The sequence below is a fragment of the Furipterus horrens genome, unplaced genomic scaffold (assembly GCF_987537825.1).
Source record: "Furipterus horrens unplaced genomic scaffold, mFurHor1.1.pri manual_scaffold_10, whole genome shotgun sequence".
NCBI lineage: Eukaryota > Metazoa > Chordata > Mammalia > Chiroptera > Furipteridae > Furipterus > Furipterus horrens.
Genome location: NW_028327180.1, coordinates 39,550,516 through 39,670,804, shown reverse-complemented (window position 1 = coordinate 39,670,804; position 120,289 = coordinate 39,550,516). Strand labels below are relative to the sequence as shown.

At 49.2% G+C, this 120,289-nt stretch overlaps 7 protein-coding genes, 2 long non-coding RNA genes and 1 pseudogene across 26 annotated transcripts; 2 read left to right on the top strand and 8 right to left on the bottom strand.

The window, feature by feature from the left end:
• The first annotated feature begins 5,956 nt into the window (after positions 1 to 5,956).
• STAP2 (signal transducing adaptor family member 2) lies at positions 5,957 to 14,007 on the top strand. 3 transcript variants are annotated; one of them, XM_090289373.1, is made up of 13 exons: positions 5,957 to 6,176; positions 8,516 to 8,587; positions 8,712 to 8,834; positions 9,755 to 9,811; positions 10,348 to 10,448; positions 11,004 to 11,138; positions 11,679 to 11,748; positions 11,840 to 11,942; positions 12,066 to 12,140; positions 13,092 to 13,241; positions 13,353 to 13,454; positions 13,532 to 13,606; positions 13,852 to 14,007. In XM_090289373.1, exons 1-13 carry the CDS (start codon positions 6,075 to 6,077, stop codon positions 13,992 to 13,994), a joined length of 1,308 nt encoding a protein of 435 aa, XP_090145499.1. In that variant the 5' UTR covers positions 5,957 to 6,074; the 3' UTR covers positions 13,995 to 14,007. The 3 variants fall into 3 exon arrangements, with proteins under 3 accessions (XP_090145499.1, XP_090145498.1, XP_090145500.1); XM_090289372.1 differs by having other exon boundaries at positions 13,092 to 13,247; XM_090289374.1 differs by lacking the exon at positions 12,066 to 12,140 and having other exon boundaries at positions 13,092 to 13,247.
• A 223-nt stretch (positions 14,008 to 14,230) lies between these two features.
• Positions 14,231 to 26,482, bottom strand: FSD1 (fibronectin type III and SPRY domain containing 1). 2 transcript variants are annotated; one of them, XM_090289375.1, is made up of 13 exons: positions 26,329 to 26,482; positions 25,303 to 25,398; positions 25,002 to 25,133; positions 24,140 to 24,241; positions 22,785 to 22,807; positions 22,470 to 22,591; positions 21,776 to 21,985; positions 17,896 to 17,994; positions 17,004 to 17,163; positions 16,577 to 16,656; positions 14,802 to 15,053; positions 14,611 to 14,699; positions 14,231 to 14,521 (listed from the first exon to the last, which is right to left on the bottom strand). In XM_090289375.1, the coding sequence occupies exons 1-13, from the start codon at positions 26,341 to 26,343 to the stop codon at positions 14,411 to 14,413; spliced, it is 1,491 nt and encodes a 496-aa protein (XP_090145501.1). In that variant the 5' UTR covers positions 26,344 to 26,482; the 3' UTR covers positions 14,231 to 14,410. The 2 variants fall into 2 exon arrangements, with proteins under 2 accessions (XP_090145501.1, XP_090145502.1); XM_090289376.1 differs by having other exon boundaries at positions 14,431 to 14,521; positions 14,893 to 15,053.
• Positions 26,483 to 33,086: 6,604 nt separating this feature from the next.
• SHD (Src homology 2 domain containing transforming protein D) lies at positions 33,087 to 39,734 on the bottom strand. 5 transcript variants are annotated; one of them, XM_090289367.1, is made up of 7 exons: positions 39,655 to 39,734; positions 38,368 to 39,115; positions 37,189 to 37,294; positions 36,922 to 37,110; positions 35,830 to 35,953; positions 34,586 to 34,705; positions 33,087 to 33,484 (listed from the first exon to the last, which is right to left on the bottom strand). In XM_090289367.1, the coding sequence occupies exons 2-7, from the start codon at positions 38,653 to 38,655 to the stop codon at positions 33,265 to 33,267; spliced, it is 1,047 nt and encodes a 348-aa protein (XP_090145493.1). In that variant the 5' UTR covers positions 38,656 to 39,115; positions 39,655 to 39,734; the 3' UTR covers positions 33,087 to 33,264. The 5 variants fall into 5 exon arrangements, with proteins under 5 accessions (XP_090145493.1, XP_090145492.1, XP_090145489.1 ...); XM_090289366.1 differs by having other exon boundaries at positions 39,552 to 39,732; XM_090289363.1 differs by having other exon boundaries at positions 38,368 to 39,732.
• A 9,757-nt stretch (positions 39,735 to 49,491) lies between these two features.
• On the bottom strand, positions 49,492 to 52,429 carry LOC149999696 (uncharacterized). The gene is made up of 2 exons (XR_016513369.1): positions 52,115 to 52,429; positions 49,492 to 50,860 (listed from the first exon to the last, which is right to left on the bottom strand). It is a non-coding gene; the product is annotated as an uncharacterized LOC149999696 (long non-coding RNA).
• Positions 52,430 to 53,885: 1,456 nt separating this feature from the next.
• Positions 53,886 to 62,759, bottom strand: EBI3 (Epstein-Barr virus induced 3). The gene is made up of 5 exons (XM_090289357.1): positions 61,951 to 62,759; positions 61,182 to 61,313; positions 59,696 to 59,874; positions 58,700 to 58,857; positions 53,886 to 54,317 (listed from the first exon to the last, which is right to left on the bottom strand). The coding sequence occupies exons 1-5, from the start codon at positions 62,016 to 62,018 to the stop codon at positions 54,165 to 54,167; spliced, it is 690 nt and encodes a 229-aa protein (XP_090145483.1). The 5' UTR covers positions 62,019 to 62,759; the 3' UTR covers positions 53,886 to 54,164.
• A 327-nt stretch (positions 62,760 to 63,086) lies between these two features.
• On the bottom strand, positions 63,087 to 86,065 carry ANKRD24 (ankyrin repeat domain 24). 8 transcript variants are annotated; one of them, XM_090289356.1, is made up of 22 exons: positions 85,929 to 86,064; positions 84,076 to 84,147; positions 77,068 to 77,154; positions 76,832 to 76,962; positions 76,665 to 76,753; positions 75,633 to 75,697; positions 75,071 to 75,128; positions 73,685 to 73,755; positions 73,391 to 73,497; positions 73,031 to 73,218; positions 72,517 to 72,545; positions 71,824 to 71,904; positions 71,577 to 71,684; positions 70,779 to 70,823; positions 70,592 to 70,690; positions 69,666 to 69,738; positions 69,315 to 69,433; positions 67,677 to 69,146; positions 64,780 to 64,947; positions 64,005 to 64,130; positions 63,708 to 63,773; positions 63,090 to 63,610 (listed from the first exon to the last, which is right to left on the bottom strand). In XM_090289356.1, the coding sequence occupies exons 2-22, from the start codon at positions 84,118 to 84,120 to the stop codon at positions 63,533 to 63,535; spliced, it is 3,303 nt and encodes a 1,100-aa protein (XP_090145482.1). In that variant the 5' UTR covers positions 84,121 to 84,147; positions 85,929 to 86,064; the 3' UTR covers positions 63,090 to 63,532. The 8 variants fall into 8 exon arrangements, with proteins under 8 accessions (XP_090145478.1, XP_090145482.1, XP_090145475.1 ...); XM_090289352.1 differs by lacking the exon at positions 64,005 to 64,130 and having other exon boundaries at positions 63,087 to 63,610; positions 71,577 to 71,690; positions 85,929 to 86,065; XM_090289349.1 differs by having other exon boundaries at positions 63,524 to 63,773; positions 71,577 to 71,690; positions 85,929 to 86,065.
• Positions 86,066 to 87,038: 973 nt separating this feature from the next.
• On the top strand, positions 87,039 to 100,932 carry SIRT6 (sirtuin 6). The gene is made up of 8 exons (XM_090289346.1): positions 87,039 to 87,158; positions 93,754 to 93,881; positions 95,100 to 95,282; positions 97,263 to 97,322; positions 99,028 to 99,123; positions 99,208 to 99,288; positions 99,825 to 99,948; positions 100,031 to 100,932. Exons 1-8 carry the CDS (start codon positions 87,093 to 87,095, stop codon positions 100,370 to 100,372), a joined length of 1,080 nt encoding a protein of 359 aa, XP_090145472.1. The 5' UTR covers positions 87,039 to 87,092; the 3' UTR covers positions 100,373 to 100,932.
• On the bottom strand, positions 89,176 to 92,955 carry LOC149999693 (polyadenylate-binding protein 1-like; annotated as a pseudogene).
• A 676-nt stretch (positions 100,933 to 101,608) lies between the features above and the next one.
• Positions 101,609 to 112,021, bottom strand: CREB3L3 (cAMP responsive element binding protein 3 like 3). Of its 4 annotated transcripts, none has more exons than XM_090289343.1 (11): positions 111,895 to 112,021; positions 111,475 to 111,572; positions 111,058 to 111,186; positions 110,354 to 110,654; positions 109,365 to 109,477; positions 106,944 to 107,081; positions 106,292 to 106,398; positions 104,652 to 104,720; positions 102,903 to 102,987; positions 102,586 to 102,682; positions 101,609 to 102,393 (listed from the first exon to the last, which is right to left on the bottom strand). In XM_090289343.1, exons 3-11 carry the CDS (start codon positions 111,184 to 111,186, stop codon positions 102,083 to 102,085), a joined length of 1,350 nt encoding a protein of 449 aa, XP_090145469.1. In that variant the 5' UTR covers positions 111,475 to 111,572; positions 111,895 to 112,021; the 3' UTR covers positions 101,609 to 102,082. The 4 variants fall into 4 exon arrangements, with proteins under 4 accessions (XP_090145469.1, XP_090145470.1, XP_090145468.1 ...); XM_090289344.1 differs by having other exon boundaries at positions 111,512 to 111,572; XM_090289342.1 differs by lacking the exon at positions 111,475 to 111,572.
• Positions 112,022 to 112,991: 970 nt separating this feature from the next.
• On the bottom strand, positions 112,992 to 117,907 carry LOC149999690 (uncharacterized). Its single transcript, XR_016513573.1, has 2 exons — positions 117,702 to 117,907; positions 112,992 to 113,414 (listed from the first exon to the last, which is right to left on the bottom strand). It is a non-coding gene; the product is annotated as an uncharacterized LOC149999690 (long non-coding RNA).
• Between the last annotated feature and the right edge of the window lie 2,382 nt (positions 117,908 to 120,289).

The following is a 120,289-nucleotide window of genomic DNA, read 5'->3' as shown; positions in this document are numbered from 1 at the left end:
CTCCATATTTACCACCACCCCCCACCCTCCACCCCACCACATACATACACTATCTTCTACCCTGGCCTCAGAGACCAACTATACCACTATGATCACCTCTTCCCATCCCCCACCCCACTCTAAATCCTTCAATGACTTCCTATTGTTTTTTTTAAAGAATTATTATTATTATTAATTTATTTTTTTGTTTATTTTATTTATTTATTTTTAGAAAGAGGGGAAAGGAGAAAGAGGGAGAGAAACATCACTGTGTGGTTGCCTTTCACTTGTGCCCCCAACTGGGGACCTGACTGGGAATTGAACCTGCGACACTTGGCTCGCAGGCCGACACTCAATCCACTGAGCCACAGCAGCCAGGGACCCATTGCTTTTGATATATAAAATTGAAACTAATCACTGTGACCTTGTTAACCATTTATGGCACTCCTTTATGGCGCGTATTATTATCAACTTTATTAGATAATTCAAGATGAACAGATTACCCAGAGTTACACAGGTTTCCAGTGGATTCCAAAGGCTATTTTTTGCTATGTGTTTAAAGTCCAAGCAAGCAGCCTTGCCCTATAACTATTAAGGATATTGAATGCAATTATGATACTCCCAAAAAAGAAATCTCCTGGTGCAGATGAAGAATTCTACCAAAGGCTCAAAGAATTAACATCACTTTTACATAACCTCTTCCAGAAAATTGAAGAGGAGGGAACACTTCCCCATTCATTAGATGAAACTAGCATTGATCACCATGACACAAAAACCAGAAAAGGATGATCCAAAGAAAGGAAACTACAAATCATATCCTTCATGAATAGGGGCAGAAAAATCCTTAACAAAATATTAGGAGATAGAACTCAGCAATACATAAAAAAAATTATATACCATGACCAAGTGGTGTTTATTCCAAAAATGCAAGGTGGATCCAGTACTCAAAAATCAAGGCTATCTGCTCTGACTGGTGTGGCTCAGTTGGTTAAGCATCGTCCTGCAAACTGAAAGGTCATCGGTTGGATTCCCAGTGAGGGTACATAGCTGGGTTTGGGGTTCGCCCCCTGCTTGGGGTGCATTCGAGAGGCAATCAATTGATATTTCTTTCTCACATCTATGTCTCACTCTCTCTCTTTCTCCCCCACATGCCATCTCTAAAAATAAGTAAATAAAAATCTTTCTTTTTAAAGTCAAGGTTATCTACCATATTTAACAGACTGTGGTGGGCAGAAATATGGTTTCCTACAGATGTCCCTGTCCTAATTCCCAGAACTTGTGAATATGTGAGGGTACATGGTGAAGGGAATTTAAGGTTGCAGATGTAATTAACATTGCTGATCAGCTGACTTAATTTTTTTATTTTGTTAAGTTTTTATTAATTGATTTTAGAGAGAGGAGGAAGAGGACAGAGAGACAAGAATTTGTTGCTCCACTCATTCACGCATTCATTGCTTGATTCTTGTATGTGCCTTGACCAGGGATCAAACCTGCAACCTTGTCATATTTAGATGATGCTCTAACCATCCAGGCCACTGATTAGCTGAGTTTAAAACAGGGAGATTAGCCCTGATGGGTGTGGCTTATTTGGTTAGGCGTTGTTCTGCAGAGTGAAAGGTCAACAATTCAATTCCTGGTCAGGGCACATGTCTGGGTTGCAGGTTCAGTCTACGGTAGGGGTGTGTGCCTGAAGAAATTAATTGATGTTTCTCACATTGATGTCTCTCTCCCTCTCTTCCCCTTTCTCTAAAAATCAATAAATAAACTCTTTTAAAAAATAGGAAGATTATCCTGGGTTATCCAGAAAGTCCCAATGTAATCACAAGGGTCCTTAAAAGTAGAAGAGAGAGTAAGGCAGAAGTGACAGTGGAAGAAGTTAGGACTAATGATGTGAGGATTTTACCTGTGTTGCTGGCTTTGTAGATGATAAAAGGGACCATGAGCCAAGGAATATGGGAAACCTCCAGAAGCTGGAAAAAGCAAGGAAACATTCACCCTTTGAGCAAGGAATGTAGCCCCATCAACACCTTGACTTTAGCCTGGAGATATCCATGAAGCATTTCTAAGCTACAGTCCCTAAGTATGCTGTAAACTTGCTATGGCAGCCATAAAAAACCAAATACATTGGCTAAAGAAGAAACGTTACACAATCATATCAACAGAGACAGAAAAAGCACTTGAAAAATTCAGTACCAAGTCATAATTAAAACTCTTAGCAAACTAGGACAGAGGGAAACCACCTCAACTTGGTGGAGAATATCTACAAACCTTCAGTTAACAATGTACTTAATGGGACTTCCGGTCAAGACGGAGGTGTAGATAAACATGCCTCACCTCTGTGCACACTATAGCAAAAAATACAACTAGACTACAAAACAAATATTACTCAGAAAAATGAGCTGTGTAGAAGTCCGACAACCAAGGATTTAAAGAAACCACATTCATTCAGATGGGTAAGAGGTGCAGAGATGCAGAAACTTGGGGAGATGCGGGAAAGAGCACTGAGAGGGCCGGAGTCGGGAGCAGGCGGTCTCATATCCACCTGTGATGTATAAAAATCAGGAGGATACCTCGGGAATACGGGATTCCAGCCCCAGACCAGACCACCCAGCCCAGGGTTCCAGTTCCAGGGTGGTAAGTTCTCATAACTTCTAGCTGTAAAACCAGAGCAGGATGGAGCAGTGGAAGAAACCGTAGGATTCTCAAGAGACTCCTCTTAAAGGGCCTACAACAGACTTAGTACTCACACAGACCCACCCTCTCTGGGATTCAGCACCAGAGCAAGAGCTGGAAGGGCACCAGTGGCATATGCAGAGAAAGTGGAGTGACTGGCAACAGACCAACTGCCAGGAGACAGCTTCCTCCTGGGCAAGACTCCAGAGGCCAGGCAGCAGCATTGTCCCCTCTCCCAGCCCTCCCCCACACAGAGCAACAGAGAGGTGACACAGATTGCCTTGCCCCAGTGAATACCTAAGGCTCTGCCCCCTACAACTTAACAGGAGCGCTTTTCTACAATAGGCCAAACTACTAAGACATGGAGTCAAAGCAGCTCTACCTAATACACAGGAACAAACACAGGGAGGCTGCCAAATTGAGGAGACAAAGAAATATGGCCCAAATGAAAGAACAGAACAAAACTCCAGAAAAAGAACTAAACAAAATGAAGATAAGCAACCTATTAGATGCACAGTTCAAAACACTGGTTATCAGGGTGCTCCAAGAACTCAATGGGTACTACAACAGCATACAAAAGACCCAGGCAGAAATGAAGGTTGCACTAGATGAAATAAAGAAAAGTCTACAGGGAACCAACAGAGGAGAGGATGTAGCCAAAAATCAAATCAACGATTTGGAACACAAGGTAGGAAAAAGCATTCAATCAGAACAGCAGGAAGAAAAAAGATTTCAAAAACACAAGGATAGGCTTAGGAACCTTTGAAACGTCTTTAAACATACTAACATTTTAATCATAGGGGTGCCAGGAGGAGAAGATGAAGAGCAAGAAATTGAAAACAAATTTGATTTTTAAAAATATTTATTTATTTTCAGAGAGAGTGGGAGGGAAGGAGAAAGAGAGGAGGAGGGAGGGAGAAAGAGAGGGAAAGAAACATCGATGTATGAGAGAAATGCCGATTGGTTGCCTCTCGCGCACCCCCAGTTGGGAACCTGGCCTGCAAATTAGGTATGTGCCCTGACTGGAATTAAACCAGCAACCTTTTGGTTCACAGGCCAGCGCTCAATCCACTGATCGACACCAGCCATGGCATAAAACCTTATTTGAAAAAATAATTGAAGAAAACTTTCCTAATTTGGTGAAGGAAATAGACATACAGGTCCTGGAAGCACAGAGAGTCCAAAACAAGCTAGACCCAAAGAGAACCACACCAAGACACATCATAATTAAAATGCCAAAGTTTAAAGATAAAGAGAGAATCCTAAAAGCAGCAAGAGAAAACCAGATAGTTATCTACAAAGACATTCCCATAAGACTGTCAGCTGATTTCTCAAAAGAAACTTTGCAGGCTAGAAGAGACTGGCAAGAAGTATTCAAAGTGATGAAAAGCAAGGATCTACAACCTAGATTACTCTATCCAGCAAAGCTATAATTTAGAATTGAAGAGCAGATAAAGTGCTTACTGAACAAGGTAAAACTAAAGGAGTTCATCATCACCAAGCCATTATTATATGAATTGTTAAAGGGAATTATATAAGAAAAAGAAGATCAAAACGATGAACATTAACATGGCAATAAGTTCACAACTATCAATAATTAAATCCAAATAACAAACTAAGCAAACAAGCAGAACAGGAATAGAATCATAGGTATGGCGATCATTTAGAGGATTACCAGCTGGGAGGGGGGAGGGGAAGAAAGTGGGGAAAGGTGCAGGGATTAAGAAGCACAAACTGTGTCGGCCTGCAAACCAAGTGTCGCTGGTTCAATTCCCAGTCAGGGCACATAACTAGGTTGCATGTCAGGGCCCCAGTTGGGGGCGCAAGTGAGAGGCAACCACACAGTGATGTTTCTCTCCCTCTCCTTCTCCTTTCCTCTCTCTCTCTCAAAATAAATAAACAAATAAATAAATTATTTAAAAAACAAAATCACAAACTGGTAGGTACAAAGTAGACAGGGGGATGTTAAGAACAGTATAGGTAATGGAGTAGCCAAAGAATTTATATGCGTGACCCATGGACATGAATAAAGGAGGGGATTTCTGGAAAGAATGGGGGTACCGGATGGAGGGGGGCAAAGTGGGAAAATTGGGACAGTTATAATAGCATAATCAATAAAAAATATGTATTTTTTAATTTTTGATTATTGTTTCTCTATTACAGTTGTCATAAAATATATATATTTAAAAACATTGTACTTAATGGTTAAGGACAAAATGCTTTTCCCTAAAATTGGAAACATGGCAAAGATATCCTTTCACCATTCTTATTTAACGTAGTACTGAAAGTTCTAGCCAGTGCAATAAGGCAAGAAAAGGAAATAAAAGGAGTAAAGATTGGAAAAGAAGAAATAAAACTAGCATGATATTCAGATGACATGATGGTCTACATAAAAAATCCCAAGAACCCTGGCTGGTGTGGCTCAATGGATTGAATACCGGCCTGTGAACCAAAGGGTCACTGGTTCAATTCCCAGTCAGGGTTCATTCCTGGGCTGCAGGCCAGGTCCCCCGTTGGGGGCACGTGAGAGGCAACCACACATTGATGTTTCTCTCGCTTTCTTTCTCCCTCCTTTCCCCTCTCTCTAAAAATAAATAGATAAAATCCTTTAAAATAAATCTACAACAAATGCCCCTAAATTAATAAATGAGCCAGTTCAGCAAGATTGTAGGATACAAGATCAACATAAAAAAACAAATTGCATGTCTATATACTAGCAATGAATATGTGAAAATTGGAATTAAAAATACGCCGTTAATAATTGCTCAAAGAAAGGAATGCTTTTCTTTTTTTCTGTAAAGCTAGCAAAACAGATACAGGACTTGTATACGGAAAGCTACACAACACTAATGGAAGAAATCAAAGATTTAAATAAATGAAGAGATAGACCATGTCCATGAACTAGAAGACTCAACATAATAAAGATGTCACATCTCCCCCAACCGATACAAGTTTAGTGCAATTCCTATCACAACCCCAGCAAGATTTTGGGGTAGATCTAGGCAATATTATTCTAATGTCCAAACAGCCTAACAGGCATTTCAGGTCTTCAAGTTATGTTCCTGTTATGTCCTCTCTAGTTGTATCCCCAAGCCTCTTGGGCACTATACTTCCAGGCCTTCCTCACTTCCAGGTCTTTGCTGAAGCAGGTCCCTCCTCCTGGTGCACTGTCCACCCCTGTGGCTTCCCCCTCCATTCCATGACTCCAGCATAGTCTCCCTGCTCCCTGACCTTTGGGGAGACCAGAGAGGCTGGGATTTCCCTAGGATCCCTGGACCTGCCCAGGCCCAGTCTCCGCCCAGCACTGGCAGAGGAGGGAGCTCCGGAGCTGACAGAAGAGGAAATTCCCCTGGAACCTGTTTCTCTGCTTCCTGACCAAGCTTGGCTGAGGGAAGGAGAGGCCAGGCCAAAGACGGCCCGCCATGGCCTCAGCCCTGAGCCCACCCGGGGCCCCCAAGCCCAAGTGTGCCCTGCCCTCACACTACCATGAGAGTTTTCTGGAGAAGAAGGGACCCTGTGACCAGGTAAGGTGGGGCAGGGTGCCTGGTGCTGCTGGGTAGCCTGCCAGGCAAGGCACCTCTCTGAGCCTCACTCTCCCCTCTGCCACCCCCAGGGCCAAGGAGGACAGGGTGGGTGCTGGATAGAGCAGACCATGGGCTGGTAGCTGAGAATGGTTCTGTCCATTGGTCTGTCTCTGTCTCTCTCTGTGTCTCTGACTCTTGTTTGATTTCTTTCTCTTTCTCTGTCTTTCCCTGCCTGTATCTCTCTTGGTCTCAGTCCCTCTTTCTGTTGGATAGAAACAGGATCAGGACTTCCTCCAGGAAATAAGGAATTAAATTAATTAGTTCCCCTTCCCCTAGTCCTGAACTAATTTTGTGAATCTCAGCTGCAAGGGACAAAGTCAGGACAGCTGCATGTGGGGGCAGTAAGAACTGGTGGGGCCTCATTTAGCAGGACCAAATATTGGTCACATGACCAATGCACACATGAAGACGTGTGTTTTTGTTTGTTTGTTTTGTTTTTGAAATCCTCACCTGAGAATATTTTCACTGATTTTAGAGAGAGGAAAGGAGAGAGAGGGGAAAAAAACTTCAATAAGTTGCCTCCCTACTTGCCCAACTGGGAATTGAACCCGTGACCTTTTGGTGTACAGGACAACGCTCCAACCAATTGAGCCATCTGGCCAGGACCACATCCATGTTTTACTCAGAATAAAACCCACACCCTTAGTTCCTACTAAGGCCCCACCTCTCCCTCCTGACTATATACATTCATCTTTTACTATAACCTAAGATAACCACCCACTGCTTTCCCTGCACACCTCCCTGTCTTTGACATTGCAGTTCCCTCCTCTTCTCCTTGTGTCTACATGTGCTAAAATCCCTTCCACCCTAGAAAGCATGAAGAGGCAGCAGATCACAATTGTTAAGACCACGCGCCAGAGTGCGATACCCCGGTTCAGATCCCTGTTCCATGCCTTTCTGATTCCAAGGCCTGTACAAGTGACCTTCCATCTTTGTGCCTCAGTGTCCTGTTCCAAAATGGGTAGGATAGTGCCATAGTCACAGTTACAAGAGAGGGGTAGCCCTTACAAAGCCAGGAACTTGGCTCAGGGCAAGCACTGGCATTTTAATTTGCCCAATTTTCACAACAGCCACTGAGGTGGGTACCATTAGTATCACCATTTTATAGGTGGGGAAACTGAGGCACAGAGAGCTTAAACAACTTGTTCAATGGCACATAGCTGGTACATGACAAAGCAGGCCTGACTATACTGAATTCAGTCAATTATTACTTATATAATCACTTATTATATAAGTGCCTGGAACAGTGCCTGGCATAGATTGTGTCCTCAGTCAATGTTAGTTAAGTGTATGGATTTACCTGTGGATAGATGGATGGATGGATGGATGAATGGCTGGTTGAGTGAATGACAACTGTCATTATAAGCACTATCCTCATTATCATTACAGACTAATTAAAGTGCTTCCTCCTTCAGGAAGTCTTCCCAGATTTTCCAGTTGGAAGACCACTCTCATCCTCTGTGATCTCATGGCCAAGGGTCCGTCACTCTCCAGGGGTCCTAGTTTTTCTTCCCTGGAAGATTTTAGTATCTGTGCTTTCCTATCCTCTGGAACATGATATATTTAGAAACCGAAGTCATGTCCCACTTATTATTTTGTCCACAATAGAGCTGGTTGCAGAATAGTTGCTCAGGGAATATTTGGTGGGGGAATCATAGAATCTTACAATCTGAGCTGTATCAGCCCCTTAGACCTCCAGAGAGTTATGGCATCTGGAGTTCAGAATCCTGGGGGTAAATCCTGAATTTGCAGACCTCCTAAAGTCCAGAACCTTGTGAAATTTTGAAACTATAGACTCAGTACCTATCTGAGGACCTGGCACCTAGGAGCTGCCAATAAATATTTACGTGTTAGAAAAGGGGACAGGAAAATGTGTGTGGATATGTGGATGTGTGGATGGGTGGGTAGATGAATGGGCAGGTGAATGGATGGATCATCAATCATAAATCCAGTTGGCTCAACTGACTCCTAGAACCACGCCCTTCATAGACTGGGGGATTGCTCTGGATCCCCCATCCCATCAAGGTTCCCTTTGGTCATTACTCGGAGAATAACAGATCCCCAGAGGCTGGGCCATGAGTGAAGAGGGCCTCCCTAAGAAGGCAACATTTGTTGAAAGAACCAAAGCAGGTAATGAAGAAAACTATGTGAAGATCTGGGGGAAGAGGGTCTGGGCAGAAAGAACAGCCAGTGCAAAGGTCCTGAGGCAGAAATGGGTGTGTTAGAGGTACCCAGTTTGCCAACTCACATCCTTCTCTTTCTCCCTCTCTGTTCCCCAGAATTACAAGAAGTTCTGGGCTGGCCTCCAGGGCCTCACTCTCTATTTCTACAATAGCAATCGGGACTCCCAGGTAAGGATGGGAATGAGAGCTGGCCCACCCTTGACCCCAGGGTTCAAGCAGAGGTTGTGGATGATGTGGTCAAACCACGGGTACCACAGGCCTGGTGCTCAGATGCCTGCTTTTGTGCCCCTAGCATGTGGAGAAGCTGGACCTTGGGGCATTTGTGAAACTCACAGATGAGTGTCCTTGGGGAAGTTCTGGTGACCCTGGTACCCATTTCAACTTGGTCCTCCGAAACCAGGAGATCAAGTTCAAGGTAGGCCCCTTGGTTGGGGGTGAGGGGGGTTGCTGGCAGACCCTGCCTCCCCATTGAACCCACCATTAACACACACTAGTATGGAGTCATACAGAGTCTAACACTGGATTGGTTACTTAACCTCTCTGGGCCTCAGTTTCCTCAACTGCAAAATGGGGTTGTATGTGTAAAGTGCCCAGAAGACCTGGTCTACAAGGATCATTACTGCTATCATTCAATTCTTCAACAAACATTAGTGACCACCTACTGTGTGCCAGACCCTCTTTTAGTTGCACAGCAGTGAACAATTAAAAATCCTTTGTGGAGTTTACAGTCTAGTGGTGGAGGCAAGCAATCAATAATATAAATGTGTGAAATACACAGAGTGTCAGACAGCAATAGATGCTAGGAAAATGGGATGCAGTGTTAAATGGTGTGATCAACAAAGGCCTTACTGAGGCTCAGAAGGAGTTGAGGGAGCCAGCAGTGTACATATCTGTGAACCAGCTTTTCAGCAGAGGGAATAGCACATGCAAAGGTCCTGAGACAGGACTATGCCCGGTGTGTTAAGAGGAACAGTGGCTGAAGCAGAGTGAAGAGGGGGAGGGAGGGAGGAGGTAAGGGCTGGGAAGGGACTGGGCAGGTCATGCAGTCTTGTGAGCCATGGGAGGACTTGAGCCTCTACACTGAGGGAGATGGGAAGCCTGGGAGAGTTTAAAGGATAGGAGATACATCATTTGATTTATGTATTTTTTTAATGGTGTAATGAGATAAAATAATAATATTCCATGTTATTAAGGACTTAGATACCATCCTAATTTGTTTTAATTCATTTAATCTTCTAAACAGCCCTTGAAAACATGAACTGTTATTTCTCATACCCATTTCACAGATTAATAGACTGAGCTTAATCAACATGGACTTTTTCTTTCCCTCCCTAGGCAGAAAGCCTGGAGTCTCGGGAGATGTGGAAAGGCTTTATCCTGACGGTGGTGGAGGTCAGAGTGGTGGTTGTCCTCTGCCTCCCTGTCTCTTATTTTTCATTGCCCAGTAGTCCTCCTCAGAAGTCCTCTTTTTTTTTTTTTTTCATCTTTCATTCCCCAAATAAGCCCCTAGAGTATAGCACATTGATCTCAAATTGGTGTTCTACAAACCAAATGTTCTCTATAAACGTCTTTTGGTTTGCCAACAAAGTGCTAAAAATTTAAGACAGCTACCATCACTTACAAGCCAGAATTTTAGTCAATATTCCTGATTTCTGTTTTACTCAATTGTTCCCTGCCTGACCCCTGCAGCCTGTAGAGTTTGAGACTCTACATTCTAGCATCTGCTCTGTCATCTTCCCTATTATTGAAGTCTCTCTTGCTCCCCCGCATCCTCTCCAAAACCTCTTTGCCCCTGAAGGTGTAGGGCAGCTCTGGAGCCCCCAGACCCAGGTTCTCGTCTTGGCTCTGTCTGCACTCTGGCCTCAGTTTGCCCCTGTGTGACATGGGCACAGCTGCCCGTTCCACAGCTGCTCCAATCGCCCCCTCAGCTCCGTGTCCCGTACAATTTGACCCTGCTGCCTGGACACCTGTACATGATGGATGAGGTCCTGGCCAAAGAGGAGGTGCGCCGCGCGCTCGAGATGCCCTCGTGAGTGCTCCGCCTGGCCCGAGGGGCTCTTGGGAGGGCGTTTTGTGAGTGGAGTCTTAAATTGAATACAGGGCTCCATCCAGGTGTGGAGGGGATTAGGTTCCATGCTGGGGGCCGGACTTGGTGTTTGGGGCCAGATCTGGGCCTCCAGTGGAGGGTATAGATGCCTGGAAAACTGAAATGTGAACTTCCGGAAATGGAACCTGGGCCTGGGGGGGCAGACCAGGGTCTTCTGGAGTGGGGCCTGGCCTAGGAGATGAGGTTGGGTCTCCAGAGGCGGTTCTAGGTGCCTTGGAGCGGGTCAAGATCTCCGGAGGAGGGTCTGGTTGCTTGAAGGGCCGAGCAAGTTTTCCAGGGGAGTGTCCAGGTGCCTAGAAGGCGAGGCTGGTAGCTCCAGGACTGGGTTATAAACAGGAAGGCATGACTGGGTGTCGGGATCTGGGTTGTGGGCGGGGGCGGGGCTGAGTGTCCAGGGGCGGGGTTACGTATGGGAGGGCGTTCTGGGCCTCGCAGGGGACAAAGCCTGACCTGTGTAAGTGACGTGACCCTCGCCAGGTGCTTCTTGAAGGTGAGCCGGCTAGAGGCGCAACTGCTCCTGGAGCGTTACCCAGAATGCGGGAACTTGCTGCTGCGACCATGCGGGGACGGCACGGACGGAGTGTCTGTCACAACGCGCCAGATGTTCAGTGGGTATGGAGACACAGCACCGGAGCTGGGGCCTGCGGGGACAGAGGTGGAGGGCGGGGTCGACAGAGTGTAGTGCATGGGGCGTGGTCAGACGTAGAAGGGGAGCTGGATCGTAGAGCGAGTCAGTCAAAGGACAAAGTCTGAGCTGGGACTGGGGAGGTGTTGGGGGCGGGGCCAGAGGTCCAGGAGCGTCGAATCCTGAGTCTGGCCCTCCCGGGTTGTAGGGTTATGGGCAAGGTCACTCTAAGGTGGAATCAGAATCCGGGGGCGGAGCCAGGAAGAAGGGCGGTGCCTTCCTTGGGAGTGGAGTCCTTTGGAACGTAGCCCTCCCTGGGGGGTAGAACTGGGACTAGGGGCGGAGTCTTTCCTGGGGGTGGAGTCAGTCGAGGGCTTGGTCTACTGAGAGCCCCCGCTGGAAAGGGCGTGGTTGGTGTGCTGGTTAGGGGAAGGGAGTTAGGCCCTCCATGGGGGCGGAGACAGAATGAGGGGCGGGGTCTTTTTTGGCCTGAGCCAGGCTCTCCCCCTTGCCCACTGCTTATGCAGGACACCGCTGGTCCGGCACTACAAAGTGAAGCGCGAGGGCACTAAGTACGTGATCGACGTGGAGTTGCCGGTGAGCCTTGGGGCGAGGTCTCGGGAAGCACACCGGCGGGGTTTGCGCCCCTTCCCCAGCGGCCCTTACCGGACCCCTTATCCTCCCCCAGTTCTCCTGCACCTCACTCCAAGCAGTGGTCAACTATTTCGTGTTGCAAACCAAGAATGCGTTGGTGCCCTTCTTACTGGACGAGGACTACGAGAAGGTGCTAGGTTGGTGAGGCCTCAGGGGAATCGGGGCCCAAGTCCCTGCATCTCCCACCTCCACCCCAACGGGGCCACCCTTAGGTCAGCCCCTGGCCCCAGGCCTCCTCCAGGCAGCCCTCTCCATTCTAGGCTACGCGGATGCAGATAAAGAGAACGGCGAGTGTGTGTGGGTGGCGCCCTCCGTACCCGCAGTCTCCTGCCCAGGTGATGCCTTTTCCCAACGCAGAGGGGTAGAAACCTAGGACCCACACGAAGCCTCCTGTGCCCAGTCTTGCACCCACAGTTTCATGGACCCAGAAATTACCCAGACCCTGCTCTCTAGGGACTTCCAGGTTCTGGAGGGGGCCGACAGAGCTGGATACAGACACTCCCAGACCTGTGGGGTTGAAGCTGGGGCTGGTACTACCCCTAGAGTTGAGGAGAAGGGGGAGGCAGAGTAGAAAGAAGCCATCCTAGAGGAGGGGATGTTTGCTGAAATTCTCAAAGGATTTCAGTAGAGATGGACAAAGAGGGGGCAGAAGTTGCACCTGGAGTAAGAACTACTCAGAGATAGAAAATCGGAGTGGGTGTTGGGAAAGGGATGGAAAGTAATGCAGCTTATGCAGCAGGAGGAAGAGGCTGGAAGCAGTATGCTGGGTACCCCATGTACACAATGGACATATATGTACCCATAGACACATGCCACAATCAGCAACACAGACTCAATAATTAGAAGTTCATATGTAACTCATATAAACAATAGCTCCACATATGCATGAATACATGTGTAATGATTCCATCCCATCTAGCAAACATACATACCTTAAGCCACAGTCACACGTGCACGGCCTGAATTCAGACATTTATAGATACATACACATAATACGTGAGTAGAGACAAGTACCCCAGACAGACCTTAGCATCCATGCATTGTCATACACATATACACATTTTTATATACCCAACTTATATAAAATCACCCAGTGTACATGTTCATGCTACATAGGGATACCAACACAGATTTATTGATGGGCATGTGTATAGATACACATGCACAGGGACACATGCCTATATCCAAGCATGCACACATACATTCCTGCTCACAGAGGCACACGGACCCACCCTGAGGTATCCCTGCACCATGTGGGTCCCAAAATGACTGTCATATCTCACCAGATCCTGCATGCCCAGCCAGTAGCCCCAAGAAGCTACCTCCTGTACCCATCATGCCTGTGCCCAGCCAGGACAAGATGCCCCCACTACTGAACTCAGATGAGAACTATGTGATCCCAATTGGCGATACCCCAGCTTCGGACTACGTGAATGGTGATGGTGGGTGGATGGTGATGGTGGGTGGGGGGCCAGGGGTGGCTGAAGAAGGGACAGGGGCAGCAGGCTCATGGCTAGATATGACGCGCCATATCTTTGTCCATGCAGTGTCTTCCCCTGGTTGGTCAGAAGTCCTGAAGCCCAAGAAGTGTCACCCAACCCCAAAGGTTCAGGCAAAGCCTTCAAAACCACCCTTTGCACCTAAGCCAGGTTTGGGACCCTCCTCCCCAGCCCCTCTCTCATCCAGTGGAGGGCTATTCTCAGCCTTCATCTGTCTTCTCCTCCAGAGCCCAAAGGCCTTATCAGCGGCCTGGCCAAGAAGCTAGCCATCAGTTCAGCACAGGCTATCTTCCCCAGAACAGGTAAGGAACCTGGGAGGCCAATGTGAGGGAGTGGGGGCTTCACAGGTGTGTGACCCATGCAGTCACACAGGACCTGGCCCTTCAAAGGGACTGCACTTGGTTTAATGTTCCACCTGCTTCTTGAATACATTTCCATATTGCACTGGCCCCACACATTCTGCAGCCAGTCCTGGGTGGATGTGGGGGGAGCAACGTGGACTGGGGATTCCCGGCGCAGCTGAAGCCTAGGGTACCCAACCCCCCAGGGCTGGCAGATGTGACGGCAGAGCTGGAAGAGAAACTGCAGAGGCGGCGGGCATGGGAGCACTCAGCTGGGCTCACTGGGGATCAACAGGCCAATCTCGGAGCTTGCCACGCCAGTCAGGTGGATCTGTCCTCCCAGAATTAAAAGTTCAAGTGACTCCAGGGCCTATGAGTGTGATTGGCTTAGGGGGACAATGAGGGATCCATCAGATGCCTGCCCACAGCTGGCTCTTTTCACTCCTAAAGATCCTCAGCTCAGCAAAACCTGCCATATGACTTTGCCAGAAAAGCCCATTTTACAGCTGAGAAAGATGAGGCCCAGAGTGGGCCAGGGCACAGCCAGTGCCACCCAGCCCCAAAGAACCATCAGCACAGCCTGGCCAGTGTTTGACTTTTATTAGGAAGTGAGGTGGGGAGGAGGGCCTTCCCTGGTGCCTGCTCCCTGTTGGTGACCCCCATTAGGAGTTGAGGCTCCAAGCAGCAAGTTAGAGGAAAGTGCCTGGCTGAAATAGCCAAGGCCTGGTGGTGTTCTCCAAAATCAGCCCAGCTGAGTGCACTGGCCTAGGTGAGGCTGGTGTTGGAGCTGCTGGTGGCACTGCCTCGCTTCTGCAGGCAGCGCACGGAGCTGGGGACCTGTAGGCCTGTCATCACCTGGAAGCTGCCACACCAAACCTGAGAGACAGGGAGGGGAAAGAAGAGGCTTGGCAGCAAAGCCAGCACCCAGAGCCAACCCCCATCCCAGGTCATGGAGGGGACCCTACTGTGAAAGCAGGCAGCAGTGGCTGTGTGAACTTGGCCTTGAAGGTGTGCAGCAGCTGTTTGGTGCGGGCATTGTAGAAAGACAGGAGGCCTGGGTGAAGGGCAGAGGGACAGGGGACAAGTAAGAGGGTTTGCGGCAGGGAGACTCGACAGGCAGAGGGGGCTGGAAATGCCAGCTGGGGCCTAGGGTCACCTTGGTGGAAGTCGCAGTACACGCCCAGGCAGTCAGGTACGGGGGCATCCAGCACCTTGGCCTTGTTGGCGTGTTTGGCGGTGAAGCTGACCTGCAGCCAGTTGTTGATGTGCAGGCACCAGGACGCAGCTGTCTTGCCTAGTTGCTCGAAGCGGCCCAGGCTGCGGTAGGCCACCCCCACGCCGAATGCCTTGCTGTCTGGCTCACAGTGCACCTCCCAGTAATGTTCTCCACCATCGATCAGTGTGTCCCCTGTGGCGCAGGGTGGGCAGTGGGGACTGAGTAGAGGAGGGTCTCAGGTGTTCTTCCCCAAAGGGGCAGCCACTTAAGTAGGTACTCCCCAGACCACAGCTACTCCCTCCAGATATTCCTTGGTCCCCAACTATTCCTTCCAGGTATTCCCCAGGATTCATTAACTCCCTCTAATACTAACTCGAGATTCGCTCCAGGCTTCCCCTAGTCCTTTCAGGTTCTCTACAAGTCCAAGCTACTCCTTCCAGATACTTCCAGGCCTTAGAAATGTCCTTCAGTTCCTCCTCATGTTCCATTATTCCTCAGCCCTCAGTACTTCCCAGAGACTAGATAATCCCCAAACCCTTGCTCTGGCACACTCCAAATATTCCCACAGGCCTCAAGCCCCACTGGAGTCCAGGTTCCCCCCAGGACTCCAGACACTTTCCTATTGCTTCTGAATCTAGAGTCTTCCCAGACCCCCAACTCACTCCTGGTGGAGGCCAGGTTCTCCCAGGCCTCAGCTTTTCCTGGGATTCAAACGCCCTCCATATGTCAGCTGAATTTTGAGTCCACATCCTTTCCGGACCTCAGATCCAGATTCTTGCTACCTCAGCTACTCCCTAATCCAGCTATTTCTGCATTTCAGCTTCTCCACATACTCCTGCCCCACCCACATCCCAGCTCGTCTCCCTCTGAGGGCTCAGCTCCTCCCCAGACACAGGACTAACCCCCAGATACATTTCTTCTCCAGGCCTGCTCTTCCCTGACCTCAGCTACCCTCAACTACAACTAGTCTAGGCTCCTCCCAGGAGTTAGACAGCCAGACACCCCCATGTCTCCCCCTGTTGTCTCTCCAAACCCCAACTGGATAATCCCAGATGCTTTCTGGAAAACCCAGATCCTCCACAGAACCTTAACTTCTCCTCAGGCCTTGGCTTATCCTCAGTAGCCAGCTACTCCCTACCTCTACCCTTTACCCCCTGATATTACTGACCACACTGACTTCTTCAAACCTCAGCCTCTTTTTCCAGTCCTTTTCTGGATGGTGGTGATTTCCCTGAACTCCAGTTCCTTCATGGACTCTAGCTTCCCCTTCACACGATGTTATCACACCTGTGGTGCTCCTCCAGTCCTAGCAATTTTCTCAACTTCTCTGACACCAGCTCCTCTCTCTGGCTCTTCCATGCACCTTTAGCCTTGCTTCATCTCCTCCACACACCCAGGTGCTCTATAGGCAATCATTATTTCCAGCTACTTCCCAAGTCCCAGCTATTTGGCAGACCCCAAGGAATCCCCCATGAAGCTCCTGACCAGTCACTCCTTAGTCCAGAGCCTCTTTCCTCAGCTCTATAACCTCTGGCTCCCCCTAATAATCACTCCTCCCCTGCCCAAACCTTCCCATTCCCCCAGCACCACACAACACATATTATTGAGACCATTCCCAGAGAAACTTTGTTGATGGCTGCCTCAGTTTCCCCAGCCAAAGGAGTCTCTCCCACACCCCACCATCAGAGCCCTGACCAGAGCTCCCCTCTCCTTACCCAGCACCGTGTAGGACTCAGCTGTGAAGCGATCTCGTCCCCCACGACCTGAAGGTATCCTCTTGGGAGATGGAGTACCTCTGTGGATGACAGGGAGGGGAGGGTTCAGTTCAGCCCTCACTTCCCCTGTAGGAGCACTTCTCTGGTCCACCCCAGCCACTGTGGACTTTCTGTCAGTCCTTAACAGTATTTGGTTCTTTTCATACACTGGACCTCTCATGTCAGAACATGCTTGTGCCCTTTCTCATCTGGAAAACTCCTGTTCATCCATCAATACCCAGTCAAAGTCTCCTCTCCCTTGACTCACTATTTTGGCTCTAGCTCCATGTCCCTCCCTCCACCCCAGCCTTGACCACACTGTCTTATATGTTCATGCCCATCATGATCTGCTCCAACAGAGACTCAGGAAGGGGAGGGGGCAGGCTACCTGGCTGGGGAGTTGACGGGAGACGCCGTCCGCCCCTTGCCATCTTTCTCGCGAGCCTTGATATCCTGCACCTTCCCGCCCATGGCGTCCCACTCCACGGAGAGATCATCCACCCGCAGGTTCTGGTGGGATGTGGACGCATCCAGGCGGAACATGAACGCTGGGGCCAGGCAGATGTGGGAGTCACAGAGAAGGGGAAACCCGAGAGACACAGAAAGACAGACAGACAGTGACCAAGACAGACCATGACAGGGATAGAATAGAAAGAGACAAAGAGACAGATCAAGGCAGAGAGACTGACAAAGTCTTAGAGATGGACAGATAAAGAAACAAGAGGCAGAAAGACACAAGATGGGGAAAAATGGAGGGGGAAGGCCACAGAGCCAGAGGAGCAGGGGCCAAGGGCATGTTGCTAAAGGCTTCCGAGGTCTGGAGCCATTTTCAAACCACTTGTGCTGCCCTGTGCTGCTGTTGGAGATTATTCCCATAAAAGGGGCTGGGCTACAGCATGACAGAGTTAACTTAAACTGCAGAAGGACATTGCTATCAGCATGCAAGTGTCACTGTGGGAGACTGAAATCTGTGTTCACTACTGATAATACCGTCCCCAACTCAAGAGCACTTATCCATTTTTTTTTGAAGTGAGAGTGTGTGTGTAAAAACCATTCAGGTATAAAGGTATCAATAGCAAAAGCAAAGGACAAAAACAGGTTTATACTAGACACTGAGGCTGAGGAATTCTACTGTGGACAAAGCTCTGAGCTACCTGGCAACCAGGGCAAAATGGGCCACAAAACCCTGATTAGAAGATTCTTCTTTCACACCAGGCCCTGAGGCCCCAGGAGTGAAGGGTTATAGAGTCACAGCCAGGGTAGGTGTGGGAGCCAGTCACCTGGTGTCTCCAAAGTCACCGGCTCAGAGAATTCGCCTGCAACTGCCTTATTACAGGCCTTAACACGGAAATTCATGTACTTCATGTCAAACTTGAGACCTAGGAGACAACAGAGGGAATCTTAGCATCATATAGACTTTGAGCAGTATGTTAGTAGCTCCTGTGTCCCACAGTAAACCTACCACCCCTCATTCTAAAAAGCACCTTGCAAATGACGTCTTATCCCTGAAAAACCTTTTCCACATACAAATGTGGGGCTGTAGATTACTTGAATCTGCCCCCAATCCAGACTTGCTAATCAGAATGTTTTATGACTAAATCTTAGCCATTAGTTTAGGGATAGGTGCATAACCCAAACTGGCTAATCAGAATCTTTGCTAGGACTTTTGGTTGGTATTTTAAGGAGTAGAACAGCTCTTTTCTCTGGGCTCAGAGTAAGGGCCTCCTGGGAAAATTTGCCAGTGTACTTAGCAAGCCTCCTTGAGACTGCAGGTCCCAGAGCTAACAAGTGCAGGGACTAGAAATGACCGAGTCATTTGCTGGAACCCTTGGATCTAACCATGCCTGGTTACTTATTAAAGATTTTCCCTACTACTGGGATGTATCCCACTCTCCCTTTCTGTCCTTCTTTTCTTATTAGTTTATTCTCATAAAAAAAAAAAAAAAAGCAGTCTTGGTTGGTGTGGCTCAATGGATTGAGTGCCGGCCTGTGAACTGAAGTGTTCAATTCCTGGTCAGGGCACAAACCTGGGTTGCAGGCCAGGTCCCCAGTTGGGGGCACATGAGAGGCAGCTGAGTGATACATCTCTCACACATGGATGTTTCTCTCCCTCTCTTTCTCCCTCCCTTCCCCTCTCTAAAAATAAAAATATTAAAAAAAATAAGAAGCAGCTATCAAGCTATCTTCCCCCTGAAGTCAAACCTCTGGAGAGTTTAGCAACACCCTCCCTCTCTGCTCCTTCACTCGTCTCCCTCCTCTGGCCTTGTCAGTCCCCATCTTGCAGGACCTCCTAGCTGACCACTCTTCCCCTCCTGGAACACACTCTTTCCTTGGCAGCCATGGCACTGCCCTCTCCTAGCTTCCCCTTCTGGTTGTTCCCCTTTGGTCTCCTTTGCAGTCTGGGACCTTTGCTTGTATCACTTAGCTCACTCTCCCTTTCTTGCCCCTCAGGCACCATCTGTCCACCCATAGCCCAAACTTTAGCACCCACCACATGTCCAGCTGCTTCCTGAGTACCCCCACAGGATGCCCATTCTCAGGGTACCCCAAACAGCACTTGCCACCCCCTGTTGTTACTTCTCCATAGCTCCCCTTGTCCTCAGGACAAAGGCCCCCATTCCTCCTTACGGCAGATATTGCTCTCTCCGCAAACTTAACTAGTTTCAAACACAAAAGCTCAGCGCTCTGGCCTCTGAGCCCCAATCAGGCTGCTCCTCTGCCTGAAAGGCTGTTCTGCGACACCCTCCCCTTTCTTTGGGCCTCAGCTTGGCTGCCACCTCTTTGGAGTTCCTTCTCTGAATTCAGCTGTTTGCTCAGCAGCGCCATCTACTGCCCCAGAGCTAAGACAACCAGAAGACTTGGTTTCAAATAATGGAACACAGTCTAGACTCACTCACTGCGCTCCTGTTTCCTATTCTGCAAGCCAGCAGTTGTATTCCCCACGCCGAACAGGGTTCACATGAGGATGAAACGAGTCTTTCCAAACAATCAACGAGAGTAGGTTGATTGCAAATAACCACATAAGTTATTTCCATAGGTGAGCATATCCATATACAGTGGTATCTCAGCACTCGTCGTTAATTCATTCTGTAATGTGTGAAGAGTGCCGAAACCAATGAGTACGGAAACTGACTCATACAAGTTCTAGCAAGTGCGAGGAGTTCCGAGCAAGCACCAAGTGCTGAAATATTTTTTTCTTATCAAAATGCGACAAGTACAGGGGGGGGATAGTTAATTTTTACGAACCAGGGGTATGGACTTGGGGGGGATTGCTGGGGGAGGGGGGTGCTGGGTGGAGGGGAGCAAGGGGGAGAAAATTGGAACTGTTGTAACAATATAATCAATAAAAAACATTAAAAAAATGCGACAAGTACAGAGTTTGACGAGTTCTGAAGCTGATGAGTACCAAGGTATGACTATATATCCTTAATATCACACACCTTTTAACAGATTCAACTTTCCGCCCTGAGGAACTAATACACTAGGAATTTTGTAAAAGGCAAAAGGATGTGGCTGCAAAAGGGATGCCTCAGAAAGCCTGTAACAGAGCAGATCTATACCTTGATTGTGGTGTGACAGGAATTTACATGTGGAATAAAATTGCATATGGGATTACACATGCACACATGAATGAGGGCATGTGAAACTGGTAAAATGTGTATCAGTGCTGCAGAATTGTAGCCATGTCAGTCTCCTGGTTTGACATTGAACTGCAGCTATGTAAGCTACCATTGCTGGAGAAACTGGGACATATCCAGACAATGGACTATTATTCAACCTTAAAAAAGGAAGGAGCCCTGGCTGGTGTGGCTCAGTGGATTGAGTGCCAGCCTGTGAACCAAAAGGTCACTGGTTCAATTCCCGGTCAGGGCACATGCCTGGGTTGCAGGCCAGGCCCCCAGGTGGGGGCATGCAAGAGGGAACCAATCGAAGTATTACTCACACATCAGTGTTTCTCTCCCTCTTCCTCTCTCCCTTCCCCCTCTACAAATAAATAAAATATATATATATATTTAAAAAATTATTAAGAAGGAAATTCTGACACCTGCTACAACATGAATGAACCTGGGACACGTGTTCAATGAGATAAGCCATTCACAATAGGATAAGCACTGTATAATTCCACTCATAAGAGGTACTTATAGTAGTAAAATCATAGGAACAGGTAGTCGAATGATGGGAGCCAGGTGCTGGGGGAGGAGAAATAGCAGTTAGTGTTTAATGGGGACAGAGTTTCAGTTCCACGAGATGAGAAAGTTCTGGAGACGATGGTGGTGATGCTTGCACAACTATGTGAATGTGCTTAATGCCACTGAACTATATACTCCAAAAATGGTTAAGATGGTAAATGTTATGTTATGTGAATTTTACCACAATAAAAAAGATTGAGAAAAACGGAGTATGTTTATTTTGATTCCCATGCAGGCTGGTGGCTTTTCTTTCCTGCAATTAGCATACTCATTATTAACCATGTATGCTAATTACAGACCAGGAACAGGCTGATTACAGCCCAAGAGCTGTGGTGCTAGTTATCTTGTCAGCGAGGCTCTCCCCACCCTTGAGGGTTTCCCTGGCTCAGGATGGCTTCGGAAACTCCTTAGGGACCCCCAACTCTTTCCTCCATTAGACTCCCCCCTAACCAGCTGGGTGGATTCCCCCAAGCTTTCTGCTTTCTTGAAACTGCCAAGGAAATCCCCAAATACTGAGAGGGTGGCCCCAGAGCACCAGCTCCATGAGGGGAGGATTTTTGTCTGCTTTCTCAGTAATGCAAGGACAGTGTGTGGTACAATGTAGTCATTCTAATAAACTAGAATAAAGGAATGAATGAATGCTGGAGAATAGAGATAAGATGCAGATAGAGGGTAGCTTCTCCCAGGGCCTTAGTTCTCTCACCTGTATAATGGTGATAAGCCTACCTGCTACATGTGGGTAAAACACTTAGCACAAAGTGAGCCCTCAATAAATGGTGTGGTGGCTGTCATCAATATCCTTTTCATGATTATTACTTCCTGCTACTCCTGATCAGCCCAGCCAGGCTGTTCTCACTCCCCATGAGTTCTGGGAGTCATCTACCAACCTCCAATTGGCTGATGGGGAAATGAGAGCCAGGAGAGGTTGAGCAGCACTGGGGGGTTGGCAGCCAGGCTGAGCCTCCCTTACCGGTCAGGGTGTATTCCGTCTGCCGGATGCCCTCCACAACCATCCAGGGCTGGTCCTCCTTGAGACGGGGCGGGCCCTCGAAGTTTGTTCGCCGATACTCCAGCACATAGTGGTCAATCTTGCTGTCCTCTTCCGGCATGCGCCACGCCAGGGTCACACAGTTGTCTGCCACAAGGGACTCAGCCAGGTCAATCACAGGGGCACTGGGGACTAACCATGACAAAGGGGAGAGGGGGGTCAGGGTCCTGCACCATGGTGCAGAAACAGGCCTTGCTGAGCCCTGCCCATTTGATAGACCTCCCTGGCTGTGGACCTGCCTCCTATCCTACACATGGGTGGAGGGTGGGGCAGAGCTTTTTCAGGGTTCATCCAACAAATGTCTGGGACTTTTCAGGATTCCACCATTTGGAGGTAGAACATTTTCATACTTCATTACCAACTAGGGGTGTGGCCTTCATGGAACTCCACCACTGGTGGGTGGGGCCTTTCAGGACTCTGTCACCAGGGGCAGGGCTTCCTCAGGACTCCACCCAGGGGTGTGGCCTCCTTGTAGGGGCGGGGCTTCCTAATCCCACCCACAGGACATTCTCTTGGGGTTCTTACACCTGTCTGTCAGCCTTACTCCAGGCCTTGTCTCAGGGCCTCCCAGACTCTCCAGCCATTTCTCTGAAACCCTGGTGAGTGCCCCTCTCACCAGGCAGGAACTTGAGTGCCTGCAGCATCCTCCTCTCCTGTGCAAAGTCCACCATGAGGTGACTCATGTTGTCGCTGACCTTGGCTTTCAATGACAGCCGGAAGGCAGGGGCCATTGTCACACTGTAGGGAAGGAGGTGAAGGCAGCCTGGAGGCAGGCACCTCAGGGAACCCAGGTCTGGTCCTCTGAGTTGTGGGGGGATCCCCTCCCACTTGTTCTGGTCCAGTGCTACAGGCCAAGGGACCCTCACCTGGGTGTCCCCACCTTCACACCAGGGGTGGGGCACTGAAGTAGGGGCTAGATCCAGTATCTTACCCATCTTTGAGTTGCTTTGCAGCCTAGAAAGAGTGACAGAATAAAATTCAAAGAGTTGTCTCAACTGAATTGGAAAGCCACTATACAGACAGGAGGACTGAGGCCCAGCATGGCAGCCATTTGCCACAGTCCCTCAGCACTGGGGCAGAAACCCTTGGCTGTGCCCTGAAAGGATAGAAGGGCAAAGATAGGCTCCCACCCCTACCCCCACCTTCTGCCCAATGCCCAGAACATATAGCTGGCAGATTTAGCAAATAAAAATACAGGACACCCGGTAAATTTGCATTTCAAATAAACAATGAATGACTTTTTAGTATGTCTTATCCTATATTTACAACATGTGTATACATTAAGTCCTCACTTAATGTCCTCAATAGGTTCTTACAAACTGTGAGTTTAAGTGAAATTATGTGTAATAAAATCAACTTTATCATAGGTTAATTGATATAAACAAGAGGTACATTCCTACAGCATATTTCTGATCACAAAAACATCATCAACCTTCTAAGTAAGGGCCCCAAACACATCTAATATTAAACATTAAACTACGACTATAGACATGCCAGTTCGCCTCATGTGCAACTCTTTGAGATGTGGGAAGAAACTGGAGTCACTGGAGAAAACCCATGCAGATATGAGGAGAATGCGCAAACTCTACACAGACAGTGGCCCCCACCTGGAATCAATTTTTTTCCTCATCAACATTATAACAAAACGATGCTGAACCCTGTCTGGTGTGGCTCAGTGGATTGAGCACCAGCCTGTGAACCAAAGGGTCACTGGTTCTATTCCCAGTCAGGGCACATGCCAGAGTTGTGGGCCAGGTCCCCAGTTGAGGGCGTGCAAAAGGCAACCACACATGGATATTTCTCTCCCTCTCTTTCTCCCTCCCTTCCCCTCTCTCTAAAAATAAATAAATACAATCTTTTTAAAAAATGATGTTGAATGAAACACTGTTATTCAAGGACTCGCTGTACTAAATACTGCATAGGTTGTATTATACTAAAATTTACTCATTCTTAAATTTAAATGTCAGATAAATAATAAACAATTATTTTAGTATAAATATATCTCATGCAACATTTGGCAAATACTTATACTAAACAACATTTGCATGGGATATACTTATACTAAAAAAATTATCCAAGGTTAAATTTGAACTTCAGATTAACAACAAATTTTTTCAGTATAAATATCATTATATCCCAAAGATCACATGGGACATACTTACACTAAATATCACACGGGCCATACTTTACTAAAAAAATTACTCATGGTGGATATGAAATGCAAACTTAACTGGCTGTCCTGTATTTTATCTGACAGCCCTACCAGTATGGCTTCCGAGGCCCCACCTGAGGAAAGTCTTCACTGTCTGTGGCCTGCAGGGTCTGGTTAGCCGTCTCCAGAAGCTCCTCGGAGCTCTCCAGGGCCCGAGTGCAGGCAGCCAACTGGTTCTGCGGGTGGCATGGCACTGAGGGAGGAGACACCTCACCCCAGTGCATCAAACACTCCTAGGCCTCCCCGCTGCCTTTGGGATACAGGGTACTACATCCTTCTCCAACTCCAGGTGGGAGAAGGAGGCTAGAGAAAGGTTGGGTGTTGCTCCTGGTAGGACATCAGAATCACCTGGGGATCCCTTTCTGAAAAACTCACATTCCCGGCCACACCTGAGCCCTGGGGCCCCACACCCCCTGGGGACGGGGATCTGGGATGTTAGGAAGTTGTCCAGAGGTTTCAATGCAGCCCCAGCGATCCCAGTTTGGAGTCTGAGATCCCACAGGAGCCATGGGAGGAACAGGGGGCACGTGTTGGCCATCAGATCTGGGGGATCAGGGGGAAGGGCTGAGAAATCGGAGTCATTGGGTGAGGACAAGAAGGAGGAACAGCCAGATGTGGGGGTGTGGCAGGGGCAATGGGGAGGAGGGTAGTGGATGGAACAGAGCATTAAGAGGGAGAACAGGTGGGTGGGAGATTGATGGGCTGTGGCCAGGGAGGGGACAGGCAATAGATGAGGGAAAGAGGAGGTGAAGACAACACCATCAGGATGTCTGGCTCTGGACACTGGGGACACTTGGGGGCATCTCTAAGAAGCTGTGTAGGAAAAGGAGCAGGTTTGGTGAAAGACATCAGGCCAACTGGGCTCTGTTGAATCTGAGGGGTGCAGTGGGGATGGTGTTGGGGCACGGGTCTGGGAGGGTCCCTTGAAACACATACCTGCAGCTCATAGGTTCGACTGGCACGGTCCTGCTTTATCTTCATGAGCATCCCCTCCTTCAGCTCCTCCAGGAGGGAGAACAGGGACTGGAACTCTGCTTCCAGGTCCTCCTGCACCTTGGCTGAGTTTGCCTTGGAAAGACATTGCAGATATGAACAGCCAGGATTGTCCAAAGCCCATGCTCTTATGAGGAAACTGAGGTCTTGACATGGCAGCTGGGCCCAGAGTTCCATGGGCATCAGCAGCAATAGACTAGCTCACAGGGCTGCCCCTCCCTCCCTTCCATCCACCTGCCCTCACCTCCATGTTCAGCAGCATCTGCTTGAGAGAGTAAATGAAACTCTGAATCTCTTCATTCTTCACAGCCAGTGTGGTGATAATCTTCCGGAGAGCCTCCTGCCCCCACCAGAAGCGCAAACACACAGGGCCAGTAAGCCCCTGAGCCTGGCCCAACACCTCCACCTGGGCTCCCCACTCCAATCTCCAGGGTTCCAGGGAGATGTGGGTGCCAATGAACTTGGGCATCCCCCCACCACGAGGCAGGCCCTGGGTGAAGCTCTGGACCTACCTTCTCTCACCCAGAAGGTGGTTACTATGAGGATGCCCATTTTACAGGAGAGGAAACTGAGGCGCAGAGAGCCTCTCAGGAAGGAACAGACCCTAGGCTAGAGTACAAAGCTTGCAACCTCTATCCTGAGGGCGGGGCGTGATTGGGGTGAGGGGCTAGCTTTGGGAAAGAAAACCCCGGATGAAAATGATGACTGCAGATAATGGGCTAATCTGGGGAAGGGGAAAAGGTATTAGCAAGGAGAAACGCGGAAGCTGAGGAGAAGTGCCAGAGAATCCAGGTAAGTGGGGAGGGGACGCTGGGATGGAATGCCGGTTGGGAAGGAGGAGGCGTGGGAGGATCCTGCTGGGGCCTGTAGCTCTGACCCAGGTCTCGGACGGGTCTGTTTTCTGGGGACGCTGGGTCTGTGGAGTTACCTGTGCGGTGGGGGGCCCTCGGGGGCGGGGCGGGGGCCGGAACACCTGGTCCGCAGTCCGGACAGGCGGCGAGGGGGAATGGGGTTAAGGCTGGGTCCAGGATACTGGGCAGAGGTGGGGGGCGTGGAGGGAATGCGTCTGAACCCAGGTTAAGATGATGAGGAGTCTGGATGAATGTGGGGGGATGCGTCCCCAGTGGAGGGCTAGGCTGGGCCGGACTGCGGCAGGGGTGGGGCCTCCGCCGCAGAGCAGCTGGGGGCAGGGAGGGCGCTGCGGCATCATCTGGTCCCCTCTCCTTGGGTTCCCCCAGGCGGGTCCCTCCGCGCCCCGCCCTGGTCTTACCCTCTGGTCCTCCATGGCAGCAAGACCAGCTCGGCCCGGCCTGGCCCGCGGGCCCCGCTTGCTCTTCTAGTCTCCAAGCTGCCTTTGCCGCTGCCGGGAGCCAATGGCCCGCCGAGCCCTAGCCGCCGCTACCGCGCCCCCCTTCAGCGCTCCATCACTGGCCACAGCGCGCAGGTGCGCCCCCCGCGCGGCCGGCTGGGAAATGTAGTCCCTCTCTGGAGTCTCCGAGGGCCGGGACACCCCCTATATCCACCCCGGAACCTGGTACGTTCCAGGAGGCATTGGTATTTGGTAGTGATGACTGAGCTAGAGAGAGCCCGGAGCTGGGATACAGGATGCCTGGGTTCGACCCCATCCCGCCGAGGTCCTGCCTTGTGACCTAGAACCCATCCTAGTCCTCCTGGTGCCTCACTCCACCCACTTGATCACCCACACTGCTGCTCAAACTGGAATTCTGCCATCCAACCCCTATCCCCGAAATCTGATCCCTGACTACTCACAACCTTGCATTTACTGAAAAGCCAAGGCATTTGCCCAAGCAGACGTTTAGCCTTCTAATGTCTTCTTTCCCTACCCACCTCACAACTGAACATCCCACAAAGCCGCAAGTCTCTTAAATCTCCTCCAGAACCTACCTGCCCACCCAGAATCCACAGGACTAGGAATATCTGTGTCTTCCGCCACCCGCCTGGGATTGACTCTACCCAGAATTTGTAGCATTGCCTCTCATCAGAGGGTGGGGGAAGAGGAAACTTGAAAAAGTCCAAAGGAGGGGGAAGGACTAGGCAGGGGTAGGCTGGGAGACTGTATTTGTTTGCTGGGAAGGTGTGGGCAGAGAGCTGCCCCATGGGCCTCCCTGTGGTTGATAAAAACAGTTCTGCAAAGAACACGGGCCCTATTTCCTTCTGGATAAGAAAGGAGGTCATACTGTAGTTGAGGCCTAGGGGTCCGCCCGTTCCTCCCAGGGAGTACTGCTGGCCCCTGGGGTGACAGGTACAGGGCTAGGAGGAAGTCCAGAGCCTATGAATCTCCTCAACTGAGCCCTCAAACTCCTCTCCAGGCCATGGAGTCAGAAAACCTCTCCATACCTGTCATGGGACCCAAAGTGATAAGAAGAAATCCATGCTTCTGACCCTCAAAGGAAGACATTTTGGGGGAAAATAATTAAGACTGGATTCTGTTATTCCATCTGCCACGGCTCCCCTCCCCCACTGCTACATCACCAGCTCTCCCAATGTGTCCCCCCAAGCCAGATGTGTTTATATAGAGTGTTCCAGAAAGATTCCTACTCATTGAGACACATTCTCACTCACCCACTCACATATACATATTACACTTCAGATTTAAAACAACAACAACTGGGAAACTGAGGCAGAAGATGGCTGGAAGTGGAGCCCCATGCAGCATTGGCGACCAGACATATCTTGTCTGGCCCAAGTGTACATCTATCTCCATGCCTGGTGTAGAGATTATTGAATGGGAAGGATAGAGGGGGTAGTGGGGTGCCAGCCAGAAAAGGAGGGCCTGATGGGCCAGGAATGGGGTCCCTGAGCACGGCATTGGGCTGCCTGGTGCAGTTCTGTAGTGAGTACTTAGGGCTCTTTCCCCTCTGCACCCCCTTCTGTTGTCCATCACTCCAGCTGCCTGTCCCTCCTGCTCAGAGTCCCTCTAAACCTTAGTCTCTCTGCTCTGCCAAATAGGGGCCATCTCTCTCTGTACTCAGGATCTTAGGAGAGTTGAAGGAGTCTAGTAAGGGTCCTCAGAGGGGGCCCCTGGTATATAATTCAAACTATGACCTGTCATTCTCACCCTACAGCTGGACCACGTGAGCCTCAAAAATAGTGGGAACTACTTGTGCTGAGCAACCATGGAGATTCCTGAGTTGGTGGAGGCCGAGGGCAATGCAACGCAGTTCCTGGTGGAGATGGATATGAGAACAGGTGGAGAGAAGAGGCGGGGACTTGGAACTTCCGGAATCTTAAGACTCTAGAATCTCAAAGAGCTAGAAACATAAACTCTAAAATTCAAATCAGATTCTTAGGAACAGAAATGCTGCAAACACAAGAACATCAAATTCTAGATCACAGAACCAAAGACATGATGGAACTTATAACTCTAGTCCAGGGCTCCAGCAAACTTTTTCTGTATAGGGCCACATAGTCAATATTTTCTTTTTTGTGAACTATGTGGTCTCTTTTGCAGCTACTCCACTCTGCCCTTGTAGCATGAAAGCCTCTGTAGCAGGCAGTAGGTGAATGGGCAGGACTGGGTTCCAATAAAACTTAATTTGAAGAGAGAGGCAGTGGGCCGAATTTGATCCACAAGCTGTATATTTTGCTAAACCTAGTACCAGGGTATCATAATCATAAAGACTCTTGAGTACATATAATTAGGGAGTTTTTATTTAAAACAATTCCAGAATCTTTTTTTTTTTAATGCATCATTAAAGCATATCCTACATACAGAGGAAAGCATAGCTCAATGGATGTTAGTCTGTTCCGGCTTATATAACAAAATACTGTAAACTGGGTAGTTTATAAACAATAGAAATTTATTTCTCATAATTCTGGAGGCTGGAAGTCCAAGATCAAAGTACCAACATGGTCATGTTCTGGTGACGAAACTCTTCCTGGTTTACAGACAGCGTCTTCTCGCTGTGTCCTCACATGGCCAAAGGGGCGAGGGAGTGCTCTAGGGTGTCTTTCAGAAGGGCACCTATTCCAGTCACAGAGCCCTACACTCATGATCTAATCACCTCCTAAAGGCCCCACCCTAACCTCTGGTGGATAGAATTCAACAAATGCAATTGGTAGGGAAGACATTCATACTATAGCAATGGATTTGCATAGCCAGAACCCACCCATACACCCACCACACAGTTCAAGAAAAACATTTCCAGCCTCCTAGATACTATCCTCATGGCCCTTCACAGCTAGTCCTCCCCACCACAACACTATCCTGAATTATAGCAGCATAGATCCATTTTGTTGGTTTTCCATTTTATTGAAATGGAATCATAGAGTACACTGTCTTTTGCATCTGACTTCTTTTTCTCCACATGATATCTGTAAAAGTCACCCATGTCAGTGCATGTGGTAGAGGCTTGTTCTTGTTTCTTGCAGTAGAGTATCCCAACATGTGACTACACTGCCATTTATCAGACTAATTTCCTGTTGCTGGGCATTTGGGCAGCTCTGGGTTTTGGCTATTATGAACAAGATTGCAGCAAACAATCCAGAATGTGACTTTTGATCAACACATGTAGACATTTCTGTTGTGCCTAGGACAATTCTAGAATCACGAACCACAAAATAGAATCTTGCCATTCTAGAATTCTAGGGCCATAGAATTCTTGGCTCTTAGAAATATAGCATATGTGGGGTGGTGAACACACAATACAATATACAGATGATGTATTATAGAATTGTACACCTGAAACCTATATAATTTTATTAACCAACATCACTCCAATAAATTCAATAAAAAAGTTATAAAAAGTGAAAAAAAAAAAAAAGAGCTATCGTATATGTTCTCAATGGGCATATCACTCCTAAGGAGGCAAAAATTGGTTCTTGGGGAGCAAAGAAAAGCTTATTCCTTCTATGTATAAAGCACAGATATGCATAATACTAAAAACAGATTTATAGTATATATATGGTATTAAAATTTCATAGTGGAACAAATTAAGATGTTTTATAAGTCTCCTTAGGGGAATGACAATAAAAAATGAGTGAGAAACACTGAAATAAAGGAATGAATGCTTCTAGAATCTTGGAACTGCGGTATCTTAAACGGTTGAAATAGATAGGCTCTTAGAACTTTGCAGAGAATTCTAGCATCCAGAATTGAAAGTCACTGATGCTCAAAACTGGAAAGAACTCTCCAGATCAACTAAGCCAGCTGCCTTGATTTACAGATGAGAAAGCTGAGAGGGTCAAGATGTGTCCAGTGACACACACAAGCCAGTGATATGGCTGGTTTTCTCTCAAACCTGGCTCACACACTCCCTCACTCTACATAATATCCCCTTATGGGTCAAACCTTGAGCAAAGGCAGGAGACCCAAGCCAACTTGGACAGGTCTCCTACTCTCAGTGGTTTCTGATGGCCTTGGGCACATGCCCCGCCCCTATCAAGCAGAGTGGAGCACCACCCTGGCTCCCAGTCCTAAGAGATGCCCATTCCTCTCCAGCTGGCAGGATCTGCCCACTGCCCGCCTCCAGGGTGGTATGTTATGGCTGTCCTGCCCAACCCCCACCCCTCCAGTGAGGAGGGGCCAATTACCAGTTAGAAGCACCAGGTTGTGAGTTGTTCAAAGCTTCAAGGGAGCTGGTGGGCATAGGTCCAGCTCCACACAGTTAGCTTTCCTACCCCCAAACAACTGCTTCATAGCCCCCAGGGATTGCTGCCAAGATTTGAACCTGAAGATGAAGGGGTTGGGGGTGCTGAGCTTCAGTTGCAGCAGAAAGAACCTTTGGCTGGGGTTCATGTCAATTAGAGACCTGGAAGCATGTCCCCACTCTGCCATTCACTTGCTCTGTGACCTTGGGCAAGTAATTGACCCCTCGTGATTAGGGTGATGGAGGTCACTGTGAGGATGATTGAAGCTCTTGACCAGGGTGATGGAGCTCATGACAGAAACATCCAGTTGGCAATTATTCCACAATAACCCAGGAAGATGGGAATGTTAGCCTCGTTTTTTAGAAGAAGAAACAGGCTTAGAGCAAGCACCTGCCCAAACTCACACAGTATGGCAGGGACAGGGACCCTGAGGTTTCACATGGAGTGGGAAGTTCTGACCCTGAAGGGTACAGGAGGCTGGAAGGGAAGATGAGCATTCCCAGATAGAGGTTTCTTCTCAGAAGGTGGCCCACTACCAACGTAACCAGATCTCTGGCTTCCCAGGTGAGCCTCGCCGTGTCCCTCCTCCCGCCCTGCCTCTGCCCCCTCTGTTTTCCCCCGCTCCTGCCCTTTCACCCCAGGATTCTTTATGCTGCTGGTGACTGAGGGGCATGACCACCGAGCTGGGCGCCTGGCTGTAGGGCCGCAGCCTCTCGAGGCACAAGGACGCAGGTAACGGCAGATGGTTGCTGAGGCGGGGCCCTCCACCGGCGCTCTCTCCTCCCTGTGGCGGAGTCGGGAACTGCAGCTGACGACAAGGATGGACTGTGCTTATCTACCACTTTTGCAGGGAGGGGTCGGCTGGGGCAGGAAAAGAGGGGAATAGATGGAGAAGGCTGCCCACTACACCGATGCTTTTCAGAAGCAGAGACAAAGCCCAGAGGTGGGCTGAAAAAAGGCAGGGTCTCTTAAGAGACTGTTCCTTCATGGCCTGTGTCATCTCCCCTCAACAGGTAATGCCCTTTACAGCAACATCCCACACTGGCCCAGGAGGTCCCAAAGAAGACTGAGTCAGGACCTATGGAGGGAAGGGTGTTGGACATCCCCAGGGAGGACCAGCAGGGCCATAGCTTCTATTCCATCTTGGTCGTCCCCCCCCCCCCAGGGGCATCTGGTCGCCAAACCTTGCCCCAGCCCCAGGCCCAGTCACCTCATTTCTACAGGCAGAATCTCTCCTGGCCCAGGCTCCTCTGCCATCCAAGACCAGGAGGGTTCCTTGAACCTGAAAGGGGAGTCAGAATCCCTGGCAGCTCAGAGAAGACCCTCTCGTGGCCATGTAAAGATGACTGGGTCTGGTGTGCTCTCCCTCCTGGGAGCACGCCCACGTGCCTTTCCCTTCCCCCTTTTCTTTCCCCACAGGCAGGCATCTCCTAAACTCTAAGGGTCCCCATGAGACTTGAAACCAGGGGAGCTATGGGCAGCAGCAGCTCATCCAGGGCTAACCCCTGAACCTGTCTCCAGAGCCCCCTTTTCTCTGACTTCTCAGTGTGCCAAAGCAGGCCCCCGCCTAGGCTCTCTTTTCTGTTGCTTCTTCTGTCCTAAGCCCTTCCTTGTTTCACTGTCCCCAGCTTTAATAAACATACTCTCAAAATCAAGGAAAAAAAAAGATATGACTGGTTCCAGGGCTATCAGGGAGTCCAGCAGCCCATCCTGAACCCCTGTCCTCATTTCTCTGACTGTGGACCTCTCCTTTGCCCCCTGAAGACCCCATAAAGGCTCATGAAGGAAGCAAAGCCAGACTGTGGCAATTTGGGGGTACTAAAACATTTGAGGGATCACCTGGGGGTCCCAAAGCCCCCAGGGGTGGCTGGAGAGGTCCACTGTGGCGAGGGAGCTGTGACCACTCACCAGCTCCCCCCTCTTATTCTTGGAGGGACATGTCCAATTAGCAGAGAAGTGATACCCCCAGCCTCCAAATAGTGCTCTGACCTGGGAGCCCTCTCCCCAAGGCAAGCTCAGAGATGTGGGGCATGGAGGGAGATCAGACTCCCTGGCATTTATCAGCTTCCGGGATCTCCTGCCCGACAGTCACCTTGAAGTGACACTAGCTGGGCTGGCTCCCCTCCCCCACTTCTGCTGTTTCCATGGGGACAGATGTCCTTTCAGCAGCAGCATCAGGCCTCAGCTGCCCGCCCTAATGGGGAGGAGGGGCTGGATGGGGGTGGGGCTGGCCTGAGAGCCCTCTCTCAGTTCTCCATCAGTATCTGCGGCTCTGTACTGTCTACAGCTTTCTGGGTTTTGATCCCTCCCTGCAAGCAATTCAGGCTCCAACCACAGATCTGTCCCCAAAACAAGGGTTGGTCTTTTTCATCCTTCCCAGGGGTTGGGGCCCCGGCCTCTCAGAAAGAACACTTGAAATACACAATAACATTTATTTTCCAGGCCAGAGGAGGACTTTCAGACCCTAGATCCCAGAAGGGGGCTGAGAGGGCAGCCCTGATGAAGACCCAGGGCCTGGAAGGGTAGGAAGTCTTTCCCTCGGGCCTTCTCCAGGACTTGAAAGACCTCCAGCGTTTGCAGCCAGTGAATCTCAGTCTCATGGAGCAGGGCAGGGGGCAGAGGCTCCAGGGCAGGGACTCTGGGTGACCACTGGGTACAGCAGGGCCAGGTGCTCAGCACCCTGCACAGGCAGTGGGCGTGAGCTGTAATGGAGCACCAGCTCGGGCACACTGGCAAAGGGGCCGCTGTGCTGACCCAGCACCAACTGGTTCTCTCCGGTCCGTGCAAACTTCAGATGCAGAAAGCCCTGGCTGCTTCTGGGGAATGACGTCACAGGCGACCTTCAGCACTCCAGACAGACCCCAGCATGCTCTCTACCCCTGAAGCCACCCCTCATGGCCCCTAGGAAGAGGGGGCTTGTAGCTCCAAATATTTCTGGTAAACAGCCAGTTGGTACCAAGTTTGGCTTGCTCCACACAGCAGAAATGCCTTCTATGCTTGTCCCCTGTCAAGGCAGGCTGGAGGTCCTGCCAGGGGACAGTTCCTCTCCTGTAATGCAAACTGCACTTTCTCTCCAAACCTTCTGACCGACCCCACCTGGCCTCCCTACTAGTTAACCCCCAGTCTGAGGTCCCTTTCCTTTCTCTCTGTCTCTGGTGGGTGGAATGATGGGGAACCTGGGGGATCATTTTATGAATGTCATTAATATGAACCAAGTACTTCCTTTTTCTGGAGCATGGTTCTCAACATTTTTTCATGTATTTTTTTCTATTTAATCATTGCCATAGTATCACGAAGTGGATGCTATTATCCTCCTTTCATAAATGAGGAAACCAAGGCTCATAGGTTGAGCAATTTTGCTACAGTCACACAGCTAGAAAGTATTAGAGGCTGGATTTGAACTTGCCTCCAAAGCCCTCTTCAATCTTGGCCTTTTAGGAATCTCACACTCAGATGCCTAGTAGAATCTTAGAAGTGTTGTATAATCAGACGCACTTAGAATCTTGGGCAGAGAAGGACATAGAACCAGGGTCTCAAACTCAAATGCCTGCAGGGCCACTCAGATTCTGGCCCTGGACAGACACAAATAAATATACTTTTTTAACTTTTGGACTGGGGGGAGTCCAAAGAAAAGTGGCATCTGGTTCCCCATCTCACCCAAGTCCTAGATCTACTGTATGGCATCCATCCCATCTTCTTGCATACCTACCATGACAGGGAGTTCATTCTCAGTAGGAACCTTGCCTGTGGTCTTCCTGGAAACCCCACTCACAGGTTCCATAAGTCCCATCCATTGGCCTGAAAGCCCAGCCCACTGGCTGCTGGAGCTACATTCCTCTTCTCCCACTGAATAAACCCAAAAACATGATGCATGCAGTCCTGTGACCTTCTGTCCCTCCAGGAGGCTGGGGTCTCACCTGAGGGACAGGGAGCAGTCTTGGGGGCTGGTCTCACTGAGCCGCACAAGGTAGCTGCCTTCCTTGCAGAGCAAGAGGAGGTTCTCGGCATCTGCCCGGCTCAAAGGGCCATGAAACCACCTGGGGTATGGGGGCAGATGTCTCAGGAAGGGTGATTCCCCTTCAAACACACCCTGAGCTCTGGTGCAGACACAGCTGGTTAAAGGAATTTTGATCCCCAGGCAATCAAAAGAAAAAGAGACCTTGAATTTCTCAAGAGGAGACTGGTTTCCTCAGGCAGGCAGCTGAGCCCAGGTCAGTGTGCAGCTGCTCCCACTAAGTCAACACTTACCCCTGATGCTGATCTTAGACTCCCCAGGCTGGATATTTCAGCCCCCTCCCTAATTCCCCAACTTGAATCACTTGTGTATCACTTTCATGAGATTGCCTCTGTCTATATCCGCTCCCACCTGTACCATTATTTACTTAATATTTTTCTTTAACACACTCAAAGGGAGGTAGTAGTTGTGAGCAAGGTGTCAGAGACAGATGAGCATCAGGGACTTCGTGGTTGTTTGTATTGATAGAAAACTAAAGAGAACTAACTTTTCCTCCTGCACTTCAGTGTTAATTAGCCAGGTCTGTATTGCCCACCTACAAGGTTTGGGAATAACTGTAATAAACACACCCACAGGACTAGGACCTGGGGGCGTAGGGAGTTCCTCAAGGACTCCTGGGCTCAAGGGACTCAGAGAAGACCCAAACTCTTCCAGCTTGTGCTCCTTACCCCAGTCCAAAGTTGAAACCTGATCAAAATCCTGTTCTTCCCAGTTCTATGCCAGTCCTATCCTGGGAGTGAGGATGATTTCTGCTTCTTTGTTCTCAGGCTCCACTCAAGTGAAGGGAGGAACTTCCCTTTTACTCTGTCTGAGCTAGGTACCACCTTGGGGATTTTAAGCCCAAGGTTCAGAGAAGTTAAGTGACTTGCTCAAGGTCATACAGCCAGGGAATACAGAGCAGGGATCTGAACCCAGAATCTGATGCCAGAGGGAATTGAGACTCCATCTGATTCTGTTTTGCACCTAACTAGATGGTCTGGCACACAGCAAGGGCTGGGGCCCAGTGAAGATTACTTGAAGAAATGAATGAAATGAATGAATTAATCAATTAAGTTCCTCCAGCGCCTCCTAGTCTGGGGAATCTGTAGCTGGAATGGGGCTGGGAGAGATTCAACCCAGCTCTTTCATCTTCAGTTCCCCACTCACGGCTGTTTCTCCAGGGGCAGGGCAGGGTCCACGCGCTCTGCGGGATGGGGGCTTCTAGGTGGGGGTCTCCGGAGCTCCTTGGCTGAGCCTGGGGTCCTTTCCCACTCTGGACTGTCAAACTGCACTGGAGGGGGAAGGTTAGAGAGTAAAGGTTTAAGTCCAACCTACCTGGGAGGGGCGGAGTGGGGGTAAGCCAGTGGAATCTCAGTAGGAAGGAGGTATCAATGGAATCCAGAAAAGGAGGGGTGGGTTTATGGCTGGGGCAGAATTAGTATAAGACCAACCAACTGGCCTTCAGAAGAAAGTGGGGGGAGGTCATCATCCATAAGTCAGGTGTCATAGATGGGCAGAACAGTTGCATGAGTGACAAATCAGAGCTGTAGGTGTGACTGAAGTGGTGGGTTGGAAGTACTGCCCCATTCCAGACAAATCATAGAACTAGAAACCCCCAATATACAGACAAACTGAGGCACATGGCCCAAATTCCCCTCCTAATCATACAACTTATAGGGAAAAGTTGGGTTCACACGACTCTTCCTGGTCCAAGCTATTTTATTTCTTAAAGCTGACCTTATTGTTACTCCTGTCATAGAAGAAGAAACTGAGACTCAGAGAGACTTGTCCAAACTTAGTCAAGTCTACCTGATGACAGCTACTAAGAAATGCTACCCTCTCCCCAACAACTCCTATGTAATTTGAGCATTTTATAGCACTCAATTTCCAAGCATCCATTTGGTAGGTATCATAATGATCCCCATTTTACAGGTAAGGAAATTGAGACTCAGGGAGATATAATGATTTGCCCAATTAAGTGACACAAATCCAGATCTAGTCTGACACCAAAGCCTTTCCCTGCAGTATACTGAGCAGAGTGAGTAGGTCCTATTGCACTCTAAAAGGTGTTTCTGTTGCCAAGGAAGACACTTTCTTCTGGGAAGAAAAATTTATGACTATCAATCATTCACACTTTAGTAAGAATTAACAAACTACCAAGTGGTTGATAACTGGGGTCTACTTTGTAAGTTGAAACAGGGCTTGGGATCAGCGAAGGAAATAGGCATTTAGAAGTCCAAGCCTGTGTTGGAGAAGCACCTGCAAATGCCTTGGAAATGTGGTCTTTCTTCCACTCCCAGGGTTGGTCATACTCATCTGCTGGCCGTTCATCTTCTGGGGGCAGCCGGCTCTGTTGAGGCTTCTGCCCTGAAAGAGGCCTGTCTCCTGGCTCCCCATCCTGCTCCTCATAGGGAGTGTCATATAGCTGCACTGCTCTGCAAGGCAGTTCTGGGAGACCAAGGGCACTGGTCAGATCCCACTCCCACCTGGGACTGTGTAATCCTCCCTTAAGCCCTGCTCACTCACCACTCACCACCCGCTGGGCATCATAGGGTTCCATGTAGCCATCATCTGGGGGTGGCGGATGAGGCTGGGCATCAAAGGGGTCGGAGTACTCCGTGTCAACTTTTGACTAGGGGAGAGGAGAGGAAGGGCACAGAGTGAGGGAGACCAAGCCTGGCTCTGGATACCCCCTCTGCCTTACCCTCTCTGGGTCATCTGACACAATCTCACCCAGTAGTTCTCTTTGTGTGTGTGTGTGTGTGTGTGTGTGTGTGGTGGGGGGTTGTTGGGAGTCTCCTCTACCACCCCCACATTTTTACAGACAGATGCCAGCTTCCCCTGCTCTCTTCCTTCATGCAGTTCTGGTCCTTCCTGACATAGACCCTCTCGCTTTCCTCCTTCAATAGTTCTCATGTTTATCAGCTGCCAGCACTGTTTGAAATGCTTTACATATATTTATTAGTTGTATCAACACTCAGTAAGCACATTATCCCCAACTCACAGAGGAGGAAACCAAGGTACAGAGATGGTAAATGATTTGCTCAAGGTCACAGAGCTAGTAAGAGCCAGGTTTTGATCCAGGTTGCCCGAATCTCTGCTTCCTCTTCCCTTTCTACGTGCCAGCAATCGAACACAGCCTCTCCAAACCGTCCCCAAATCCTCCCCTGTCTCCCCTGAAGGTTTGCAGTGGTCCTCTAAGAAAGATACTATAAAAAGCATGGGCATTGGAGGCAGGTCTAGAGCTAGAGCCATGTGACCTCAGGCACAATGCTTCTCTTCTTTTCTGTGATCCTCAGTTTCCACTGCTCTAAAATGGGAATAATAGAGGGAGTTCAAAGAGTAGTGGTAAGGATGTTTTAGTGTCCAGAGGGGAGCGAATCGCTCAGATCTGTTTTAGGAAGATCCCTCCAGCTGCCAAGAGGGAGGGAAGCTGAAGGAAGGAGAATGGAGAGGAAATACTGGCAGAGGAGGACAGGACAAAGCAGGGCAGTCAGAGAGGTAGGTGTGACCAGTACTGTACATTGAAAAGGGACAGGTATCAACCTTCACCCAGCAGGCAAAGGACTGGGGAGTGTCTGGCTGGCACCCTGACCTGTCCCTGGGGCCACACATTAAACATGATCCCCAAAGTCCAGGGGCTTGACCTGGCCATCCCCATCCAGTCTCCTGGGGCCACCCATCTTCCCACTCTTAACCACGTACCTCTGCCCCTGCACTGCCCAGCAAGACCTTGGCTCTGGCCATGTCCGCCATGTCACCTGCCTCCACCTTGATGAGTCGATGCCTGGGAGAGTCGTACTTGGAGTCCCCTGGGTCCGCGGGGTCCGGCTCCAGGCGGCTGTCTGCGTCCTCATAAGGGTCTTCGAAGTCCAGATTCTTCTGCTCCAGGTAAGCCCGCAGGATGTCGCTTTCCGTGTAGTCGGGAGTGGGTGGCTGCGGAGGCGGCCTCCGACCGCCAAAGCTCAGGTAGTCCCGTAGCCACTTGGCCATTTGGGCCTGCGTCACCCCACACCTGGCTACTGTCAAAGGAAGACCCACATGCCCTCTTCCGGGCACGCTTCCTCCGCAGAGCCCCCAGGAAGGAGGGAGAGGAAAGGTAGAGAGAGGAGGAGGAGGAGAGGGAGGGGAAGGAGAAAGAGGAGGAGGAAGATCAGGTGTGCCTTTGGCTGGGCTCAGAAAGGGATAAAAAGGGAGGAAAAGGAGGAGACAGAGAAGGGAAGAGGCGCAAAAGCCCACCTTATCCCGGCTCTGAGAGGACCGCGGGGGAAGGAGTTGCCCCGCAGGGCCCCGACCGCAGTCCGCGAGGCCGTCTGGCCGCGGCGAGGGGCAGCCGCGGAAGCGCGCGGAGTTTCTGCGGGCAGCGAGGTCTCCGCGTGCAACTCGACCACCAGCCGCCGCCGGGAAGCTCCGGGATCCCTTCCGGGGGTCCAGGGGTCGAGGAAAGCGCCGCCTGCGTACGCCCCAGCCCTCGCTCAGTCCGGACACCTGGGTTCTCAGGGCAGCGGGCGGGCTCCCCCGGGGCGCGGGCGCCCCGCCCGAAGTTGAGCCGCCGGGGCCGCGACCCCGACGCGGTGCATCCTTTGTGGCGCCCCCTCCGCTCCGGGGGGAGCCGCAATCCTCCAGCCCCCAGCCCCGCCGCCGCGATCCGGCCCCAGCCACTGGCACAAAGGGAAATAAAACCTCCTGCAATCCTCTTTCACGTTTTCGAAGAGACTTTACCCGCCACCACGGCGCGCGGCGGGGGGTGGGGGTGGGGCTTTGGGAAGGGGGCACGAGGCGGACGCCCCAAACCCCACCAGCCTCCGGCCGGGTCCGGGGCAGCAGCGTCAGGGCTTCTCCGCCTCCCCTCCGCGGCTTTCCCCACTCACGCCCCTCCGCCTGCGTACCCCTCGGAGGTGACTGAGACCTTCGGCTATCCTGGGGAGGGAGGGGACCCGGTGCCCACAGAGGAAGGAGGGTGATCAGAGGCCGCGGCAGCTGGACACTGACCCGGAGGGCCGAGGCTGGCAGGAGCGAGTGAGGAGCGCGGGAGGAGAGAGCCAACAGGAGCTGACCTTCAGGAGTGTGAGAGGTGCAGAGGCGGGGTGGGGAAGAGTGAGGGAGGTGGAAATTGGCCGGGAGTTGGGGGGCTGGACTTGACCACGAGACAGGGCAAATTGACCAGTAGAGGGGGTGAGCGACCATTACTGAGGGTTGAAATTGAACCAGGGTCTGGGGGCGAAACTGACCAGGAGATTGGGGGTGTGGAAATTGTTGCAGAGGTCACTGGCAGCGATATTGTCGCAGCTGAAGAAAGGCAAGGGAAGGGACGGGGATCTGGCTTCCCCTCCCCCAAGAGGGCTCTTCCTTGTACCCCGCTCCCTAGGGGCACTAATTGTAGGATGGGGGAAGAGGGTTGGGGCAGCTGGCCAGGGGAAAGAAGATGGTATCTGTGCCTGGCGAGGGTCCTCAGCATCTGTCCCTTTGTGGCTTCTGGGGGTGGAGGCAGGGAGGGGGACAGAAATGAGAGGGGTCTCGCCTGGCCAGGCTGTCTACTGACAGCTGCAGCTGTCTGGGGGTGAGGACGCTAAGAGGTTTGTGAGGGAGTGAGAGAGGCAGAGGGAGCTTCTGGCCACTTCCAGAGCAAACACATTTTTTCTTTCCCCATATGAGGACTTGCTTATTTCCCTTAATATTGGAGTAAGAGAGGGGTGGTCAGGAAGGATGGGACCCCAGATTTCCTTCTCCCAGCCCCTCATTGTGGGCAGGTGCCTATGGCTTGGAGGGGAGGGAGGACCAGACAGAAGTCAGAGCTGACAGCACTGTGAGCTGCCCCTGAAAACAGCGGGTTTGGGCTATGCCTATGCCATCTGCACCTGGCTTTCCTGGCTTGAAAAATGGGGCTTCTAATAGGAAACCCCTGAAAAACTAGAGGAAGGATTGCCAGGGGGAGTGAGTTTCCTGATGGGGAAACTGAGGCATGGCGTGGGAAAGGACTTGCTCAGAGCCACCCTGCAGCTCTTTTCTTCCTGAACGTCATAGCCTGACTTGGGGTGGCATTAGAGACCCACCAGAGTCTCTTTACGGAATCAGTGGTTCTCCATCTCCCCTCCACTGCTAGCCCCATTTTCCAGGTAGGAAAACTGAGGTCCAGAGCTGACAAGAAAAAGCAGGGGCTTGCTTCTCTGTGTCCCCCCTTTCCCACTTTGGCTGTGTCGCCCAACACAAACCTGTTGAACCTAGTCCTCCCTCTTGAAGCACATTCATTCAGCAACCCCCCCACACCCTGCCCACTCTGATCAGCAGCAAGGCAGCCTCCCTGGGGACCCCTGGCGGGTAATAGTCCTGTTTTCTGTCAGCAACCAGGTAATTCCGGGCTTGGCTCAGGGATGAGCTGATGACAGATCTAATCAAATCCAAGTCCTCGCCCTGTCGGATAAATAGTTGGAGTCTGAGGTATAAATATTTGAAAGAGCCCTTCTAATTACAGTTTGTGTCAGGAATAGCAATGAGAGGCCCCAGAGGCAGAATCAAACGGCATTTGACTTGCCTGTGCTTTTGAGCAGGCTTCCCCTGGGGCTGCCCCTCCACTGCAAGGCAAGGAGTGGGGAGGGAATGCAGGAAGGAGCTGGAGGTAGGCAGGAGGAGAGCCAGGGTGGGGGCCCTGCGACCTTGAGGTGTGTCCTGTAGAGCCACATAACCTCAGGAGTTTTGGCTTTCTTATTGGAGAGGAGGGAGCCATGGAGCAATGCTTGGAGCGGGGCGCTGTGTGGACAAAGGTGAGGAGGTAGGTGGTCTGGGGTCCTGGGCTGAGGCGACCCCCTTTCTCCCAGCACTTCCCCCAGGCAGTTCAACAGGGGCTCCTCCCACCGACCTTGGGTAGTGATCTGAGCTGTACTCCCATCTTTGATCTGGGAGCATAACAGCAAACCTCTGTTGAGCACTTACTACTGTCTGGCACTGTTTGGGGCATTTTTTTTTTTTTTTTTTTTGTGAGATATAATTCACCCACTTAAAAGTATACATTTCAGTGGGTTTTAGTAATGTTCAGAAGATTGTGTAATCTTCACCACTACCTAATTCCAGAACATGTTATCACCCTCGAATTAATTAGAATTAATTTTTTAATTCTCTCCAAATCTCCAGCCCATGGCAACCATGAATCCACTTTTTGTTTCTGTGGATGTGCCTGTTCTGGGCATTTCACATAAATGGAATCACACACTGTGAGGCTTTTTGCACCTGGCTTCTCTCACTGAGCACCATCCATGTTGTACTGAGTGCCAGAGCTTCACTCCTTTTCATGGCTGAGTAATAGTCCAGTGCATAGAGCAAATAGGTGCTCGATATATACTTAGGGTAGATGGGAACTCAGGACGGAGCTGAATGGGGATCCTGGCTGGGGGCTGTGCCTGCCTCTCTGCCCCCCTGGAACACCAAATATGGAGTGGGAATGGGAGCCAAAGCACCAGGACAGAGGGGACAAGGCAGGGATGGCTCACTGCTGATCTGATGGAGGAGGCATGGCCCCGCCTTGGGAGCTCCTAGTCTGATAGGGCGACAATCTGCCCTCAGCACCTCCTAGACACAGTCGTCCCTTGCTTAACACAAAGCCTGATGGGAGAGACATGGCTTGCCATCAGAAGCCCCAGTCTGATGGAGGACATATGTGCATGCCTTAATATACTCGCAGTCTGAGAGGGGAGGTGTGATCCTACCCTCTTAAGTACCCAGTGTGGTGGGGGAGGCATGGCTCTGACTTCTGGGGCTTCTAATCTGATGGGAGCTACATGGCCCTGGCCTGATGAAGAAGACATACACCCATCCTGCCCTTTGAAGTACCCAGTCTGATGGATGGAGGAGACATGGCTCTGACTTCCAGGAAACCAGTCTGATGGGAGAGGCATAGCCCTGTCGTGATGAGTCTCCAACCTGATGGGGGAGGGATATCCCAGCCTCTGGAGACTCCCCGACAATGGAGCATGGTGATCAAAGGTGTAGCCTTGGAGCCTTGCAGTGTCAAACCCAGGTTCTGCCCTGCAGTAGCCCTTGGAGCCTCCTCTTCTCTGTGAAATGGGGGCAAAAAGGAGCGTGTGCCTGAGGGAGTGGGCAGTGAGCTCTGGTGTAGAGGGAGTTTGGTTTAGTGCCTGGCCCATGGTGACAGCAGCCCCTCATCTCCTTTGTGAAGCCCAGGCTCAGGCAGGAGTGGGCTCCAGAGGGAGGGGCGGCCACCCCTACCCTAGTCCCTCTGATGTGCTCCAGCAGCAAGGCAGTCCCTGTGGGAGTTGATGGAGATTCTGGATGAGGCCCGACAGCTCCCGAGGACCAGATGACAACCATGCAGCTCATGGGAAAAGAGGACTGTCAGCAGTGATGGGGGAAGGGTAGCCTCCAGACAGCAAGTGTGGGGGTTGTTCCAGGGTGGGGAGAGGGAAGGGTGGGAGAGGAGGAGCAGGCTGAAGCCCAGGAGAGTCTCCACACATGACAGACCCCATATGTGTTGCTGTCCCTTTGCTTGCTTGGTTCTAGGAACCCTCACAAGGAAAGTGGGGGCCAAGAACAAAACTGCTCCCAGATCATGGGGTGGGAGAAAGAAGTGTAAAAGTCTGAAGGGAAAAGAAGAATTAACGGAACACTACCAGTGTGCAGGACTGGGGAGGGTGGCAGAGCGCAGTCAGAACCAAGGGCCCCCCTGGGCCTCGATTCCCCATCTGTGGATGGGGAGACACCCACTTAGTCAGGTTACAAACACTTACTGAACATCTACCAAGTGTCTGGATGGTCTTAGGAGCTGGGGACATACTCATCAACATGACACCTATCCTTGCAAAGCTCATTGTGGACCAGGGGAGGGGAGTCTGGCAGGTAGATGCTTAGGTAGTGCCGAATGACCCCAGCCTCCTGGTGGTTATACCCATGCGCAATCCAATCCCCTCCTCTTGCATGTGGCTGGGTCCTGAGTCTTGCTTCTAATCAGCAGACATGGCAAAGTTGTCACTTCCAGGAGACTGCTCCTGTGCTCATCTTATATATAAAGCCAGCTGATGGAGAGGTGCATAGGCAGGGAGCTGGGGCAACCTCTGGCCAAGAGGCCTCATACATGGCTGAATTGTCAATAACCGCATGGGAGAGCTTGGAAGCAGACCTTGTCCTTCTCAGGCCTTCAGCGGAGACCCCAGCCCTGGCTGACATCTCAGTTACAGCTGTGAGACACCCCGCTAAACCATGGCAGATTCCTGTGGTTTTAAGCTGCTAACAGAATAATCTGTTGCGTAGCACTAGATAACTCATATAGGGAGAAACAGGTAGTAAACACACCTCCTGAAGGAACCCCCTCAGAAGTGTCTTACCCTGCTTTATTTCCATCATCATCATCACCATCTCTAGTATCCATTCATTTTGTTTACATTTCATTATTATATTTAGATATGTTTACTGTATTATCCCCAATGTTCCAACCAGAATGTCACCTTTATGAGTGGGAACTCTTTCTTCACCTTCTGTAGCCTCAGTGCCTAAAACAGAGCTGGGCACACAGTAAGTGCTCAATAAATATTTTTCTTTTTTAATTTATATTTTATTGATTATGCTACTACAGTTGTCCTGATTTTCCCCTTTGCTTCCTCCACCAAGCACCACCCCCCTACTCCCTCAGGCAATCCCCCCATTGCTGTTCATGTCCATTGGTCATGTGTATGTTCTTCGGCTACTCCATTCCCTATACTGTACTCTACAACCCCGTGGCTATTCTGTGACTACCTATTTGTACATCTCAATCCCCTCACCTCTTCACCCATCCCCCAAGCCCCCCTCCCATCTGGCAACCATCAAAATGCTGTCCGTATCCATGATTCTGACTCTGTTCTTATTTGCTTAGTTTGTTCTTTAGATTCAGTTGTTGATAAATACGTATTTATTATTGCCATTTTATTGTTATTCTTTTTCTTAAATAAGTCCCTTTAACATTTCATATAATAATGGTTTGGTGATAATGAACTCCTTTGGTTTTTTATTTTTATTTTTATTTTGCCTGGAAAGCTCTTCACTTGCCCTTCGATTCTAAATGATAGTTTTTCTGGGTAGAGCAATCTTGGGTGTAGGTTCCTGCTTTTCATGATTTTGAATACTTCTTGCCAATCCCTTCTAGCCTGCAAAGTTTCTTTTGAAAAATCAGCTGAATCTCATGGGAACTCCCCTGTAGGTAATAATAACTTATTTTCTCTTGCTGCTTTTAAGATTCTCTCTTTATCTTTAAACTTCGGCACTTTAATTATGATAGGTCTTGGAGTGGGCCTCTTTGGATCCATCTTGTTTGGGACTCTCTGTGCTTCCTAGACTTGCATGCCAAATGAAAGCTGTGTGTGTGTGTTGAGGGGTGGAGAGGACAGAGAGAGGAGGGCTGATGTCAGATACCCTGGAGGGTGGAGTGGGAGAGAACAGAAGGCTGTGAAGGAATCTGGTGACAGTACAGGACCTTCAGCTAGAAAGTACTGGAGTGGAAGAGGATTATACCAGGGTTGAAACATGCCAACTTTGAAAGAACATGAGCTTGGGAACCAGACTTACTGACTGTATGACCATATTAGCTATCAACTGCTGTATAACAAATATCCCCACACTTCGCATACTAAATAAAATACATTTATCTCATAGTTTTTGAGGCAGAAATCCATGACTGGCTGAGTTCTGTGCCCCCTCTTTAGACCCTGGGTAAGAGAAAGTGCCCAGGCCAAACGGGCAGGTTCCTTTTATTGGTCTCAGATGGTTTCGTGGCAAGAAGGGAGGGAGCCAACCAGGGCTGGGTGGGCTCACCCACATGCCCAAACATGGCTGGTGTTTCCAGGGCTGTCCAAGAGAGGACTGTGAGGGCCAGCTGGAAGCTGCTCTAGGGATGTTGTACCCCTGAATTCAGTGCTAGGAGGACAGCAATGTGACTTGGGGACCCCAAGGTCAGGAGGGCTTGTGGGTGGGGAGACAGGAGAGAAATAGACTCCCTTGCTGTCCTCACCAGCCTCAGAGGATGTTCATGATTATCTGGTTGTGACTCTTGTTGGTGCCAAGGCCTCCTTCCCGGATCTTCGGAAAGGCCTGGGTGGGGCTCAGTCACTGTCCTCTGTGGTAGAATACACACATACCTGCCTCAGAGAGGAGGTGACGGGTGTTCAGGGTGCAGGGTCAGCCTCCTTCCTGTTCCTCATGGCACCTGGGGAGAAGTAAGGGCTAGCCAACCATGCCTTGTCTCTGAAGCCCATCTTTGGACAGTTCCAGAAGGGCTGAGCCAGAGATGAGGCTGGGAGAGTGCGGTTGGTCATTTCTGCTTGTTCCCTGAGGGTATGGAAACAGCCCAGCCTTTCTGGAAAACTCCCGGCAGGGCCAATTACAATTTAACCTGCACGCTCCTTGACCCAGCAACTCTACTTCCAAAAACTGACTGTTGGAAAACCCCAGCCAGGCAGGCAAAGGCCCCTGTGCCAGGCTCCAAGTCTAAACTCAAAGCCACATACCACGATGATTAAGAGGGGCAGACCTTGGCTTCACCACTCACTCACGGCTGTGTATCTTTGGGCAAGTGGCTTCACCTCTCTGGGCCTCCATCTCCTCATCTAATAAGGGGGATGATAACTGTACTGATGACAATGACTCATATGTACAAAGGGCTCCCTACCACTTGGGGCCTATGTGGAGCTGCCATCCAGATCTGTTTCTTTCACCAAAACCCAGCCCCACAGCCGCCAAGGGTGCCCATGCTCCTCTCCCAGCTCTCTGCCCTTTGGGGCCTGTGGGTGCTGGGGGACACGAGTGGGTGCTCTTTCCCAGATCCTGACCCTTTAGTGGCCTCCTTACTCCTAGCCTCCTGCCGAACTATGATCTTTCCCACCCCCAAACCTCCTGCTGTGCTGACCAAATGTCTCCCCTGCTCTAGAATCTTCTATGGCTCTCTATTGCCCTAACCTTTGTATTCAAGGTCTCTGCTCATTTTCCATTGTACACACCTTGTGCTTACATTTGCTAAATCACAAAGGCTTCTCATCTTCACACCTTCACCCAAGTTATTCCTGCTAGAACACCTCCATTGGCCTCTAGTTCAGTTGCTGAACTCCTACTAATCCTTTAATACCCAACACAGGTATCTCCTTCCCAGGAAGCCTTTCCTCACAGTTCAAGCTCAAGTGAGTGCTGCATATCCATGCACACAGTAGCCTCTATTGCCTTACTAACTGCCTTCCCAACTATGCTGTGGGTTCCTGTTTTGTTCACTGCTGAGTTTGCAGTGCCTTAAGCAGTTCTTTTTAAAAAAATATTTATTTATTTATGTTTTTAGAGAAGGGGAAGGAAGAGGGGAAAAGAAACATCGATGTGAGAGAGAAACATCAATTGGCTGCCTCTGGCATGCACCCCAGTGGGGGACAGAACCCGCAAACTAGGCATGTGCCCTAACTGGAAATCAAACAGGTGGTCTTTTGCTTTGTGGGGCAATGTCCAACCAACTGAGCCACATTGGCCAGGGCTTTTTTCTTTTTCTTTTTTTTTTTTAATCCTTACCAGAGGATATGTTTACTGATGTTAAAGAGAGAGAAAGAGAGAGAGACATCGATGTGAGAGAGAAACATCAGTTGGTTGCCTCCCACATGTGCGCCCTGACCAGGGATTGAACCTACAACTTAGGTATGTATCCTGACCAGGGAACAAACCCTCAACCTTTTTTTTTTTTTTTTAAAGATTTTATTTATTTTATTTTTAGCAAGAGGGGAAGGGAGGGAGAAAGACTGGGAGAGAAACATCAATGTGTGGTTGCCTCTCATGTGCCCCCAACTGGGGACCTGGCCTGCTACCCAGGCATGTGCCCTGACTGGGAATCAAACCAGTGACCCTTTGGTTCGCAGGCTGGTGCTCAGTCCACTGAGCCACACCAGTCAGGGCAGAACCCTCAACCTTTTAGTGTACAGGACAATGCTCCAACCAACCAAGCCACACATCGTAAGTGCTCAAGCAAGGTGTTTAAGAGAATGAGGGAAAATGGAGACACCACTTTGGGGGACTGGTTAGGGGGAAGCAGAACAAGGATCAGCACAGAGAGGAGCAGTAGACCAATTTTCTAGTGTTAATCTTACAGTAATGTTTGAATTATTATATATACATATATTCTTACTAACTGCCTCCCCTGAAATTCTTCACCAGAAAGGACAATTTATAATATTTTTCCAAAGTTCATCTAGTCTTTAAAATCTAGATATATACATAACTTTACAATTCAAGTAAAAAAAATCATTTTCTGGTAACAACCCAAATGCCCATCAATGGAAGAGTGGATAAACAACACGTGGTTCATCCATACACTGGAACATTACTCAGCCACGAAAAAGCAGCAAGCTCTGACACAGATTACAGCATGAATGGAAACACGAGGCTCAGTGAGAGAAGCCAGACACGAAAGGCCAATTGGATGTGATTCAATTTATGTGAAATGTCCAGAAAATCCACAGAGACAGAAAGTGCATTACCAGTTGACAAGGGCTGGAGGATGAGAATGGGGCGTGACTACTAATGGGGACAGGGTTTATGTTTTGGGTGATGAAAATGTTCTGGAATTACATAGAGGCGGTAGTTTAGTACATAGCAAATATACTAAAAACTACTAAATGGTACATTTTAAAAGGCCAAATTGTATGGTATGTAGACCTATCTTAATAAAGCTGTTGTTAAAACAGTTAATAACCAAAAGATAGAATTTTTAATGTGCTTTTATCTATTTTAAAAAAGATTTTATTAATTTAAGAGAGAGGGGAAGGGAGGGAGAAAGAGAGGGTGAGAAACATTGATGTGTAAGAGAAACATCAATTGACTGCCTCTCACATGCCCCCAGGCAGGGACCTGGCACACAACCCAGGCCTGTGTCCTGACCAGGGATCCAACAAGAAACTTTTCAGTTTGTGGGACCACACCCAACCCACTGAGTCATACCAGTCAGGGTTCAAATCTGATTTTTTAATCACAGGAAAAAAGCTCCTGGCAAAAATATGCTCAAATAGTACAGAAGTATATGAAAAATAAATTATAAGCTCTCCTTGTCCTTTCCCCAAATCCTTAAAACCACAGTCGGATGACAATTAAAGTAAAAATGTGACTGTTATTGGCTATATAATATTCCACTGCATAGCTTTATTCATCAAATCCCCTATTATTGTACACCTGCTTTGCTTCTAGTATTTTTTTCATCTTTACAAATAACACTGCTATAAGCACCTCCCCAAAACCTGTGTTTCCCAGGAATAAGGTGAAATGGGGCTCCTGGACTTTAGGAGGGAAGGTTCCACCAGGAGGGAAGCTACAGGGAACGAGGCAGAGCTCCTGCCACCTGTCCTACATTAGCCCTTCCTGCTTAGCCCTGTGCTCCTCGACCCAGCACGCGGGCCTCCTGGCTGTCACTATGCACAGCCCCAGTTTGGTTCCACCTCTGGGCCTTCGTTCCTGCAGTTACCACAGCCCATGAAACCCTTCATCCTCAGACACAAGCTTCGTTGGCATTTCTGCTGACATTTCCTGGACCACCCTGGCTAAACACTCTCCTTTCCCTGCTGCCTATCCAGTCGCTCTCTCGTGACTGATTAACGTTTCCCACCTGGTGTGAATGAACGTGAGTATGTACTTGTTTATTATTTCCTTTCCCCACCAGAGTGCGGGGTGCATGGAGTCAGGGGCTTTGTCCGTCTTGATCCCCACAATATCCCTGGCACCCAGCCTAGGCTTTGGCACACAGCAAGTGCCTAATAAATGACTGCTAAATGAAAAAGAATGAAGGAAGGAGAGAAAATAAACAGATCAACAACATATAAACACACACCAAACTGCACTGAAAAAGGTGTCTTTTATTATCAGGTATATCTGATTTTAAATTATGCTGAAATGTATGAGGCTTGGAACTGGTAAGATATGATAATTCAAAAGTGGTGTGAAGGATAGATAAGGAACTATGAGGGGAAATAATGGATGGGTTAGATGGGAGATCAGGAGGAACTCTGAGGGGGTGAGATTTAATCCAAGACCCCAAGGGTGAAGAAGAGCCAGCCATGTGAGAGCAAAAGAAGAGTGTTCTGGGCAGAGGGACAGTGTACACAAAGGTGCTGACGTAGAAAAATCATGGCTGCTGGAAAAGGTGAATGTGTATACAGGGCCCCATCTCTGTGCTCATACTTTTACCACCAACGATCAAGATCTCAAGGCAGGCACTGACTAAGAGCTCTAAGAGGGCAAGGAGATTAACACATTGTATACGGGTTGCGAGAATTCTCATCATTTCTAAAAGGTATTTAAATTCCCTGGTACGCAACATGTTACTACCGAATGGTGAGAAAGTGAGGGTTAGAGCAGTCACTTGCTCACTGGGTCAATGTCTGAGCCAGGACTGGTGACCTGGCCTGAATGCCGGCGATAAACCACTCTCTGTGGACTCTGGGTATTGGGTCTGTCTGCCATGTGGGAGCACTCACCTCGTGTTGAAGGGGACCATCAATGGCACCATGTACTGCCTGCTGGTCTTTGGGGAGCCTAAGTTGGGGCCTTTGATGGTCCAAAGTTGGGTGGGCAGTATTTCTGTAGTGAGGAACAAAGTGTCAGATGCAAGGGTAGGCGAGGGGCAGAGGGAAGGGACTTTGGGAGCTGTGTTGGGGTCCCCAAGACTATCCATGGGTTCAGTGATTTGGTAGGAGGATTCCTGGGGCTGCGTATATAGTCCTACTCATGGCTACCATCTATTACAGCAATAAGTTACAGAGAAAAATCAGGAAAGGGAAAAGGCCTCTGGAGTAGGTCCAGAAAGACCAGGCTCAAGCTTCCAGAATCTTCTCCCAATGGAGTCACACAGGATGCATTCAATTTCCCCAGCAATGAGTTGTCACAACAGATGTGAAATATTGTCTTCTGGAGAAGTTCATCATGGAGACCCAGCACTCAAGAGTTCTCTGTGGGGGCTGGTCATGCAGGTACCTCTGTCCAGCACAGACCAAGATTCCAGACTCCAGGAGAACAAGTGCTCAGTATAAATCACATTGTTTGTACAAACAGTTTAAGCCTGGCAGGGGGCATTCTTATCAGGGAACAGTGGGAACCATTCTGAAATTCAAGTTCCCAGTTGCCAGCCAAGGTCCAACTTTGTAAGCTGGCTTTTCTAAAGATGGCAGGCTCAGACCTGCTGTATTAAAGCTTTCTGCACAGGAACCTGAAATGGGAGACAGGGAAGGTGGGTTTGGATTATGAAAAATAATTCCATCAGATAATTAGAAAATAAAGCACTTAAGTGTTTTGAGCATCTACTGGGCACCAGGCACCAAATAGAGCACTTTCTACTGCTTTCAAAGTCTCTGTGAGACAGAGTGATGTACCCGTTTTACAGAGGAGGGAACCGGGTCCTGGCAGTTTCAGCTAGTCAGTCACATAGCGTGAGTATCAGAGCCAGGATTCAGACCTGGGGACACGACTGGGGAAAACAGTGTAGTACAGTGATTAGGAGCATGGGTTACAGAGCTGGGAGCCTGGGTTTGATACTTCCATGCCCTGGCTATAACATATCCTCCCTGGGCCTCACTTTCCACATACGAATGGATATAACCCCGCCACTTGTGAGGATTTGATTAGTACAGCACTTAGTGAAGTGCCTGGCACACAGAAATATCTACCAGTAAATTATGGAAATAAATGGTTCCCAGCTGGATGCTCAGGGTGAAAGGACTTTCAAGGACAGGAAGTCCTGCACACTGCACTGGAATGTGAAAAGGCTGGGGCTGGATTCCTCACGTAAGTGTGTCATAGATGAGGGAAAGGACATCAACAAAACCTCAAACTCTGGGCTCCTGTAAATCAATCACCTTGGACTTACTTCCAGGTCTGGAAGCTCACTCCCTTTTTGGGAGCACACACTCTTTTGTGGGGTGAGGACAGGTACTCAGAATTCCAGAGCTTTCTCTCCCAAACACCGAATCCTGCCTTCCAAAACCCCCTCAACCCCAAAGCACTGGTTTTGCCCCAACAGAGTTGGGAGGAGAACCTGAAGGCCTCTGCAGGCAAAGAACGAAGAGCAAAGTCTAACCCCTTCTAGGAATGCGATTGGCTAGAAACCCCAGGAAGGGTGGGGCTTAGCAGAGTCCCCTTCCCGAAAGTGTAAAATGTAGCGAGGAATACAATATATTAAAAGAAGCCCCGCCCCCAGGATAGTGATTCTTTAATTCCCTTCGGAAAATTCAATCAGGGGAAGTGATTGCATTAATACGTATTACAAGCTCGCTGTCCCCCACCCGTCATTGGTACATCCCAGGGAAGATACCCACCACCTGCGGAAGGTGACTGAGATGGAAGCCCTGCCCCGCGGAAGTCCGATAGGGGAAAAGATAAAAGGTACACATAGGAGAGGGAGCACTGGAAGCCCACCTCGATCAGAGCTCTGAGATATGGCCTAGGTATAAAGCCCTAGACTTACGTTTAAAACTTTTTGCTCCTACGTCTTTGCCTCCTGTTCACACAAGTACGAGAAAACGGATTAGGGTCGATGTTTACCGAACTTCCCCGGCCGTCCCTTGTACTTCCGGTACTATCACTTCCTTCAGCTTCCAATATTGGCTGCGGCACACACAGCTTGCTTTTGTCATTGGGTTCGATTCCCGCCTGTTAAAAACCTCGATTCGGTTGTCTTCCCTCCCCTGTTGCAACTGTAGTAGCTTGTAACAAAGGTTCCGGGGCTTTCTGGGTTTTGAGGAGTTCCGAGGAGGTGCTGTGCCCCTAGAGGTCAGCTTGTTAAAATTTCTTCGTGATAACGACGTGTCTCTTGGCTGCTATACTCCCTGCTCTCCATTCTTTTATTTAGCAAATAAAACACCCCGTGTTGGGCGCTTACCCTGTGTGGTGGCTACTGAGAACCACACATTATTCTTGTGTCGTTATCGCTCACGTGGGGACTGGGGGTAGTTCCCACGGGCTACACAAGTCGAGGGCAAGAGAGTACCCTGGTCAGCCCACCCCAAAGTTTATCCCGAGTCACAGGCAAAGACTCAAGACCAGGCTGCAAACCCACCTCACCCCTCCACACACACTAGCTTCCAAATGTTCCCCCATGCCCAGCTGCATTGTCTCTTGAAAGAGGAAGTCCTACCCCATTCCTTCCCCAGCCTCCTCCCTTCCTTTTATAAATGTTGTGTGTCAGATATATGCTCAGTCACTGGGGACACATCAGAGAACAAGACATAAGATTCCTTCCCTCACAGGGATTACTGTCTGCTGGGATAGATGGACAATGCATACACACAAAAAGGACATTTTCGGGCTTGGTAAATGGTCCGAAGACAAAACAGTATAACTATGGAAAGTGGTAAGAAGGGGCTGCTTGAAATGACAGATGAGTTTCCTATGGCTGCTGTAACAAATTACCACAAGCTAAATATCTTAACACACATCTGTTAGAGTTCTGGAGATCAGAAGTCTAATGTGGCAGGGCAGGTTCCTTCTGGAAGCTCCAGGGGAGAATCCATTTCCTCGGCTTTTCTAGCTAGACGTGCCTGCAATACTTGGCTCATGTCTCTGAATTACCTTCTGTCTTTCCCTCTGATCTGCCTCCCTCATATAAGGATCCTTGTGACTTTCTTGGGGCTCCTCGATAATGACCCTCCTTAATGCTAATTAACTTAATGAAAGATCATTGAACTTTAAGGAGTCTTACGATTCTTAAATTAATAATATCTGCAGTCTCTTTTGCCATATAAGGTACCATATTCACAGGTTCTGGAGGTTAGGATGTGGATATCTTTATGGTGAACATTATTCTACCCACCACAGACAAGGTAGTCAGGGAAGGCTTCTTGGAGGAGGTGGCCTTTGAGATGAGACCTAAGTGAAATCCACAAACAAACCCATGGATTGAGAAAATCCTTCCAGGCCTGACTGCTTTGACCTCTCCTCTGATAAATCTTCCCAAACAAACTCATGTCCCATTTGTGTTTACCCACACTGGGGCTTACATCTGGGCAACTTTTGAAATGATGGGTGAACCAAATTGCTGAACTGAATGGATCCCACCATCCCATCCCAGGCAGAATCCCATCCATACCCACCCCAACTCCTCCAGCCCTGGTGTCTTTCTCTGGTCCAACCCTGAACCCATTCATAGAGTGATAATTCACTGTATGTGTGTCCTGCTCTGTCCTGTCCTCTCTGACTCCTCTCTGGGTCTGTTGAACAAAGGGAAGAAGAGCCCTGAGTCTAGTGACAATGGTCGTTGTCTAATTAAACAGTAAATAATATGTCACAATTACAGTTCTATAATCAAGGGAGGGAGTACATTCCCATTTCACAGATGAGGAAATTAAAAGTTAGAGAGGCAAAATCACTTGTCCAAGGTTGCCCAGCAACTCAGCAGCAGTGAACCCAGACCACACAGGTTCCATTCATCTTGGAGTGGGTAGCGGAGGTGGGGGGGTAGTGGGTGGTGGTGGATGTCAAGGAATGAGCCTCTCTTCCAGGGTGCTGGGATGCACTGTCTACTTGCCCAGGATTACGGAGGCAGTGGCGGGGAGACTCCAGTTGCTTGACTCCCCGTAGTCCGTGAGGTCCTGAGCAGCCACCTGGATGCAATACCTGACCCGGGGCCTCACAGTTTTGAGGGTGAAGGATGTGGCTTCAATGGGCCCCACCTGAGAACAGAAAGAGGGTCGGTCAGTGGGGATGAGGAGGCTGGGAAGAGCCATTGTGCACAGATCTTCATGACTGAGCCTTCAGTCCTTTTGCTCCACCCTAATCTGTACACCCTCCACAGCTCCCTCCTAGTCTTGGGCCCTTCCTGGTCCTAACCTGTGTGGGCTTCAGTACTTGTCCCAGAGCCAACTTGTTCAGGAATCCTTTGTGCACCACACCATTTTCAAGGATGTTTCACTCCTCAGATACCCCTCCCCACCAACCCCACTCCTCCTGGCCCTAAACCAGAGCCTCTATCATTGGCCTCAATGCCTCCCTTCCCCTGACCCTGGTCCACTATATTAACCATGTTTTTAAATATTTTGTATTTTAGCATGTTTTGACATCTTAAATATCTTGCTGGCTGGAAACAGACAGCTCTTCTTGGGGTCAGCCAATCGTTAGAGATGGCAAAGGGTCAACGCTAGGAGCATACATTTCATATATAAACCAACCAATCCTGAGTCTATACCCTTAGCCACCCCTTTTCTCTCCTTTCCCACACATGCCAGTATTCCCCCTGCCCTAGATCACCACAGAGCCAGCTACCAGGCAACTTGAGATCACCCATGAAGCATAGAGCCCGCCTGAATTATTCACACCCATCAACCCCAAGCATTTACCCCATCCCATCTTTCCTTTCCTGTGGAAACCCCAGCAGAGGCTCTGGCCTCAGCTCTCCACTTGTTCCTGCCTCCTGCCATCCTGATGTTGCCTGTGTGGCTCTTCACAGCTTGGCGGGCCCCCTTCTCTCAGGAAATGTAATCAATTCTCTGTGTCCCCACTCAGGCACCTTCATAGGTTAAAATCCCAAGGGCACAAATGAGACTCCCACTCTGCTCCACCTCTCCTGCTTTCTCTCCTGTCCATCTTTTCTTCCCTGTTCCTGTTGCTCCACCCTCTCCCTCCTTGACTTGGCTCTCCCTCCCTTCTTTCCGAATCCCACCTCCTCCTCACAGCTTCCCAACCACCGGTCTGACTACCTCCCTTCCTTGTTCTACTTGAGTTGTCCCATATCATAGGCTGATGTGGAACTGTAAGGTTTAAATTTAGATTAATGTTTGCACAACTTTGTGAACACACTCAAAGCCACTGGCTTGAGCACTTTAAAATGGTGAGTTTTCTGGCATGTGAGTTTTATCTCAGTTTAAAAACTGAAAAGATTTTTTAAAATGTTTTATTGATTATGCTGTTATAGTTGTCCCAATTTCTCTTCCCTCTGCTCCCTTCCAGCCAGTAACCGCCCCCTCCAGTTGTCCACCCCTAGTCCATGCCCATTGGTTGTGCATATAGTTCTTCTCAACATTTTCCTGTCTACTCCACTCCCTCCTACTATGCTTCTTAATTCCTGCATCATCTTCCTCCCTTTCCCCGCTTCCCCCTCCCCGCTGACCTCCCCACTATATGCTCCCCATACCCATAATTCTTTTCCCACTCTTGTTGCCTACTTAGTTTGCCTTTGTTTCAGTTCCCTAGCTTCTGTTGTTGGTTGTTGTGATACTGTTTTCATTTTAATGTTCATAATTTTGATCCTCTTTCTCCTAAACAAGTCCCTTTAACATCTCATATAACAGTGGTTTGGATCTAATGAACTCCTTCAGTTTTACTTTGTCCTGGAAGCACTTTCTCTGCCCTTCTATTCTGAATGACAGCTTCGCTGGATAGAGTAATCGTGGCTGTAGGTTTTTGACTTTCATTACTTTGAATATTTCTTGCCAGCCCCTTCTTGCCTACAGAGTCTCCTTTGAGGAATCAGTTGATAGTCTAATTGGGACCCCTTTGTACATAATTTTCTTCTTTTCTCTTGCTGCTTTTAAGATTCTCTCTTTATCTTTAATTTTTGACATTTTGATTATAATGTGTCTTGGTGTGGTTCTCCCTGGGTCCAGTTTATTTGGAACTCTCTGTGCTTCCTAGGCCTGTAAGTCTATTTCCTTCCCCAAGTTAGGGAAGTTCTTCTTCATTATTTTTTCACATAATTTTTCAATTTCTAGTTCTTATTCACCTTCTGGCAACCCTATAATTTGGATGTTCACTCTCTTATAGTTGTCCCAGAGGTTTCTGAGCTTCTCCTCATTTTCCTCACTTTTTGTTTTTTTTTTTTCTGCACTTGTTGACTGTGCCTTCCCTATGTTCCTATTTGTTGATTTGATCCCTGGTTTTCCTTCCGTTATGACTTGTTTCGTATGTGTTTTCGTTCATTTCAGCAGGACTAGCCTTCATTCCTTCCCCATCTTAAGTCCCACTGTTATTTCTGTAAGCTGTCTTATAACTATAGCTCTGAACTGAGCCTCAGAAAGATTATTTATCTGTTCGTCCATTAATTCATGTATTTGCTTTCTGGTCAGCTGCGTGATTGGGACCTCTATCATTATCCCTGCCATCCTGACCGTTTTTGTTTTACCTTTCCTTCTTGGGTGGGGCTGTCACACCTCCTACGCTATAGGGGACAGAGCCCCGTGCTCTCGTCACAGACAGGCGACCTTCTCACCACGCTGTGGCGTTTTGTGTGGAGGTGGGGGTCCAAGATGGATTCCTGCTGTTCACTCTCCGCTGAGAGACTGGGAGCCTCCTCCTCTTTCCCAACGCCCTCTGGGCCTCACAGTCCAAGGCAATGGGGGTCTGCCTTCCCTGGCGTTGGAATCGGGAGCTGATGGGTTTGGTCTGCAGCCAGAGGTGCTTCACAGGTGCTTCTCGCCTCCCCTTAAATACAGGTGTCTGTGCTTCCGCGGTCCCATCGCCATCCCAGCCAGCACAGCTTGACCTCTCTGCCCCGGCTTTGCCCCTCCTACCCGTCCGGATGAGCACCACTTGTTTATAACGTCATATGTTGGACTTCCATGTAGCTTTATTTTCTGGAACTTCTGGTTATTTCTGGTTTTCCGGTAGTTGTAGTCCTTCTTAGTTGTGGAGGGAGACGAAGCATGTCAATCTAGGCCTCCATCTTGGCCAGAAGTAAAAAAGAAACTGAAAAGATTTTTAAAAATTATATTAATGACCCTGGCCGAGTGGCTCAGTTGGTTGGAGCATCATCCTGTGCACCAAAGGTTATAGATTTGATTCCCAGTCAGGGCACATACCTAGGTTGCGGGTTTAGTCCCTGGTCAGAGTGCTTATGGGAGGCAACTGATCGATGTTTCTCTCTCCCTCTCTCTCTAAAATCAGTAAACATATCCTCAGTTGAGGATTAAAAAAAAACTAAATTAATGAACACCAATAAAATTTAAAGGCCAGTACCTGGGCTACTTGCACACTGCAATGGCTCAGCAGCCATACATGGCTCATGGCCACCATTCTGAGAAGAGCAGATGTAGAAGATTCCCGCGGTCACACAAAGGTCTGTGGGACAGGGCTGTAAAAAGCTAAACTCTGCAAAGATGCAGCTTCTCAGCACAGTATTTGACACTGACCAGGGCACCACTGACCTTCCTGAACACCCACTGGACCCTGCCTTTATTTTTTATTTTTTAAGAAGTTAAAACAATATATGTTGTTTTCAATCAAGGTGAAATTCACATGGCATAAAATTAACCATTCAAAAGTGGACAATTCAGTGTCATTTAGTATATTCACAATGTTGTGCAACCAGAACCTCTAATTCTAGAACTTTCCATCACTCCCAAAAGAAAACAGGTCCTCAGCAGTAGTAAGTCCCCATCTTTCTTCCCAGCTGCTGGCAACCATGAATCCACTTTCTATCTCTAGATTTGCCTGTTTGGACATTTCACATCTGGCTTCTCTCACTGAACATGTTTTCAAGGTCCATCCATGTTGTAGTGAGTGTCAGTGCTTTCATGGCTGAGGAGTATTCCAGGGTGTGGGTGGACCATGTTTTGTGTATCCATTCATCCACTGATGCACATTTAGGTTATTTCCACCTTTCAACTGTTGTGAATAGCACTGCTAGGAACATTCGTGTATAAGAATTTGTTTGAGCCCTGGCTGGTGTGGCTCAGTGGATTGAGTGCACTGAAAGGTCACCAGTTCAATTCCCAGTCAGGACACAAGTCTGGATTGCAGGACAGGTCCCTAGCTGGGGGTGTGTAAGAGGCAACTGAGCCATGTCTCTCTCTCTCGCATTGATGTTTCTCTACTTCCCTTCCACTCTCTCTAAAAGTAAATAAATAAAATCTTAAAAAGCCCCGCCCTTAAAAAAAAGGAATTTCTTTGACTCTCTGTTTTCAATTCTTTTGGGCAGGTACCCAGGAGTGGAATTGCCATGCTGCCTTTATTTTACCAGCCACAAGCAACCTCAATATACATGAGAGGCCCAGTGCACATTGGCACATGCTGTTCCCTCTACCTGGAATCCCCCTTCCCAGCCACCTCCTGTCTTCCTCACCTGGCGGAAGCGGGAGGTTCCGTGGCGCTTGTATCGAATCCAGTACTTGAGTGAGAAGATCTCCGGGAAGGGCCAGGACCTGGGAGGCTCCCACTGCACCCACAGCCACTGCCTGTGGAGGGGGCTCAGACGCACACCTTCTGGAGGGTCCGGTTTGACTAACAAACAAGAGACAGGGTCAACAGAGGGCAGTTTCATTCACTCATTCAAACAACCAACAAATATTAATTGATAGTCTACTGAGTGTCCAGAACATAGCTGTGACCAATAGAGACCCAACTCCTGTCCTTTTGGAGCTCCATCTACAGGACAGAAGGCAAGAGACAAGGACCAAATTTACTGATCATAGCATAGAGAAGAAAATTCGGGAAAGGGAGTGGTTTGCAATGTTTTTTCAAGACATAATTCATATATCACAAAACTCACCCTTTCAAAGTATACAGTTCAGTGGTTTTTAGTACATTCACAATGTTGTGTGACATCACCACTATTTTACCAGCACATTTTCATCACCCCCAAAAGAAATTCGGCATTCCTCAGCAGTCTCCCTTCCCCCATTCCTGGCAGGGAGGAGACCAGCAGTGTTGTACAGGGCCCTGTGTGTGGGTCTTATGGAGAACTTGGGCCTTTACCCCACGGGAGGTGGGAGCTGGAGGGCTGTGAGCAAGGAGGGACGAACCTGACTAGGTTGCTCACAGGTACCCCCTGGTGGCTGCTTCAGGGAAGGTGTCCTCTGGTGGCTGCTGGGAAAAAGAGGGTGGGAACTGGAAACTAGGGAGAGAGGACAGTGGTCCAGGTGGGTGGTAATGAGGTTGGACTGGGGGTTCAGGAGGGAGGAGAAGTGGGTGGGTTCTTGATTAACTGTGAAGATGGAGCCCACGGGATCCATGATGGAGGGCAGGACTGGGTGACAGGTAGAAGGTGGGAGTGCTTAGTGAGAGAGGGAGAAGAGCAGGAATAAGCCAGTGGCCCTCCGCATCCCCGGCCCCCACTCACTGATATGTTCTGGAACAAAGGGCACAAAGCTGCTACTGATGCCCCAGGGATGGACAGCCGTGATGTTCAGCATGTAGGGTACCATGGAAAACATTTGGATGTCTGGGATGGTGCAGCTGGTGGCTTCTGGTGTCGGCTGGAGGCAGGGCTGGCTCTCCCCATGGGCGGCCACGCCAAGCCTGGACATGGAGTGGGCACTATGAGGGACTCAGCACTTCCTGCTGGCTGGGCCTGTGCCGGGGACCCCAAGTGAGGACAGCCAGCAAGGAGCCCTGGTCCGGGGTCCTGATCTTGTCTCTGTGATCCTGGGGGAGGCATCCACTTGATATCACAGAGCCCAGGGTTGGGGGTGAAAACCACAGGAGATGCTCAGGTCCCAGATTCTAAAGGTTTCTGGAATGTCGATATTCTGGTCTTGGAATTCCAACATTCTGAGGTCTACAGATTCACAGACTGGAATCTGAAAGAGCGAGGCTCTGATTCTATTTCTGAGACCCCAAGACTTTAGACTTTGGAGACTTGAGCTCAGTGCCATCCATAGAACTTTCCACAACATTCAAAATGTCCTGTTTCTACACTGTCAGCTGTAGTAGTCATTAGCCACCTGTGGCTCTCAAGCACTTGAAATGCAGCTAGCACAACTGAGTGTGACTTTGAAGTTTAATTTATTTTACCTAATCTAAATGTAATGTTTCCAGATACCAGGGAACTTGGAAAAGTTGTTCAGAACAAGTGGGGTGTGTGAATTTACCGCTTCAACTGCAAATTTTATAAAATCCAATCAGAGATCAAGAATTTCTGATGAGCCTTGGCTGGTGTGTGGCTCAGTGAATTGAATGCTGGCCTGTGAACAAAAGGGTTCAGGGCACATTCCTGGGTTGCAGGCCAGGTCCCTACTTGGGGGTGTGTGAGAGGCAATCACACACTGGTGTTTCTCTCCCTCTCTTTCTCCCTCCTTTCCCCTCTAAAAAGAAAAAGAAAAAAAAAATTTCTGATAAAAGTCTAGTATCTGAGTAGAAACGCACCATATGCATAAAATATTGGAATTCTGAAGGCTTAGTATAAAAAGAATATAAAGTATCTTGTTAATTTTTAAAATAATGATTACATGTTGAAACAATATATTAGCTAATCCTATTAAATATTAATTTCTATTCTAAATTTAAATATATACATTGTATATAAGCATGTTTAATTATATTATGCTCAATCATATTAAGTGATAAATATTTGGAGTATATAGATTTAAATAAAATATTAAAATTAATTTCACCTATTCCTTCTTACTTTTTAAATGTGACATCTAGAAAACTTTAAACTACACATGTGGCTTGAAATAGGTATTATAGGAAGTATGTTTCTACAGGACGGTGCTGCCCTAGAATTCAGAGCGTTTCAGGGTAGCAGTAGGTCTGCAGTTGCCCTGATGCTAGGGGTGTCAGGCCCAGCTGTAGAACCCCCAGGAAACCCCTCCAGGCTCTCTGACCTGTATGTGGCAATGAAGGATGTGGGCCTGGTGGCGTTTGCAGCAGGCAGCAGAGTCCAGAAGCAATCTACGGCAATCGGGTACCTAAAGGCCCGGCACCACACCCTGGGCTGGGTGAGGACTGCTGGGGGGAGGGGGGGTGGGCAGAGGGAAAAGCATGAGATTTTGATCTACCCAGGACAGCAAAGCCCTACCATGAGTTTGTCCCCATCTCACTGCTAGCTAGTGCCAGGCATACAGTAGGAGCCTAATAAAAGTTTGTGGAATGAATGAGTACAAGGATGAAAGGTCATCTCTCACCCCCATTACAACTTGCAAAGGTAGGAACTATTGGCTCATTTTTCAAATGGGGAAACTGAGGTTTAATAAGCCAGAGGAGACTATAGTAGTGGGGAACCCTGATGGGAGTGAGGTATTTTACTGTATTCCTTGTTACAGTTTTGTTTCCAAGCACATGAAATGAATGTATGCAGTTAACCTCCACCCCTACCCCACCCCACCCCATCCCGTGACATTCTCTCTCTGTGTGTCTCTGCCTCTGTCTCTCTTCAGGCTGTGGCTGCTACTACCTGAGTCACTTTGGGGTAGAACTCATCTTCTCTTGTGCCTCGCTTTCCCCATCTGTGCAAGAGGATGGTGAGCCTCCCTCACTGGGGGCATGCATGCAGGAGTTACATGAGCTCTCACCTCACCTCAGAATGTTCCACAGCAAACAGAGTCCAGTCCCCAGACTGGCCTCGACCCGCCAACCCCCCAGTGGTCCTACATACCTTCTCTCCCACTGCAGGGTGAGTAGCCAGCCCAGAGGACAAAGGCCAGGAGAAGTCTTGGGAACATGGCTCAGGTGGACTCTGCTTTCAGGAGCTGGGGCAGGGAGCACCCTCCAGGAGGCAGGACACTCAGACCCACATTGGGGAAACCAGCCCCTGTCAAGGCCCCCCACTTCCCCTTCTCCAGGTCTGACTCACTGGCAGGTCCGTGGGGCCGTGGAGAGTCAAGCAGGGATGGTTGAGGAGCCCCAAGTCTCTCTACCGACCACTCTGGGACAAGGGTGCGGAAGGCTCTGAGGGTGGGGGCAGGGGGAAGAGCTTCGAAAGGGAGAAGTGGCGACCCTGTGGCCTTTCCCAGCACAGTCAGTCCTTCCTTCCGGCTGCAGTGAGGAGGGGTTGGGGAAACCCCGGGAAGGGGGTGATGACACGGAGAAAGACAGAGACAAGGATAGGAAGGGAGGGACAGAGAGAGAAACAAAAGGAGACTCAGGAGGGACAAGAGGAGAGAGGAGACAGAGAGATGGAGAGAGAAACACAGATAAGCAAGGAGACAGAGATCAGAGACAAAGAGATAAGACAGGTAGACAGAGAAAAGAGAGACCTAGACAGAGGCAGGGAGAGGTAAGAGAAAGAGAGAGAAATAGACACGACACACAGAGATAGACACAGAACAAGAGAAACAGCCGGGAGAGACAGACAGAGAGGCAGGAACAGGAGCAGAGAAACAGAAAGAAGCAGAGACGAAGATCTAGGAAAAGAAGACAGGGACACAAGAGACTCAGACATCTACACAGGAGACGCCCATTTATTCACTCATGGACCACAGCGACGGGGTCCCACTTACCAGCCACACTCTACACCCTGGCCGTGGAGAGACAGAAATGCGGACCCTGGGGAGGCAGCCCCCACTCCTCCAAGGACATTCTCCTAGCAATGGGGATGCCCAGGGACAGGCTGGACACAAGGGGATTCACAGTCATAGTCATCTCCCCTCCCTTAGCTGGAAAGAGCTGAGAACCCCCAGGGGATTTCAGGGAAGTTGCCCAGAGGCAGGGAGGTCAAGGGTGGGACTCTCCCTCCCAGGGACCAGCAGCGGGTTTAGGATAAGGAAAGTGAGGTAAGTGCAGGCTCGCTTCTTCACTTAACTTTTGGGTATTTTGTTCATTGTGCACTTTTTGGCAGCCATTTTGACTTTTTCAAATATCGCATTAACACAGTATTCATCTTGGGGACTGAGATTTTGGTGCAGAAGGGAAGTGCCACACTCTCCTCACTCTAATCTTTAAGATCTGCCCAGAGCCTCTCCCTCCCCTCCTTGCAGTGGGAGCCCAGCAATCAGGCCACACGCTTTTCTCCAGCTTTGTGAATTTTATTCCTGGGGTCCGTCTTATGATAGGATGTAAGAGAGGGGACTCACAGATTCTCTGATAGGGGGGGGCATGATCAGGGCCTGAGTGATGAACAGACAGCCAGAGACAGTCGGGAGAGGGGCCAGGCTGATCTCCAAGTTCAGAAGGTCAGTGCACGAGCCCCAACATCGCCTGTGCAGGGCCTGGTGGGCAGGGGCCAGTGTTCTGAGGCTTAGTGTCCCTGAGCCTGGAGCCTTTGCATCTGTAGGATCTGGCTCAGAATCCGTTGCACATCTTCATCCATCTGGCCCTGGGGTGCAGCGAGCAGAGGGAGAGCCAGTGTATATATGGGGAAACATAGGACCAGAGAGCAACCAGTGGTATGGCCAAAGCCAGGGCTGACTCACCTGAATGGCGTACAGGAGGTGGCTCCTATACAAGGCCACCACTGCGCTGTGGCCCCTGGCAGCTTCCTGTGGATATGGTAGAGGGGCACTCAGAAAAGCAAAACACCAGCAAGATGCAAAAATATCTCTTTTGCACCCTGAGCCCCTATTTTGATGGCAGGGACCAATGTGACAGTGATGGCTAACAAAATATTGCATTATTTTCCTCCCATGCCTGGCATGTCTACCCCGGGTTCCTGTGCCCCACCTCCAGCCCTCTCCTGGGGTCTCTGTGTGTGTGCCCAGTGCAGCTCTCACCTCCAGCTGCCCCTGGAGGGCCTTCACCTGCCCACGGAGGGCCTCCACCTCAGGGCTGCCTGGGGCTGCCGGCTGGCCCTTCAGCGCTTCCTTAAGACTGAAGACCTCCTTAGAGAGCTCTGTGATCTGGGGTAGGGGTGGAAGGTGTCAGTGGTCACCCTGGTCACCCCGAGTCCAGGGCTGGGGGTAGCAGCACTAAGAGAGGCTTGCAAGGAGAGGTCACATCCTAGAGGCTAGCAAACTCTGGCCCTTGGGCTCATGGTTGGGGGGTTAAAAGTCAAAATGAGAACGCTATTTTGTGGAACATGAAAATTAGATCAAATTCACAATTCCATGTTCATACCTAAAATTTTATTGGTGCATGGCCACGCCCATTTGGGTTCATGTCACCTATGACTTTTGCTGCAATGGCAGACCTGAAGAACCATTGCATGGCTATGTGACCTTGGGCACATGGCTTCACCTCTGCCTCAGTTTCCTCAAATGGGGATAAGAAAAGCACCAACCTTATGGGAACTGAATGTGAGGATTAAATGCATTAATTCATGTTAAATGCACAACACAGGGTCTGGCAAGCAATAAGCACTCGGTAGATGTTACTGTGGTAGTAACAGTAGCCTGCCTACGTGTCTGAGTTGTCCCTTCTCCGTGTCTCAGTTTCCTATCTGGAAAAATGTGCTAATTTCCCAGGATCCTTTTAGCTGGAACAGTCTTAGATCCCCCTCAACTTCTGTTGAGTGGGGGCCCCAACTAAGTATAAAAAAGGGGGACCCACCTTCTTGTCCTTCTCTTTGGCCCTGTCGAGGGCCTCCTGGGCACGGTTCTGGGCCTGGCGTGCCTTCTCAGCCTCAGTGCGCAGTCCCCGTAGCTGCTGCTCTGCCGTGGCCAGCTGGGCCTCAGCTGCATGTCGTTCACTCTTCATGAACAGTGCCTCACGCTGCACCTGTGGCCCAAGCCCACGATTGACCCTGAGGACACTTGGATCCCAAAGATGCCTGGACCCAGAGGTCCTCTGACCCTCTATATTGATCTGAGGACATTCAAGCCCATTTTGACCTTGAGGAGTTTGACTCAGAGAAGTTCTGAATTACCCAGGGCACTATGAATATTCTGATCCTGCCAAACACCTCTGATCTGCTAGCTGTGTGGCCTTAGACAAGTGACTTAACCATTTGAGTTCCATGTGTAATTTGAAATTTGGATCAACATGAGAAAAAATTATACCAATATATAACCTGAGGTACACAAAAAAGAAACAAAACATAAAATATGAATTATTCCATTGTTATTTACATTTATAGGCATCGAAAAGAGTCGCTGGGAGCGACGCTGGCACTTTTGGGAAAATTTGTCAGTGTTGGTCACAGCGATGTTGGCACTCAAAGGGTTAACCTCCCTGTGTCTCAATTTCCTTATATGTAAAATGAGGATAACAATAGTCCCCCACTTCACAGGGTGGCTGTGAGGATAAAATGAGCAAATACATGGAATATGCTTATAAGAGTGCTTGGCACACAGTAACTGCTATATTCGAATTGGTGGTATTATTATTATTATTACCACTAATTTTCTTTTCTCTGCCAGTGGTTGAAGGTAGATTTCTTATAAAATGAAAGAAAAACGGAAGAATTTGGATGAAAAGCAAACATGTCCAAAAGTTAATGATTGCATTTTCACAAAAATACCAAGATTAAGAGCAATGTTAGATTTGCAAAAATTGATCCTGGGGGGGAACACTGGCCTTTATAGAAATAGCAGCTCCAGTAAAAAAAAATGGACAATAATTAGATGTTACAATTAGTATAGATTGGTTGCACATGAACAATTTAAGTAAATCCTAACCTGACTGATACATCAAATCAGACTTGTAAAGCTTACCTGAGAAACAAGTGATCACAAGGGAGGTAAAAATTGCAGGGACATCCATGAAGACAGCCATACTTATGCTGGACTGTGATCAAGGGTCTAACTGGTTTAAAAGAGGGTGTTCTTGGAAAAATAATAATTCTAGCTGCCATTTATTGATTACTTGTACCACCACTGTCCTAAGTAGCTAATATAAATCAAATGACTTAATTTCCATGTGAGGATTAGGAACTGTTATTATCTCCATTATATGAGTAAGTAAACAGAAGCTCAGAGAGGAAAGTGCTTTCCTGACAAGCGATGAATGTAACTTCTTATTTATATATTTGTTAAAACAGTTCCCAATTTTGTTTTGTTTTTTAATTTAAGAAAAAAGATGTAGTCAAAAGGCCCACTATCAGGGACAAAATAAGTATTCCCTGGGTTAAAAAAACAACAACGCAACAACTCAGCATCAAAATCTACTGGGTTCAAAATGATATTAAAAAAATCCCTGTGGATAATATTGTCTTCCAAAATAGGCTGAAGCATCAAAATGATCATAAGATAAAATGACAATCTCAAAAGAACCAGCTGGAAAAAAAACCACAGGGTCATTTTAACCAAGAGAAAACAGACATTTGGTAAAAACATCAGGGCAAAACCTAATTCACTGCTTGCAAAAAAAAAAAAAAAAAGATTAACTTGGGGCTCTGACTGGGGTGGCTCCATTGGTTAGGCATCATTCTGCAAAGCAAAAGGTTGCTGGTTCGATTCTAGTCAGGACACATGCCTGGGCTGCAGGCTCCGGTCCCTGGGTTGGGCATGTGCGAGAGGCAACCAGTCGATGTTTCTCTCACACATTGAGGTTTCTCTCCCCCTCTTTTTCACTCCCTTCCCCTCTCTCTAAATAAATAAATAAATTCTTTTAATTACAAAAAAATGAACTTGGGGTGGTGAACAGACAATACAATATACAGATGATGTATTATAGAACTGTACACCTGAAGCCTATATAATTTATTAACCAATGTCACATGCCTGGGTTGCAGGCTAGGTCCCTGGTTGGGGGCATGCAATAGGTAACCAATCGATGTTTCCCTTGTTCATCGATGTTTCTTTCCTTCTCTTTCTCCCTCCCTTCACCTCTCTCTAAAAATTAATATATAAAAATCTTTTTAATGGTTTTTTTTTTTTTTAGAGTTTATAATTTATTTTCAGAGAGAGGAGAAGGGAAGGAGAAAGAGAGAAACATCGATGTGTGAGAGAAACATCAATTAGTTGCCTCTCTCATGCCCCCAACTGGGGACCTGGCCCACAACGCAGGCATGTGCCCTGACTGGAATTGAACCGTTGACCTTTTGGTTCACAGGCCAGCACTCAAGCCACTGACCCACACTAGCCAGGCTAATAAATAAAATCTTTTTTTTTTTTTTTTTTTTTTTAAAGAAGGAAGGAAGGGAGAGGAAAGAAAACCTACGAGAATTCCTCCATGACTTTGGGATACAGATAGGTTTTATAAACATATTCCAAAAAGTGCTAAGCATTTAGAAAAAACGATGGGGTCAAAATGGCCAAAAGGTTTTAAAGAAGAAAACACAAACAAAATAAAGTAAAAGGAAAGGAAAGGAAAAAGAAGAAAACACAAGTCGAAGCATTCAGGAGATCAGAATGGCTGCAGGGTCAAAAGTCAACCAGGAAACACTGGCAGGGTTAAGTGTCTGTAGGATAGAAATCTATGGAATTGAGACATCCCTTGGCTGCAGGGTCAAAACACATGACCAAGTGGCTGCTGGGTGTGCCTGGTGGGGGCCCAGCAATGCTCACCTGGAAGACCTCAGCACTGGTCTTCTCGTGTCTGCGTCCTAGCTCCTCCAGCTGCCCCTCCAGCCGGGTCACTTCGGCCTGAAGTGCATCCACTATGCGCTCATGCTCCAAGCGGGCCACGCTGCCCACACGCTCCCGCTCCAGCTCTGCCCGCAGCCGGGCAGCCTCCTTGCCGGTGGCCACCACCTCCTGCTCAAGACTGGCTGCCCGGCCCCGCAGCTCCAGGGCCTCCTCCTGCAGCCGGTGGTGCTCAGAGGCTGGCACTGCTGACTGGCGGAGCACCTCTGAGGCCTCGCGCAGCTCTGCCAGGCCCTGCCGAGCCTCCTCGCAGGCCACAGCCAGCTCAGAAGCCTGGGCCTCTGCTGCCTCCCGAGCTTGGCCCAGCTCAGCCGCTGCTGTCCGCTGCTGTTCCTCAGCGGCCTTGGCGGTGGCCAGCTGCTTCTGTAGCACCTCCAGCTCCCGGATTTGCTCCAGCCGCACCTCCTCTCGCTGGGCCAGCTCTGCCCGTAGGCCCCGAGCCTCTTCCTCCGCAAGCAGCCTTCCTGCCCGGGCCTCGTCCAACCAGGACGAGGTGGCCTCCAGCTCCCGGAGGCGGGAGTCCCGGTCTCGGAGGTCCTCCCGGGCCTGCTCCAGGGCTGCCCTCAACTGGACCATATCACTGCTGCCTCCCCCACCAGCCCCACCACCCTCAGCCTCACATACCCGCTCCCGCAGCCGGTCAGCCTCAGCCTCTGCAGCTTCACTCTTGCCACGGGCTGCTTCCAGCTCAGTGGCTGCCTCGCGCTCCCGCTGCCAGAGCGCCTCCTCCAAGCCACGAATCCTCATCTCCAGCTCAGTTTGCAGCTTTTCGGAGGCTTCAGCAGCACCAGGGTGTAGGACAGTGCCAGTGGGGACCCTAGGAGTGGTGGCCTCCACGTTCACTGTCTCTGTGCCTGTGAGCTCTCCTTCCATGGTACCCACTCCACTGGCCTTCGTTCCTGGTTCCTCTGCTTTCATATCTGTGGCCTCTGCTCCTGAGGCCTGTGTTTCCAGGCTTCCTCCTTCTTCTAGATCTTTCATTTCTGTGACCTCAGCCCCTGTGGCCCTAGTTCCTGCACCCTCTGTTTCCATGGCCTCAGTCCCTGTGGATGCTTCTTCCAAAGTCCTGGCTTCTGTAGTTTCAGCTTCTGCAGCCTCATCTGTGGCCTCAGCGCCATTAACCTCCTTTTCTGGAGCCACAATGCCATCAAGCTCCATTTCTGTTGGCCCATTTTGGGTGGTCTTGGCTCCTGTGTCCTTGCACTCCCCAGGAACCACCTTCTCTTCTCTGGGGGTTCCTTGTACTTCCTGCTGCTCCAGTGCCCGCACAGCCTCTGCATGCTGCCTGCGCAGCTGGTCAAACTCAGCCCGGAGAGAATCATAGAGGGCCAGAGGGATGACCTCAGCTGAACCATTTGCCTCCGTTTCATCCTTTTCAAAGCTCTCCAGGATCTGGTGGGGGTGGGGAGGGAGCCAGCAGTAACTAAGGAGGGCATAGGGGCACAGGGCAGTCTTGCCACCTTCCCTGCCCCTGGACTCAGCTACATGTCCACCCAAAAACCCTGGGGGCATGACCCTCCGATCTGTTCCCAGCCCACTACCCCAGGCCTGTTTCCCCACCTGAACCTTCTCCATAAGCTCCCGGTTCTGTCTGGTGAGGGCATCCACCTGTTCCTGCAGCGAGGCCAAGAGCTCCTGGGCTGACGGGCTTAGCCGCTTGGAGAGCGGCGTCTCGGCCCCTGGCAGGGGCACGGAGTAAGACCCTGGGGTCCCAAGCCACAGGGGATGGGAACTGGGGTCTGGAGTGGTGCTTTGGGGCCCCCGGGGCATATGAAATAAATAACAAGTGAGGGCCAATCTTTCTTTCCGCTTCAAACTCTCTCCATGCCTGTGGGTAAAAACTCCATCTCCTGGGACCCCAGGGACCAGATGGGTGAGGGTGTATTGGGGGAGAACAAAGTCGGGGCTCACCTGGAGTATCAGGCAGCTCACCCTCCTCATCCTTCAGGGTGGCCACATCATAGCTGGTGTTCTCCCGCTCATTCTGGAAGGGGGCCCAACATCTGGCTTGGGTTCTGCCCCCACCCATCCCCATGTCCCCCCAGAAATCTATAGAGTGAACACAGGTGTTCATGGGTCTGTTTGACTCCCCACAAACATCAAACTGGCTGTGTTTGGCCCACAAATATTAATTGAGTGCCTACTGTGTGCCTGGGACTATGCTGGACTCCCAGAAAGACTAGTAAATGGCTCAATCACTGCCTGAGTATGTGCTGTAACCTCAATGACTGGGGCTGTACGTGAAGCCTGGACACATGGGACTGACAGGGATGGTAAGGTGCATCCTTGCAAAGGTGCATCTGTGTGGTTTGAGATTGTAGGCCTGCAGTGACTACATGTGTACACGTGAGTGTGTGCTCCCATGCACAGTGGCCCTTGCCTCTCCTGTGTGAGATCCTGTGATGGTGTGTGATTATTCTACACTTGTGTTTTGGACTGTTGTGTGTGCATGGTTGTGTTTTGAGTGTGTATATGAATATGTCTGTGTACTTATGTATTTTGAGAATTATGTGTGTGTATGTGTATTTGTGGGTGTATCATCTGTGTATGATTGAATGAGAAGTGTTGTGTGCATGTATTTGTGATGAGTGTGATTGTGTTTTCAGGGATTTGTCTGTTTGCCTGTTATATGTGTAAGACCATATGCATATGAGCATGGTTGTCCAGTTCTGTGTGTATGTGTATGAGATTGTGTGTATTATCTGTGTGTGGTAGTATTTGTATATTTGTCAGTTGTATGTGTTTGCATGTGTGTGAGACTGTGTATGAGTGTGGTTGTCATGTAACTGATTCGAGGCCCCTCCCCTGAGGTCCTGCCTCCACTCTACCCAGCCCACCTCCAGCAGGGACAGCCGACTCTGCAAACTTTCCACCTCCCTTCCCAGACTTTCCTTCTCCTCTTGCTTCTCTGCCAGCAGCTGCTGTAGCTCTTGCACCTGGAGGAGGGTGGTAGAGGCTCAGCCAGTTTCCAGGAAGAAACACGGGGCAGCTGGGAGGCCGGCTCTCCCCCAACCTTCCACCTACCTGTCTCTCCAGGCTGTGAAGGGAGCTGGCCTCTGTCTCTGGCAGCTTATGAAAGAAGTGGGGGCAGGACTTGGATCTGGGCTGGGGGCCTCCCTGGCCCACTTCCTGCTTAGTAGCCCTCCACCCCAACCAGGGACATCCACTGTGCACCTATGGCACACCCAGTGCTGCTCTGCCTGCTCATTCATTACTAGTGCTTATGGAGCGCCTACTTTGTGCCAGACCCCATTTTTGGCCACTGATTCATTCATTCATTCATTCATTCATTCACTCACTCACTCAAATATTTGTTCATCCTATAAATATTTATCAAGCATCTACTGTGAGCCATGCACCATTAACTATGCTCTCCCTCCCTCATGGGCTTACAATCGAATAGGTTAACATGAATAAAATACATAGTATGTCCAAGAGTAATAAATGCTTTACCTAAAACTAAAGGGAACTGGGAAGTGAATGGTGAATGGAAAAGTGTTACAATTTTAAATAAGGTGGACAGGAAAAGTATCTTTTGACAGCGGGTCTTTGAGCAAAGACCTGAAGAAGGTAAGGGAGGGAGCCATGGAGAGATCTGAGAGAAGAGTGTTTCAGGCAAAGGGAATGGCACATGCAAAAGCCCTGAGGCAGGATCATGCCTGGTGTGTTGGAGGAACAGTGAGGAGGCCTCTGAGGCTAGAGCAGAGTAAGCGAGGGGAAGAGAGGGAGGAGGTGAGGGTGGGGAGGTAGGAGTAGTCTTCTCCCCAGAATTGTACCCCATCCCAGTCTGATCCCCAAGCCTATGACCCTGCTGCTCCTCACCTCATGCTTCCTCCGTTCCTGGTGCTGCTCCAGACCCCGAATCTTTTGAAGCAGGCGGCCCCTCTCCTGTCGCAGCCTCACAATCTCCTCATAGGCATCACGATCATCCTGTTTCTCCAACCCCAGAACCCACCACTTGTACATGAGGCTCAAGAGCTGTCCCATTGCATAGCTGAACAGGAGCCTCCTCCCCCATTCCCACCCCTGGAGGCCCCTCATTCTTTTCCATGGCCAGGGCATCTCTCACCGGCATAGGGATGCTGTTGGGGGGCTGTGGTGCCTTCCGTTTCTTGGGAGCCCCTCGCTTCTCATGGCTGGACACAGAGTTCTGGTGGGAGGGGAAACATGCCAGCCTCCCACCTGGATAAATCAACCCATACTGCCCACTATCTGTCCCAAGCCCTAACTCTGTCCTCACTTCCTATGTCCTGAATAAGTCCCTGCTTCTGCTGGTTCCCGATGATTCCAGCATAAAAGGGGATAAGACCATGTTCCCTATGAGTTCCAGAGCTTATGCTTTACTTTCTTATCTTCTCCGGGCCTTGAGACTTTGCCCAGCTAGACCAGACTGTCTCCAAGTGTCCTTTCCCTGTGGAACTAAGGTGTTATAAGCTGGGAGAGGGAAAGAGGCCGGACCTGCCTCCCCACCTGACTACACCAGCCCTCAGGAATCTCAGTTCCCCTCACCACCCCACCCCAATCCCATGACTTGACCCCATCCCTCCAATGTCCTCACCAGTTCTAAGAGTTATGCTGTGGGTGATGCAGCCACTTGGTGGCCGGGTACCCTGAAAGTAGCATTCTTCCCAAACAGGTCCTTTCAAGTCCTAACCCCGGGCTGGGGGTCCATCTCTTTCTTCTCTTCCCACAGAGCTTGGGGCAAGGGGGAGGTAGTGTGCGCACAGGGAGAGGGACTCATTCACTGCTTAGAGATCCATACCTGAGATGATGCCTCGCCTGAGTCATCCTCTAGGACGGCGGGGGAGAAAGAAAAGCAGAGTCAGGCACTGGGTTCCAGGGACTCCATTCCCCACCCAAGAAAGGGGATTAGTGAGCCCAGGGGACTTTATGGGGGTGGCTTCTGATATCCCAAGAATCAGAACTTTTAAGCTGGGAATCAACTACTTTGGTATAATTCTGATAGGAGGGGCCTAGGAACTCTCAGAAAGGACAGTGGTAGCTCTAGGACAGGGCAAATGGGATGCCAATTCTTAGAAAAGGCAAAGATCCAAGAATAAGAATGACCCAGGAAAGTAGAGTGGACCCCTAGACTATTCTAAAAGCTCTGATGCTCCTTGAAACTGTCCTGAGTAGGATCAGGGGAGCCATAAAACCTCCTTTAATATAGCATATAGGGATACCTTGAAACTATTCACAGTAGGGACAGAAAGAGGTAGCAAGAAACTGCCTGGAAGGAGGGTGCCTGAAATTGCTTAGAGGTGGGGCTTGCATACCGCTGGGTGGTGAGGGGCGCTGGGCCGCCTCCTGCAGGAGGTGCAGGATAAGTTTGTCCCCTGCCAGGGTGCCGTAGTGAGCAGCGTCCTGGCCCAGCGTGTCGGTGATGCCTGGCTGAGCCCCTCCCTGCAGCAGCACCTCCACTGTTTCAGGGCTGGCCCCCTCACAGGCCAGCATGAGGGCCGTCCTACCAGGAGAGGGGGCTACTGAGAGGGTAAGGACAGCCTCAAACCCCTTCACCTTCCTCAGCACCCAGCCTGGGTTGAGGGAGGAGGTCAATTAGGTCCCCCAACCAGAGAGGTTAAGAGGCTTCACAATGTTACACAGCACATGATGGAACGGCTGGGAGAGGTGCTCACCTGCCCTGCAGGTCTTGGTCATTCACGGCAGCCCCATGCTGCAGAAGGAGGCGGCACAAATCTGTGTGACACATCTGAGCTGCTATGATGAGGGGCGTTGTACCCAACTGGTGGGAGTTGGGTGAGGAATGAAACATCAGAGACTGACCCTGAGAGGCTGGGAAGCCTATATAACTGTCCCTGAGTTTCACCTGAAACATTTCCACACTGTTCAAAGGGTGCCTGGGACGCCACCACTTGGCGGCAGTGTGCGTTAAGTACAGTATCTTTCCCCAGAAGATCCCAGAGGCTCACCCGGTCTCGGGGATTCAGATGTGCCTTGAAGGAGCAGAGCATTTCTGAGCAAGAGATGCAGCCACCAGACGCTGGAAAAAGAGAAAAGGATGGGGTGTGTGTAGGGCAAAGCTTAGACATTTTCTGGGAGCCTTTTGTCTATGTGTGATTCTTATCTTTTATTTCATGAAAAATTCCCACCTCCCCTGAAAGAGCAATAAAAAAGGTATGAATCCTATTCTACAGAAGAGGAAACTGAGGCCCAGTCAGGTCCATGGTCACCCAGAGGGGTGAGGCAGAGCAACAATTAGGACCCAGGTCTGCTGTCAGTCCCAGGCACTTTCCACATTCCACTGTGGTTCTCTTAAGATAGAACTTTGGGCTGGTTTTCATGTACATCCCGTCTTTGATTCACCTACCACTTATCGTGTACCTACTATGTACCAAACCCTTATACAGAGTATTAATGTTTACCAGAGGGATCAGACCTCAGCTGAGGTTGGGCAGGCTTTTTGAGGTTTGATCTGAGTTCAGACTTTGGAAGGTGAAAGAGGGAAGGTAGAGGTTACTGCATGGATAAGGGTCCTGAGTTGGAAGCTGGGTAAAGTTGATGCGGGAGACGGTATGGATGTCCAGAGTCTCAGAAAGGGGTGGAAGGGCTTTCTGCTGGGATGTATCGCTGGACAAGTCAACAAACTGTGATGCTTGCTGTGTGCCTGAAGGAGCATACGGTTTTGTTTGCTGCTATAATCCTAATGCTTAGAACAAAGCCTGGTCCATAGCAGGTACTCGCGAAGTATTTACTGAATGAAAAAAAACCAGTTTCCTTAAGTGTGACGTAAGATATTGCCACCACTAGGTGGCACTGTACTCCCACTGCAGGGAATAAAACTCTAAAGTAGACCCAAAGGCATTCTGTGTTCCCCAAGAGAATGAACATTTCTAGAGTCATCAGTGCAAGTCATTCCAGAATCTCATGGGCATGGTGGACAGAGGGAGGGCTGAGTTCTAGCTCAAGTGGGTAAGTCGCTTCCCTCCCTCAAAGAAAGAGTTTAAATTTGATGAGTGTAAAGGCTACCCGGACCTTTGGCCTTCCTGAGATCCCCTAGGATTTCATCCAAGGAAATTACATCATCCTTCCCCAGGGCTGGCACATAGTAGGCTTTGGGGTCACACGGCCTAGGTCCTCCCTACTTTTTTGTGGGTGAATCTCAATCACCTTGTCTGTCCAATGGGATCATTGTCTGTAGCTCAAATGATCACTGAGGTCTGGTGCCTGACACACAGGAGGTGCTTAGCAAGGAAGAAAGAGAAAGCAGGCAGATCCCCAGAGCCCTGGGTGGAACAGCCCCCAAGCCTAGCACCCTCTGGGCCATGGTGGGCATGACAAGGCTGGGCTGTACTCACCTGCATGATGCAGAGCTGTCCAGCCACTGCTGTCCACAATATCCACCACACAAGATGCCTGGGGAGAAGGGGGGAGCAGCTCATTTGAGAAGTCATTCCTCTTCATTGCTGGTTTCTATAGGAACTGCCCCTCCTTGCTCTCCTATATTTCAGGGTCTTTGCCTCACCCCTTCCTCCCCTCCCATTTACCTGCTCTGTGGAGTCTGTTTCCTCATGGGCCTCTGAGTGACTCTTTGTTGTTTTAAAAGTTGGTGAGAAAAAGGGAATAGCTAGGAGCTCAGAAGCAGCTGAGGGTTTAGGGAGTAGATGGGAGCTCTAAGAGTACCTGTGACTAAGAAAGTACCTACGGTTTGGGAGGAACTGGATTACAGGAAATATTTGGTATTGGGGGTATATCTTGTTTGCAGGAAGTATCTGGATAATCGGGAAGGAGTAGCTCAGGAGTAAAAGGGACCAAGGAATAACTAGGATTCAGGTAGTACATGCTGTAACTCAGGAGTAGTCAGGACAGGGGAGTATCTGGGGTTCAGGGAGTATCTAAGACAAGAAAGGAAATAATGACCTGTAGCAGTTGCTTCAAGCACTGTGGGTGTCCATACTTGGCAGCCAGGTGGAGGGCATTGTATCCTGAAAAGAAGAGAGGATTTACTAGGGCTTCTAGTACTCAAAAAATTCTGGCTGCTCCCCAACTTGTTGTCAACTATTTGTGATGATTTAGTTTCCCTGTGTCTAGCAAGTCCCCAAACCCGGGTACTTCTCAGAACCATGCTCCTCCCTGTGATCAGAGACTCTCCAAGCCCCAGCTAGTCCACGTTCCGGACAATCTCAGCTTAGTTGCAGTCCACACCCACCCACTTCTCAAGCCCTACTGTCCCAGATGCTTCCCATATCCCCAGCTATTCTATATGCTCAGCTACACTGAAACGCTAGCCATGCCCCTCAGAACCCAGTTGTTCTACATGTCCCAGCTAATCCATACATCCTTGCTATCCCATGTGCCAGGTGTGCCCCTGTCTTTGATACTACAAGTTTGCAGTTACTCTACACATCCTGGCACTGTTTTCGTTGCCTAAAGCTTCAGACATGGCTATGCCCCATGCCTAGTTACTCCCTGAGCCCCAACTACTTCTTTTGGCCATGCAGTCTATCTCAGTTATTCCCTCAGATCCCTAGTTAAGTCATAAACCCAGATTCTCCTTTTATTCCAGCTATTCCCAGAGCTCCAGCTACCTCTAAACCCCAGCTACTCCACATACTCAGTTACTCCCTCCAAACTCTACTTATTATTCTCATGCCCCCAGATAATTCTCAAGCTTATATGCTTCTCTGTCGCAACAACTTCCTCTGAGTCAACCACAAACTGAGTCCCAGCAACTCTAATCTCCAAATTGACTCACCTTGCTTGGTGACAGCCATGGTCCCTGTCCTTGGGCACCACAGCCTGACATGCCCCTGTGACACCCTGGGGGCAATAAAAGAAACCCCCTCTTTCTCAGCAAGACACTGAGGACATGAAGCAGGGCCTGGTTGGACCCCCAAGCTGCGCACCTGGTCTGAGTTCCTCCTCCCGCCCCTGGGGCCTGGTGGGCAGTACCTGCCCCGTCTGTGCTCATGACGTTGGCGCCATGTGCCAGCATCACCTCCAGACAGCTGGCTGCACCTCTCATAGCTGCCAGGTGGAACCTGGAGGTCAGAGATGAGGGGTCAGCCACAGGGTGGCTACCCCTCAGCCATCATACCCTCCCGGGCATGGACACTCACGCGGACTTGCCCTCGGAGTCCAGCTTCGTGGGCACCAGACCCTTGCGGACGATGAGGGAGGCCACCCGTGCAGCATCATTGTTCTCCACAGCCTGCAGCAGCCTCTCATCACTTCTGCCCCAGTCCTGGCTCTGTGGGGCACACCCAGAGGACCATAGGGCCAGGCAGCCACTGCCCCCTCCCCACTTCCCCTGGCAGGGGCTCTGGGCTCTCACCGCCCGTCCCAGGGCACTTGCCTGGCGCCTCACTCTGGCTGCCGGCTTCGGGATGGGGCAGGGACCACAGGGCGGGCAGGAGCCGAGGTCGGTGGGGCTGAGCCGCAGCTGCAGGGGGTGTGGGGAATGTGGTCCTGACTGGGGTCCTCAGTGTCCTCCAAGTCTATGGCCCCCAGCATCTGTCCCCAGGCCCATCGCCCCAAATGTCCATCCAAACCCATTGCCAACATCCTCCCATTACACCATCCCAGATAAACCCTCAGCATCTATCCAAAAATTGTCCCCCACACCTATGCCCCCAGCCTGTCCCTTAGTGAACATCACCTCATCAAACTGACCCACACATCTTTCTGAACTACCCTCAGAAGTCTTGCCATAGGAAACCCTAAAAGTGTCCCTTTAAATGTCCCTCAGGACCATCCTCTGCCATCTATCCTATCACCACCCATGAAATGCCACAATTGTGACCCAAATGTCCTCCAAGATCTGTTCCAAAATCATAGCCTGAAATGCATTCCAAAATGTCTTTCCCAAGTTCTTGATGTGTTCACCAATATCATCCCCCTAAATGACTCCATCATCTGTCCCCAAAATGTCCTCCCCTAAAACCTCTCAAATGTCCCCTGAAATTGTTCTCCAAACGTCAATCTTTTCCCAAAAATAGTTCCTCCAAATAGCATCCAAATTGTCCCCCCAAATGACCCTATCCAGAACTGTTCTCTTAAAGTATCCCTCCAAATGCCCTCTGAATTATCCTAAGGGTCCCCATTTGTCCTCAAAGTCCCCATCTGTCTCCCAAAAGTCCCATCCACCTCCCCTAACCTCTGCCCCCTCCCAACTCATCCTTCCAGGATCTGGGGGTGGGGAGGGGTGGGACAGGCGGTAGAGTTAGGACCCAAGTTCCACCAGCTCCCAGGCCCCCTCCTCTGGCCCTACCGCAAAGGAGGTGGTGGAGCAGAGACACAGCTGCTTCATGGCGTCGATAGCCAGAGGGGCCGGAGGGAAGGGAACGTACTGCCAGAGCTCCGTGGCCTGACCAAACGGTGGTGCCAAACCCGGCGCTGTCCCTCCCTAACCCCCTTAAAGCTTTACTCCTCCCGGTGGCTCCTCCCCCAAGGTGCGGGGGTGGGGAGTCACGGAGGGGGCTGGGCTGGGCGGAAATGGGAGGGTGGGGGTGGGACAGGGGAGTGGTGCTGCCCTGGCCCGACCTGACCTGATTTCCACGAGGAGGCTGCTGCCACGGGGCCAGGCTCCCTCATCCCTGTAGGCTGCCCAGTGGATCTCCAAGGGCCCGCCTGCCTGCGTGGTCTCCACCTCCTTCAAGCTGGCTGGGAGTGGCAGGTGACTCCGCCTGAGCCCTGGACAGACAGAGCCTCCCACTGCCGCCCTCACATCCCGGCTCACTCACCCATCATTCATTCACTCATTCATCCCTCATTAGTCCATTCCTTCAACCGTCAGTGGGGCTCCGCAGTCTGATAAAATCTGAATTTGAATCCAGGGCCACATCCTCTGCACCCCCACATGTACTACTACCTGTGTGACTCCACTAAGATACTTACCTGCTGTGGACTTCACTTTCCTCATCTGGGAAATGGGTTTCAAAATAAATAGTAGCTACCACAGAAGGTTGTTGGAGAACCACGAGATACTTTATGTGAAGCACTCAGCACAGTGCCAAAAGATAGTAAATGTTCCATAAACATGAATTCATTCATCAAAATAAGATGTGGTTGGCCCTGGTTGGGGTGGCTCAGCTGGTTGGGCGTCATCCCGCAAACTGAAAGGTTGCAGGTTTGATTGCCCGTCAGGGCACATGCCTGGTTGCGGGCTGGGTCCCCAGTCAGGGTGTGCGTAGGAGACAACTGACTTATGTTTCTCTCTCACACTGATGTTTTTTTCTCTCTCTCTTCCTCCCTTCCCCTTTCTCTATAATCAATAAAAAGAAATTTAAAAAGTTAAATTGAGGGGAAAAAAAAGATGTGTTTGGGCCTGTGTGCATATCTAATCCTGAGTCCTGGGGATGCAGGATAATAGGTACTCGGTTAAATCACTGAAAGAGTGAGGACACAGCCTTTGGCTTTAACTCTAAGGACTCGCTTGTCCAAAGAGGACACTGAAATGGATTTCATGGCTCAGGCCTTGGATTTCCAACTGCCCTTGGCCTGTCCTCCTGGACAGGCCCCCACAGTGTGCCATGGGTACTGCCGTCCCCCCAGGAGCTCAAGCCAAGTTTTGGCATCATCTGACCCCTCTCTGTCCCTGCATCCCCAATCTATCAGGCCACCCCCACTGGCTGTAAACTATGTCAGGTCCACCCCTTCTCACTGGTGGTCCAGCCCATCACCAAGCATTCCATCTGGGGATACCTCTTCCCTGGTCTCTCAGCCTTTGCCCTCATCCCCTTTGTCCTTTGTCTACCAGCTTCCTAAAGCCTGCATCAGATCCTCTCCCTCTCCTGCTCCAAAGCCTCCAGCAACCTCACTCAGCACAAAATGCAGACTGTTCGCACAGCCCAGGAAGTTCTAAGGCAGGGGATCTGAAAACTGTGATCCTGAGCCAAATCTCACCCCTGCCTGGTTTGTCAGTCTCAAGAGCTCAGAATGGATTTTACACTTATAAGTGGTTGGGCAGGAAGGGAAAATCCAAAGAAGAATTTAATGACACGTGAAAATTATGTGAAATTCACATTTCAGTGTCCATAAAGTTTTACTGGGCAAAGCTGCGCCCATCCATTAAAGATGGCCTATGATTGCTCCCAAGTTGCAATGGCAGAATTGCAACTGGAGGTCCAAGAAGCCAAAAATATTTATTGTCTGGCCCTTATCAGGAAAAATGTGCCTACTCTTGCTCTAAACATTCCCCCTTGTCAACTCTCTGAGCTCATCTCCTACATTATTTCTCCTGGTCCAATCCATCCTGCTGCAGCAGCCTCCTTCTGGGTCCTCAAACAGCTTGGCCCCACCTCTGGGCCTTTGCTCTTGCTGTCCTTTCCACCTGAGTTCCATCCCTCCCCCACTGTCTTCATGGCCGATTCCTTTACTATTGTCTGTACTGGAAGACACCCCTTCAGAGAGCCTACTCTGACCACTCTCGTCACTCTCTGACCCCTTAATAGGGTTTATTTCTCCTTCATTGCTCTTATCACCATCTGACATCATCCTGTGTACCTTCTGAAACACTGTTTCTCTTTCTTTTTCTTCCTTTCCCTTCCTTCCTTCCTTCCTTCCTTTCTTTCTTCTTTCCATTCTGTTTCTTCTTGGTCTCTCCCCTAGAATGTCATTTCCACAGGGCAGGGATTCTGGTCCATCATGGCCACTGCTGTATTCCTAGTAGGTACTGGGGATAGATTTTGCAGAACCCAGTGCAAAAGGAAAATGTGGGGCCTCTTGTTAAAAAAGTATTAAGAATTTCATGACAGTGAGAATAGAATGTTAAACCAAATAAGCACCTAAACAGGGCCTGGCACACAGTAGGTTACTAATATATGTTTGTTGAATGAATTAAAGAAATGGTAACTCTGGAGAATAAATATGAGAGAAAGGAAGAGATTTTCCAGGAAGCATTGAGACATTGGGGGTCTATGAATCTCTAAAATCCCACTTTCTCTTGTGGGATTTTTATAAATGCTGAAACGAGGGCAGCAGGTTAGTGGGAGACTAGGCTCACAGCTCCAGTTAACTCCTATTTGATGGATGGAAACACTGAGTCCCAGAGCAAGTATTGCCATCTGCTGGGGCCTTGAAGAAGATGCTGACATTAGAGAAGGAAAATGGACTGGGAGGGCACAACAGGCAGCAGAGAGGACTGGAGCAAAGGTGTGAGGACTGGCCGTGTGTGCTGAGAAGGGAATAAAAGGTCTGCAGAGATGTGAGGTGGGACTTCTGCAGTCATGGGTGTTTGCTTTCTTCCCTTGGGGAGCTGAACAAAAGCTGAACCTGACTCCTGCTACCTGCTGAGAAACTGGAGCCGGGCAGGTGGAGGGAGGGATGGCAGATGCCATGCCGGATGTGTGTGTTGTGAGGGAGGGTGGGGATGGAGGACAAGCTTCTTCCCTACTTCCTTCCTTGGGCCTCCCAGCTACTACTCAGGCCCCTCAGCCCAACCCAGGCTCCTCCCTGCTAGGAGTAAACACTAACCACCCCCCAATATACCTCCAGAGACACTCAAACTATTTGACATTTTAACACCCGCCAGTCCCCCCTTTCCCCTCCCCCTTGACTTTGTGCCACACACCTATCAAAACACACCTAGGCCCTGAATTAGGAGTCTTTTTTTTTTTTTTTTATAGTTGCACAAAACTTTTTGAAGTATTTGATTTCAGTATAATTCTGTTTTTAAAATTCAATAGTTATTTGTTTGGCTTTCTACTGGCTGCAACTTCTCAAAAAGTCTTGGGTGCAAATGTGAAAAATCTAAGTTAGGATTTTATTCCAAACTGGAGGAAAAAGTTTAGTGTCATTCCACAGTGCATGAAACTGAGCTTATGCCACATTTCTTAGGAGGTTAATGAGCCATTTATTTCTTTCTGTCTATTTCTCTTTCTGTTCTCTCTCTCTCTCTTTTCAATCAACGCACTAGCCCCCCACCCGCTAAAAGTCCAAATCATGGGCAAGTCTGGTGTCTCTATTTCAAGATGTGTGACCTTGGACAAATTCCTTAACCTCTCTGGGACTCCATTGCTCATCTATAAAGTGGGGAAATATAAGCTATTACCTCATTAAGAGAATTAAATGCACTAACATCTGCAAAGCACATGGTAAGCTATTTATAGTATTTGAATACAAATAAATAAAAACAAAAATGAAATAAAAATGAATTCAATGACATTCAATTAAAAATAAAATTAAAAATGAAAGGAAATGTTAAAATCAATAAATTAAAAAAATAAATCAAATAAAATAAGTTGGGAAAACTGAGGGAGGCCACAGAATGGGTGGCAACAGATCCAAGGTCACACAGCTTGTCAGGGACAGGATTCAAACCCAGAGCCAATTAACTTTAAAAACAGGCTTGTGCCCTGGCTGGTATGGCTCAGTGGATTGAGTGCCGGCCTGCAAACCAAGGGGCTGCCGGTTTGATTCCCAGTTAGGGCATGTGCCTGGGTTGAGGGCCAGGTCCCCAGCTGGGGGTATGTGAGAGGCAAACACACATTGATGTTTCTTTCCCTCTCTTTCTACCTCCCTTCTCTCTCTAAAAATAAATAAAATCTTTAAACTAACAAAAAAAGAAAAACCAGACTTGTGGCCCTGGCCCCTTTTCTGGCTCTCAAGGACTCCTCCAGGTGGGCCCCCTCTGCCCTCAGCTCCCCTTCATGACTTTTGCTTCAGCCAGAAGAACCTGCTCATAATCCCATATGTCCCTAAATCAACCAGACCTGGTCCAGCCTCTGAACCTTTGCCCACACGGTCCCCATCCCCCTCCTATGTGCCTTCACTTGTCTAAATCTTCCCTGTCCTTCCAGGTTCCTCTCCAGAGCTGCCTCCTTCAGGTAGGCTCTCTGATTGCTCTGTGCTATGCCTGCCAATGGGAGGCCCTACCATGTGGTGGACTACAGACTCTGAAATATAGCATATGTGGGTTTGAACCTCATGCTGCCACTTTGCTTTGTGTGCTTTCTGACCAGAAGAGGTGAGTTAACCTCTCTGGTTTATTTGTGCTGTAAGTGTGAAGTCAAGCCTAACCAAGGCCAACACATAGGGTCACTGTGACTCTACATGCAAATCCTCACTTAGGTCTCTTAATCTGTGCCCCGGACTGGCCTTCACATTGGCAGGGGCTGGGGTGGGGGAAGGAGGGAGTGGGGATGACAGAGAAAGAGTATTTCCCTCTGGGGGTGCACAGTCCATGAGGTAGCTGCACAGGAAGCCAGCTCGATCACACCTCAGGGCCTTTGCACTGGCTATCCCTTTGCCTGAAATGCAATTTTTTCAAGTAAACACACAAGTCTCTCCCTCTTTCCATTCTGATCTTTGCTCTAATATCAGCTTTTTGGCCAGGCTTTTGCTGACAACTCACTTTAAAATTGCAATCATGTCCCCAGACACTCTAATTCCCTTTCCTTGCTTTCCTTGTCTTGGTGGCACAAAATATGTCTTTCCACTCATTTATCTTGTTTTGTGTCCATCTTTCCCACCCAACTGTCAGCTCCCGAGGAAAGAGATTTGTGTCTGCCCTATTCATTGCTGCTTGTTCTGTGCCAAAACAGTGCCTGATGCAAATGTTTGCTGAATAAATAGCCAAAAGCAAGAGATCATGAGGAATACAAGATAATATACAGATTATGTATTACAGACTTGTACACCTGAAACCTATGTAATTTTATTAACCAATGTCACACCAATACACTCAATTAAAAAAAATTTCCCAAAGGTAGTTGGCAACTTTATCATATAAAAATATAGAAAATTAAATGTGACTTGGAAAAGCATTTAATATGTGACAGTAAAGATGTGGCTAATGACTGAATTATATTTTTAAATCAATTGAATTCCTTGAATGTGAAATTGCACATATATATATATAAATAAAACTTGCCTATAAAAAAAAAAGCAAGAGATCAAGGTCGACAAGAAAGTGAGTCCTCAGAAAAGCAAGTGGTCACTGTAACTGGGCAGAACAGAGATCTTCTGGAAGAAGAGTTTGTTGGAGCCAAATTGGGAGGTATGGGGAGGGTTTGGGAGGCAACAATTTGGGGAGAGGGCATTCCAGGTGGAGGAGCAGCCTGGGCAAAGATACAGTGACTGGAAAGCTTGAACAGGAAACACTGGGGACATCAGGGCTGCAGGGCTATAGTAGAGAAGAAAGGAAGTGGGGGTGGCCAGAGGCTAAAGGAGTTAACTTGAACCTGTGGGAGGTGAGGAACTATTGAAGAGTTTTGAACAGGGAGGACCATGGTCATATGGAGGCTGCCAAAAGGATCTGATGGGCAGGGGACAAAGGCCCAAATGCCCAGTGGATCAGCCAGGCCCTAGGGGATAGGAACCTGAGGTCAGGGGACAGCAGGAATCTCAGTGGCCTCAGACTCACCTCTGACTTCTTAAATCGAGCCCGGAGAGTCTTCATGGCCAGCATCCGATGTTTCTCCTCAACCCAGGCCACCTGGGAAAGGGCAGGTAGTGAAGGGCATCAGTCCTGGCAAGCAGGAGGGTCAGCTGCCTTACCCTCCTCAAAAGGACCATTTCCTCCTCCCTGAGCCATCCTGGCCCCTAGAGCAGGATACAGATATGCCCCATCTCCTCACTGCTGTGTGTCCGTCAGCAGGTCACTTGCCCTATCTGAATTTCACATCTCTCACCCTTAAAATGAAGAAGATAATCCCCTCTTCACTAACCCATGGTATGTTTTCAGTGGGGTCTGTAGCATAGGATTAGCAAATAGTAGGTGCTCAAAAATACACTTCACCAGTGGCCCAAGCAGATCAAGCTTTTTATGGTCTTCAAGCTTTTGAATGCAGTTATTTCTACCTAAAACGCCTTTCTTTTTTCCTTCTCTGGTGAACTCTTAGTCATTCTATGTAGCCCAGTTTCAAAATCCTGTGTTCTTATTCATCAGTTTTGCCTCTTACCAGTAGGCAAATCTCTAATTCACCAAATTGGGTTCCCCCAGCCCTAGCTGGGTCCCTTCTTCCCCAGCCATGGTTTCACAAGTTCAAAGTGTCTGGGTTGGTTCTATCACCCTGAACAGTTAACGGCTCTTTGGGGGCCAGGCCCAGAGCTGAGGCTTTTAGCACAGAGACATGTTTCTTGGATAGTCAGAGTATCCTTGCAGCTAAGTCCCCTTACACCAGCCTGGCCTCTGCGTGAGAGTATGGAGGAAAGTCACTCAAAGCAGGTGGGGGTCTGGGGTGATGGTAATGAGCATGTATCTGCACACAAGAGCATGAAGCGTGTGTGTGCCTGTCTGTCTGTGCACCTTTGCCTGCTCCATATTCCCTGTATGTGCAGGAATAGGCAGGTCAGGCAGGATATCTGAAAGGGTTGTTTTGCTAGATGTGTGGCTCAGGATTGATTCCTCCCTATGTCTGAGCAGGATTTCTGTGAAGGTGTGTCTTTCACCTGACTTCTCTAAGCTATCCTTCCATCCATCTACCCACTCACCTATGCATCCATCTTCCTACTCCAGCACTTGCACACACACCCATCAACTCAACTGCCCAACTCATCTTCTTACGGTCCTTCATGCACCCTTCAACCATGTTTCATTCACCATGCAACCACCATTGACTACCCATCCAACCACTCATCCATCCACCCACCCAGCTATTCACTCACCCACACATCCAACACCCACTCACCCATCCATCCTCATCTACCTTTCACTGACTTATTTACAATCCAACTATCCATCCATCCTCCAATCCATCCATTCACTCTTCCACCTTCCCCCCATCCACCTACTGCCCATCCGTTCATTCATCCCTTCAATTTACCCCTTCAATGTACCCCTTCACTCACCACCCACCTCATCCTTTTTCTTTGTCCCTAACGGATTCAATCACACCCAGAGAAGAGTGTAATAAGAGACCCAAGAGAGGATTCCACAGGTTGCTTGAGCAGGTGGGAATATGTGAGCTTGGGGTAGGGGGAAGTGTCCTCATCTAGGAAGCTGCTTCCAAGAAGAGGTGATGATATATAAGCAGGGCCTGAAGGCCAGGCAAGACATTGAGCAGCAAGAAAAGAGGGTACATACCATAGACAAGACCAAGGCTGAAAAGTGCATGCACAAGTGTGTGTTGGTCAGGTGCCTAGCCAGCCCGTCAGTGGGGCTGGAATACATAAAGGCCCCTCCTTTGTCCCACATGCCCGGGTTCAGAGGCAAGGAGCCCAAGGTCCTAAGGGGAGCCCCCATCCCAGGCCTCCCTTCTCTCCTGCCTCTCCTACCTCCTGTAGCTCCAGTGACTCCAGCACCAGGCCACTGTGTTCACTGCTGGCTCCGGTTACCCACTTCCAGCTGGGCCACCAGCTCGCACCAGCAACTCCGTGCACTCAGCTCTGACACCTGATCAGCTCTGAGCAGGGCGGGCAGGCGGCAGCCCCAGGGGGCCGGGGATGAGCTGAGGGAGGAGGCAGATTGGCAGCCGGGCTGCCTGTTGGCCAACGGGATCTAGTGGGAAGACACCAACTTCTTCCCTGTCATCACTGGACCAATTTCAGTTTCTGTAATGAGCCACTCTTTCTCTCCTCCCAGCCTCTGCGTTTGCTGTTCCCTCTGCCAGGAGCAATCTTTCTGTACCCCATGTCACCCCCAACTTGCTCATTCTCCCTCTCTCACTCTTACTCACACTTCCTCTGTTTCCTTATCGGCAGGTGCCCTCATTGCACCTCAACCACACCAAGTCACTATTGCTCAATCACTGGTCTGTATCCATCATTAGCCACAAGGTGCCACCTTTGTTCTTCTCTGTTTCCTGAGCGCACACAAGTAGGTACTCAACGCGTGTTAAATGAGTCCTAAAGGCCACAGGCCCGATGACCCTGAGCAGTTTCTCTAGCGTCTTGGTGTAGTCTGGATCTGTCCTGCTGAGTGGAGATCATCATCCAACTGAATAGCATTCAGATAACTTATAGAGTGGCTTCGAAGACCCCCTCTGGTGAAGTCTCAAGTTGTTCTCCGCCACAGGTACCCTTCACTTGTAACTTTATAAACTTCTGAAATGTGCAACGGAAAGAACCATGGACTGGAAGTCAGAGTCCTGGGTCCCTTGTCTCTGACTTTCCCCATGGGGGTTGGAGGTGGAGAAGCATAAGTTCACTAATTTATAAAAAGGGGAGATGATTGTGTCCCTCGTTTTAGAGGTGCCTGGAGAACTCTCACGTAGGAAGCCGTCCTAGCTTCCCGTCAGGTCACAGTCCCTTTCCCGCCCTGTGAGAGCGTTTAAAGGTAAGCGGGCTTCTTTTACCAGCAGTTAAAATGGCGTCAGCGAGATGCGCATGCGCCTTGGAGGGAGCGTCCCGGCGGCTCCTCCTTCTAACCTGGCCCTCCCCGTTTCCGGCGGTAGTGGCCTCAACAAGGGAAACTTTATTGTTCCCGTTGGGGTGGCGAGAATGTCGGTGAATTATGCGGCGGGGCTGTCGCCGTACGCAGACAAGGGCAAGTGCGGCCTCCCAGAGGTGAGTGCAGCAGGGGGTCTCGAAGGCTGCCCCTTTGGGGGCAGCGCGCCGGTCGGGGCCGGAGGGCAGCGGGGCATTGTGGGACTGTTAGGAGGCATCAAGGCTAGACAATGGGAGGGACTTCCCAGTGAGGAGGGGATGGGGAGTGACGCCCCTAGCGCGCGGGGGGATGCAAACAAGTCCAGCCACGGGTCGGCTGTGGCTGGCACAAAGGGAAGGGCACGCGTCGGGGAAGTCCTGAAGTTCTGACGGGAGAGCAGAGGTTGTAGCTCTAGGCGGGAAGGCACTGCAGGGGCAAAGGCAAGGAGGTAGGAATATACGCAGTTGGGGAACAGATTAAGATAGACAGGTTTCTCGAGTTAGGCCAGGACGGGCCCCAAATGCCAGCCTGGGAAGTTGATACTTTATCATGCGGGTGATGGAAAAGGGTTTTGAGCTGGGGAGGAACGTTGGATGGACGTAAGTATGTGTCAGAAAGGCGAGAAGTCTCCTCCATGCACTGAAACCTTGGGCTTGTCACTTCCATTATGGAGTCTTCTTTTCTGTAAATTTGGGAAGATTGCCCTCATCTCATAAAAGCTAGTCCGTTCATTCTGAGTCAGACATTTAAGGAGCTTTCCGATGGTGTGAATGCCGCCAGAAGCCCCGTTCCTCTCCTGCCTGTATTCGCTTTATTCCTCAGATATTTATTGAGCACCAACTGTGCACCAGGCACTTTCTAGGTCCTGGGGTCACAGCAGGGAACAAGACAGACAAAGCCCCCTCATTCCAGTAGGGGAAGAGAGAAACAGCAAATAAACATAAGAAGTGAGATGGGAGCTAAGGAGAAAGCACTAGGAAGAAAGGTAAAGCTGGCAGTGATGAGGAGAGCAGGGGGCTGCATTGGAACCAGGTGGCCAGGGAGGCCTCACTGAGGTGGCTTTTTTCAATGTTTTCTATTGTAGTAAAGTACACCTTTCATACACTATATCATCTTTTTTTAAAAATTATTTATTACTTTTTAGAGAGGGGAAGGGAGAGAGAAAGAGAGGGAGAGAAACATCTATGTGTGAGAGATAATCCATCAGTTGCCTCTTGTTGCCTCTTGCACGCTCCCAACTGGGCGCCTGGTCCACAACCCAGGCATGTGCCCTGACGGAGAATTGAACCGGCAACCTTTCAGTTCGCAGGCAGGTGCTCAATCCTTTGAGCCACACCAGCCAGGGCTATGCTGTATCATATGCATGTAACTTTTAAGTGTACATTCAGCGGTATTAAGTATATTTATGTTGCACAACCATCCCCACATACATCTCCAGAACTTCCTCATCTTCCCAAACTGAAACTGTGTCCTTATTAAACTCTTTAACTTCCCATCCCGCTCATCCAGCCCCTGGCACCCACTGTCTACTTCCTGTTTCTGTGGATTTGACTCCTCTAGGAACCTCATAAAGTGGAATCACATAGTATTTGTCCTTTTGTGTCTGGTTTATTTCACTCAACAATGTCCTCAAGTTTCATCCATGTTGTAGCAGGTGTCAGAATTTTTTCTTTATTAAAGCTGAATAATATTCCATTGTCTGGGTGGACGACATTGTGTTTATCCATTCATTCATCAATGAATCCTTGGATTGCTTCCATGTTTTCTTTTTCACTGTTTAAGGAATTTTTATTAAAACAAGAATTTTATAATCCAAATTACAATTCCTTGCTCAGTTATCAATTCTGTTATTTAAAACAGAAGTGACATTCTGAGTTATTCCACATTAAAGAATTAGAAAATTAAAGAAAGGAATGCTTTAAATTTTTGTACGTTGCTGAAAATTCTTTTCCCAGGCTCTATAAAACATTAATTTGTTTTTATATTTTACTATTTTTTGTTTTTGTTGTTATTGTTGTTGTTTTTAAATCAATAAGTAATCTAGGACTAGCATTATGTTCACTAGGCCTGGCATTTGCTCAGTACATAAGGTCTAAAGTTTCCTTTCCTTTTTAAAATTTATATTTTGCAATTTTTTTCCATAATATTTAAGTTTTTTGATGTTTAGATATTTTTCTTCAGTGAAGCATGAGTTTCTTTTCATGGTCCCTGATCAATTTTAAACAGTTGGAACATCAGTGGCACTGTTAACTGCTTTTTGGGCAGCCTCTTTAGCTTGGTGGGCTTGTAGTACAGCTACAGCTTCATCAACTTTAGAACGGAGAAACTCTGGAGACTCAAGCGTCTGAAGAAGTTATGAATTATCAATCTCCAACAACAGGCCAGTGATTTTACCAGCAAGAGTAGGGTGCATGGCTTGAATGAGAGGAAACAGTCATTCACCTAACATTTGCTTCTGTTCTTGAGGAGGGACAGATGCCAACATGGAAGCAGTCAAAGGCTCCTGACCTTGTACATGAACAGCAAGCTGCTGTTTGGTCACCTGTGGCTGCGCATGAAGATGTTGTTGAGGATTGCAAACTCCTGCAGCATACTTATACTGTGGAACAGTGCAGACAGCAGGTGTAGCAGCAGCTGCTGCAGGACGTGGACCCATTGTCTGTGTTGATATGCTAGCAACACGCTGTGTCGACATGACTTGTGGAACCTGGTTTCATAGTACTAAATGGTGGTCTAGGAGCACTGGGCGTATAGCACCAGGCATATTTTGGAATGGACGAGGTCAGGCACCGTGAGCAGTCCAACGAGGACATGGTCTTCACTGAGCAATTTGTCTAGGAGGATAACATGCAGCACGGTTCTGAGTCTGTGGGATCGCTGCCATGAGGTAACTCGAAGGAGGTGCTGGCTGGTAGGGGTTGATTATGGGGTTGGGCACAGCCCTCACACCTGCCATTCTCTGCACATACTGGTTAGTGAGGCAAGCCTGGTGCTCTTCTTTGTGCTGAGCTAAAGCGCATACAATGGCTTGGTAGCCACGATTCTACCATGCATTTCTGTAGCCGCCCTAGTGGCTTCTTTTGGTGAGGAGAAACATACAAAACCAAAGTCTTTGCTGCGACCTCCCTCCATCATAATGGAGAAAACTCTTTCCAGAGACATGCATCATCAATGCCATCATCAAGATTTTTCACGTAAAAGTTAACACCCTGATGTCTGGTGATCCTGTCTTGCTTCAGCTGTTCAAATTTGTGCTTAAGTTCTGTCTGCTGTTCCACTCTTTTCTGAGCTCGGCGAACATAAATGTGTTTTCCATTAAGCTCCTTTCCATTCATCTCATCCACTGCTTTCTGTGTGTCTTCATGCCTTTCAAAGCTTACAAATCTAAAACCTTTGAATTTCCCATTTTCATCGGTCATTGCTTTCACACTCAAGGCAAGTCCAAACTTGTCAAAGTGATCCTTAAGGCGCTCATCATCCATGTCTTCTCCAAAATTCTTTTTTTTTTTTAAATATGCTTTATTGATTATGCTGTTACAGTTGTCCCAATTTCTTTTTCCTTTATTCCCCTTCACCCAGTGACCCCCCTCCCTCCAGTCCCCCCTCACTTAGTCCTGTTACAGTTGTCCCAATTTCTTTTTCCTTTATTCCCCTTCACCCAGTGACCCCCCCTCCTTCCAGTCCCCCTTCATTTAGTCCATGCCCATTGGTTGTGCATATAGTTCTTCTCAACATCTTCCTATCTACTCCACTCCCTCCTACCATGCTTCTTAATTCCTGTACCATCTCCCTCCCTTTCGCCCCTTCCCCCTCCCTGCTGACTTCCCCCCATAATGTTCCCCATACCTATAATTCTATTCCCACTCTCATTGCCTACTTAGTTTGCCTTTGTTTTGATTCCCTAGCTTCTGTTGTTGGTTGTTGTGATACAGTTTTCATTCTAATGTTCATAGTTTTGATCCTCTTTCTCCTAAACAAATCCCTTTAACATTTCATATAACAGTGGTTTGGATCCGATGATCTCCTTCAGTTTTACTTTGTCCTGAAAGCACTTTCTCTGCCCTTCTATTCTGAATGACAGCTTCGCTGGATAGAGTAATCGTGGTTGTAGGTTTTTGCTTTTCATTACTTTGAATGCTTCTTTCCAATCCCTTATTGCCTGCAGAGTTTCTTTTGAGAAATCAGCTGATAGTCTTATTAGGACCCCTTTGTACATAATTCTCTTCTTCTCCCTTGCTGCTTTTAAGATTCTCTCTTTATCCTTAATTTTTGACATTTTGATTATAATGTGTCTTGGTGTGGTTCTCCCTGGGTCCAGTTTATTTGGAACTCTCTGTGCTTCCTGGGCCTGTAAGTCTATTTCCTTCCCCAAGTTAAGGAAGTTCTGATTCATTATTTTTTCACATAATTTTTCAGTTTCTAGTTCTTCACCTTCTGGCAACCCTATGATTCGGATGTTCGCCCGCTTATAGCTATCCCATAGGTTTCTGAGCCTCTCCTCATTTTCCTCACTTTTTATTTCCTCTTTCTGCACTGGTTGACTGTTCCTTCCCTATGTTCCTATTTGCTGATTTGATCCCTGGTTTTCTTTCCCTCACCACTAGTTTTGTATGTGTTTTCGTTCATTTCAGCAGGACTAGCCTTCATTCCTTCCCCATCTTGTTTAAGATCTGCTGTTAGGTCTGTAAGTATTTTTATAACCAAAGCTCTGAACTGCCTCAGAAATATTTCCTATCTGCTGCTTCGTTAGATTAGATATTTGCTGTCTGGTCAGCTGCGTCACCAGGATCTCTATCATGACCTGTGCCATCCTGACAGTTTTGTGTTTACCTTTGCTTCCTGGGCAGGGCTGTCACCCTTCCTATGCTATAGGAGGCGGAGCCCCGTGCATTCATCACAACTGGGCGACCCTTCTCACCACACTGTGGCGTTTTGTGTGGGGGCAGGGGCCCAAGATGGATTCCTGCCGTTCACTCTCTGCTGAGAGACCGGGAGCCTCCTCCTCTGTCCCCACCCACTCTGGGCCTTACAGTCTGAGGCAAGCTGACGGGTCTGGTCTGCAGCTGGGGATGCTCCCCAGGCACTTCTTGCCTCCCCTTAAATATAGGTGTCTGTGCTTACCGCTATCCTGTTGCCATCACCGCTGCTGCCGCCAGCACAGCTTGATCTCGCTGCCCGGCTTCACCCCTCCTACCCATCCGAATGAGCACCACTTCTTTATAACTTCATACGTTGGACTTCCATTTATTTTCTAGGACTTCTGGTTATTTCTGTTTTTGCAGTAGTTGTATTCCTTCTTAGTTGTGGAGGGAGACTGAGCATGTCAGTCTAGGCCTCCATCTTGGCCAGAAGTCTCTTCTCCAAAATTCTTGATATAAACATCAGTGAACTCTTTTGCCCTAGCTCCAAGTTCTGCTTCTCGTTCTTTACGAGACTTAAATCGTCCACCAAGTACTTTGCGATCATTTAGAAGCATCCCATTCATTTTTTCAATAGCTCTTTCAGCTGCTTACTGTGTTTCAAAATGTTCAAATCCATAACCCTTGGAACCATTTTCATCACAGACCACCTTACATGAAAGGATATTGCCAAAAGCAGAAATGTGCTTTATTATCAATGGATTTGTCCAAATTTTTAATGAATATGTTGCCCACTCCACTTTTGTGAAGTGATGGATCACGTTGAGACCACATGGTACGAACTGGCCTACCATTTTTAACATCAAAATTCATGGTGTCCAGAGCACGCTCTGTGTCTGCCAGCTGCTAGAAGTCCACACACGTAGCCCAAGAAGCAGCAGCTGATCATGTCCCTGCAGACCCAGATGGAGAGGATGGGCCCAGCCAGGGTGAACTCGTAGAGCACCACCTCAGTCATGTCGGGGTGTAGGTCCCCGCGTAGTGAGGCCATAGAGTAGCTCGGGGCGCTGGGGTTCATCTCTGCTAGGCTGTCCACAGGGCCACAGTAAGAGGAGGAGAGCTACTGCTGTGGTCCCGGGGCCGGAGCCAGGGTGGGGAGAGGGGAGTTGGGGAAACCGCAGAGGGGCAAAAATCAACCCGAATCAAAAACTATTCACCAGTTGCAGAATGGGGTTGATCCGCTGCCACTGACTACCAGCTGCCAGCTGCAGCTGGGGAGTGACGGTGGCGGTGGAGGTGTTGGTCTGGCAGCGAGAAGGCCTCGGTCTCTCGGTTCCTTCTTGGAGCTGCTGCGGGCGGGTTGGTCTCGGCTGCTTCACCGGGCTATTTTATAAAAAGGAAGAAAAAGAAGTATCTGGAGGGGAAGACGTGGATTTTTTGTCATTTTGTTTGTTTTTAAGATTTCTTTAGATTTTGGGGTTGGGGTTAATAATATATGTGTGTTTTGAGCCTGGACTCCGCACTCTGCACTAACCGCCAGGAAGAAGGGCCCATGCTTTAGCTATTGTAAATACTGCTGCTATGAACCTGGGTGTACAAATAAAGTGTCCTGTGAGCCAAGACCTAAAGGAAGTGAGGGAGGGAGTCTAGGAAAAGAGCATTTTAGGCAGTAGGCTGGGGGGAGGACTTGGGCTTTTACCCTGAGGAAGATGGGAGCCCTGAAGGAAGGTGGGTGGCCACAGGAGGGGCATGACGACCAACTGCCTTTTCAGATTCACGCTTCTCCCCTAGGCCAGGTGGGGCAGTTCAGTCTGTGGCGAGTGGCCTTGCTCTGTGGGACACATTTTGACCACTCCCCTTTGCTCTCACACAACAGGTCTTTGACCCCCCAGAGGAGTTGGAGCGGAAGGTGTGGGAGCTGGCAAAACTGGTTTGGGAGTCCTCCAATGTGGTGTTCCACACGGGCGCGGGCATCAGCACCGCCTCGGGCATCCCTGACTTCAGGTCAGTGAGTGTGGAGGCAAGTCAAGGCAGGACCTGTTAGCTGCCCAGGACTCCCCTGTGAGCTACAGAGGCCAGGCATCAGAGCCCATTGTGCTGCCTTCCGTCTCACTGAGTCCTGAGTGATCCTTCCACCCCGTGGGTGTTTGGGATGGGAAAGACCCCTCCCCTTCAGACTTGTCCCTTGAAGTCACAACCAACGTTTCACTCACCGCATTGGCCAAAACTTGGTCACTTATCCTAGAAGATGCGGAGAATCTGTATCTGGGACAGTTAGCTCCAACTCACTTGCAAATACTTTTCTATCAGACCTGTTGCCACATAAGAGGCTTAACCATCTGGACCTCAGTTTCCTCACCTATAAATGAGGGTGTTAAACCAGATAATGTCTAAACCACCTTCTGCTTTAGGCAGCCTGTATGACAAGAATCTTATAGCTGAAAAGCAGAATTCTCAAACCAATGGCCCCAGGTGGCACCTATAGGTGCTGAGTTTGCAACCCTGCCCCAAAGGGCAGGCCTATTTCAGGGCCTCTAACATTCCTTAGAGAAATGTTAGAATTCTAAGGCATGAATCTCCCAATCCCTCCTCTGTAACTTGTCATGGCTCCCCATTGCCATAAAGGAGAGTTCCAGGCCCTTTCTGACCCAGCCCTGGGACATCTCTTCGACCTCAGCCCCTCCTACTCACACTGTAACCCTCAGAGTATTTGCATTTCCCCTAACTCACAGGCTATTGTCAATACCTCAGGCCTTTGCTTACCCCTTTTGCCTGAACTGCCCTTCCTCTCACAGTTCAAGAGATAGCTTAGCCTCCTCCAGGAAGCCTTTCCATACTCCCCACACAGCCCTCACTGCCTCCACTGGGCCATCCCAGCCCACAGAGCTGAAGGGTCTGTGTTTACCTGTGTCTCCCCTGATAATATCAGGGACTCCTAAAGGACAGGGCCTGGTTCCTCTCGGGCCCCAGCATCACCCAGCGCAGGGCCAAGCAGCAGTAAGTTGGCTGAACTGAATAATTAATTTTTGTCTTTGGTGTGCATTGTTCTCTCTCCTTCCTCACCTCCCTTCCTCCCTTAATTTCTCTGTCCCTCCTTCCGCCTGTCTTACTCTCCCCGTCTTTCTCTGTCTCTCTGTCTCCAATTCTCTGTCCCTTTTTATGTCCTCCTCTTTCCCTGATCCCTAAACCTTCTCTGCATCTCTCCCCACATGCCACCTTTAGGGGCCCCCATGGTGTCTGGACGATGGAGGAGCAGGGCCTGGCTCCCAAGTTCGACACCACCTTCGAGAGTGCACGGCCCACTCAGACCCACATGGCACTAGTGCAGCTGGAACGTGTGGGCCTTCTCCACTTCCTTGTGAGCCAGAATGTGGACGGACTGCATGTGCGCTCTGGCTTTCCGAGGTAACACCCAGCTGCCAGCCCTGCTTAGCCCTGGGCAGGTTGCTCCTCTCTGGGCCTCGGTTTCATTATTTGTAAGATGGAGGTTGATATAGTGATTCAGCAAGGCCACAGGGGAAAAGCTCCTGACACTTAGTAGGATTTCACAAACCAGAGCTGTCATCGCCGGGCCTCCTGGGCACATCTCAAGTACTGGGGTCCTCTTTTCCAGGTCACAGGGCCGTTGCAAAATCTCCCTTGAGGTGGAGAGGAGAAGAAATGGGAGTGGGGAGGAGGGTGGTCAGGGTCTAGTACTTGCAGTTGCAATTTAATTTTTTTTTTATAACTTTTATACTGAATGTGAACATGGGATTGAGACAGAAAGACTGATTCCTTAACACCAAGTGTGTCACCCACCCTACCCACTTACCGTTGGGGATGATGAGAACCCCAGTCAGTTGTTCATACAAGTAGCCAGACCCTCCACAGGCAAGGGATGAGGGAAAGGACTTGTCTCTGCTTATAAAAGAGAATGAGGAGGCAACTGTCCCCTGCTCTTCTTAAATGGGCCCGAGTCCAAACTCCAGCCTTCTGGCACAGAAATAAAATTTCTCTACGAGTCAGGCATCTTTTCTGACCCAGCAATGTAACCAAGTTCTGGGCCTTCATCCACCTAGACATGTAAATACCTGAGAAAACAAGACCCTAGCCTCCCTGGCTGGGTGACCCTCAGGCCCTATCAGGCTGTAACTACTGGGCACCTTATTATCTCTCTAGTCAGAGTAATTCACTAGCCAGATGACTGTAGGCCTAGCCCTCAGGGCCTGTACAGATGTTTGTAGAAGTGAAAGCAAACATTTTTCACTGCATAGCAAATACGTTTTTGTGGCACAGGTGGTTAGGGCTTTTCACAGGAACACAAATCCAGGGAAGTCTTCTCTGCACACTTGGACAAGTTGAGTTGGGGGTAGGTGGAATGGGTGTGGGACAAAGCCACCCACTGGCACATTTCTTTCCAGAGAGGAGTCACTGGGGGGAGGAGGCAGGAGTATATTTGGGGATCTCAGTGCCTCCAGTTTCCCAACTGATGCACTTTGCATCAGCTTCCTTGCCTGTACTCAGGCCAGCCCAGCAGCTGCTGCTCACTTCCTAGTGACACCAGTCTGTGTGCATAGTGGGGAAGGCACCAAGCCCTCCGCACTGAGTGGGCCACACTCAACTATTTACTGAGCGCCTGCTGCACTCCACACTCAGTTCTAGATGTAGGACAGAGTGTACCAGACAGCCCTGCCTTCCTCACATACACTAGTGGGAAGGAAACAGGCAGCAAACAAGTAAGTAAACTAAGTTGTATGTCAGACAGTGATCATTGCCATGGAGGCAGAGAGGCTTGTCAGGGATTGGGGAGGTGGGGAGTTACAGCTTTTAACAGAGAGGTCAGGGTGGCTGTGACATTTGAGCAGGGACATGGAAGAGGTGACAGAGGGAGCCATGGGGAAGAGCCTTCTAGGCCTGATCATTATTTCCCCAAACATCCTGAGCTGAACACTGTCGTCCCATTTCACAGATGGGACTGAGACACAGAGATGTTAAGTGACCTTCCCAAGATCACATAGTAAGGAGGCAACAATGCCAGGAGTTGATCTCATAATTCCTCTACATCCAAAGCCCATGCTCCAGGGCCACCCTGCACCTCAATTTCTTCGTTTGCAAACTTGGTCCTTCAGACCTCTGGCGACATCAGGAGGTTCTGCCATGCTTATAGGTGGATTTTGTGAATGGAATGGGCTGCAGAGGTGGAATCAGCTGTGGGGGCTAATGATTCCTTAGGCTCAGAGAGGATGGGCCACCTGCCCTGCTGGAGGAACCAGAAAGAGGAAGTCAATGGATCCTATGAATGACGGGTTTGGGAAGGCTTCCTGGAGGAGGAGGGCTTGTTGTCATACCTGAAACCTCAGGATTCGGGGAGCTGATGGTACCACCCAGCGTCTTCTCCTCCCACAGGGACAAGCTGGCGGAACTTCACGGGAACATGTTTGTAGAAGAATGTGTCAAGTGTAAGACGTGAGTGTCATGAGAGGGTGGGAGCAGGCAAGGTGTAGTAACCCAGGCCTCCAGCCCATTTTCTGTCACTTCTCAGGTTGGGCTCTGCCAAAGGGCCTTATGAGTTGAATCTGAGACTGAGAGACTCCGGGTGGGGAGCACATCTTCCTCCTGAGGAGGTGTATTCATTTCCTGTGGCTGCCACAACAAACAATCACAAACCAAGTGGCTTAAGACAACAGAAATTTATGTCCACAGCTCTGGAAGCTAGACGTCCAAAATAAGGTATTAGCAGGGACGTGCTCCCTCCAAAACCTGAGGGCAGGATCCTTCCGACCTCTTCTAGCTTCTGGTAGTTTCTGACACACCTTGGTGTCCCTTGGCTTTAGATGCGTCACTCCAACCTCTGCCTCTGTTGTCACAGGCCTGTCTGCTCTGTGTCTCCATATCTTCTTTCTTAAAAGGATACCAGTCACATTGGATCAGGGCCACCCTACTCCAGGATGACTTCATCTTAACTCATTATCTCTGCAACAACCCTCTTTCCAGATGTAATCACGTTCTAAAGTACAAGGACTAGGACTCCATTTCAGGTCACACAATTCAACCCATAAAAGGGTGTGACAGGTGTGACCCCAGCTCTTGGAAGGCTGAGCCAGACCCCTTCCTGGAACAGGTGGGCTTTGGGTGTGTGTCCCCCTACAGGGAGAGCAGCCTCAAAGGTATGATTAACTAGGGGGGGTGGGGGGTGGTCAGTGTCAGGGAGCATAGCCCTGCCAACAACTCCTGTGAGTGGAATCTTAGAGACCAGGGTATAAGTGGGCCCTCCACTTGTTATAAAAAAAGGTTTTTCTCCAAATTCATTTTGAAAAATTTTCAAACCAGTGGAAAGCTCACAAGAACCATATGATAAACTCATACCTAAGCCAGATCAGCAGTTAAACTTTCCTGTAAAGGTAAATGGTTTCAGCTTTGTGGGCCAGACTGTTTTCTCTCATGACTATTGGTTCTGCCATTGTAGCAAAAAGCCACCACAGACAACACATAAACAAATGGGCATGGCCATGTGTCAATAAAACTTTATTTACAAAAACATAACCGGAAGGCCGGATTTGATCCATGGGTCCATAGTTTGATCACCTCTGACTTAGATTCCTCAATGTTACCATTTGCCACAATTTGTTTCCCTTCTCTCCCTGCGTTAACAGTACTTTGCTGTGTTGTTCAAGAGTAAGAGGCAGACTTACTTATCCTTTGCCCCAAAACCCTTAAGACATCTTCCTCGAGCTTCAGTATTCTCTTCCACAGCCACAGTGCAGTTATTAAAATTGGGAAATGTAAAAACGATATAATGTGATTCAATCTCCAGTCCGTATTCCCAGTGCTCCCATTGTTGCTATTTTTCTCCTGGTCCAAGATCCAAGCGGAGGTCACACTTTGCATGTCATTGTGACGTCTCTTTAGTCTCCTTTGTCTAGAATAGTTCCTGACCTTTCTGTTTTCCATGCTGTTGACATTGCAAAGCAGATGTTTCATGGAAGGCCTCCTACCCTTCCCCCAATTCTGGGCTTGTTGGCTGGTTCCCTGTGCTTAGATTCTAGTCATGTGGCCCCCAGTTCCCTGGGAGAATGAGATCCCCCCAAAGCAAGGACCACTGGATAGGGCCATAAGGTAGGAAGGTGGTGGGCTTCACCTGGCCCCACCATCCCCCCTTCCTCCTCCATAGGCAGTATGTCCGGGACACTGTCGTGGGAAGCATGGGCCTCAAAGCCACTGGCCGGCTCTGCACCATGGCCAAGGCAAGGGGCCTGCGGGCCTGCAGGTGAGCAACCCCTGTCCATGCCTGGGAGCCCCGGGGAGGTGGCAGGTCTCCACACTGACTGTCTCCCAACCCTCACTATTGCAGGGGGGAGCTGAGAGACACCATCCTGGACTGGGAGGATGCCCTGCCTGAACGAGACCTCACTCTTGCTGATGAGGCCAGCAGGTCTGACCCCCAGAACAACCCAGGGTGGGGCAGGCAAGGGAGAGGGACAAAAGCACAACCAACTTTAGCATAGAGCAGGGGACTCTAGCTCAGAGGTGGTCAGGAGAGGCCTCCTGGAGGAGATAGCCCAAACCCACCCACTCTGGGCCTTGATTTCCCTGTAATAATGGCAGCTGCTAGGTACTAGTCCACTCACACACCTGACCCTGGGCCAGGGGCTTCACTGACTGTCCTCTCAAGGAAACTGAGGCTTCAGCAAAGTGACTCCTTTGTCCAGCACTGCCCAGCCAGGATTCTAACCCAGGACTCCTTCCCACATCAAGAACTCCCCTCTGCCAACAGGGTAGGGAGGTGGTTCCAGTAGAAGGGAAGCAGCAGGAGCAGGGAAGCTTGGCTTCCTAGGGTGCGCCTGGGCATGTAGCAATAGAGTTGTAGACCTGAGGGTTGGAGTCCCCCTACGCACCCGTGGGGGAGGTGAAGGGCTGCTGAGGTTTGCTGAGAGACTCATCCTAACCCCACCTCCCTCTGTGCCCCAGGAATGCGGACCTCTCCATCACACTGGGCACCTCCCTCCAAATCCGGCCCAGCGGGAACCTGCCCCTCGCCACCAAACGCCGTGGAGGCCGGCTTGTCATCGTCAACCTTCAGCCCACCAAGCATGTACGTGCTGAGCCCACCTCTGACATTCCCCCTGCCCCAGATGAGCCCTCTGCCTCTGCCTGACGTGTTCCTGCCCCCGCAGGACCGCCAGGCTGACCTGCGCATCCATGGCTACGTAGACGAGGTCATGACCCAGCTCATGAAGCACCTGGGCCTGGAGATTCCTGCCTGGGATGGCCCCTGCGTGCTGGAGAAGGCACTGAGGCCCCTGCCCCGCCCGCCTGCCCCCAAGCTGGAGCCCAAGGAGGAGCCCCCAACCCAGCTAAATGGCTCAGCGCCAGCCAGCCCCAAACAAGAGCCCACAGCCAAATCCCCGGCTCAGCACAACGGTTCTGGGCCTGTAAGCCCCAAAAGGGAGCGGCTGGACAGTCCTGCCCCCTGCAGGACTCCTAAAAGGGTGAAGACTGAGGTGCTTCCCAGCTGACCAGGGATGCCAGGAGGGTGGGGCTTTTTATAGAAATGTGGATTTTCTTTTTTTCTTACCTGTTTCACTTTGTTACTTGACTCTATCGTGAGGGAGGAGACCTCAGGGGGTTGAGAGCTGTGCTACAGGCCCCGGGGCAGACTTGCCCTCCAATGGGGCTCCCTTTAGCTCTAGAGGCCTCTGGTAGGGGTGCGAGGAAGAGCAACCCTCCCATGAACCCTGACCTAGCTGACACCATGGGCATCTGCTCCCCCCCATGCAGCTCAGGACATCCTGGGGAGGTGTGGTCACACCCTCCCTCAATATTGGGCCTAAACAGGAATTAACTCCCTCTTGCCCCCGGACCCTCACATTCCCCAACTTCTGCCTCTTCTGAACTGCCTTCACAGCCCCTACAGGAGGGAAGGGAGGCAGACCTGCCATTTAGGAGCTAAACTTCAAGGTGGAACAGACAACAGAGGTTGCACTGCCTTTGGGCTGGAGGGAGAAAGGTGGGTCCACCTGGCTCCCTCCAGGCTTCCAGAAAAGTCTTCAGTGCAATAAAAGCAGGACTTTTTGCATCTGAGTCTGTTTAACATCCACAACTTTGCACCAGGGTCAGGTCCTAGTCCCAGGGGAAGGAGCTTGTGGTTCCCTCATCCCAGATATGAGTCTGGGCTTCCATGCCATCCAGGCCTGGGGGCAAAGGAGGACAATACCAACTGCTGGCATTCTTTCAGCCCTCAGTTTGTAATTATCTACCTATTTGCATGGTTTTAAATCCCCCGCTACTAGGCTCACTGAGCCACGTGTCCTTGGTGTAATTGCAGCCCTTCGTTCGGCACCTTCGCAAAGAGGACTAGGGCGACCTGTTAAGAGCTCAAGCACAGCTGGGTTCCACCTCTCCCTAGCTGAAACCTTGGGCGAGTCCCTTCACTTCCAATACCTCAGTCTCTTAATGGTTAAAATGAACAGGGTGGGGAGCCCATCCTTCCTCTAAGACAGCTGCCCAGCTCGTTGGAAGCCCTTGAAGGGCCTCCTGAGGCCACTAGAGACACCGGGACCCCGCGCTCTGCCCGCTGCCGCTCTCCATGGTGCTGAAGACGCGCCTGGTGCGTCGCGGGCCCCCTCTCCAGTCTGGTTGCCTGGGGACCACCACCTCACTCCCCCATCCCAGGCTGGCCCAGCTCTGCCTTCTGGGGGTTGGGGAACCCCAGGCTCCAATTCAGTCCTCACCCTATTCCACTTCCACTCCAGTTGTGTTCTGTCACAATATTTTATTGAAGGATCACAGCAGCCTTGAGAAAGTGGGGGGTAGCTGTGGGTCATGGCCATCCTTAAGTTCAGTGCTTAGGGGCCAGGGTCCCTGCAGTCTCAGCCACTTCCTTGTCCCTGTGTGTGAAGGGGCAGGGAGAAGTCCCCAGGCAGGGCACTTGCTGAGGCATATTGTGTGTATGTCTGGGTCTATGGGTCACTCAGTGTGTGTCTGCCTCTTTCCTTCTGGCCTGGGTCTGTGTATTTCTCAGGCTTTGTGGCCTTATGATTGCCCTGTAACTGAGCATCAGTTTCTGCTTCTGTATCTGAGTTCCCAGGTGTGTAGCTGTGTTTCTGCATCTCCATCCTGGCATCTCCACAGGGGCCTCTGCCTCACCACCAATCCCGTACCTGTCCACTGAGAACCTGCCACAGTGCCCCTAAGCAGAGGGGCCTGAGGGCACGTCCAGGTGATGCTCACAGCTCCTCCCCTGCCTCTAGCCCCATGCGCCCTGGCCTGAGTGCTGGCTCAGGCGAGGCCCAGTCCAGCAGGGTGGCCCGGCTCAGCTCCTCTGTCCAGTTGCCCTGGACCAGGGTCGACTTGTCCAGCTCCTCTGTCAAGTTGTCCAGAGCCAGCATGTTCTGGGATTCCCAGTGAGCCCTGGGACTTTCTGGAGACCCTTCCTGGGGTGTGCCAGCCTCGTGCTGGAGTCCTGGGGCCTTGGAACCTGGTGTGGTGTCAGGGGCTACACGGGAAGCAGCGTCATTGTGCAGAGTTCTGGAGAAAACTGAGCGAGAATTGAGGGTTCAGAAGGGATGTAGTGGGGAAGCTGGTGTCCTTCCTTTCTTTGTCTTTCAGCCTCAGGGAGCACTTGCAGGGGAGCTCTTTCCCCCTCCCCCAGAGGCCCATACAGGGACTTGGGGAGCCAAGGGAATTGTGCAGCCCACCATGCACCCCAAAGCAATCCTTGCCCACCTACCTCGCACAGGTGTGAAGTCTCCGGGACTCTCAGCTTTATTGGAGGCAAAAGGGCTGATGGAGGGGAGGACGATGAGGGCGAAAGAGAGCAGCAGGACCTGCCAGAGATGGGGGTGGGGTCACCCCATCCCTCCACTGTCCCTGTAAGCATACCCATCTCATGGGCAGGGAAACTGAGGCCCAGAAGACTGGATTATGCTTGAACTGGAGCTTGGGCCATGCTACTCACACTCACCATCCCCCTTCCTGCAGGCCAGTCTGCCAAGGTCAACGACCTCCTTTATCCTGGGGGCCATGAGAGCAGGGGGTAGGACTCACCGCTATGCAGGTGCCTGCCTGGGCTGACTTGCTGGTGGACTGGAGCACAATGGCCTGGAGTTTCTTCAGCTGTTCCAGGAGGGACCTTAGTGGAAATGAGCAGCCTTGGCCGAGCCCTAAGAGCCTTAGCCTGTTTTCCTGTCCATTTCTTGTCCCCAGCATGGCTGACATCTGAATTCTGTCCATCCTTCACGGCCCCACCGCTCTTACAAGTCTTAGACACTTCCTCTTTGTTTTGATAACTCTCCAATGACATCTTCTTCTCTGCCACTCTTAACTCCCCCATCCAGGCCTCCAGGATCGCTCACCTGGACACCAGCCCAAGCCTCCTCTCACCCTCCCCCAACACCCTTCCCCTTCCTGCCCCCACTCAGCCATCAGGGGGCGCTTTTCAAAAGTGAACAGCTTCTCCCAATCCACTCAGGGTTCCCACCTCCCTCAAGTCTTCCCTGCAACAAAGCCCTGCAGAACTTGCCCCATCTCCTCCCTGCCCTCACGTCCTCCCTCCCAACCCCTTGCTCACTCTGCTCCAGCCACATGGGCCTCCTCACTCTTCCTCCAACATGCCAGGCACTGTGCTGCCCCAGGATCTTTAAATGGGCTATTCCCTCTAAGGACACTTTTCCCCCAGGTCTTTTTGTAGCTGGTTCTTTCTCATCCATTAGTTCTCATCTCAAATGTCACCTTATCTGATCTTCCTGTCTAAAATAGCCCTTCATCCTGCTTTATTTTTCTTCCTCATGGCTATCAGTACTTGTGTGATCTGTTATATATTTTTGTCTTGCGTATGTCTTCCACTGGCTGGTTTAGCTCAGTGGATTGAGCGTCGGCCTGCGAGCTAAGTGTCGCTGGTTCGATCTTCCAGTCAGGGTACATCAGAGAAGGAAAACTCTGACTCCAAAAAACCTCCGCTGCCTTGCGGCATACCTCTTCTGGGGAAAGGCTAAGGGAGTAAACCCCGACAGAAAATCCGGAGCCGGAGTCCCTAAGGCGGTTTGACGTTGTAGTCAACACCGGCAACTCCTGCGGCGCACCTGAAGCCAAGCTGTATCGACTCCGTCTTTCCCTTGGACCCTTCAGCTGCGAAGAGAGGGGGGGTCTGCTGCATGGGCAACAGCAGACCCTCCATATCACCCTGCCCAGGCTCTGTAGCTTCAGCTCCACTGGAGAGGACACTCCAGCGTCATCGCAAGATGTCAATTCAACACGGGAGGAGACAGATGCCGTGTCACTCCCGAGTCGGACTGCACAGCCATTCTCGGCGGTGCAGATAGACACTTAAGAAGCTACACCATCGTCTCTCGAGACGGACGGCTGCCGACGACGATGTCTTCCACTAGACTGAGTTCTTTTAAGTGGAGGGACTATGTCTTCTTCGTTCACTGTTGTGGTCTCAGTGCCCAGAGCTACACTTGAGGCTGAGTAGGTGCTAAATAAATGAACTAAATGGATGCATCCCTTAGACGGAATTATGCACAGTTCTCCAACACACCATGTTCCTAGCCTCTGGCCATTCATATGCCATTTTCTCCACTGGAGCAGCTTCCCCCTATGAACTCTTATACATCCTTCAAGGCCCCAAATTGAAATCCCCACATCTACGCATCCTGTCCCCATTCTAGGTGAAACCCTTACCCCCTGTTCTGCCCTGCTACTACAGAAGCTTTCCCCCACTATTATCCACCTCTCCTGTAAGGGATTTGGTGGCCGGCTCCCCCTGTCCTCTGCCCTGGCTGGACCAAGACTCACAGGTTCTGCTTCTCCAGATGCAAGACTTTCCTCTGAAGCTCCTGGTTCTGGGCAGTGCAGGCTGACATCCTACAGGGACAGTGCCACAGTGACATTCAGAATATCCCTGTCACCAACTGTCCCAATCACAGATTCCTGTGAGGCTTCACTTTACAGGCAGGGAACACAAGGTCAAAGAGGGGAAGTCACTCATTCCAATTCATCATGGCAAGTCTGAGAGAATGTGAACCCATCTCTGCATTAATGTGAGGGGCTTCATTACAGTTTGAGTCCCCAGGATTGGAAACAGAATGCCAAACTCAGGCTGTGATGTTTCCAGAAGATGGAATAACAGGGTGACTGGGAGTCCAAGGAGAACCAAGTTACAATCCTCACCCTCCCTGTGCTTTGAGCCATCAGCTCTCTGACCTCAGTCTCCTGGTTTGTAAAATGGGGTTACAATGACCTGGTTCACAGAGTGGTTGGGAGAATGGCATGAATTAAAGTTGACTAGGGGCTTAGCAAGCTGCATTTGAGGAACAAGACAATAATCATTGTTCCATCTAGGGGGCTGGGGACCCCACCTTTCCCATCTGCATCTATCTGAGGATATGGTCATGGTCACAACCACTCAGCTGTGGAGCTAAAATACTCAGATCAGGGCTTGAGGATGTGTCGGTCCTCATATCACAACCAGGGAAGAGAAGAAATTTCCTCACTGAAGAGTCCTCCTTCTAAATAACTCACAAGATAAAGAAGGATTAAATTATAGACAACGTAGTGTCCACATGGTTGACAGGAGTACAAATCAAAAAGTGTGAGATGTGGCTAAGGTGGTGCTGAAAGGGAAATGTATAGCTGTAATTCAGCTCAGTGAGCTAAATGTGCACATTTAAAAATCAGCAAACAAACAAAAGCATAAACCCTACCCCCCACATATACATTCACACACACACACACACATACACACAACAGTCTAGGAAGGACATTACAAAATTTAAGTAGAAATGAAAGAACTAGAAAAGAAAAATACATTTGGGTGGGAGGAAAAGCCAGGAATCCATTCTTTGCAAATAATAATAATATAGACAAACTTCTGGCAAGACTGATCAAGAAGATAAAAGAGAAAGAGAAGGCACAAATAAACAAATGAATTATTAAACAGGCTCAACTGTAAATGGTTAAGAACTTTAAAAAATAAGAAACTGTAAATCATTTTAGGTCAATAATATGACATAAAATATAACATCCTAGGAAAATATAACATCCCCAAACTGACCCAGGAATAACTAGAAAACCCCAGTACACCTGTAACATTCCATAATGATCACTCTGGGTAGGACCATTGATACCAGACAAGAGCAATAAGCATCCCATCATCTCATGATCTGGCACAGAAGCAAAGCATGATGGGTAATAACCTCCCCCTTTCTTGGCACCACATATTCCAGGAGATGAAGGGACCCTGAAACCCTTGCCCTGTGTCATCTGTAGGCATATTCCCATCCTTGCAATTCACATTTAAAAAATGGTCTCTCCTGGAGAGGGAAGATGACTCTCATTTTGTCAGGCTCCAAAAACTGTGACTTTAGCCTCACCACATCCCTTTCTCTCGGCCTCAGTTTCCTCCCTGAGTGTGCAGTCTCAGGACCCAGTCTCACCGACTTTCCAGGCCATCAATATATTCCTTCTTCTTTTTCCGGCTTTCTTGGGCCGACTGTTTGTTCCGGATCTTCCGGCGGATTTTTTTCAGCACTCGCTCCTCATACTGCCAGGTAACATGGGAAGCGGAGAATCAGGCTGGGGGGTCTACTCTGTCGTTTGAACCCTACAACTTCTCCTTATTTTCTTCCCATGGGAGGCATCTCAGACTCAGGGACCTGGGGGCAGACTCCTGATGACTTTAAGACCAACTTTCCTGCCCCTAAATTATCTCAGTCTCCTGGAGGGTCCTGGGTCCTGGTAACCTTCCCAGCTCCTATTCCTAGTTAGTAACCAAGACCAAACTTTGCGTGTGGTGTAATTGCGCCACCTCCTGGTCATATCTGAGAATAGTGCCTTTCATGTCGCCAGCTGATATCAACACTAATAACGTCTTCCAAGCGGAATGGCAAATCCAGGTGTTGATAGTAAGTGAACAGGCTGGGTGGAAACTGTGGCGAGATAGGTCCCTGTAAGTTGGTTTTTTTGATGATTATTTGACTCTGGTGACAAACACGTCCTATCATTCTAGTGTGGCCTAAAGGTGAGGCTCACGAGCAGCTAGCTGCAGGAAGAGGGAGAGACCCTGAACCAAGGGTCTCCAGGGCTCACCTTGGTGAGGGGCAGCTGGGTAGGCAGCGTGATGCCTTCTTTGGCCAACAGCTTCTTCTCGTCCTCTGTCAGCACCAACTCCTGGCAGTGTCCAGTCCCAGGTCTTAACGGGTGGGGGGCTGCCGGGTGATGCTGTTGCTGTGGAAAAACCAGGGGAATTGTGTTTGGGGCAGGGAGAGTGACAGCCTCTGGGAAATGAAAGAGGCACCAGATTTGAAAAACTATAAATCCATCTGCTGTAGAGTCCCCACTGGCACTGGGGCTCAAGAGCCCAGCAGACAGTCCTTTAACCCAGCAATTCCACTTCCAGGAATTGATCCCACAGATACCCTCACACGTGTGCAAAAGAATGGCCATATAGGATTTTCATTCACTTAACAAATAGTCACTGGACAGCTTTTAATAGTCACTTACTACATTCCAGGCACAATTCTGGGCTCTGCACATTCATTGTAACACTGACTGCAATTAGCAAAGGATTGGAAGCAATGAAAATACCCAACAAAGAGGGGACAGGTTAAATAAAGCATGACCCATTTGTATGACAGAATATTACACAGCTGTGAAAAGGGATGGGGTCTCCAGGTCATGCTACAGAGCAATCACCATGATAAATTACTAAGTTAAAAAAAACTTAAAGGGTCAAGCCCTGGCTAAGTGACTAATTTGGTTGGAGCATCTTCCCGTACACAAAAAGATTGAGGTTTCATTCCTGGTCAGATCACATAGCTGGTTGCAGGTTCAATCCTCTGTTGGGGCGTGCGTGGGAGGAGACCCATCAATGTTTCTCTCATATCAATCTTTCTTTCCTTTCTTTCTTTTCTTTCATTCTTTCCTTCCTTCCTTCCTTCCTTCCTTCCTTCCTTCCTTCCTTCCTTCCTTTCTTTCTTTCTTTCTTTCTTTCTTTCTTTCTTTCTTTCTTTCTTTCTTTCTTTCTTTCTTTCTTTTTCTTTCTCTCCCCCCCTCCTTCCCTTCCTCTCTCTAAAAGCCGTGGACATAACCTTGAGGATTAAAAATAAAAATAAATTAATTAATGGGCAAAACATCGTTACATGTGGCATGCTGCTTTTTGTGTTACATTTTTTTAAAAAGGAATCTCTTTGGAAGAAAAAATTGGAACCTGTGTGGGGAGCTGGGTGCCTGGGCAACTGGGGAGAGAGGGTGGTTCTCTCCACCTACTCATTTGTACCATTGGAACTTGAACTGTGTGGATGCATTTCCCTATTCAAAACATTTTTAATTAAATTTAAATTATGAAGGATAAACATTAAAAAATGAAAGAATCTTGTCATCAAAATGCCCAAGTCTCAGGAATAAAGGTGGAGATTGGGGCAGTTGTGTCAGTCTTCGGATCAAACTCCACTACCTAACTCCAGGTTGTTGATCAGCTCAACCATTTTATCTCCAGGATCCAATCCTCAGTGTGCTCATCCATAAAATGGGGACAAGGTTTCCCACATCCTAAGGTTGTTGACATCTAGAACAATGATACTAAACTCGATGCATTTACAAAAGCCAGTTAGCATTTCCAAAGCAGTGATTCTCCTTTCCCACCCTTCAAGGCTTGCTGGTGTTTCACCTCCTCTAGGATGCCCTCCAGGACCTGCCATGACCCTCTAGCCTCTCTCCCTCATTGATACACTTCCATGAGCAGTCAGTTTTCCCATCTTGACCATGAGGTCCCCAGAGGCTGAGCACACAGCTGGTGCTTACCACACATCTTTCGAGTTGGGAGGGGCATTTCAGTCTTGCCTAGAGCCTGTCAGGATAACTGTTGGTATCAGGCAAACTGAAGTTCAAATCCTACTGGGTCACTTGCTTGCTGTATGACTTTGGGTTTAACCTTTCTGGGCCTTGACTTTTTCATCTGAGGAATGGGGGCACTAACTGGGTTGTCAGTTCTAGTTTACAGGTCCTTGAAACCTTGACAAGATAGACTGCCCTCAGTCAGCATGTAATGGGCACAACAGGCCCAACAGGCCAGCCCAGGGATAAAGCCTGCAGCAGCTGTGTGGCTTAGGGCAAATTACTTAACTTCTCTGTGCCCACTTCTTCATATGTAAAATTAACATCAAAAGAGCCCCAATCTTCAGGGTTGTTGTGAATTAAAAGATGATACATTTAAAATATTTAGAAGAGTGCCTGGCCTATAATAGGTGCTTTGTAAGTTTTAGGTGTTTTTTGTTTGTTTGCTTGTTTGTTTTTCTACTCGCACTATAGTAGAAGGTGTCCCAGCTCAGGAGATAGAGAACTCAAGACTGAAACCCACAGACTTGCTCTGGTTGTGACCCTGGACAAATCCAGTCTTTGTGTATGACTTAGTTTTCCAGTCTCTGAAATGGAATGGGGGTATTTGGGCTTCATGAACCCCAGCGGCCCTCCCAGCTCTGAGGCTCAGGAGTTGGGGCGGGGGCTGCTCACCAGGTCCCCACCACTGCCAGAGAGGAGAAGGTCTTTCACCGTGAGGTTGCAGCGCGGGGGTGAGTCTGCCATCTCAGTCTGCTCCTCAGGATAGAGGCCCGCATTCCACATTTCTGACCAGGGCAGATGGGGACAAAGACAGAGAGGGTGTCAGGTGGGGGGGTCTGACCTCTCAGCTTCTATTTGCCTCTTCCAGGAAGGCTTCCATGATTAACTCCAATGTACTAAAGACTTTTGGTACAGCTTGGGGCCCCAAAGCCTGGGTTGAAGGGAACAGCCCTGACTGGTGCCTCAGTTTCTCCTCTGCTGTGAGATAGGAACCCAAATTCATTAAGGCATTGTCGAGGGGTCCATTGCCAATGCAGGAGAGAACAGCTGTTATCACCCAGTATTTCAGACTAGATTTGTAGCCAGTCCGGCCTCATCTCCCTTTGGGACAGGGACCAGGTCTGACTTACCTCTGGTCCCCTCCCACCTGGTGCCTGGCCCACTGTGAGCTGCTCTCCAGAGCACACACTTCGGAGTCAGATAGCCCTGGGTTCTAATCCTGACTGGGCAAAGCTGTGTGACCTTAGGTAAGTGACTAAACCTCTTTGAGCCTCAGTTTCAACTCTGCAATGGGACTTATAAGAGCTCCCACCCCTTTGTAAGGCTCAAAGGACAAAGGACACCCTGCTGGGAGTGTCTGCTGTGTAAGGCCTGCCCCAAGAGCCTTGAGGACTGGGATCCATGACCTCACTCACTTTCATGGAACATCTACTATGGTCCAGGCTTCAGAGGCACAAAGATGAGGTTGCTAGCATAACACCTGGTGCTGTGGCCTGCCTGCCTGCCAGGGGTACACCCCAGCTCTGTGGCTTTGACTTGTTTTTTAACCTCATGGGGACTCAGTTTCACCGTCTGGAAAATGGGCCCATGACAGGATCCATCCCAAAGGGTGGCTACATGTTTAACAAGGTGAGGACAGTGAGATAAGACACAGAACTCACCCAGGTCTATGGCCACGGAGGTCTCGAGCACTTGGGCCACTGGCCGAAGGGGTCGGGTGGGACTGTGAGGGACAGGATGGTAGGAGGGGCAGAGCCCCTTGCCAGACTCCAAGAAATGGCAGCTGGCAGGGTTGGTGACTGGCCCATTGTGTGGAGGGGTATCCTGGGGGTCGGAGGGCAGATCTTCAGAGATGCCGCTATCACTGGCTGCAGGAGACCAGAGAGGAGAGCTGGGCACGGAGTCTCCAGAACCCAAGATACAGTTGAGGAAATCATCAGAGCCTGGGGCTGGCAGGACCTGCTGGAGGGGTGGGGCAGGAATGAGGAGGTGTGAGCTTTGCTCTGGATTGCTGTGTGACTCTGGACAAGACACTGACCCTCTCTGGGCCTCACTTGTCCTTGTCTACAAGATGAAAGGTTTGTGGGACTTCAACACAATCATATGACATAGGAACCCCCTCCAGCCTGGTCAAGGCATGAGCTTTGAGTTTGAGTTTGGACCCAACTCTAAACTGTTGTGTGACCCCAGACAAGTTGTTGCCCCAAACTGGGCCTCAGTTTCATCACTTCTAATGCACCAATGCTGCCTGCCCATTGGGGTGGCTGAGAGAGTCTATGAAATAGTGTGCTTTGCTAAAATTACACACCATGAGCTGTAAATACTACCGAACTGAGTGGAGTTCTATCTGCAGTGGGGGCCTCACCTGGTCCCCGACATGAACCCAGTCCTTGCCCAGTTCTGCGTGTCTCAGAATTCCATCCTGCCGATCGAACAGGAGATCCAGGAGCTCCAGGCTGTCGATGGGACCCACGGGACAGGTGGTGGAAGCCATCTGGAGCAAGGACAAGATAGGCATGAGGCCCACGCAGCACCTCTTCTCCCCATCTCCCATTTGCAAACCACCCCAGGTCTGTCCAGCTCAAGTTCAATTTTTACTCAAACTCCAGGTCTGCTTCCACCTCCAAATCTGTGCTGAGGGGCTGACACAGAAATGCCCAGGAGATAGGAGCCAGTTTCTTTCAAAAGTGCTAAAAAGCCCTGGCTAGGTGGCTCAGTTGGTTGGAATGTCGTTCCATACACCAAAAAGGTTGCGGGTTCGAACCCTAGTCAGGGCACATACCTAGATTGTGGGTTTGATCCCTGGCTGGGACACATACAAACCGATTGATGTTTCTCTCTCACATCGATGTTTCTCTCTCCTTCTCCCTTCCTCCCTCTCTAAAATCAATAAATATATGCTCAGGTGAAGATTTTTTTTTTTTAAGTGCTAGATAGATGCACACACAGGGATAATCAGCCTGATCCCTCCCTCGAAGCTGATGGAATTGGCCCTTTCATTCCCTCCTAGGAGGTGGGGGGCCTAGAAGAAATACAAGAGCAGCCCTGGAATGGAGGCATGCTTTTGGTCACCACATTCTCTCTCTGGGCCTCGGTCTTCCCATCTGTGCAATGGGGTGGGGGCTCCTTCCAACTCTGGGAGCTTGGGGAGGGTTTCCTGGCATAGATCCTCTCTCCCCCCAAAGACCCAGGCAGGGCTCACCTTTCCAGCTACTAAATCTCCATTCGTAAGCCCAACCAGCTCTGCTTCCAGCTACTTTCTGTGTCTCTGATTCGGGGAGGCTCACCTGAAGTCTGGTTTCTCTCTGTGGATCTGTCACCACCCCCAAAAGATGCTGAAATAGCTCCGGGCAGCTCCCAGCCCACTCCCAGCTGCTGATTGGGAGGCATGCACGATGGACAGGGTTAAGGGCCAGTGATACCAGGGCAAGCTGCGGGGAGGGGAGAGAAGACCCGTTATCTTGATATTTTGTGCTTTTCCAGCAGGCAGAGGCCAAAGGCCAAAGTCTGGGGTGCTTCTGCTCTGCCATGACCTCTTCCCTACTTTTGGAGACTGTTTCTTATCAGAGACCTAGACGTCGGGATCCAGGAAAGCCCAGGACCCTGGCCGGGTCCTGTCCACTTCCAGGAGAAAACAAAATCATGGTAAAGGACAACTGAGGGCTAGAAAAGGCCCCTTTTAGAAGGTGACACTTAAGTACAGTCCTGAATAATGGGAAAGAGACAGCCATGGGGAGATCTAGGAGAAGGATCTTTGAGGCAAAAAAAAAGCAAAAAAAAAAAAAAAACAGCACATACAAAGGCCATGGGGGAAGGACTATGCCTGGGGTGTGGGAGGAAGAGGAGGAGGCCAGTATGCCTGGAGCAGAGGGAGTGAGGAGGAGAGAGGAAGGAGGTGAGGTCAGCAAGTACACAGCGGCAGGTTGTGCAGGGCCCCGTGTGCTGTGGCAAAGAGTCTGGTTTTACTAAAAATAGCAAGAAGCTTTTGGGAGCTTAGTAATACATGGCTACATCAAAACTTCTGTATACCAGGCATGATGGTAAGTGCTAGGTTTACAGTGGTAACTAAAACGACCTCCAACTCCCAAGAAATTCACATCCTGGTGTATATTTATCAATGCATTGGTCACTATCTATTCATGCAACAAAAATTTAATGAGGACCTACTATGTGCCACACATGATGCGGTTCTTTTATTCAATAATAACTTACATTGCAGCAGTTGCCCCCACAGGGGTCACTGGGCCATGTCTGGAGACATCTATGGTTGTCACAAATAAGGGATGCTCCTGGAATTGAATGGGTGGGGCCAGGGATGCTGCTCAGCACCCCACAGTGTCCAGGACAGCACCCCATAGAGAGTGACCTGGCCCCTAGTCAGCAGTGCCAAAGGAAAGAGACCCTGTGTTACAGTAACTGTCCCCTCTGGATGCTGGTATCATTATCTTGTTCTTGGCCTCCAGATCTTTCTTATTTCCTTTTCAATCCCTCTGGGAGGATCTTTAAGGGGTTTATTTGGTTTGGCTTGTCTTTAGTGATCCAGTCATAACATTTACTCAGCCTTTGCTGAGGAGGCACTAGGCTGGGCAATCACAGCAGGTGCACCAAGTAGGTGCAATCTGACTTCTGGACTTTTCTTCGCCTCTCCCTCATCCCCATTTATGACTCTTAGGAGTCCTGGTTCCCATGAGATAGCATTCTTCCTCCTCCTCTTATGAAAAGCTGTCAGAAAAAAAAAAAGGGTGTGGCATTACTCACTTATACCTCCATGTAGATTAAGAACCTCCTAGTCCCCCTCCTCAGGATATTTGTATTTCTTTTTTTTTATTGGTTTTTTTATTGTTTTTTTCTATTACAGTTGTCCCACTTTTCCTCCATTGCTCCCCCCGACCCTGCCCACACCTTCTCCTGCAGTCCAGCCCCACCCTGCTACCCTGTTGTCCATGTCCATGCATCATTTATACTAGTTCCCTGACTAAACCCTTTCCTTTCTCTCCCTCCTTGTGTTTCTTTAAATTTTGAAAATTTCAGACTTCAGAAGGCTTTTATACACCCCAATGAAGAGCTATCTGAACACGCAGGATAAGGATAAACATTTGAGGAACAGGAGAACTTTTTGATACCCTTGATTTCACATTTTCCCATTGACTAAACACAACCATCTACTTCAAAGCAATGCTCAGTTTAAATCTGAAGTAAAATTCCCATAATAGAGTACCCCAATATGTTTAAGTGTGAAACACAACCTCAGAAAGATGCTTTGGTCAAACAAGACTAAGGAACTTTGCGTTAATAAACAGCTTTGCAGAACTTATCAGGGCCTTCACGCTCCCAGAGGAGACAGAGTTTGTAGCATTTTACAAATGGAATTATATAGCTGTGTTTTGTTTTTAATTTTTAAAAATATTTTTAAATTTATTTTTAGAGAGAGGGGAAGGGAGGGAGAAAGAGAGGGGGAGAAGCATCAATGTGTGGTTGCCTTTCACACGCCCCCAGCTGGGGACTTGGCCCGCAACCCAGGCACGTGCCCTGACTGGGAATCAAACTGGTAACCCTTGAAGGCTGGCGTTCAATCCACTGAGCCATGCCAACCAGGGCTGTTTTTAATTTTTATTTTATTTATTCTAAACTATTTGTGACATGTGGAAACATTGAAAGATATTAACTAGAATGACTAAAACAAAAAGATAGACAACACCAGATGTTGGTGGAAGCCATGGAGCAACTGGAAATCTCACTCACTGCTTTTGGGAATCAAAAATGCTCCAAGCACTTTGGTAAACTTTGGAAAATGGGGCAGTCTCTTACAAAGTTAAACATTTATTTACGGTTTGACTTAGTGATTTCACTCCTGGGTATTTACCTACGAGAAATGCAAATATATGTTGAAAAAAAGACTTGCACATGAATGTTCACAACAACTCTATTCATAATTGTCCCCAACTGGAAACAAATATCCAAGAAGGGAATGAATGAACAAACTGGTATATCCATACCACACAATACTACTTCAGCCAACATTCATCAAATTGAACACACCTAAGACCTGCATTATTGTAAATTAATTCTACCTCAATAGAAAGTATACAAAATATATAATGAACAACCATGTACATTAAACATTTAGTAAAACATTAGAAACAACCAAAATATCCATCAATAGGTCATTGAGTAATAGAATCTGATGGAATATTATTATGTAGCCATAAAAATGAATAAGGATTATTTGCATGTACTGATAGGGGAAAATACTGTAAACATTGATGTACTATATATTTTATTTATTTAGAGTGGTGTGCATTCATTCAACACACAGTTATTGAGTGTCTATTCTGTGTCAGGCAACAAAATGTCTTTTGCTCCTTCCCTTCATCAGTGTTGGTCCAGGAGCTTAGCTCATCAGCAAGAGGAAGGAGTGTGGACTGAAGAGCTAAAAAGTCCCCAACTAAGATTCATGTAAAATAGGGACAATCATTATGACAAGAGCTATTGTGTGCAGTATCTCCAGTGCCTGGACGGTGCCTGCCACACAGCAGCTGCCAAATCAGTACTCACAGAAGGAACAAGTGAACATGTATAAATATAATTGTTGAGTTTATGTGTAATTGGGCAAACTACAGCCCTTAAGCCAATTCTGGCTCTCTGTTTTTGTAAATAAAGCTTTATTGGCACACAACCACACCCATTTGTTTACATATTGTCTGTGGCTGCTTTCAATACAATGGCAGAGTTGAGTAGTTGCAACAGAGATCCTGCTGCCTTGCAGAGCCAAAAATATTTACTATCTGGCCTTTCTCAGAAAAAGTTTTCTGTAATCCACAGGTTTAGGGGATTAGACCTGCCCTGCCCCATATAGGAGCCACGGGCCACTTGAAGTATAGTGTTACCGAGTACCTAAATTTCAAATGTTATTTCATTTTTATTAATTTAAAATTTAAAACCTATACTCAAATCAGTTAATGAACAAGTTTTGTGTACACATGGAACAACGGGGGTTTGTGAATCTACATTTTTTACTATAAATTTTCTGAACTCTGTAAGTACACATCAAGGATTTCTGGTGAAGACTTCATGTCCAAATTGTTATACACATTGGATATACAAGATTAGTATGAAGAAAAATGAAATATCACATTAATAATTTTGTTATTGACCACGTGTTGAAATGACAATAGCTTAGATTTCTTAATCCAATCACTTAGATGAACAAAATATATTATTAAAATGAAACTTAATTTTACTTTGTACTTTTTAAAGATGTAGCTGCTAGAAAATTTAGAGTAAAACATGATATTTCTCTGAAACAGCGCTGAGTTAGAACAGGGGCTAGGTTCAAATCCTGACTCTGCCACTGTCACTGTGTGACTATGCTTCTCCCTGCTTCAGTTTCCTTACCTGCAAAATGGGACACAAACAACCTGCTTCACTGGGTTGTCGGGAGGATTCAATGAATTAAAACATGAAATGCTTAGAAGGGACCTCCACACAGTCAGATCTGAAAGTCCAGCAGTCATCATGGCTGTTACTATTATTACCTGCATGTGTGTCTGTAACAACTATGTTGGGCTCCAGTCCTGAGATGCTCAGCAGAGGCCTGCCTGCCTGTCACTTTCGGGCAGCCTCAGCCCTCTGGCCATAACACAAGTCTGGTCATCACGACAGTCCCCATTTTGCACAGGAGGACAGAGGGGCTAATAAGGCACTATGACTCACCGTGGCCACTCCATGAGTCAGCCACAGTTGAGACAACGCCCAAGTCCCCTGCTCCAGACTGGGGCTTCCTCCTTGTCACCATGTCACCTCCTATTTCTTTTGGCTGCTTTCTACACTTCCATTTAAGGTCAGTTTTTGGGGGAAGAGGTGAAGGGGGTCTGGGAGCAAGAGCTCCTTGACCAACTCCTCCTCCTCCTCCTCCCCCCCTCTAGCTTTGGGTCCTTCCCTTGGGATAAGACCCTGCCAGGCAGTGAGTAAAACCCTTGTGACATGGGTGTGGCTGGGGCATGCCGAGGGCTGGGGGAGAGGGGGGACTATGATCTGCCTCTTGGGCAATGCCAACTGATTAGCACCTGATCCTCGAGACTACACAGGTCTCTCTCCTCTTACATCATGCACTGTATCATGTACAGAAAGTTCCAGGAGTGGGTGAAGACAAGGCTTGAATCAGAGCCTCTGAACAACATGAAAGAAAGCCTGGCAGGAGATGGGCTCCCTCTGCTCTTCCTAAAAAAATGAAGGATGTTACACCCAAGAATTTATTCACTCATTCCTGTGACCATTATTTTTTGAGCACTTACTGTGTGCCAGGTGTTGGGGACACAGGAGGGAACAACAAATTGTTCCCCACTCCCGTCCCAGTGGAGCTGATGTTCCAATGGGGGAAGACAAATGCTAAATAAAATCATTTCTGCATAAGCAAGAAAATATGTAACATTAAGAGAGCATGTATAGAAATATAAAGCAGGAAAGAGAGATGGGGACTGTGGGGGTGACTTGTAATTTTATATAAGGTGGTCAGGTGGGAATGTGGAAAGAGTGTCAAAAGCAGAGAGAACAACAGCCAGTGTAAGGGCTCTGAGGTATAAGGAACACCAACCACGTGCATGGGGCTGGAGCAGAGCCAGCAAAGGGGAGGTGAAGATGGGAGGGGACCGAGGGCCTTGTTCCAGGTTTAGAAGGCAATGATCAGTCCTGTGATGGCTCTAGAAGTTTCTAGAAGGGGCTGGGTGGGACCTGTGTGTGGACAGGGCTAGGAGGCCTGGTCGCAGGGACACTGTTCTCCAAGCCTGGTGTTCAGGGCTCCCTCTTAGCTGCCCACAGGAAAGTGGTCTCCTAGCTTCAGGTGAACGAGCGAGTGGTCCCTGGGGCAGTGCCCCATGAGGGCCCTAAGCCTAGACTAGCAAACAGGGCTGGCCCCCTATTCATTTCCTGTCCCCACCCCTCCCTCCATGTCTAGCCACCTGATGATTGCTTTATGGCTGGTGAGTCCAAGGGTTGCAGCGGAGCTCTTACCAGGAAAAGGAGGCCTCCACTGGCTTCAGGTGTGGTCATCTAAGCTTCCTTCCTGTTGTGGGGTAGGAGACAGAGAGAGTGTCTCCTCCAGTTCCACCCTGGGGACTCTGGGAAGGTGGCCATAAGGTGGGGTGGTAGGCATCTCTGGGTGTCCAGGTACTGAATGCGTCCTGGCTGCTGGAACAAAGTGCCACGGACTGCATGACTGAAACAACAGAAATTTATTATCTCCCAGTTGTGGAGTCTGGAAGCCCAAGATCAAGGTGTGCGCAGGGTTGATTCCTTCTAAGGCCTTTCTCCTTGGTCTGTAGACGCTGTCTTCTCCCTGTGTCTCTGTGTCCAAATGTCCTCTTCTTATAAGGATACCAGTCTAGTCATATGCATCTGTGCCTACATTAATGGCCTCATTTTAGTCAGATTACCTCTGTTAAAACGTTATTTCCAAACACTGTCACATTCTGAGGTCCTAGGGGTTAGGACTTCAACAGACGAATTTGGGGCGGGGTCGAGAGAAGACATGATCCAACCCACAACACCTTCTCTTCTGTTTTTAACTTTTATTCATTGACTTTAGAGAGAAATGAGAGGAAGGAAGAGAGAGAGAGAAATGTTGATTTATTGTTCCACTTATTTATGCATTCATTGTTTGATTCTTGCATCGGAACCTCCCTCCAACCACATGAGCTACCCAGCCAGGGCCATACCTTCTCAAAGCTGGTGATCTTGGCTCAGTGATCAGCTCCCTAGGAAGCTGCCCTGATCACCCCAGCCAAAGTCACCCCCACCCCAGTTACTCTAGCATAATACCTTTTGGGGGCTCGGTTTACTTATCTCTGTTACCTGTTTACACCAAGGAGCAGGAACCTATCTCTGTGCCCCCAGCCCTGAGAACAATTGCACACCATCAGGGTGGCTCTTACATATTTGTGGAATGAACCCCACACTTGATGTACACTGTGGATCCCAAGAGAAAACAGGCCTGCTCATGGCCAAGTTGAAATGTCAGTCTTGTCTCTAATCAATTCATCAATGTCCCATGTTGTGCAGAATTACCTTCTGGACTGGGTGCCAGGAAACCAACGTTCTGTCCTCAGCTCAGTGATAAACTAGCTGTGATACCACAAAGTCACTTCTCCCCTCTGAGACTCTGTTTTCCTATCTGTAAAATGTGACAATTGATCTAAAGGTTATAGAAAGATCGAACATCGGATTAATGTTTAATCCTAGGAAAAATCTGATGAAGAGCGGTGTTTAATTGGGTTGTGGGCCACACTGTGTAGCATGTGCGTGGAAAGGCCCTCCACCCCAGGTGAGCGAGGCTGGCCACGCTGACAGTTAAGGAAGCACCGCGCCTTGGTCCTCGGCGCAGAATGTCAGCCCTGCACCAGTGGAACACCTTCGAATGCTCAATCTCCGTCAGAATCTCCATGTTAGAGAATGCCTGAAAGGTCACCCAGCCTGGAATAGGACAAGCCTCGGCAGAACTTAATAACATTTATTTTTACATTGCATTTCTTTTCACAGTTACCTTCTATTTGGTGCATCTGATATTGGTGTCAATTTACCATTGTGTTGTGAAGTGGCTTTCTAATATTTATTGAAGGAAACAAGTGAGGTTGATAATAATGCTGAAGATTGGACTAACCTTTTTCTTCAAATAATTTATCTTAAAAAGAAGTATTATAACACTATGGTAAATTAAAAAAAAAAAAAAAGTACCTAGTACCTATAACAGAGGCAAAGGAAAATAAACAATGTTAATAAATTCCAGGCACCTACTGTTGCCTGTGGAAGGTTCTGGACTAGGTGACTATTAAAACAAAATTAGCAAATTAATGTTAAAGACACAGCAGCACTCAATTGAGTGCTTTTAAAAATTTAATCAAAAGGCTTAAAAGAGAATTGAGCCCTGACTGGTGTGGCTCAGTGGATTGAGCACCAGCCTGTGAACTGAAGGGTCGCAGGTTCGATTCCCAGTCAGGGCACATGCCTGGGTTGCAAGCTGTGTCCCCAGTTGGGGACATGCGAGAGGCAACTGATTGATGTTTCTCATGCTCTCCTCCTACCTCCCCCTCTCTCTAAAAATAAATAAAAATTAAAGAAAAAAAGAGAACTGACAAGGGAATAATCTCTTATCTTTCATTAGTTTCTATTTACTTGTATATGCAATTTCCTATATACAAGCATGCTTGGATAACTCACTTCGTACATTGAATCCTCTCAACACCTCACTCTTTTGGATTTTTTCCTCCAAGAAAAACAGTACCATTCCTCCTAGGCCAAGCTTCCAGGTCTAATCAAAACCACAACTAATATTTATTGATCATTCACCATACCAGGCACTGTGCTAAGTACAGGGATCTTCTAAAACTCCATTGAGGGGGATTTTGTTATAACCATATTGTAAATGAGGACACTGAGGCTCAGGGAGGAGATGTCTCTTGATTACTTTGTAAGCGGTGATGCTGAAATTCAAGGCCAGACCTGCCCCTCAGTGGCAGTGCTTATGGCAATGTTGGGCAGGATGATCTGGGCCCTGCCACATCATCAAGCACACAGGGAACATCATGATTACAACACTCTGGGTT

Excerpts from the sequence above, each read along its gene's own strand:
- STAP2 (XM_090289372.1), top strand. The coding sequence starts at position 6,075 with ATGGCCTCAGCCCTGAGCCCACCCGGGGCCCCCAAGCCCAAGTGTGCC. Across the intron at positions 12,141-13,091 it reads ACCCGCAGTCTCCTGCCCAG|ATCCTGCATGCCCAGCCAGT; the intron begins GTGATGCCTTTT and ends ATATCTCACCAG. Across the intron at positions 13,248-13,352 it reads GGACTACGTGAATGGTGATG|TGTCTTCCCCTGGTTGGTCA; the intron begins GTGGGTGGATGG and ends TTGTCCATGCAG.
- FSD1 (XM_090289375.1), bottom strand. Across the intron at positions 22,808-24,139 it reads ACAGTGAAGACTTTCCTCAG|GCTGCAAAGCAACTCAAAGA; the intron begins GTGGGGCCTCGG and ends CACTCTTTCTAG. Across the intron at positions 14,522-14,610 it reads CACTGCTGCCTGCTTTCACA|GTTTGGTGTGGCAGCTTCCA; the intron begins GTAGGGTCCCCT and ends CCTGTCTCTCAG.
- SHD (XM_090289367.1), bottom strand. The coding sequence starts at position 38,655 with ATGGCCAAGTGGCTACGGGACTACCTGAGCTTTGGCGGTCGGAGGCCG. Across the intron at positions 37,111-37,188 it reads TGCCCAGCGGGTGGTGAGTG|AACTGCCTTGCAGAGCAGTG; the intron begins GTGAGTGAGCAG and ends TTGGTCTCCCAG. Across the intron at positions 35,954-36,921 it reads CATTTCCAAGGCATTTGCAG|TGCAGTTTGACAGTCCAGAG; the intron begins GTGCTTCTCCAA and ends TTCCCCCTCCAG.
- EBI3 (XM_090289357.1), bottom strand. The coding sequence starts at position 62,018 with ATGTTCCCAAGACTTCTCCTGGCCTTTGTCCTCTGGGCTGGCTACTCA. Across the intron at positions 61,314-61,950 it reads CCCTGCAGTGGGAGAGAAGG|CCCCCCAGCAGTCCTCACCC; the intron begins TATGTAGGACCA and ends CCCACCCCCCCT. Across the intron at positions 58,858-59,695 it reads CTTTGTTCCAGAACATATCA|TCAAACCGGACCCTCCAGAA; the intron begins GTGAGTGGGGGC and ends CTTGTTTGTTAG.
- ANKRD24 (XM_090289349.1), bottom strand. The coding sequence starts at position 84,120 with ATGCTGGCCATGAAGACTCTCCGGGCTCGATTTAAGAAGTCAGAG. Across the intron at positions 71,691-71,823 it reads CCAACAGCATCCCTATGCCG|AAACAGGATGATCGTGATGC; the intron begins GTGAGAGATGCC and ends CTGGGGTTGGAG. Across the intron at positions 64,948-67,676 it reads CCAGTGCTGAGGTCTTCCAG|GTGCAGCGTGAGGCACTGTT; the intron begins GTGAGCATTGCT and ends CTTGGGCCACAG.
- SIRT6 (XM_090289346.1), top strand. The coding sequence starts at position 87,093 with ATGTCGGTGAATTATGCGGCGGGGCTGTCGCCGTACGCAGACAAGGGC. Across the intron at positions 93,882-95,099 it reads TCGGGCATCCCTGACTTCAG|GGGCCCCCATGGTGTCTGGA; the intron begins GTCAGTGAGTGT and ends TGCCACCTTTAG. Across the intron at positions 95,283-97,262 it reads GTGCGCTCTGGCTTTCCGAG|GGACAAGCTGGCGGAACTTC; the intron begins GTAACACCCAGC and ends CTCCTCCCACAG.
- CREB3L3 (XM_090289343.1), bottom strand. The coding sequence starts at position 111,186 with ATGGCTTCCACCACCTGTCCCGTGGGTCCCATCGACAGCCTGGAGCTC. Across the intron at positions 102,683-102,902 it reads AGGCAGGCACCTGCATAGCG|GTCCTGCTGCTCTCTTTCGC; the intron begins GTGAGTCCTACC and ends CATCTCTGGCAG. Across the intron at positions 102,394-102,585 it reads AGACTTCACACCTGTGCGAG|TTTTCTCCAGAACTCTGCAC; the intron begins GTAGGTGGGCAA and ends ATTCTCGCTCAG.